At 43.4% G+C, this 144,179-nt stretch overlaps 1 protein-coding gene across 1 annotated transcript; it reads left to right on the top strand.

The window, feature by feature from the left end:
* The first annotated feature begins 43,968 nt into the window (after positions 1 to 43,968).
* hacd1 (3-hydroxyacyl-CoA dehydratase 1) lies at positions 43,969 to 102,535 on the top strand. Its single transcript, XM_068051612.1, has 7 exons — positions 43,969 to 44,154; positions 74,237 to 74,354; positions 74,449 to 74,467; positions 74,546 to 74,634; positions 79,688 to 79,809; positions 99,738 to 99,916; positions 101,946 to 102,535. Exons 1-7 carry the CDS (start codon positions 44,042 to 44,044, stop codon positions 102,026 to 102,028), a joined length of 723 nt encoding a protein of 240 aa, XP_067907713.1. The 5' UTR covers positions 43,969 to 44,041; the 3' UTR covers positions 102,029 to 102,535.
* The last annotated feature ends 41,644 nt before the right edge of the window (positions 102,536 to 144,179 follow it).

Here is a 144,179-nt window from a genome sequence, read left to right as displayed (position 1 = left end):
CAACTGAATTAAATAATACTATAACCAGGTTTGTAAATACTCATAAATCACATCACTATAGATCATGCTTATTTCTACAGTTGTTCAACTCAATTTGGGACAGGCCTAACTACCTCTGTTTCAATACACTTTATTTGTTGATGTCTTGATCCATTAATTTGTGCTGTATTGAATTTTAGCCAATTTTTCATTATGTGTTTTATTATTTTTTAAATGAAATACATATTTCAGTAACTTATTTTTTTACAACTATGCAGATAATAATGTGGAGCCTGCTGCAACTTCAGGTGAGTCACAAATTAGTGCATCATTAAACAGACCTCACAGCTTCTCCAATTGAGCGTACAATAAATTGTGAACAAAACACAGGAAGAAAAGAGAGCTTTTTATTGTTCAGAATTATTTATACTGTTATTCTACCTGCAGGCAAAGTGAATGATGAATTTAAACTCAGAAATAGCAATCACTGTGGCAGTGTCTGGAATATTTTTATAGTTTTATGAGCTGTACGTTTGCAAAAAAGCTTTCTCAACACTATCTTGGTGTGTATTTTTACTTAGTTTAGAACTGGTTAGCACAAACTAATTTTTCACAAATGTTTCCAAGCCTGTTCTGTGGCATTTTTTAAAGTGCTTCAACTTTTGGAATCAGATAGTACCATGGGTTTGAACATTATGCATTCACGTGCTAATTTAGCATTATGATTGGAAGCAGTATTCCAGTCTGTTTGCCATGATTTTAATGATTTTAGCACCTATTTTAATAAGTGAAGACAGCCTATCCTTGTATATTGTGAAGAGTACCTACTGTCACCATCCAGAGTTATTTTTTTTCTCTCCTCGGAAATATTGTGGTGCGCCTTTAAGAGTGTAAAGAGATCAGTGCATCTTTAAGAACTCTCTGGAGACAGTGAGCCAAAGTACATTCTGGTTGCCAAGCAACATCCACAGAGAGAGAGAGGACAGAGATTCAATGTAGCAGTTTTGACTTTGAAAACTAGCTGGCAAAAATACTGGTTTGGACAGAGACAGATTGTTCCACCAATTGAAGGAAGTCAATTGAGAGCTCTCTGAGACACAATTTAAACTGAAGGGGAAAGAGCTGTGTTATTTCTCTCTCAAGAAGATTCTACAAAGCAACAAGATGAATTAATTCCCTAAGAAAAATAAGAAAAGCTTTTCTTACTTAACCGAGTATCAATATTGCTGTGTTTATCACTGAAGGGACAATTTATGCTACAACTGCCAAACTGAACTGCTGAATTCCTATCTTTGGAAGGGCCTTCGGTTTCATCAGACATTGGAAGACTGCAAGTGAACTTTGTGTTGTATTGGAAAATTCTATTCATTAGGAACATAATTTGCAAAGACTTTTTTTTAATTTTTTCGGGCAACTAATTAAAAACCAAACTACTCCTAGTTTGAGTGTATGTACGTGAATGCGGGTGTTAGATCTTTAAATAAGAAGTTATAAGGTCTTTAGATATTGGTTTATCTTAGTAATGATTAAGATTTTAGTTTTTTTAATAAATAGTTAATTTGTTGATATCTAAAGATGCCTGGTTTAGTTCGCTTTACTCGAGGGTTACTAGATTGTTCAATTTGGCTGGGTTTTTTTCCGATTTAGAAAGCTTAAAGTAGTATGATGTGACCTGTGGAGCGACAGGACTGAATTGACAGTGCGTTGCTCCCACCGTGATCAGAATCATATATTTTTATTGGGGGCTTTGTCCTGAGAGGTTGTAACGCTACAAAGGAAAGTAGTAATTATGACTGTATGATGAATGCAAACATGGACAGATCAGTGTCTCATCCAACTGGAACAAATAGCAGAGAAAGGATCAACATTTGTGATGTCCATATTATCAACACCAATGAGGAAACAGGTCACAATGGAATGGTTACTCAAATTTGCATTGTAATGTTTCTCTGATCAACCAAATCTTTGTCCTTCAAATTTTATAATTTAAAGATCAATCAAGACAGTTCCTCAGCCAGATAGCAGTGAAACAATTAACTACTGTAAAAACATGGACCTTGAACAGCTCTGATGGAATTTCAATCTGAGCTCTTTCTGCGGCTTGAAACCCTAAACACTTCTGAGCATATACTCTAAATTATCTGCACAGTAGCAGTTAGCTAAGAAACTACAGGTGATGAGGAAAAGAAGACTTGCATTTATATAGTGCTTTTGCAACCTCAAGATGTTCCAATGAGCTTCACAACCAATGAAATATTTTTGAAGTGCAGTCACAGTTGTGAGGCAAGAAGCGCAACAGCCAATTTGCGAAAGACAAGCTGCCATAAACAGCAATGAGATAAATGACCAGATAATCTGTTTTTGTTATTGCGTGAATAATATATGTTGGCCAGGATACTGAGAGAAACTTCCCTGCTCTTCTTCGAATAGTGCCATGGGATCTTTTACGTCCACCTGAGAGAGCAGACCTCAGTTTAACATCACATCCAAAAGACTGCACCTCCAACTGTGCAGCACTCTCTCAGTAATGCATTGAAGTGTCATCCTGGATGATGCGCTGAAATCTCTGGACTGGCACTTGAACCTACCCCCTCTGACGCAGAGGGGACAGTGTGACCACTGATCCACAGTTGACAATGAAGCAGCCGATTCCACTGGAAGAGGGAAGAAAAATAGCTATCCTCCTTATTACCAGTTCTACTGCGTTATGCCTTGGTACAGAATAACATGTAGATGTCTTCCACAAATTAAGTGCCCCATAGGTTTTTGAACCATTCAACAGTTAATAATGCTCAATGTTTCTGACCTAAATACAAGTAAAGATTAAGGAAGATGCACTCTACTGTGGCAAAAGTACAAATGCATAGATGCCATACATGGGGCTGGATTTTGTCATCCTGACACGGGTCTTAGCGGTGGCCCTGCAAGCGGGTGCTGTCGCCACAGGTGACGAGTGCATCCAGCTGACTGCGATCATGTGGAGGCCGGCTACTTAACATATTGGAAGCACGGGGGCCCATCCTATTGCAGGACAGGGACGGGCTCCAAGGTGCTGATAGCGGTGTCAGATGACTGCAACGCAGGCATTGGCACCATTGTGCTGCCAGCCCTGCTTGTACTACTGCCTTTCAGGGAGGCAGTGAACCAGGGGTGCTTGCTTTCCCCCTCTGTTGTTGTTCCTAAATCCTGGACCCCGCTGTGCAACTGTTGCCGCTGCTGCTGTAGCTGGAACGATTGGACCCCCCTTCACCACCACTGCCATTGTTCTTGCTGTATAACTCCTGGATCCCTGGCACCAGGACTGCCGACCTTCGGGACAGAACGGGAGTAAACTGGGACCATGTCTGAGGCAAATCACCAAGTGGCCCCAGGGTTTAGCAATGCCTCTCTAGAGATTCTCCTCCAGGCTGCAAGGGAAAGGCAGGAGGTCCTCGACCCCAGTGATGACAAGAAGAGACCCTCCTGCCTGACCAAGCAAGCCTGGATGTATATCGCAGAAGAGGTCATCAGCCATAGGGTCACCCCTGGAATAGGGTACAGTGTCGCAAGAGGGTCAATAACTTCCTTCGCTCCGCCAAGGTGGGTCCTCCATACCTCTCTCCTCTTTGGGGCTTGCATGTGGCTATGCAGAAGGGAGTGCTACATGGGGAGGGAGTGACCACAAAGGCACTGGCAAGGGAGCGAGGCATCCTGGCAGATGCATGGCTGTATCTCGGCAACAGGCCACCTTCTTTCACAGCTCGCCTCCATTACATCCCCTGAGAATGGGAAACCCCAGGGGAGACGGGAGACGAGGGACTGCCACTAGCACAACTGTCTCTTGCTCTTCCTGTGAAGTCTAATTATGTGCCTCTTTCCACTTGCAGGAGAAATGGGCCAATAACACCAGGGAGCCTTTGCGGGCTCCAGTGGGATCGCTAGTATATGTCCTTTGATGTTGGCTGAGACGGAGTCTCTGGAGCTAGCGGGGTCCCAGGGAGAGTCCACGCAATCGGGGATGGGGAGAGTGAGGAGACATTGGGCTGGATTTTGTGTAGGAGGTGGGCTCCTAGTGCCAGGCCAAACAGTCGGGGAAACCCCACCCTGGTCTTATCGTGCACACCCGCCCCACCCCCGCCCCCCCACCAGCCCCCACACCCCCCGTGTGATCCTCTTTTTTTGTCTAAGCATTCTGCGCTGGAATCCCAGCGATTCTGCCTCCAAGAGCTGCCAGCCAATCACAAGGCTGACAGCTTAGCAGTATTCGCAGTGCCACTTGGAGCAGTGGCCACTGCTGATATTGCAGAGGCCTTGGATCCAGGCCCCGGAACTGGAACTCTGGACCCAAGTTGTGTGAGGCAGGATTGCCGGGGCCAGTCCGGAATGCCCTGGCAAGGGGGTTGAGGGAGTGGTCATAAAACCAGTTGTGGTCAGGGCAGAGTCCTGGGAGGTGCATTGTTTCCAGGGCGGGGCCCTCTGTGGGTCACAGACTGCCGATAATCGGCCTCAATGGGCTTCTGGGCCATCATTGGCTTATCCCACCCCTGGCATCATCGCTTGCTGATGATGTGGCATTGGGCCCTACATCCCCCCCCCTCCACCACCTGTCATGAGTCTATGGGCTTCTGACCTCGCCTCAGCGCAGCCCATAAAATCCAGCCCATTGTGTTTATGTGTCCTCCATTACACTTCTAGAGATCAACATCAGGCATGGTTGGCATGAGGAGAGCTGAATAACCTAACCCACAAAAGTTTATGTTCTCTTATGCAGGTCGATGTACGTTGGAGGCAGGCTCAGCTGCTGTAACAGGGGTCCTGCTGTCAACCTCTGAGAGGAGGAGGAAGAGGATCAGTCAGAGGATGCACCATCTTATGACTCTCCTGCACTTTCCACCAGCACAGATACTTTCAACCTGTTGAGTATGTGCTTGGACTCAGACTCAGGGCCACAAGCTGGTGAGAGCAGCACACACACCCGAGCAGCTGACAGAGGCTATGCCAGTCAAGGCCTCTGAGAGTCAGAGGACTGTGGGTGGACAGGCCCACGCTAAGCCCCAGGATGATGACGAGCCTCTGGTGTTGGTAGTACAGAACATGCTGGAGTTTCAAAGAGAGGTAAGGGAACATCTGGCAGAGATCCCAGAGGCAATGCGCGGCCATGAGCGGATGATGGAGGAGTCCATTCATGCCATGAATGCGAGCATGTTTCAGGCATGTGAGGGCATGGCTTCCTCCATCAGAAAGGTTGGTGACCCTCATGGAGAGCCAGATCCCACATGTGCGCACAGACCTGCACACCATCACCTTGGCCATGAACTCAACTCAGCAGTGGTAAGGCAAGAGAGGGACAAGGCACCTGGAGTATTCTCTGGGTCCTCGTCTTGCTGTGGTCAGTAGGGTGGTTTAAGTGAACCTTGAAAGGGAGGGAGGAGAGGCTGACCTCCATATGTGGGGGCTTCCCTCAGGACGCGCTGAGTGTGGACAGCGGCTCCTCAACCCCTAGACCAGTGACTGCAGCGCAAGTAGCCACGACAACTGTGGATTCTCCTGCACCTATGCAGGAACCCCTCAGCCGGATGGGGCTCTCCAGGCCTCAGGTACCCAGAGGATGTCTGCCAAAGTCATCCCAGACTAAGGGACACCCTGATCAGCAGCCTGCCAACACCTCAGCTGCCAGCGCTGCGGTCACACTGCGTAGAAGCACATAAAAACGTAAAAAGAGCACTTAGATGCATTTGGGACTTCATAGGTGTATTCATTGTGGCCTTTTTTTGTTTTCTGCAATTATTATAAATAGAGTTTACATTCACTGTTGTAAAATGCTTATTTTTTCATGCCTGCATTGTGAGATGCTGCCTTCACCCTTGATCCTCTCAGGGTTGCCAGTGTTGGCAAAGGTCGCATTTGGTCAGCGTCTCAGATGTGTCAGAGCACCTGGTGAAACTGGGCACTAGGCACAGAATTGAGATAGAATGAAGCGACAGGCGGAATACAGCAAGGTTAGTCTTTATTGAGTTCACTTTGAGAGGCCATCATGGTGGCAGGAAGCGGGTATGTATGACATTGTCTCTTGCCTTCCTTGTGCATCTCTCAATGGTCCTGGTCTCTGGTGCAAGGGAGTTAATATCCAGTGGTGCCGACTCATTAACCTCTTACATGAAGTATAAAGAACTGAAAGGGTTAATCTTGAGAGAATGTAAAGAATACCTTCCACCATGATGATGTAAGAGATCATGTGAGAGAGACTCGATAACAGATACAGCATGGCTTTTGGAGGAGTCACACAGGCTAGTGTGGAGTGTAAATAGTTATACTGTAATAATGTTTAACTATTAGAGGCTAAGAATCTCTCTGGCTAGACTAAATAAGGTGGCAATGTACTGAACCAACATATAATATGATGATCAGTGGTGGGATCCTACAGAAGAAAAGATCTACCCAGAAGAAAACATTTGAAGCAACTAGCTGAAAAGAGATTTAAAACAACAGAACTTCTTACCATCCTTCAGCCAGAAGAAAAACTTGAAGCAACTAGCTGAAAAGGCCTGAACTGGAGAAAAGCGTCAAAATACTCCAGGTATAGAGAAGAGGCTGAGAGAAGCACCACATAACGGAAGTGTGCTTGCCTTCAAATCGGTTCCATTGATCGGTCAAGGAATCGCGTTGAAAGCCTTTCAAGGGCTTATAGTAATTTTCTGAGGGCATTGTGCAAGAGAATAAAAACGGAAAAAAACAATCCTTCACTTGGGCTGAATGCGAGGGTGAAGAGCAGGAAACTCCCGATAAGCGTGCAATCTGCTGAAAAGCACAGAAACCCCCAAACACAGCAGGGACTCTCCATTAACGCAGCCAAGCCTGAAGAAAAACAAATAAACTGAAGTTCTCAAAGAAAGGGGAAAACCCTAGAACAGTATATTAAAACAGCAGGGAACTTTCAAACAGCTGTGTCAACTCCATTAAGGCAAGCTGAATAAACAAAGTGAAGTTCTCAAGCAAAGAAGAAAACACCAAAACAGCATTTTAAAGACAGCAGGGGACACTCGAGAACCCTGTGACAGTCCATCAAAGAAAGCTAGCCTGAAAAAACAGTTTCTTAAAGGGAAACACTCTCATAAAGTCCATAAAATAAAGCAACATGGATCAAAAATTGGAAATGCTGGCGAGTTTCCAAAGTCAAGAGGGACCCAATCAGATTCAAAAAATGGTATTATGGAGTAAAAGGTTTCTCAGATACAGAATTGCAGCTAAGTTAGACAGCCAGTCTGAAGCAGAGCAAGTGAATACACTGTTATATACCATTGAGGCGATAGCAGATGATATGATTGCCTGATAGGATCTTAATGTGGCATCTGCCAAAATTGACGAAGTTTTAAAAGCTTTGATTCTTATTTCAACTTGCAGAGTAATAAGATTTTAGAAAGAGCAAGATTCAACAAAAGGTCCAGAAACCAGGCAAAAATGTCGATGCTTTTATCAGTGACCTTTACAGGCTTGCAGAAGGATGTGAGTATGAAGACCTTAAAGATGACTTTAAGAGATTGTATTGTTGTGGGTATTGCTGATGAATTTATATCTAATCTTTTGCAATCTAAAGAAGACCTCACCCTGGATAAAGCTATTCAGCTGTAAGGCAAGTTGAGGTTTGGAAGAACAACAAAGCAATCCTGACAGGTGAAGAAAGACCTTAGTTCAGGAAACTAAGACGGGCAGAGTGAAAGACACAATTTAACCCTGCCAGTGATATGGTGCCAAAAGTACCTATTGGGGCGAATAATGTCCTGCCAATAAAACAGAGTGCTTTTATTGCAGAAAAATAGGGTATTTCAGTAAAATAAGGCAAAATAAAATCTAGACTACCTCAAATTCTAAAGAAAAGCATTTAAAATAGAGTGGTTAACTAAGTTAAACAACCATCTACAGCAGAACAAGGTGCCAGGCAATGACCATCTCCAACAAGAGAGAATCTAACCATCTCCCCTTGACATTCAATGGCATTACCATCGCTGAATCCCCCACTATCAACACCCTAGGGGCTACCATTGACCAGAAACTGAACTGGAGTAGCCATATAAATACCATGGCTACAAGAGCAGGTCAGAGGCTAGGAATCCTGCGGTGAGTAACTCACCTCCTGACTCCCCAAAGCCTGTCCACCATCTACAAGGCACAAGTCAGAAGTGTGATGGAATACTCTCCACTTGCCTGAATGGGTGCAGCTCCAACAACACTCAAGAAGCTCGACACCATCCAGGACAAAGCAGCCTGCTTGATTGTCACACCATCGACAAACATTGATTCCCTCCACCACCGACGCACAGTGGCAGCAGTGTGTACCATCTACAAGATGCACTGCAGCAATGCACCAAGGCTCCTTAGACAGCACCTTCCAAACCCGCGACCTCTACCTCCTCAAAGGACAAGAGCAGCAGCTGCGTGGGAACATCACCAGCTGCAAGTTCCCGTCCAAGTCACACACCATCCTGACTTGGAACTATATCGTCGTTCCTTCACTGTCGCTGGGTCAAAATTCTGGAACTCCCTTCCTAACAGCACTGTGGTGTACCTACCTCACATGGACTGCAGTGGTTCAAGAAGGCAGCTCACCACCACCTTCTCAAGGGCAATTAGGGATGGGCAATAAATGCTGGCATAGCCAGTGACGCCCACATCCCATGAATGAATAAAAAATAAATGATCCAAATCAAGCATTTTGGTCTGCAGACATATATGTCAACAGGGCAGATCACTAATTTCAAACTCAACACCAGAACAAGTGTAATATTCTTATCAGACAAAGAGCCATGGATTTCCACATACTTTCTGCAACCAATGGAAACTCAGTTATGTGGGCTTCCATTTTTGCCTGGCACTTGCGTGGCATGAATATTACTTGTCACTTAACAGCCCAAGCCTGGATATTGTCCAGGTCTTGCTGCAGTCCTACACAGACTGCTTCAGTATCTGAGGAGTCGTGAATGGTGCTGAGTATTGTGCAATCATCAGTGAACATCCCCACTTCTGACCTTATGATTGAAGGAAGGTCATTGATGAAACAGTTGAAGATGGTTGGACCTAGGACACTACCCTGAGGAACTCCTGCAGTGATGTCCTGGAGCTGAGATGATTGACCTCCAACAAACACAACCATCATCCTTTGCGCTAGGTATGACACCAAACAGCGGAGTTTTCCCACTGATTCCAGTTTTGCTAGGGCCCCTTGATTCCACACTCAGTCAAATGCTGCCTTGATGTCAAGGGCAGTCACTCTCACCTCACCTCTTGAGTTCAGCTCTTTTGTCCATGTTTGAACCAAGGCTGTAATGAAGTCAGGAGCTGAGTGGCCCTGGTGGAACCCAAACTAAGCATCAGTCAACAGGTTATTGCTAAGCAAGTACCTCTTGATAGCACTATCGGTGACACCTTCCTTCACTTTACTGATGATTGAGAGTAGACTTATGGGGCGGTAATTGGCCAGGTTGGACTTGTCCTGCTTTTTGTATACAGGACATACCTGGGCAATTTTCCACATTGCTGGGTAGATGCCAGTGTTGTAGCTGTACTGGAACAGCTTAGCTTGGGGCACAGCAAGTTCTGGAGCACAGTATTTAAAAGAGTCTGTAGATATAGCCAGGATATACAACCTTAGCCACATATGGTGTGGATCTAGGGGAATCCATTCCGATAAAACAGTATCCTTACCACTTAAGTCCAGACAAACAGGCCCAAGTAAAAGCAGAAATCCAATACCTGCTGGAAAACCACCTAACTGAACCCAGTCAAAGCAGCTGGAGTTCGCCGATAGTATTAGTGCATAAACCTGACAGTTCAACTAGACTTTCATTAACCGTGGAGCGGAGGCAACTCCCCCTTGACCACAGCTACAGTTACTGGCTTAGTACAAAGAGGGGGAACTCAGTCCTTTCTTTAACTATCAATTTACTTTATTCACCTTGTTGTATAATGTAAGAATAAGGCTCATACATTTAGTTAGACAAAAACATACAACTCCAATTGAGTTATACAGTTAATAACAAAACTAGCTAGAATTCATAAGCACACCCACTAGGTTCCTCTGACCTTTCCCTGTCCTAGTCACAGAATACAAAGGATATTACCCGAAAAAGGGAGAGTTAACGCTGGCCAGGCGTTCCGTTCTCTCTCTCTCTTCTACGTCGTCGCCGCGTCGCTCACGTAGGGTCTTCCGCTTCCACGATGGTTGATCTCCGGAGTTTTCACTGGCTCTATGCCCAAAAAGCTCTATTCTTATCCTGTTGCTTATCTCTCCAAATCTGAGCTGTGTCTTTCCGGTTGGCTTAAGCTTGATCACCTCGTTCACAGCTTTTCTTAATTGGCCCAGGCCCAAAGACCCCAGCATCACACCGTGTCCAAATAAGGCCCTTTTCCTGTGTCCTGTTCTTTGTCTTGTCCCATAAAGTAATTAGTTCAAACTGGTTTTTACCAGCACAGGCCAGTGTCCGAGCTCCAGATTACTACAGGTCAAACAATCCCAGCAGTTTGTAACTGATTCTGTGTTTCTTGCAGCCCCTGGCCAACATCTCCCCCCTCATGATCCAAAGATACTTATCTTAGGATCATCAAGTTTCCCTGCTCTGTGAACCATTCCTGAGAACGTCATTGTCCTCCAATGAGTGTGCAATACTGTTACATATAAAAAGATATGTTGTAAAACTTAGTATATACAGTTGTTTTTCTCAGTGTTTTTGTTTATATTGATAACCGTTCCTTCTGTTTCATTATAGTCCCATCATTCAATCTTCGTAAAAGTTCATTTTTCCACCTTCTAAGCTGATATACATTGAATACAACAATTACTAGCGCACATAGAATCACTATGACAGCAATATGTGATACAATTCTGACCCATGGATGTATTTGAACATTAGATCCCCAATTCCAAAACTTATTCCAAAACCCTGGGTCACGCAATAGTTCATTTGCCTTGTCAGCATGAGTTCTAATTGTTTTAGTGTGTTTATTCCATTGATGAATTATCTCTTTTGCCTCTTCTGCTATTTGTGCCCAATCCGCTGTCAGGTGTGGGATGGGTGGTAATTCAGTGGCAATATATTCCCGTACCTCTTGATCTGTATCAATACGCTGGACCGTAAGATTTTCCTTTATCACTATCCTCTTTATTGGCTTAGGCAGTACTTGTCCACCAACAACCAAGTCTGAGGTTACATTGTGAATGGCTACATTGTGTCCCTCCAGTATACCCAATGTTTTTCCCGCGCACGACAACCCATCTACTCCTGCAAAATACAAATTTAAATCTTCTCGCTGTCCTTTGTTGGTTCGAACTATCTTGATCTGCCGAGCAAAGTTGTTTCTGGCTACAGGATAGTCTTCCCACGTCGCCACTGCTTCCGGCGCGTTCATTCGTTGTGATAGCTCCAATGCGGATTCACCCATAGTCCCAAATATGGTCAATCCAATAGCAATGCAATGTATCACCCACTTCATTGTGGGCTGGACCTGTAATATACAAGTGTAATTTCTGCTCTTATCTACAGTTTCTTTCTTATCCTATTTTAAGTCCAGTCTCTCCATACGCTGAGCCAGACTGTCTATATCTTGTTCCCAATTTGTTACTGATTCTAACCGTCCATTTCTCCTAGCCCACTTACTTTCCCTGTTTTCTTTATTTTTCTTTCGTTTTTTCCCTCGATTTCCCTCTGTATGTGGATGTACAACTTCAGGTTGTCTTTCAAACACTTCCGCTTGGATCTGCAATTGATCCTGCTCTTGATCTCCCTGACCTTCGATCGGAACATCGGTAGCATCAAGCACCACATGCCAACTGTGATTATCTTGTTTTTCTCCTACTAGCTTTAACTGATTAATGTGATGCCAGCCACTCTTATCTGGTGCCGTCAATACTTTGTATACAGATGGACTAGCTTTATCTACTATCTCATAGGGACTGGCGAACTTTGGACTCAGAAATGAGATGGGCTGGTATATTCTGATCATTACCCTTTGTCCGGGGCTCAACTCTTATCGGGCTAGCTTTCACATCGAAATAAGCCTTACTTTGCTGTCTCTTCTTTCCCTGTTGGTGAGCTGCCACGTAATTTGCTTCCCTCACTGTTTCTACTAATTGTTGTACCCATTTTTCTGATATAATACTGTCCACCTCGGGTTTGGACAAGTCCAAACCTACCAACCCCTCCATTCCTCTCATGTCCCTTCCCGTCATGAGTTTATAGGGAGTATAACCTGTTGAGGAAGATACAGTATTCCTGATGACCATCAACACATAGGGCAAAACAACCTGCCAGGTCGTCTTGTGCTGCTGTACCATTTTAGCTATCATGTTTTTCAATGTCCGATTCATCCTTTCCACAATTCCACTAGCCTGTGGTCTATAGGGTATGTGGAATTTCTGTTTGACCCCAAAAAGGGTCATTACATTTTGCATTACTTGGGCTGTAAAATGTGTTCCCTGATCTGATTCTATGCTTTGGGGTAAACCCCACCGAGTGAACACCCTTTCTAACAGAATTTTCGCGGTGATTTTGGCTGTATTTGTTCTGGTTGGGAAAGCTTCCACCCATTTGGTAAATGTATCTACTATTACTAGAATGTATTTAAACCCTCCTGGAGTGGGGGGTAAGGGTCCTACATAGTCTATCTGTAAATTAGTCCAAGGCCCTTCTACTGGTCTAGTATGTCGGAGGGCCCCTTTCTTGACATTCCTATTGGGGTTGTGTTGTGCACAGATCAAACAATTCTTGACGTCGTGTTCCACGTCACCTTTCATTCCAGGCCACCAGCACACCTCCTTTATCCTTTCCAGGGTACTCTCTGTCCCTTTATGTCCCCATAAGTCATGGTACCAGTGGACTATTTGGTTTCGTCCCCCCCTCTGGCACTACAAATTTTCCTTCACATAACACTACTCCGTCCTGAATATTTATCCCCTTGTACTCTTTGTATGTGTCTGACTCTACTCCTTCTATCAGTTTTTTCAATTCTCCATCTTTCTTCTGCTCCTCTGTTAAATCCATTACCTTGACCTGTTTTCCTTTCTGTTCCCCAATGTCCTCAATCGGTGGCTGCCATTCCTGCCCACTAACAGCACCTTGTTTGGCTAGCTCATCCGCTTTCCTGTTCCCTTCCGGAGTAAGTTTTGAATGAGCTTTGACCTTCGTGATCCCATATCCTTTCCCCTGTGCTCCTTCAAAGATGTATCTTAATAATAGAGCCGACGGAAGGGGCTTCCCATCCGCTGAGACAAAACCCCTCGCCTCCCATAAGGGCAAATGTTCCGTGAGGCTATTACAGACATACATGCTATCAGAATATATAACCGATCCAGGCGGGAAGTATTCTGGGTGGCCAACCACATATGCGACGGCTGCTAATTCTGCTGCCTGCGCGCTCATGGTTTTAGGCAATTTTAAGGCTGCGCTAAATTTTTCCTGACCGTGTTCGTCTTCTACATATATCCCGCACCCAGTCCTCCTCTCGCCATCCTGAACTGATGAGGAACCATCCACAAAAATTTTTAAGTGGGGTTCTTCTTTTCTCTTTGCATCTTTACTTTCTGTCCCCATTGCTTTCTCCAATCCACTCCTACCCCCTCCTTTTTGTTTTGATACAAATGGTCCCTTGGGATCATTTGTTATCAGGACTTGACACTCATGTTTCTCTCCTTGATACACTTGGTTGTCTGCCAACATAGTGGTAGTTTTTACTCCTTTTACGCTTATGTTTCTTCCCTGCAACAATAGTGTCCACCGAGCAATTCGGTTCTGACTTACTGACCCGTCTTTGATCCTACCGTCAAATAGTAACTGTCCAGGAGTATGTTCTGTCAATATTGTAAGTGGATTCAGTCCCACTATGTAAGTAAAATACTGTACTGCCCAAAAAACTGCTGACAAATGTTTCTCGCACATCGTATACCCCTGCTCTACACCGCGGTGAAAGCATACACGAGGCATATGCTACTGGTCTCAATTTCCCATGTGTCTCCTGTAACAGAACTGCTGAGAGGGTGGTGTCTGTGGTAGCTACCTCCAATGAAAATGGCTCAGTTGGATTTGGGGTTTTCAGAGCAGGCACAGCAGCTAGTGCCTGCTTTAAATCTGAAATGACCTATGTGTGTTCAGTTTTCCACTCCCAGGCCACATTCTTTTTCAATAGTTCCATTAATGGGGCCGTCTTTGTACCGAATCCATCAATGTGGTCCCTGTAATATCCCACCAAACCCAGGAAAGATCTCAACCCTTTTCCATCCCTCGGGACAGGGAGTCTGCCAACCGCTACTACCCTTCGTTGGTCAATTTCTCTCTTTCCCGGTGTCAAGATCATTCCCAAGTAAGTAACCTTCTGTTTCATAACTTGCGCTTTTTTTAGGGTTTACTTTTAGTCCCCATTCGTGTAACAATTGTAGTAATTCACTTAGTAACTGATAATGTTCCTGTTCTGTTTCAGTTTGTAGCAGTAAATCGTCTACATACTGCACCAGACATTCAGGATTTGAGAACCTTTTTAACCCTTCCCTTAAACGTTGGTGAAATATAGATGGGGAATTATGAAATCCCTGTGGCAGGGCGGTCCATGTATATTGTTGTCCTTGAAAAGTAAACACAAATTTATATTGGCATTCCTTCTCCAATGGAATAGACCAAAAACCGTTACTTATGTCTAAAACAGTGAACTACTGTGCATCCTCATTTTGTTTAACTACCGTCTCTGGGCTAGTTGCTACGGTAGGGGCCGTTAACGGGGTTACCTTATTTAATTCTCGATAGTCTATTGTTAGTCACCAGCTACCGTCCGGTTTCCTCACCGGCCAAATAGGCGAGTTGTTAGTGGAGGCTACCGGTCTTAATTTCCCTTGTAGCAACAAACTCTGTATCCCCTTTCCTACCTCCTCTTCTGCCTGTTTCGGAAAACCATACTGCTTCTGTGGTTTGGGGTCTGGGCCCTGTATACACACACTTCCGGTCATTTTCCCACAATCATGTTTATGTCGAGCAAATACTACTGAATTCCGTGTGATAATTTGTTGTACTTCACTATCGCTACTCATTTCTTCTGGTCTTGTCCACAGTTCCCCGAACGTGCATATCCTATCCTGGTATTCCCCCACCGGGACGGATGTGTGATCTATACTACCCATGCCCAAGGGCATTTGCCAAATCGCGCAATTAACAGGGTCAAAACAGAGTCCTGCTTTAGCCATGTAATCACACCCTACTATATGTTCTCTGGGTAACTCAATGAGAACCACTGAGTGCTCTATCGCTACGTTCCCCACACTGACTTCCAACGGTACGCTCACATATCCCACTTGTGAATGTCCTGTAAATCCACATAAAACAAGTTTACTTTGAATTTCCCAATCTACTTTACTAACATTGGTGGTGTTTACGGTGGTTCGGGATCCTCCAGTGTCCCAAAGGAACGTGACAGGGCGGCCTCCAACCCTACCATTCACTAGGGGTCTCCCTGTGTTATCCCACTGTGTGTCACACACCCATAACGCAGAGGCCTGCGACCGTCATTGTGGTTTGGGGTACAACCCCGAAGACGGTGCTATCTCTAGTATATCACATTGAGGATTTGACCTATTTGGTCCTTCCATGGGTAGGCTCTGGCGTTTGTTCTGGCCTCCTCCCCGACCTACATTTTCTCGTCTCAGGTTTGGGCATTCTCTTTTGAAATGTCCCTCCTGGCCACAATTATAGCAGTGGGTCGGCCCGCCCGGAATTCTCCCTGTTCCTAGGACGGATCCTCTCCCAATGCCTCTACCCCTTCCTCCTGTCTGAAAGGCTGGGTGGGGTGCCCCTTGTGTAGTTCCCCTCCCTTCATTTCTCCAGGTTATTGTTGATCTTTGACAGGCATCGCCTTTCCCTGAGGGGCCTTGGAGAATTTTGTTGTTTCCTTCTCCCATGCTCGAACCATCCTCCTGAGTACCCAAGCCTCTGTGTGCATGTCATCAGAGGGATCAAATTGATCTAGTGCCCTTCTTGACTCCTCAGTGCCATGCGACACCAGCGTTCTCAGCCATCGGTTTCTAATCTCTGGCATTGGATTGGTTCTATCTAGATTCGCGACATATACCCCTTGAAACACCGCCCAGATGCGAGCTGCAAATGCGACAGGATGTTCACCTTTTCTTTGATAACATTTCGTTAGCGCCTCCACTGGGTCCCCTCTGTTAGCACCCATGACATTTAATACTTGTTCTTTTAAATCCTCATTTGTGCCTCTACCGAGCTTTTGCTCCTCCGGTAGGGTGGAGTGTATGTGTGGGTGTAGGCACATTATAATTAATTTTCTTTCTTCAGCATCATCTAAGCCGTGTATTCCTCTCTGTTGACTGACCGCTTGGAACAGCTCCCTAGGATCATCCCCGGGTGCGCACGTCCCAATATCTTTCGCAATATCCCTCAATTGCTGTACTCCCATTGGAGTGGAATATGTCATATGCGGGCCAGCTGCCACCTGGCCATCTGCCCCTATCGCTGCCCTAGTGGTCACAAGGGGGGCCATGGGGGCCGATGGCTCCTTTGGCTCATATGCTGGTGGAGGATCCTCGGGTAGAGGATCTCCATCATCATAACTGTATCTAGCCGTTTCGTCTGCTAACTCATTCCAATCTATGCCCCCGTCACCATTCTCATCACTTCCTTCGGGTGTAAAAGCACAGATTATACCTCTCTGCGTGGCTAGCTGCTCTTGCAGTCTCGCTTTGTATTTTTGACACTTTGTGTGATCACCTGAATTAGTTCTCTTTTCCTGAGCTGCTCTCTGAATCACATTCATGGCAGTTTTTAAATCACTACATTGCTGTTTCCATCCTTCCACCTCAGCTTTAGCTGTTTGGGCTTCTCCCTCTCGCCTACTTTTCTCCATGACTAGTTTTTCACACTGTAACTGATATTGGTTCATATGCATCAAATCTGCACTTCTCTGTCCCTGCAAATTAGTTACTTTTTCATTAAGGCAGGCTGCCTCCTCACGGAGTTTTTTATTCTCCTCCTCGAGTCTGTTCTGCTCATTTTTAGCCTGCTGTTGGCATTCTATCCATTCCTCAAGTAAGCAGCCAATAGCTACTGACTTCTATATCTTTCTAAATTTCCTAGCTGACATCTTTGCTTGTGCAGTCTTCCAAAGGGCTTCCCCTACGGGTTTTCCCTTATCACTAGTGTGACCAGCATACGCTCCGTATTGCGGCCACTTCGCTATTAAGTATTTTTGGAGGAATCCTTTCCAATCAAAACAATCAGAGTCTGCAAGGTTTGGAGATTCCCTTTGTTTTGTCATCTTATGTTAGTAGCTGCAAATTAACCCCGAAGTTCCTGTTCTCTCTGTACTTTGCCAATTCGGTTCGGCTCGAGTCTCCCGCTGATTCAACGGAGAGATGTATCCTCGAGCCCACCCAGGGACGCCAATTATGTTAACCGTGGAGCGGAGTCAACTCCCCCTTGACCACAGCTACAGTTACTGGCTTAGTACAAAGAGGGGGAACTCAGTCCTTTCTTTAACTATCAATTTACTTTATTCACCTTGTTGTACAATGTAAGAATAAGGCTTATACACTTAGTTAGACAAAAACATACAACTCCAACTGAGTTATACAGTTAATAACAAAACTAGCTAGAATTCATAAGCACACCCACTAGGTTCCTCTGACCTTTCCCTGTCCTAGTCACAGAATACAAAGGATATTACCCGAAAAAGGGAGAGTTAACGCTGGCCAGGCGTTCCGTTCTCTCTCTCTCTTCTACGTCATCGCCGCGTCGCTCACGCAGGGTCTTCCGCTTCCACGATGGTTGATCTCCGGAGTTTTCGCTGGCTCTATGCCCAAAAAGCTCTATTCTTATCCGATTGCTTATCTCTCCAAATCTGAGCTGTGTCTTTCCAGTTGGCTTAAGCTTGATCACCTCGTTCACAGCTTTTCTTAATTGGCCCAGGCCCAAAGACTCCAGCATCACACCATGTCCAAATAAGGCCCTTTTCCTGTGTCCTGTTCTTTGTCTTGTCCCATAAAGTAATTAGTTCAAACTGGTTTTTACCAGCACAGGCCAGTGTCCGAACTCCAGGTTACTACAGGTCAAACAATTCCAGCACTTTGTAACTGATTCTGTGTTTCTTGCAGCCCCTGGCCAACACTTTGCATAGACTACAGAAAAGATAATGCAGTAACAATGCAGACTCCTACCCAATTCCCCGCTTGGAAGATTAACAAATTGAATTAAAGAAATATCAGCTTTTGTCACACTGGACGGGTTTTTCCAGTGCCAAGTGATACCATACAGTCTAGGGGGTACTCCAAAAACTTCTCAGAGACTGATGAACCCAGTGGCAGCCAGCATTCCTAACTGTGTAGTTTACCTTGGTGATGTGCTGGTCTATAGTGACACTTGGAAGGAACACTTGGAACAACTGGGGAGCTCTGTTTGGAAGGTTGCAATTGGTTGATTTAGATAAACTTTGTGGAAAAGTTTAAAACCCAGAATGCCAGAATATTCCGATGGAGTTTACTGTTGCAGAATATCACATAAAAATTGTCCACATTTTGGGAAAAAATAATGTTATTGCAGATGCTTTATCGTGAATCTAACTTGTTTGAGTATATGAGTAAAGATGGTACAAAGCAAAATTGTTTAAACTACAAGTGAAGAGTGAATGGGGTATGAGTGTGAAAAATCTTTTTTAAAATGTTTTCAACCTTTTTTTTATACATTGTAATGAAACGCATTCAAAAATGGTATTTCATTTCTCCAAGGGCAGAGATATTACATGGGTTTCTATTTTTGTTGAAACTTGAGAATCTATATTTAAACAAAAACTGAAAAGGATCTCATGGATGCTTGAATCCTGAAGAAACTAAACTTTGGGTGTTTTTTTAAAAGGAACATCAACAGAAGGTTGACTAGTAAACACATTTTTACTGGAAGGCATATGATTTCAAATAAACACAGCAGGAGGTTGTGTTTTGACCTTAAGACCTATTTGCTTATTAACAAGTCAGGATTTATAGTGTCATAGGACTTGCCTCTGGAAAGGTTTTCATTTTGATTTTTGAGCTATTAAAAAAAAAACAGCTGGTTTGGCTAAAAACAGCCCGTTGGAGTTTGCCTATTGACCTTCCAGGAGAACAGAAGATCCAGCCAGCTGATATCTCTCTCTTTGAAGAATCCTTGCTCTTGAAAAGCAAATTCTGCATCAAGTTGTGCTGTTGCCTTGTGTATTTGAAGAAATCCTGAATGTTTGCAGAAACCTTGCATCTTTAAAAGAACTTTACATCGAATGTGTGAGAACTGAAACCTTTGTTGCTGCACACCTGATATAAGACCTATGTGAAGCCTTCTGTAGCTGCATTTCTTGAAAGCCTAGCCAGACTGTCCATCAAAATTGATTCCGATTGATTCCGAGTGGCAGCTGCCTATTTGCTGTTGGGACACCTTGCCAAAACAAAGGACTTCCTTCCATACCTTCTTTTAAGCATAAGTGTTTTTTTAAATTCCTTCTATTTCTTTGCAACAGCTGTAAACAAAAATCCCTTTTTTTCCAGTTAACTGGTTGTGTATATGAGTGGGTGAGAGGGCTAGGATAAAAATAAGGGGCTTTAATATTTCCATTTGCGTGTATGTTTACTTTATTATTGGTTAAGACTTGGAGTATAATAAATGGATAATTTTGTTGTTTATTAAAGAAACCTGGTTGGTGTGCTTTATTCTGGGGAAAATAGAATATCTGATTGATTGTTTTGGTAAGTGGGAAAATTTAAATATATGTGGTGACCTGTGGAGAAGTGGGACTGAATTAACAGGGCACTCCTCCCAACTTGATCGTAACATCAGTTACATGGTCCAGGAGGGGTTGAACTTGAAGTAAATGGGAAGTTACGGGTAACACTTCAGTGCAAGGGACAGCAAATGTACGTCATAAGAAATCAGGAGTTCTCACTCTTAAGTAGAAGAGCTTGTATTGACTTTCATCTTGTAGAGAAAGTAAAAGTTAACAAGAATCCAGGAGTCACTTTCAAGAGGAATTCCCAAAATTGTTCACTGGTCTAGGGAGACTGAAGTGGGACAGAGGAAGAGCCCCCAACCCAACCTGAGCACTGTGGAGAGTCTGGACTCTGCCAGACAGGCCATCCAATGGAGACAGAACCCGCAAAACACAGCACAACCTGCCATGCCACCCAAAGACTACCAGAGCGAGAAAGAGAAATGCAGCAAATTCCTGCAGGAGTTGTACGCAGACAGAGAACTTGGGAAGAAGCAAATCCAACAAATTTGTGAGGCGCAGATGCAAGATGAAGACTGCATCTATGTCCGGCAAAGCTGCGAGCAAGGCTGGCCACAACAGAGTCCCAAGGGTAAGAGGATGAAAATCTTCTTCGAACACAGAAGATACTTTACCATAGTGGATGATTTGCTGGTTTATGACAAGATTCCACACTCACTCAGAGTCGAGATCTTGGAGGAAATACACCAGGGTTATATGGGTATAACTAAATGTAGTTCAGGCATTCGTGTGGTGGCCAAGAATCTTGAAGGATATCGAAGAACTGATTTCGAATTGTGACGTATGTGCAGTTCACAGACAGGATCAGAGAGAATTCATCGACCCAATTCCCAACTAGACCGTGGGAATGGCTAGCGATGGATTTATTCTTCTTTGATGGAAGATCCTATCTAATTATAGCTGATTACTTCTCAAGATGGATTGAGGTTAAATGGATGTACACAACAGCAACTGAAGCAGTCATCAGAATTTTACAAGACGTTTTCGCAACACATGGTATACCTGATCAGATAGTATCCGATAATGGACCACAATTTGCAAATGATTACTTTACGCACTTTGCGAAAAAATGTGGATTTGTTCATCTAACAAGTTCTCCTAGGTATCCTCAATCTAATGCAGAAGCTGAGCGAGCAGTCAGAACCATTAAAGCAATATTAAAGAAAAATCAATATTTCCAATCAGCACTTCTGACCGACAGAACTACTATTATGCGGATTAGCTCCATCAGAACTCTTAATGGGAAGAAAACTTCGAACACAACTTCCAATTCTACCCAAGAAATTACTTCCAGGGTTACAAAGCAAGGATTAGCAGAGAGTACAAGACAAATAAAAGTCTTATTGAAAGATACAAGTTCATAATTATAACAGGAAATACTGTACCAGAAACCTACCAAAGTTGTCAGAAGAGCAAAAAGTATAGGTACGAGACCAAAACAGAGGAGTAATTCTCCAGAAAGAGGAGAATCAACAGCGATCTGCTTTACAAAGAATTCAAGAAGGTACTATTGGAAGAAATAGAAGGAATCTTATTCCTTTACAGTAAAGACGTCAATCGGTCATACATTTAGACGAATCAGATGTTGAACTGGAAATTAAGAAGGCATCGAATACTACAAACTTTATTGAAGGCCATCCAAGTCAAGACACAAGAGATCAGAGAAAGACTACCAATCTTCCACATCTGGCAACGACAAGATCAGGGAGAGTTGTGAAGCTTCCTGACAGATTGAATCTCTGAAGTCAGAGACTTGGGGGAAGATGGGGTAGTATGTAAATAAAAAAGTGAATGTATGTAAATATAAATTTGATAAAGACTTGGTGGGAGATTTAGTATAAGGGTCTGAAAGGGTTAACCTTGAGAGAATTTAAAGAATACCTGTCACCATGATGATGTAAGAGATCATGTGAGAGAGACTCTACAACACATACAGAGTTTCTTTTGGAGGAGTCATACAGGCTCATGTGGAGTGTAAATAAAGATTAATGTTTAACTACTACAGGCTAAGAATCTCCCTGGCTGGACTAACTAAGGTGGCAGCATACAGAACCAACATATAACATATATCATGTCCTCTTCATGCAAGGCCTCCCCCCTCTGCAGTGCAAGATTGTGTAGAGCACTGCAGACCACCACAATACGTGAGACCTTGCTGGGGCATATGGCAGGGTTTCACCGAATTGATCCAGGCAGCGGAACCTCATCTTCAGCAGCCCAATGGCCTGCTTGATGGTTGCTCGGGTGGAGTCGTGGCAATTGTTGTACCTCTCCTCTGCTGCATTGCGAGGGTTACTCACAGGTGTGAGTAGCCATATCTTCAATGGGTAGTCCTTGCCCCGAGAATCCATCCCAGAAGGTGAGTGCAGGGCCGGAAAAGCTGAGGCACCCGGAACTGTCAAAATATATAGGCGCTGTGGCTGCTTCCCGGGAAATGGGAACACACCTGCAGGAAGTGCTTTCGGTGGTCGCAGACCTGTCAAATGTTGATGGAATGGAAGCCCTTCCTGTTGATGAAGGCCACTGGCTGCTCCGTGAAATTCTTGATGGCCACATGCATGCAGTCAATGGGGAATTGTGATGGCTTCAAAGCCGATGGCTCTCTTGGCCTCACTGCCAGGGTCGTTCCGGTAGCGTACATAGTTGCTGGCCCTCTTGAATAGGGCATTGGTCACCTCCTTGATGCAGTGCTGGGCTGCTGCCTGGGTAACCCCACACATGTCCCCAGTGGAGCCCTGGAATGAGTCAGATGCATAGAAGTTGAGTGCCATGGTGATCTTCAGGGCCACGGGCATTGGGTGTCCACTGAAGCCCATGGTTGCAGCTCGTCCTGTGGCATCCAGCATAAGTTGGTAATGGCCTCCTTGGAGAGCTACAGTCTTCCCCGACACTGCTGCTCAGACATTTGGAGGTAGCTGAGTCGAATCCAGTACACTGTTTGGCGCAGATAGACCCTTCTTGGGTGCGTGACCAGCTGCTGCTGCTCTCCTCCTTAAGCTACATGGGTGGCCACAGGTACATCCCAGCCCTCCCTCAGGCAATGAGTTCCAGACACCCACCACCCTCTGTGAAAATGTATTTCCTCATCTCCCCTCCAATTTTTCGACCAATCATTTTAAATCTATGCCTCCTAGTCACTGACCTCTCTGCTAAGGTGAATAGACCCTTCACCTTCACTCTATCCAGGCCCCTTAAAATTTTGTACATTTCAATCAGATTTTCCCTCAGCCTTCTCTGTTCTAAGGAGAACAACCCCAGCCTACCAATCCTTCCACATAGCTCATTTTTCCAGTCCTGGCAACATTCTCGTAAATCTCCTCTGTACCCTCTTTAGTGCAATTACATCCTTTCTGTAATGAGGTGACCAGAACTGCACACAGTACTCAAGTTGTGGCTTAACCAATGAGTTATACAGTTCCAGCATAACCTCCCTGCTCTTATATTCTGTACCTCGGCTAATAAAGGAAAGGATTCCATATGCCTTCTTAACCATCTTATTGACCGGTCCTGCTACCTTCAGGGATCTGTGGACATTCACTCCAAGGTCCCTCACTTCCTCTACACCTCAGTATTTTCCCATGACTCGTGTATTCCTTTGCCTTGTTTGACCTCCCCAAATGCATCGCCTCACACTTCTCTGGGTTGAATTCCCGTTGTCACTTTTCTGCCCATCTGACCAGACCATCAATATCTTCCTGCAGCCTACAGTTATCCTCCTCGCTATCTACCACACGGCCAATCTTTGTGTCGTCTGCAAACTTCTTGATCATGCCCCCTACATTTACATCCAAATTGTTAATATATACCACAAAAAGCAGGGGACCCAGTTCTGAGCCCTGTGGAACACCACTGGAAACAGCCCTCCAGTTGCAAAAACACCTGTCAACAATTACCCTTTGTTTATTGCCACTGAGCCAATTTTGTATCCACATTGCTGCAGTTCCCTGGATCCCATGGGATTTTATTTTTTTAACCACACTGCCATGTGGGACCTTGTCAAAAGCCTTGCTAAAATCCATGTAGACCACATCAACTGCACTACCCTCATCTCTCTTCCTTGTTACTTCTTCAAAAAATTCGATCAAGTTGGTAAAACAAGATCTTCCCTTAACAAATCCATGCTGACTATCCTTGATTAACCTGTGCCTTTCTAAGTGACAGTTTAGCCTATCTCTCAGAATAGATTCCAATAATTTGCCCACTACTGAGGTTAGAGTGACTGGCCTGTAATTATTCGGTCTATCCCTCGCTCCCTTTTTAAACAGAGGTACAACGTTAGCAGTTCTCCAATCCTCCAGCACCAGACCTGTATCCAGTGAGGATTGGAAAATGATGGTCAGACCTTTTGCCATTTCCTCTCTTGCTTCTTTTGACAGCGTAGGGTATACTTCATCCGGCCCTGGTGATTTATCAACTTTCAAAGATGCTAATCCCATTAATACTTCTTCTTTCTCTACGTTTATCACATCCAATACTTCACACTCCTCCTCCTTAACTACAAATCTGCATCGTCCCCCTCTTTTGTGAAGACAGACGCAAAGTATTCATTAAGAACCATACCAACATCTTCTACCCATACACATAGGTTACCTTTTTGGTCTTTTATGGGCCCTACTCTCTCCTTAGTTATCATCTTACTCTTTATGTATTGATAAAACATCTTCGGGTTCACGTTGATTTTGCTTGCCAATATTCTTTCATGCCCTCTCTTTGCTTCCCTAATTTGCTTTTTGATTTCACCCCTCCACTTTCTATACTCATCTCAATCTTTTGTAGTATTGAGTTCTCGGTATCGGACATCAGCTTTCCTTTTCGGCCTTATCTTATCCTGTTATCTCCTTGACATCCATGGGGCTTTAGATTTGGCCCTCTCACCCTTTTTCTTTGTGGGAACATGTTTACTCTGAACCCCTTGAATCTCCCCTTTGAATGCCTCCCACTGTTCTGACACTGATTTACCTTCAAGTAGCTGTTTCCAGTCCACTTTCGCTAAATCACTTCTCAGCTTAGTAAAAGTAGCCTTGCCCTAATTGAGAACTCTAATTCCTGTACTATCTCTGTCCTTTTCCATAATTATATTAAAGCTGACTGAATTATGATCACTATCACCAAAATGCTCTCCCACTGCCACTCCTTCCACCTGCCCATCTTCATTTCCTAAAACTAAGTCTAAAACTGTGCCCTCTCTTGTTGGACTTGCTATATACTGGCCAAAAAAGTTCTCTTGAATACACCTCAAGAATTCTGCTCCCTCAATTCCTTTCACACTAAACTATCCCAGTTAATATTGGGGTAGTTAAAATTCCATACTATTATCGCCCTATTACTGTCCTATTGTTTTTGCACTTGGAGCAGTCTGATTTTTCTCCTTTGTTTTTGTACAAGGTAATGATAAAGGCATCACGAAGATCCAATGAAATCCCACCCTGTTCCCAGCAGGCCGTGAAACACTCATGGAGCTTGGTGTATAGGGCAGGGCCACCATGCTTCAAGGCTTTGGATGGAAATCCATCTGCTCCGAGGGCTTTGTTGTTCTTCCTCTGGTTGATGACGGTCACAGTTTCCTCCAGAGTTGGGCTCTGATCCAGTTCTTCTTTTGGATGTTGTTGGATGTGATTGATGGCAGTATCATGCACTATGCACTTGGCACTGAAGAGAGCTTCAAAGTGTTCTGACCAGCGATCCAGGACTGACTCCTTGTTGGTTTAGTTTAGTTTAGTTTAGTTTAGAGATACAGCACTGAAACAGGCCCTTCGGCCCACTGAGTCTGTGCCGACCATCAACCACCCATTTATACTAATCCTACACTAATCCCATATTCCTACCACATCCCCACCTGTCCCTGTATTTCCCTACCACCTACCTATACTAGGGGAAATTTATAATGGCCAATTTACCTACCAACCTGCAAGTTTTGTGGCTTGTGGGAGGAAACCGGAGCACCCGGAGAAAAACCCACGCAGACACAGGGAGAACTTGTAAACTCCACACAGGCAGTACCCAGAATTGAACCCGGGTCGCTGGAGCTGTGAGGCTGCGGTGCTAACCACTGCGCCACTGTGCCGCCCTGGTGTGTAGGGTCTTGCCATCGGCGTTCCTCAGGGGGTTTTGGGTTTGATGTGTTGGTCCATAGACAAATTTAAGTGCTTCATAGAAACTTCTTATCTCACCTGTATCAGCGTACAGTTCAGTTTTTTCCACAAGTGTGATCCACCAGTCATTTTGGATGTTCCTCAATTTACATTGAAGGGTTCTACATGCTTGACAGTAGGCTGTATTTTTCTCTTGGCTGGCCAGCTCAGCCAGGTGAGCCTGATGAGCTGACCTTTTTATTTTTAGCAGATCATGAATTTCCTTGTCATTTTCATCACCCAATCCCTATTTTTCTTGGTGCTGGGTCCAATGACCTGGTTGGAAATATCCAGTACTGCAGCTTTGATGTGTTCCCAGAGTTCTCCTGGAGTGGAATCAGCAGTGAGATCAGGATGTTCCAATCTAGTCTGTAAGGTTGCTTGATATCTATCTCTGCAGGATTAGATTTGCAGGTTGCTGACTCGAAATTTCTTTGATGGGTTGTCTCTAGGCCTGTTCTTGGGCTTAGGCTTGAAGTGGAAGTTCAGCCTTGAACGAAAGAGCCGGTGGTCTGTATGACAGTCCACACTGGGCATGAGTCTAGTAGGTAGGACGTCCTTTAGATCACACTGGCGCACCAAGATGTAATCTATCAGGTGCCAGTGTTTAGAGAGAGGATGAATCCATGTGGTCTTGAAGCGATCTTTTTGTTGAAAGGAGGCGTTGGTTATAGACAGTTGCTTTTCTGCACAGTGTTCCAAGAGTAAACATCCGTTTTCATTACAGTTTCCAACTCCATGGTTTCCGAGCACTCCCTTCCATGCCAGGCTGTTATAGCCCACTCTGGCATTGAAATTGCCAAGGACGACAATTTTGGCCTTGGGAGGGGCATTCTGGATCAGTTCATGGCGATCTGTGTAGAACTTATCTTTGTCAGCTGGGTTAGCCTTCAGGGTTGGTGCATAAATGTTGATGAGGGTTGCATGCTGCTGGTCTTGGAGGGGCAGGGGCAGGTGCAGGGATATGATGCGTTCGGAATGGCCGATTGGTAGGCTTGAAATTTCAGTGGCGATAGTCTTCTTCAGCATGAAGCCGACACCAAAGAGGCATTGTTCACCTTGAGGTCTACCTGACCAATAGAGGGTGTAGCCAGCATTGTGTTCTGTTAGGCTGCCTTGCTCTGAGAAGCAGACCTCACTCAGGGAAGCTATATCAATGTCTAGTCTGGCTAGCTCATGGGCCACCAGGGCTGAGCTTCATTGGAGGTGGCTATTGTCACCAGAGTCGAGCATTGTTCTCACATTGCAGCAGGCGAGTTTCAGAATTTTTCGTCTTTTTCCACCTTTTGAAGCAAGGTTAGGAAATGCGTTTCCTTCTCTGTCGTAGTTTGACCGCATCAAAAGATGCCGGTTGAATGCGGCAAGCCAACTGGGTGGTAGGGAGATGAGCATTTATTTAGGCCAACTTTTCTAGGCTCTTCTCCAATTTCAGAGCAAGCAGTGCACATTTTGAAGGATATGTCCACCATTGCTACAGAAAGACTCTGGTATATACTGGTCACAACCCCCTAGCCTTTGTGGAAAAATTCAAAAACCAGAATGCCAGACTATTTCGATCGAGTTTACTATTGCAGCCCTATCACATAAAGATTATCCACATTGCGGGGAAATAATGAAATTGCTGATGCTTTGTCTAGAATTTAACTTTGCTTTGAGTTATCGGAGTGCAAAGATGGCACAGGGCAGGAATGTATTAGTTACAGGTAAAGGTGAATGAGAATGACAAAAACACAAAATGTGTTTTTTTTTCATATTCTGTTTTTTGACCACACTTTATAATGAAATACATTTAAAATGGTGTTTCATTCCTCCAAGGGTGGAGGTGTTATGAAGGTGCTTCCATTATGAATAATTTTTGTGGACTTACGTTTAAAAGACTGTGAGGAGATGCTGGACTTTATTTTATAGCATCACTGGAAGGACAGTTGGGACTTTGTTTAAAAACACTTACTGGAAGAGGCAATGGAGTTAAATCAACATAAGGAGCCTTGCTGGCTATTGGAGTTGTTTACAGATAAGGCACATGTCTGGATTTATTGCTCAGGAGTTTTGCTTTCATTTTTGGATATTGTTTGAGTTCAGTTGGGGTATAAGCCTGCTAAGAAAGAGAAGCTACCAGCTCATCCTTTTCCAGAATCCAGTGTGAGAACTGGAGAAACTGATGCAGCATTTCTCCTGAAAAACCTGCCAGACTAATCCTCAATATTGCCTGAAAAGAACTGCTCCAGAAAGATCCCAGTGACAGCCATCTCCGTGTACCTGGACTTCAGATCAAACAGCCATTTGGGAAAATTTCATATCTTGTCCTTTTTCTCCAAGAATTAACAAGTATTTGGCCAAAGTATTTTTTCTGTCTTTTTGTAAAGTGAGCTCTGCAGAGAAAACTTTTTTTTTAACTGGTGTGTAAGGTTATTTAGAAGGGAACTTTCATATTTCAACCTGTGTGTTAATAAGCTTTGCATCTTTATTGAATAAGTCTTGTTTTATAATAAATTAATCATTTTGGGGTTTATTAAAGATTCCTGGTTGGCGGATTTTATTCTGAAACTAAAATAGATTAAGTATATATTTAGCCGTATTGGTAACTGTGTAAAACATTTAAATATTTGTTGTGACCCATGGAAAAATGGAACTAGAAAAAGACAGTGCACACTTCCAACTTCGGTCATAACAATCCACATAACTGAAGTTCCTCATCCCTGGAACCATTCTCGTAAATCTTTTCTGTAACCTGAGAGGTGATTTGACAAAGGTATTGAGTAGATAGGGAGAAACTGTTCCCACACGTGAAAGGATCGAGAACAAGAGGGCACAGATCTAAAGTATTTGGTAAGAGAAGCAAAAGTGACATGAGGAGAAACATTTTCATGCAGTGAGTGGTTAAGGTCTGGAATGCACTGCCTGAGAAAGTGGTGGAGGCACTTTAAATTGAAGCATTCAAAAGTGAATTAGACAGTTATATGAAAAGAAAGAATGAGCAAGGTTATGGGGAGAAGGCAGGGGAATGGGACTGAGGGAATTGCTCACTCAGAGATCCAGTGTGGACACAATAGGCTGAATGGCCTCCTTCTGCACTGTAACAATTCTGTGATTCTGTGAACCTCTCTGATGCCTTCACATCCTTCCTAAAGGGTGGTGGCCAGAATTGGACACAATATGCCAGCTGTGGCCGAACCAGTGTTTCACCACAGCTTCCTTGCTTTTGTACTTTATTCCTCCATTTATAAAGCCCAGGATCCTGTATGCTTTATTTACCACTTTCTCAACCTGCCCTGCCACCTTCAATGATTTGTGCACATATACCCCAGGTTACACCTGCACCCCTTTGGAATTATATCCTTTATTTTGTATTGTTCCTTCTCAATCTTCCTACAAAAATGTATCATTTCACAATTCTCTACATTAAATTTCATCTGCCACGTGTCCACCCATTCCATCAGCCTGTCAATGTCCTCCTGAAGTCTGTCACCATCCTCCTCACAGTTCATAATATTTCCAAGTTTTGTGTCATCCCCAAATATTGAAATTGTGCCCTGGACACCCAAGTTTAGGCCATTAATATAGATCAAGAAAAACAGTGGTCCTAATACCGACTCATGGGGAACCCCACCATATACCTTCCTCCAATCCGAGAAACAATCATTCACCACTACTCTGTTTCCTGTCATTCAGCCAACTTGGTATCCATGCTGCCACTTTCCCTTTTATTCCACAGGCTGTAACTTTGCTGACAAGCCTTTTATGTGGCACTTTATTAAACACCTTTTGGAAATCCATGTGCACTACATTAACCGCAATACCCTCATTAACTCTCTTTGTTACCTCATCAAAAACCCAATCAAGTTAGTTAAACACAATTTGCCCTTAACAAATCCATACTGGCTTTCCTCAACTAATCTACATTTCTTCAAGTGACAGTTAATTTTGTCCCGGATTATCGTTTCTAAAAGCTTTCCCACCACCCAGATCAAATTGACTAGCCTGTATTTGTTGACTTTATTCTTACAACTTTTTTTGAACAAGGGTGTAACATGCACAATTCTCCAGACCTCTGGAACCACCCCTTGTATCTAAGGAAGATTGAAAGATTATGGCCAATGCCTCCACAATTTCCACCCTTACTTCCATCAGCATCCACTGATGCATTTGATCCGGTCCTGGTAACTTATCAACTTTAAGTACAGCCAGCCTATCTAATACCTCCTCCTTATTAATTTTTAGCCCACCTAGAGTCTCAACTACCTCCTCTTTCACTATGACTTTGGCAGCATCATCTACCTTGGTAAAGACAGGTGCAAAGTACTCATTTAGCATCTCAGCCATGCCCTCTGCCTCCATGCGTAAATCTCCTTTTTAACTGTATGTACTAATTTTCTGTGTTTCATGTTCAAGGACACCCAGATCTCTCTGAACATAATTAATGGGTTCTCACTGTTCAAAAAATATTCTGTTTCACTGATCTTTCTACCAAAGTGAATAACCTCACTTCCCAACATTATCCATTTGCCACCTTCTTACCAACTCACTTAACCTACCAGCATCCCTTTGCAGACTTCTTGTGTCTTCCTCAGAGCTTACTTTCCCAAATAGCTTTGTACCATCAGCAAAATTGAATACATTACACATGGTCCCTTCATCTAAGCCTTTTTATAAATTGTAAATAGCTGAGGCCCCAGCACTGATCCCTGCGGCACCCGACTAGAAATGTCTGCCAATCGGAAAACGATTTGTTGATTCCTACTCTTTGTTTTCTGGCCTTTAACCAATCCTTAATCCATGCTAATATATTATCCCAACCCCATGAGCCCTGTTCCTGTGTAACAACCTTTTATGTGGTACTTTATTAAATGCCTTTTGAAAATCTAAATATACAACATCCATTGGTTCCCTTTCATCTACCCTGCTATTCTACTACATTTTTCAGACCTAATTTCCCTATAATAAAACCATTTTGACTCCACCTAATCATTTATGATTTTCTAAGTGCCCCATTACCATTTTCTTAGTGCTGGATTCCAGTATTTTTCAGATGACTGATGTCAGGAAAACTGGCCTGTAGTCTGTTTTCTCTCTGTCCTTTCTTGAATAGTGACGTAACATTTGCTAAATTCCAATCTATGGAGACCATTCCAGAATCTAGGGAATTTTGGAAAATTGTGACCAATGCATCCATTATCTCTGCAGCCACCTCTTTTAGAATCTTAGGATGCAGACCATTAATTTCTCTAGTACTTTTTATTTACTAATATTAATTACTTTAAGTACCTCACTCTCATTAGACCCTTGGTTTCTGACTATTTCTGGTATGTTTTTTCGCATCTTCTAGTGTGGAGACAGATAAAAAATATTTGTTTAACATTTCTGTTATTTCCTGATTACCCATTATAATTTCTCCTGTCTCAGCTTCTAAGGGACTGACATTTAACTTCCTAACCTCCTTTTTACATACTTGTAGAAGCTCTTACAATCTGTTTTTATATTTCATGTTTTTATATTTCATGTCAGTTTATTCTCATACTTTATTTTCTCCTGCTTAATCAATTTTTTGGTCATCCTTGCTGGTTTCTAAAACTCTTCCATTCCTCTGGCTTACTATAATTCTTGGCAACACTATAAGCCTCTTCTTTCAATCTAACACTATCCTTAACCTCTTTATTTAATCATGGATAGGTTTGCAGTGCTGTGCTGCATACTGCACAATTTAGCCAACATGAGGGGACACTAGTTATACTGTGCACAGCTCAGGAGCAGGAGCATGAGGAGGAGGAGGAGGAAGAAGAAGAGAAGGAAGGGAGGAGGGAACTCAGACAGCCTATTTCGGCATGGGTCATCCGTGAAGAACTCATCCGAGTGCACCACCGGTAACTGCAACCCCAATTACCATTCACCAACAGTATTACACCTTACCTTCCTCTGCCACTGACCATCACAGCATCTGCTTGGCCACAATGCAAAAATAAAAGCCAAAATAAATGTTTGAAAGTAAACTTGTAAATGAAATCATTCCATATTGTTTACAAAAGTCAACTAATCATCTTTGTGCATTCCCTGTCTTGCGGGTGTTTTTGCCTGGCCTAGTCCTCCTACACATTTTACCTCAATAGCTGCAGCATATAAAATGGAAGGCTGCTGACTTTCAGTGGAGTTCACTGCAGAAGACAACCTTGAGCAGCTCTGGGCCTAGAAGGCCTAGCTGCGGACTGCACCAGCTTGGCATGGTCGGCAGCAGGCGGGGTGGGCAGGTTGACAGGCAATAGCAGGAGAACCTGTAGGATGTCACGGGTGAGAGGACAAATGATGTCTTCCAGAGAGAGGACAGCAAGTTTGAGCTCCATGCAGACACTGCCACTGCCTGAGAGGACAGATTGTTGAGATACCCTGCAACCTACTTTGTACACAGCAATCCACAGCCATGATGGCAGCAGTCTGAGCTTCCACTGCAGCACTCAGATGTTGGGTGACTGCTGCTTTTGCTGCAATGGAAGTCACAACATCCGTTATCAGACGTTGCATCATGGTTGGCTCCATAAGTGTGCAAATGGAGTTGGCTACCCATTCCATGCTGTAAAGGATGAGCTCCAAGATCTGCACAAAATCTTGTGTCTATTTGTTGCTTGACTCCACCATGCTCCTTGACATTGATCAAAGGCTTTCACCAGGCTTTCCAATGCACCAAGTATTTTGTTTTGCATACGAATCAGCTTTCTTCTGTAGACTTGGAGGGCAATGTGCTCCAAGTCACACACCATCCTGACTCAGAACTATATTGCTGGTCCTTCATATTCGCTGGGCCAAAATCCTGGAACTCCCTCCTTAACAGCACTGTGGGTATACCTACAACACAGGGGCTGAAGCAGTTCAAGAAGGCAGCTCACCACCACCTTCTTAAGGGCAATTAATGGTGGGAAATAAATGCTGGCCTTGTAAGTGATGCTCACATCCCATGAAGTTGAGTTCCCATCCATCTGCTGCACATGTTCCTCTAGGTCAGGGTCAGCAACCTGAACAACAAAAAAGTGTAGTCAAAAATATCAATATCTTGAGCGCTGCAATGCTGTTACTCAAATGCCTATAATAATGAAAAACAAGACAAAGACATATTTCTATAACATTTTAAAGGTTTTTACAAAAAGTTGTAATTGAATGATCCTTCCTCACAAGTACAATGATAATAAAAGTTTAAAAGAACAAAGCAAGCCATTTAATGACTATCAAAATGGGTTTGATCGATCAAAATCGGGAGCTGCACATAAGTCCTTAATGAGCCGCATGTGGCTCCACTGCTACAGGTTGCAGACCCCTGTTCTAGGTGGTAAAGATCACGGGTTTGGAAGATACTGTCAAAGGAGCCTTGCTGAGTTGCTGCAGTGCATCTTGTAGATGGTACACACTGCAGTCACTGTGTGCTGGTTGTAAAGGAAGTGAATGTTTAAAGTGATGGATCGGGTGCCACCAGGTAGGCTGCTTTGTCCTGGATGGAGTCGAGCTTCTTGAGTGTTGTTGGAGCTGCACTCATCCAGATATGAGTGGAGCATTCCATCATATTCCTGACTTGTGCCTTGTAGATGGTGGACAGGCTTTGGCAAGTCAGAAAGTGAGCTACCTGCCACAGAATTTCCAGCCTCTGACTTGCTCTTATAAGTCTGGTCAATGATGGTGGGGATTCTGCAATGGTAATGCCATTGAACGTCAAGGGGAAATGGTTAGTTTCTTTCTTGTTGGAGATGGTCACTGCCTGGCATGAATATTACTTGCCACATATCAACCCAAGCCTGAATATTGTCTTGGTCTTGCTGCATGTGGGCAAGGACTGCTTAATTATTTGAGGAGTTGCAATTGGAACTGAAAACTATGCAAACATTAGCAAATATCTCACATCTGACCTTATGATGAAGGGAAGGTCATCAATGAAGTAGTTGAAGGTAGTAGTGATGAGGAAATTGCCCTGAGGCACAATTACAGCGATGTCCTGGATGGAAATTATTGGCCTCCATCGAAAAAACCCATCTTCGTTAGTGCTAAATATGACTCCAACCAGTGGAAAGCTCCCCCCCACAACTCCCCCCCAACTCCCATTAACTTCAAATAGCTAGGGCGCTTCGATGCCATATTCAGTCAAATGCTGCCTTCATGTCAAGGGCAATCACTCTCACCTCACCTCTGCAATTCAGCTCTTTTGTTCACATTTGAACCAAGGCTGTCCTGAGGTCTGGAGCCCAGTGGTCCTTTCGGAACCTAATTTGAGCATCGGTAAGCAAGTTATTGGTGAGTAAGTGCTGCCTGATTGCACTGTCAATGACATCTTCCATCACTTTGCTGATGATTGAGAGTAGAGTGATGGGGTGATAATTGGCCGGATTGGAATTATCCTTTTATTTGTAGACAGCGCACACCTGGGCAATTGTTCACATTGTTGGGTAGATGCCAATGTTGGAGCTGTACTGGAAAAGCTTGGCTAGGGGCGCAGCTAGTTTTGGAGCACAAGTCTTCAGTTCTACAGCTGGGATGTTGTCAGGGCCCATAGCCTTTGCTGTATTCAGTACATTCAGCTGTTTCTTCATATGACATGGAATGAATCAAAATAACTGAAGACTGGCATCTATGATGCTGGGTATCTCAGGAGGAGGCTGAAATGGATCATCCACTTGGCCTTTCTTGCTGAAGATGTGAGCAAATGCTTCAGCCTTGTTTTTTGCACTGATGTGCTGGGCTCTGCCATCATTGAGATTGGGGGTGTTTGTGGAACCTCTTCATCCGGTTAGTTGTTAAATTGTCCACCACCATTCATGACTGAATGTTGCAGGACTGCAGAGCTTCAACCTGATCTATTGGTTGTGGGGTTGCTTAGCTCTGTCTTTTTTTTATTCTTTCATGGGATGTGGGTGTCGTTGGCTAGGCAGCATTTATTGCCCATCCCTAATTGCCCTTGAGAAGGCTGTGTGAGTTGCCTTCTTGAACCGCTGCAGTCCATGTGTTGTAGGTACACTTCTAGTTTTGTTAGGAAGGGAGTTCCAGGATTTTGACCCAGGGACAGTGAAAGAATGGTGATGCAGTTCCAAGCCAAGATGGTGTGTGGCTTGGAGGGGAATTTGCAGGTAGGTGGTGTTCCTGTGCATTTGCTGCATTTGTCCTTCTAGGTGGTAGAGGTTGCTGGTTTGGAAGGTGCTGTCTAAGGAGCCTTGGTGAGTTGCTACAGTGCATCTGTAGATGGTACACACTGCTGCCATTGTGCATCGGTGGTGGAGGGAGTGAAGGTGGTGAATAAGGTGCCAATCAAACGAGCTGATTTGTCCTGGATGGTGTCGAGTTTCTTGAGTGTTGTTGGAGCTGCACTCATCCAGGCAAATGAAGAATATTCCATCACACTCATGACTGGTGTCTTGTAGATGGTGGACAACCTTTGGCGAGTCACAAGGTGAATTACTCACTGCAGAATTCCCAGCCTCTGACCTGCTCTTGTAGCCACAGTATGCATATGGTTGGTCCAATTCAGTTTCTGGTCAATGGTAACCCTGAGGATGTTGATAGCCTTTGCTGTTTAGCCTGCATGTAGTCCTGTCTTGTAGCTTTTACAAGTTGGCACCTCAGGCCAGGTTGGCATCGCCCTGAGGTCAAGGCAGATTAGAATTATTTTTTAAAATGGTAAAACTAAAAACAACTAAAGCTCAAAAAGAAGTAAAATAACCAAGAGAATTAGGAGATAGCTAAAGTTGAGATAGCTAAAAAAAATTATTGTGTTCCCAATGTCTCGCTCATGAGAAGTACAGTGATGAAAATACAGAGCCAAACTGAAGAGTTATAAAAAATTGACTTTCCCTTTAAAAAGTGCTGCAAAATGGCTGCTGAAGGTCGGCTGACTTGGCCTGTATTTTCATACTATCTCACTGTCTGTTAAGGACAAAAGGATACATCCCAGGCAGGGAGGTGTCAATTACACCCATCCTGAAATCATCAAGAGGCATTCCTGAATTGAATAGGTTCTTCTGAAACAAAGAGGGTGTGAAGCAGCCAGCTCCAGGTTCATTGTGTGGTCATAACAGGCAGGGGACATGAATCTCCTAATAGAGGCTAATGTGAGAGATTTATATCTAAAAGTTAGCTCTCTGGCGAGAGAGAGAGAGAGAGATCACACGAACATCACTGAAAGGAAGTTCAGCCAGTGGCTATGGAAAGGCCAGCCAAAACAAGAAAGGAATCCTGCTGCACCTTGGTGCAGCAGAGAACTGAAAATGACCACTGCCTCCAGTCTGAAGTCTTAGCCACCAGAGAACAACAAACAGCCAGGCCTGCAACTTTAAAAAGAAACAGTCTGCCAAGAAGATTCAACGGGTTTACCGTGAACTCCAAACACCTACCTCACTTCAAATCACTTACCCTTTTTCTCCCTATCTATCCATTCTTGTGTGTGTGAGTGAATGCATGCGTGGGTGCGGTTGCGACCATTTCGGGAATGAATGTTGTTCAATAAATCGTTAATCTTCAGTTTTAAACCTTCAAGAAAACCTGTCACTGTTTATTCGACAAATGAAGCACAAGAGGTTAAAATCCTAGTAACAAAAACATTTGTTGTGGTCATTTGGAAGGTGAACAGTGGGTATAAACCATACCATCACCCACCTGGCCATAACACCAGATTTTATAAATAGGGGTAAAGTGTTCAAAAACAAAGAGCCTATACAAATTATTTCTTGGGCAACAGTTGGAACATCTAGTCCAGTTTTGTGTGCCTTACTTTGGAAGAACGTCATGACAATGGATAAGGTACAGATACATTTTCTGGGGGGAATTTTATGGGCCTGCAAGAGTGGCTTTGGTGGCGTGCGGGGTGATTTAATTAGGTGTGAGCTATTTGTTCGGATTTCTGACACATTTCAGCCTCAGCCATCTTCTCTTACAGCAAGCCCCTGACATCAAGGCAGCATTTGACTGAGTATGGCATCAAGGAGCCCGAGCAAAACTGAGGTCAATGGAATCAGGGGGAAAACCCGCCACTGGTTGGAGTCATACCTAGCGCAAAGGAAGATGGTTGTGATTGTTGGAGGTCAATCATCTCAGGGTAGTGTCCGAGGCCCAACCATCTTCAGCTGCTTCATCAATGATCTTCCTTCAATCATAAGGTCAGAAGTGGGGACGTTCGTTGCTGATTGCACAATGTTCAGCACCATTCGTGACTCCTCAGATACTGAAGCAGTCCGTGTAGAAATGCAGCAAGACTTAGACAATATCCAGGCTTGGGCTGATAAGTGGCAAGTAAAATTCGCTCCACACAAGTGCCAGGCAATGACCATCTCCAACAAGAGAGAATCTAACCATCTCCCCTTGACATTCAATGGCATTACCATCGCTGAATCCCCTACTATCAACATCCTAGGGGCTACCATTGACCTGAAACTGAACTGGACTAGCCATATAATTACCGTGGCTACAAGAGTAGGTCAGAGGCTAGGAACCCTGCGGCGAGTAACTCACCTCCTGACTCCCCAAAGCCTATCCACCATCTACAAGGCACAAGTCAGGAGTGTGATGGAATATTCTCCACTTGCCTGGATGGGTGCAGCTTCAACAACACTCAAGAAGCTCGACACCATCCAGGACAAAGCAGCCCGCTTGATTGGCACCCCATCTACAAACATTCACTCCCTCCACCACCGACGCACTGTGGCAGCAGTGTGTACCATCTATAAGATGCACTGCAGCAACGCACCAAGGCTCCTTAGACAGCACCTTCCAAACCCGCGACCTCTACCAACTAGAAGGACAAGGGCAGCAAATGCATGGGAACACCAACACCTGCAAGTTCCCCTCCAAGTCACACACCACAGTGGCACAGTGGTTAGCACCGCAGCCTCACAGCTCCAGTGACCCGGCTTCAGTGCTGGGTAGTGTCTGTGCGGAGTTTGCAAGTTCTCCCTGCGATCGTGTGGGTTTCTGCTAGCTGCTCTGGTTTCCTCCCACAGCCAAAGACTTGCAGGTTGAATGGTAAATTGCCCCTAGTGTAGGTAGGTGGTAGGAGAATTGAGGGAAGGTGGGGATGTGGTAGGGAATATGGGATTAATATAAATGGGTGGTTGTTGGTCGGTACAGACCTGGTGGGCCAAAGGGCCTGTTTTAGTGCTGTATCTCTCTATGAGCAGCCTGACGTGGAACTATATCGCCGTTCCTTCACTGTTGCTGGGTCAAAATCCTGGAACTCCCTTCCTAACAGCACTGTGGGTGTACCTACCCCACATGGACTGCAGCAGTTCAAGAAGACAGCTCACCACCACCTTCTCAAGGGCAATTAGGGGTGGGCAATAAATGCTGGCCTGACCAGCAATGCCCACATCCCATGAATAAACTTTTAAAAAAGTAAGAGTGTGCCTGGAGGGATTCCTACTCCATGAGGGTGAAGAGGATGTCGCTCCTCCTCCACGGCCTGTATCAACTCATTGCAAAGAGGCATTGGAAAATTTAGAGGGCTCCTCTCATTCCGTTCATGAAATATTCCTATGGTCAGCAGCCACCATGCCCCTGCCCTTCAAGAGATGCAGGCTGCCTTTAAGGGGCCTCATGAATGCCCGTTTCCTCTCCTCACCTTCAGCATGGAATGTGCAGGAAGTTTAGAGGCACACAATGGGCTGAATTTTGCCAGCCCGTCGTTGGTCCTGATGGTGGTACCAGAAGCGGGTGCCATCGTTGCATGTCACGTGTGTGGCCAGTCGACCGAGATCATGTGGTCTATGGACAATTAACATAACCGAGATGCGAAACCTGACCTATTGTACGACGGCGGTGGGCTACGATAGCGGCATCAGCTAATGAAAATGCAGGTGCTGGTGGCATCTTTAAAGCATTGCTAGCCCTGCTTGTACTGCTGCCTTTCACTGACACAGTGAATCTGGAGTGCTGCTGGACCCCCTCTGCTGCTGCTGATGCTGCTGGACCCCCTCTGATGTTGCTGGACCCTCTCTGCTACTGCTGCTGGACGGGCCGCCCCCTCACTCCCCTCACAGCTGCTGGACCCCCCTCTGCTGCTGCTGCTTCTGCTGCTGCTGGATACGCACCCCCCCCCCCCACTCCCCTCACAGCTGCTGGACCCCCCTCTGCTGCTGCTGATGCTGCTGGACCCCCCTCTCCTGATGCTGCTGCTGGACCCCCCCTCTGCTGCTGTTGCTGCTGGAACCCCCTCTGCTGCTGCTGCTGGACCCCCTCTGCTGATGCTGCTGCTGGACCCCCCTCTGCTGATGCTGCTGCTGGACCCCCCTCTGCTGCTGATGCTGCTGCTGGACCTGGACCCCCCCTCTGCTGCTGCTGCTGGACCCCACCCCCCCCACCGCCTCTGCTGATGCTGCTGCTGCTGGACTCCCCTCTGCTGCTGATGCTGCTGCTGGACCCCCCTCTGCTGTTGCTGCTGCTGGACCCCCCTCTGCTGTTGCTGCTGCTGGACCCCCCTCTGCTGCTGCTGCTGGACCCCCGCCCCCCACCTCTGCTGATGCTGCTGCTGGACCCCCCTCTGCTGATGCTGCTGCTGGACCCCCCCCCCCCCCCCCAATCCACCCCTCTGCTGATGCTGCTGCTGGACCCCCCTCTGCTGATGCTGCTGCTGCTGGACCCCCCCCCCCCCCCCAATCCACCCCTCTGCTGATGCTGCTGCTGGACTCCCCTCTGCTGCTGATGCTGCTGCTGGACCCCCTTCTGCTGCTGCTGCTGCTGCTGGACCCCCCTCTGCTGCTGCTGCTGGACCCCCCCCCTCTGCTGATGCTGCTGCTGGACCCCCCTCTGCTGCTGCTGGACCCCCCTCTGCTGCTGCTTCTGGACCCCCCCCCCACTCTGCTGATGCTGCTGCTGGACCCCCCTCTGCTGATGCTGCTGCTGGACCCCCCTCTGCTGATGCTGCTGCTGCTGGAGCCCACCTCTGCTGATGCTGCTGCTGGACCCCCCTCTGCTGCTGATGCTGCTGCTGGACCCACCTCTGCTGATCCTGCTGCTGGACCCCCTTCTGCTGATGCTGCTGGAGCCCACCTCTGCTGATGCTGCTGCTGGACCCCCCCCCCTCTGCTGATGCTGCTGCTGGACCCCCCTCTGCTGCTGATGCTGCTGCTGGACCCACCTCTGCTGATGCTGCTGCTGGACCCTCCTCTGCTGATGCTGCTGGACCCCCCTCTGCTGATGCTGCTGCTGGACCCCCCTCTGCTGCTGCTGCTGCTGGACCCCCCGCTGCTGATGCTGCTGCTGGACCCCCCGCTGCTGATGCTGCTGCTGGACCCTCCTCTGCTGCTGATGCTGCTGCTGGACCCCCCTCTGCTGCTGCTGCTGGACCACCCCCCCTCACTCTGCTGATGCTGCTGCTGGACGCCCCTCTGGTGATGCTGCTGGACCCCCCTCTGCTGATGCTGCTGCTGGACCCTCCTCTGCTGATGCTGCTGCTGGACCCCCCTCTGCTGATGCTGCTGGACCCCCCTCTGCTGATGCTGCTGCTGGACCCCCCTCTGCTGATGCTGCTGCTCAGCCCCTCTGCCAGTGAGCCCAGCTCCAGTAGCCGCAACGACTGAGGAGGCTCCTGCACCTGTGCAGCAACCCCTCAGCCAGCTGGCGCCCTCCAGACTTCAGGCAGTCAAAGGACGCCTGCTAAAGTCATTTCAGGACAAGGGACAGCCCGATCAGCAGCCTGCCTCCTCCATAGCTGCCAGCGCAAGGATCACACTGTGTAGAAGCAAACAAAGAAGGGTACCTAGATGCACTTGGGGCTTCGCAGTGTATTAATTGTGGCCTTTGCTTTGGTTGCTACAATTGTGCTAATAAATAGAGGTCAGATTCATTGCTGTAAATGACTCATGCTTTTACTGCTGACTTTTAAAATGCAGCCTTTGCCTTTGCTCCCTCAATGGGCTGCCAGTTAGGCACAGGCCACATTTGGTCAGCCTCTCAGATGTGTCAGAGCATGTAGTGAAGCTGGGCGCGAGGCACAGGAGTGTGATGGAAGGAGGCGACAGGCAGAATACAGTGAGGTGAGTCTTTATTGAGTTCACTTTGAGAGGCCATCATGGTGGCAGGAAGCAGGTATGTATGAGATTGTCTCGTGCCTCCCTACCGAGTCTCTCAATGGCCCTGGTCTCTGGTGCAAGTGGTTCAAGATCCAGTCCTGCCTACTCAGTAACCTCTTCCACATCCTCCTTATTAGTTAAGGACTGCTGATCAATCATGTCCTCTTCAGGCAAGGTCTCCCACCTCTGTTGTGCTAGATTGCGCAGAGCACAGCAGACCACAAGAATATTCTAGATCCTCGCTGGGACATACTGCAGAGCTTCATTGAATCGACCGAGGCACCAGGATCAAATCTTCAGCAGCCTAATGGCCTGCTCAATGGTCACTCGGGTGGACCTGTGGCAAGTGTTGCACCTCTTCTCTGCTGCAGTGCGAGGGTGCCTCACAGGCATGAGTAGCCATGTCTTCAATAGGTAGCCCTTGTCCCTGAGAATCCATCCCTGAAATCAAGCAGGGGCCCTGAAAAGCTGTGGCATCTGGGAATGCTGAAGTATGTAGGTGTCATGGCTGCTTCCTGGGAAGTGGGTACACACTTGCAGGATGGGCTTCCGCTGGTTGCAGACCAATTGTACAGCCCTTCCTGTTGATGCTCTGTGGGAGCTTTGATGGCCGTTTGTGTGCAATCTATCACACTTTGCACCCAGGGGTATCCAGCGATGGCCCCAAAGCCGATGGCCCTCTCTGCCTGACTGCCTGGGTCGGTCCGGTACTGCACGTTATTGCCGCCCTCTTGAAGAAAGCATTGGTCACCTCTTTGATGTACCAATGGGCTGCTGCTTGGGAGACCCCACACATGACTGCACTGGAGTCCTGGAAAGAGACAAATGCATAGAAATGGAGTGCCATGTTGATCCTCAGGGCCACAGTCATTGGGTGTCCACCGAAGCCCATGGATCACAGCTCGTCCTGCAGCAGGGCGCATAAATCTCCCTGGAGAGCTGCATTCTTCACTGACACTGCCACTCGGACATTTGCAGGTAGCTGAGACGAGTCCAGTAAACTGTCTGGTGTGGCTAGGCCCTTCTTGGCGTGGCCAGCTGCTACTGCTCTCTTATGGAGCTTCATAGGTGTGTGCAACTGGATCCTGGCCCTCTGAGCCGCTTCTGCGAGGCCCACAAAACTGGGTGTATGAGACCCATGCCAGCTGATTTCTGCCCCTCCTTGCACTGTCCTTGGAGAGACTAATTTCCTTTGAGACCTTCCCGTTGCTAGTCCCCTCTGAAGATACCCTTCAGCGCCCACCCTTGCAGACAGCCCAGCACCCAATACTGCACCCACCCTGGTACCTGAGACTGCGCCCACCCTTGCAGAGAGCCCAGCACCATAGGCTGACGATAGCCTCCGCTCCCCCCTCATCCCCTATCTACTGTTCACCATGGCCACATTGCCACCGTGGCACAGAAGTCTCACCTCGGTGCTGCCACCTGTAAACGGTTTGGGATTTGCAGGCATGTTGACTAAATTTGAAATCCCACCAACCACCACCACCCGCCCCCCAGGGGGTATATGTGCACAAATCATTGAAGTTTGCAGGGCAGGTTGGGAAAGCAGTTAATAAAGCATATGGGATCTGAGTTTTCTAAGTAGGGGCATAGAGCACAAGAACACGGAAGTTATGATAAACCTTTATAAAACACTGGTTCGGCCTCAACTGGAATATTGTGTCCAGTTCTGGGCACCACACTTTTGGAAGGATGTTAAGGCATTGGAAAATGTGCAGAAAAGATTCACAAGAATATTTCCAGGGATGAAGAACTTTAGTTACATGGATAAGCTGGGTCTGTTCTCCTTGGACTAAAGATTAAGAGGAGATTTGATCGAGGTGTTTAAAATCATGAGGGGTTTGGACAGAGTAGATAGGGAAAAACTGTTCCCATTGGCCGAAGGATTCAGAACCAGAGCACACTGATTTAAGGTGATTGGCAAAAGAAGCCACAGTGGCATGCGGAAAAACTATTTTACACAACGAGTGGTTAGAATGTTGAATGCACTGCCGGAGAGTGTGGTGGAGGCAGACTCAATCAAGAGAACTGGGTAATCATCTGAAGAAAAACAAATTGCAGGGCTATGGGGAAAAGGTGGAGGAGTGGGACTAGGTGAGTGCTCTTGCAGAAAGCTGGCAAGGACATGACGGGCCAAATGGTCTCCGTCAGTGCTGTAACCATTCTATGATTCGAGGATTATATGAAAATTGGCTTCAGTTAATGCAAATGTATTTTAGCTCGCTGTTCACCAATTCAAATTGCAGACCTGCCGATTTGTGGCAGCAACGCTGCCTTGGGGCTTTCCCACTGTTGACAAAATACAGAACTGATGTCACAATGTTGGATTTCCGGGTGAGTGCATCCTCCCCGATTTTGCGGTCCCCCTCGCCTCCACCCCCGCTCCTGCTGGCTGGATAAAATCCAGGCCTGGGATTTTTGAAAACAATATTACATGCTGGCTGCATCCATTTCAAGTAGGCATCTCGCCCGCCAACCTGCAAGTTCCCCTCCAAGTCACACACCATCCTGACTTGGAACTATATCGCCGTTCCTTCACTGTCGCTGGGTCAAAATCCTGGAACTCCCTTCCTAACATCACTGCTGGTGTGCCCACATCCCAAGGACTGCAGCAGTTCAAGAAGGCAGCCAATCACCACCTTCTCAAGGGCAATTAGGGAAGGGCAATAAATGCCAGCCTAGCCAGTGACACCAACATCCCACGAACCGATATAAAAAAACATGGGCACAGTGCACCTTCTCAGCCCCGCACATCTAATGTCCTGGCAGGAACTTCTTTCAGTTGTTTACCTGTTGTTTCGTTGATTCAGATCATTAATAATGAAGTTACTCATCATCATCACCATGCACATGTTTATTTAATATACGACAGCATAATATTCCTATTTATATAATACATTTTACAAGTATATATAGATATATAAATCTCACCAATTGCATGAAGAGTGACATTAGCTGTTGTTTGCCGGGTCAAAATGGGAATTGTGCACTTATTAATTTTGGAGTGGTTTGGGTCTGGATGCGCGCGGCCGCGGATCCCGCGGGGGCGAGGCGCGTGGCCGCGGGCGGCTTCAGCTGTTCGCTCCACTCCAGCCTGCCTTAACTTTCTTAATTTAGTCAGCCGGTACCATGGCGCCGAGTGAGGAGGATGGCTCAGTGGAAGAGAAAGAAAACAAGAAGAAGCCTCTCAGCCCATTTGCTACCGCCTGGCTCACATTCTACAACATTACCATGACCGCTGGGTAGGAGACTCTGCTCACTTGCACACCGTGTAACAGCGTTAAGCGAGATTTCCTAATGTTCTGTATCAACCGTCTCTCAGAGCAAACTCATCTTTTGTTTAACGCGCTTATCTAAATGTATCGATTTGTGCAAACTTGCAAAGACGTGTTTTATTTCAGTGATTCCTTTTGATCATTGAGTTTTAACAAATATATATATGACACACTGTTGCTGGTGTTTTGAATGGAGGAGTGCCTGGTTAGTCTTGTATTTCCTTATTAGGTTGATTACAGAAGCTGCGTCATCTTTCTTCGCAACAGTTGTTAAGTATAGATTGACACTGTCGAGAGAGGAATGTCAGAAGGGAGGTCGTTCTGCTTTCCTAGGCACATTTCCCCGAGTTGTTCAGAGAACACTTCTCCGGGGAGCGGGACATTTAATGCGAATCCATTTACCGTTCGTCTAATCATTTTAGTAGATGTTATGATTATAGGGACGTATAACTGGGAAATAAGTAACTAAACTAAACTGTTGCCATTTTTTAACAAAATACCATTTTACCAGAATCACCATTTATGTTTTAACACAGAAAAATGTTGTTAAAGTGAATAAAGTACCCTTTTAATTATAAATTGGAGCTGTCAGGTATTTATAGAGTCATTTATGGCGTAGAAGGAGGCCATTCGCCCATGGTGTCCATGCTGGTTGTCTGCAGAGCAATCCATAGGAACATAGGACTTAGCAAGAGCAGGCCATTTGGCCCTTCGAGCCTGCTGCGCCATTTGATAAGATCGTGGCTGATCTGGTTGTGGCCTCAACTCCACCTTCCTGTCTGCCCCCCATTCAGTCAATCCTACTCCCCCACACTTGAACCCCATAGCCCTACAAGTCTTTTTCCTTCAAGTGTGCATCCAATTTAATTTTGAAATAAATTACTATCTCTGCTTCCGCCACCCTCATGGGCAGCGAATTCCAGGTCATTACCACTTACTGCGTTAAAAAAAAAAGTTCTTCCTCTCATTCTCCTGCATTTCTTTCCCAAAAGCTTCAATCTGTGTCCCCTTGTCCTTCTCCCATCAGCTTGTGGAAACACCTTTTCCTTGTGCTATGGCCAGGTGAGAAAGAGGTCTAGTGTTCGCTTTCAGCCTTCACCTGGTCTTACCGTAACAGGGTTTTATCTTAAACACACTGTTTTTAGCTCCCCGTTGGTGAATCCTTGTTCACTGCTTTCCAATTATAAGGCAAATAAACCAGCACAAACAGGCTTTCTTAGGTTTAATGAAGAAAAGTTGAAATTTATTAAACTTAAACTCTAATTTGGTTAACGCCTACGGATATACGACGTGCCCCATGCTAGCATGCATACGCCTTACACATGTGCAAATAAAGACAGAAAAGCGCAAAAGAAAAATAAAATGAAAAGATTTGAGGCAGTATCGGAAGAGTTGTTACGGTTCTTCGAGCTCACTGTCGAGTCCTTGATTGTAGGTAGATCTTGCGTTGGGGCTCAGTATTCTTAAACTTGTTTGCTGTTGGAGACTTTTCTCTCTTGGGGTTCATGTGGATTCAGAGGCTTGTGAGAAAGCAATGGGAGCAGACAGGAGAGAGATCTCAGCCCAGGAGCAAACAGCTTTTCTGCCCAAACTGTTTGTACAAATTCAAAAAACTCAGGTGGCCCAGCAGGTTAGTCATGTGACTAGCTGGTTTGACCATGTCCGTTTGTGTATTCGGCCATCTTAGCAGTCAACCTGAAATGTAAGATCCCCCACCTTCAATGCCTGGTGATTAAAAGTCCATTGTGGGTAGAATGTCGGGGAATGGCTGCTTTGTCCTTCCAAATACCACCTACTAATATGCAAACATCCCTTCCAGCCACGGCCGATCTGTTCGACCAGTCCTCCCCCCTCACTCCAGTAACAGTTTAAAATCAATGTTCATGACAAAATATATGTGAGGTGTTGATGCATTTATTTGTCACTAAGATTGAGAACAACCAATCAGCTGCCACTGCTGTGTCCCTCCCTTCCACGAGCCCACTAGGCCAAAATGCCTCGAATGCTCTTCTCTGCCCCTGCCCTGAATTCACATCTTTCTCTAGTTTTTCTCCTAACTCCCCTCCAGCCTTCTCTGACCTCACCTTGACCATGAGACTCCCCTCCTGCTCCCTTGAACCTATTCCCACTAAACTGCTGACCACCCAACTTTCTCTTCTGTTCCCCAAGTTAGCAGATATTAATTATTTTTTCTCTTCAGGTGTTGTTTCTCTCTCCTTTTAAATCTGTTGCCATCACTCCTCAAAAAACAAATCCTTGCAAACTACCATCCCTCTGCCAACCTCCCTTTCCTCTCGAGTCCTTCAATGTGTTGTCACCTCCCAAATCTGTGCCCATCCATGGAACTGCATATTTGAATCCCTCCAATTGGGTTTCTACCCTCCCACAGTACCAAAACAGCTGTTATCAGAGTCACAAATTAGGTCCTATATGACTGTGACAAAGGTAAACATTCCCTCCTGACCACACCATCCTCCTCCAACAGCTCTCCACTGTCATCCAGCTGGGTGGAACTGGTGTTGTTTCTTACAACTCGCTCGGTTCTGTTCTTAGCTATCTGGCTGCAAACAGAGTATCATTTGCAAAGGCTTCTCTTCTTGCTCCCTCACCATTATCTCTAGAGTCCCCCAAGGATCTATCCTTGGCCCCAAGCTATTTCTCATCCACAGGCTGCCCCTTGGCGACATCTAAAAGTACAGCGTTGATTTTCACATGTATGCTGATGACACCCAGAGCTACCTCATTGCCATCTCTCTCCACTCCTCCACTGTTGCTAAATTATCAGACTGCTTATCTGACATCCAGTACTGGATGAGCAGAAATTTCTTCCAATTAAATATTTGGAAGACTGAAGCCATTGTATGCAGTCCCCAATCTGAACTCTTTTCCCTAGCTTTTGACTCTAAACCTCTCCCTAGTAACAGTCTGAAATTAAACCAATCTGTTCGCAGCCTTAGAGTCACATTTGACACTGAGATGAGCTTTCGACCCTTATCTATGCCATTACTAAGACCCCACCTGCTTCCACCTCTATGACATCGCCTGACTTCACCCCTGTCTCTGCTAATCTGCTGAAATCCTTTGTTACCTCTACACTTGACGATTCATATGCACTTCTAGCTGGTTTCCCACATTCTATCCTCCATAAATTGAGGTCATCCAAAACTCTGCAGGCTGTGTCTTATCTTGCACCCAGACATATTGCCCTTCTGCTCCCTGACCTACATCGACTCCCAGTCAAGCAACATCTTGATTTAAAATTTCTCATCCTTGTTTTCAAATCCCTCCATGGCCTCACCCCTCTCTATATCTACAATCTCCTCCAGCCCCACAACCCTCCAATAATACTGTGGTCCTCTAACTCTGGTCTCTTGAGCATCCCCAATTTTAATCGTTCCATTTTTGGTTGTCTAGACCTGAAGCTCTGGAATTAGAGATTCAGTTAGGGACCAAGGGCAATTAGGGATGGGCAATAAATGCTGGCCTAGCCAGCAACGCCCAGATCCCCCGAGCGAATTAAAAAAAATTCCCTCCCTACGCTTCTCTGCCTCGCTACCTTGCTTTCTTCCTTTAAGACACTCCTTTAAAAACCTACCTTGTTGACCAACCTTTTGGTCATCTGACCTAATATCCTTTTGTGGCTCATTGTAATATTTTGTTTTGTAATGCTCCAAAAAGCACCTTGGAACATTTTATTACATTTTTATAGCACGATATAAGTTGTTGTCTGAAAGGGGGTGGAGAGATGGACAGAGGTTTAAGAAAAAATTCCAGAGTGAGTCCTTGGAAGCGGAAGTTACAGCCAATTATGGTTGCGGGGGAGGGGGGTGTCATTCGGGGTGGCGGAGCATGGGTGGGGATGCTCAAGAGACTAGAGTCCAAAGAATGGATAATTCAAGGGGGTAGTCATTGGGCTGGAAGCACTTACTGGGAAAGGAGGGTTGAGACCATGAAGGCTAAGAATTCTAAATTTGAAGCTTTGGGGTATTGGCAGCCAATGTAGGTGAGTGCAAACAGGGGGATGAGGTGAGTGAGACTTAGTGTGGTATAGGATATGAGCAGCAGAGATGACATAGGTCTGGATGAGGATGCACTTTGACTAGGCCTTAATCCACACCAGCACAGGAAACACTCTGCAGTGGAAGTTATTCTATATGAAGCAGAAAGATTCAACAAATATACATTTCTACATCGCCTGATGACTTGCTGAGTCTATCCAATGACTCGTTAAAGCATATGGACCAGAACTGTGAGTGGTTTAGTGTTGAGCTAGATGACCTGAAGCAGGTTGACTGTAGTACTTTTGGGTTCAGGAGCATAGAATTTGTCAGGTGTTCTTGTGTGAGCTCATGTGAATGTTGGGTAATGACAGGATAGGGCCCAGAGTGATAGAACTGTATCCCCTCACGAGATCAACATCTTTGTGGAGGGCAAATTCACCACATATTGGTGCACACAGATTTATGTGCAATTAACTCCATTATGTTATTTTGAGTATGAATATTAATATTATCTGGAAATAGCTGAGATCATTATTTTTGTAACTGCTCATGAGTATTATGTCATCAGGATCAGAAAATTAGTGTCCAATTGGGCCAAAAATGGGCTGAACTTGATTTTGGCACTTTATCTACAAGGGTAGGCGGTGGCGTAGTGGTATTATCACTGGACTAGTAACCCAGAGACCAGGGTATTTCTCTGGGGACATGGGTTTGAATCCCACCACAGCAGAAGGTGGAATTTTAATTTAATTAATAAATCTGGAATTAAAAGCTAGTCTAATGATGGCCATGAAACCATTGTCGATTGTTGTAAAAACCCATTTGGTTCACTAATGCCCTTTAGGGAAGGAAATCTGCTGTCCTTACCTGGTCTGGCCCACATGTGACTCCAGACCCACAGCAATGTGGTTAACTCTTAAATGCCCTAGCAAGCCACTCAGTTGTACCTAACCGCTGCAAAGCCAATAAAAAGGAATGAAACCGGACGGACCACCCGGCATCGACCTAGGCACCGGAAACGACAACGGCAAAATCAGCCCTGTCAACCCTGCAAAGTCCTCCTTACTAACATCTGGGGGCTTGTGCCAAAGTTGGGAGAGCTGTCCCACAGACTAGTCAAGCAACAGCCTGACATAGTCATCCTCACGGAATCGTACCTTACAGGCAATGTCCCAAACACTGCCATCACCATCCCCGGGCATGTCCTGTCCCACCGGCAGGACAGACCCAGCAGAGGTGGTGGCACAGTGGTATACAGTAGGGAGGGAGTTGCCCTGAGAGTCCTCAACATCGACTCCGGATCCCATGAAGTCTCATGGCATCAGGTCAAACATGGGCAAGGTAACCTCCTACTGATTACCACCTACCGCCCTCCCTCAGCTGATGACTCAGTACTCCTCCATGTTGAACACCACTTGGAGGAAGCACTGAGGGTGGCAAGGGCACAAAATGTACTCTGGGTGGGGGACTTCAATGTCCATCACCATGAGTGGCTCGGTAGCACCACTGCTGGCCGAATCTTAAAGGACATGGCTGCTAGACTGGGTCTGCGGCAGGTGGTGGGGGAACCAACACGAGGGAAGAACATACTCGACCTCGTCCTCACCAATCTGCCTGCCGCGGATGCATCTGTCCATGACAGTATTGGTAAGAGTGACCACCGCACAGTCCTTGTGGAGATGAAGTCCCGCCTTCACATTGAGGATACCGTCCATCGTGTTGTGTGGCACTATCACCGTGCTAAATGAGATAGATTTCGAACAGATCTAACAATGCAAAACTGGGCATCCATGAGGCGCTGTGGGCCATCAGCAGCAGCAGAATTGTACTCAACCACAATCTGTAACCTCATGGCTCTGCATATCCCCCATTCTACCATTACCATCAAGCCAGGAGACCAACCCTGGTTCAATGAAGAGTGCAGAAGGGCTGCCAGGAGCAGCACCAGGCATACCTCAAAATGAGGTGTCAACCTGGTGAAGCTACAACCCAGGACTACTTGCATGCCAAACTGCGTAAGCAGTATGCGATAGATAGAGCTAAGCGATCCCATAACCAACAGATCAGATCTAAGCTCTGCAGTCCTGCCACATCCAGCCGTGAATGGTGGTGGACAATTAAACAACTGGAGGAGGTGGCTCCACAAATATTCCCATCCTCAATGATGGGGGAGCCCAGCACATCGATGCGAAAGATAAGGCTGAAGCATTTGCAACAATCTTCATCCAGAAGTGCCGAGTTGATAATCCATCTCGGCCTCCTCCTGAAGTCCCCAGCGTCACAGATGCCAGACTTCAGCCAATTCGATTCACTCCGCGTGATATCAAGAAACGACTGAAGGCACTGGATACTGCAAAAGCTATGGGCCCTGACAATATTCCGGCAATAGTACTGAAGACCTATGCTCCAGAACTTGATGCGCCCCTAGCCAGGCTGTTCCAGTACAGCTACAACACTGGCATCTACCCTGCAATGTGGAAAATTGCCCAGGTATGCCCTGTATACATAAAGCAGGACAAGTCCAACCTGGCCAATTACCACCTCAACAGCCTACTCAATAATCAGTAAAGTGATGGAAGGTGTCATTGACAGTGCAATCAAGCGGCACTTGCTTAGCATTAACCTGCTGCGTGACACCAGTTTGGGTTCTGCCAGGGCCACTCAGTTCCTGACCTCATTACAGCCTTGGTTCAAACATGGACAAAAGAGCTGAACAAGAGGGCATTTGACTGAGTAAGGCATGAAGGAGACCGAGCAAAACTGAATTCAATGGGAATCAGTGGGAAAGCTCTCCGCTGGTTGGAGTCATACCTAGCGCAAAGGAAGATGGTTGTGGTTGTTGGAGGTCAGTCATCTCAGCTCCAGGAAATCACTGCAGGAGTTCCTCAGGGTAGTGTCCGAGGCCCAACCACCTTCAGCTGCTTCATCAATGACCTTCCTTCAATCATAAGGTCAGAAGTGGGGATGTTCGCTGATGATTGCACAACGTGCAGCACCATTCGTGACTCCTCAGATACTGAAGCAGTCTGTGTAGAAATGCAGCAAGACTTGGACAATATCCAGGCTTGGGCTGATAAGTGGCAAGTAACATTCGCTCCACAGAAGTGCCAGGCAATGACCATCTCCAACAAGAGAGAATCTAATCATCTCCCCTTGACATTCAACAGCATTACCATCACTGAATCCCCCACTATCAACATCCTAGGGGTTACCATTGACCAGAAACTGAACTGGAGTAGCCATATAAATACCGTGGCTACAAGAGCAGGTTAGAGGCTAGGAATCCTGAGGCGAGTAACTCACCTCCTGACTCCCTAAAGCCTGTCCACCATCTACAAGGCACAAGTCAGGAGTGTGATGGAATATGCTTCACTTGCCTGAATGGGTGCAGCGCCAACAACACTCAAACACTTGACACCATCCAGGACAAAGCAGCCCGCTTGAGTGGTGCCCCATCTACAAACATTCACTTCCTCCACCACTGACACACAGTGCCAGTAGTGTGTACCATCTACAAGATGCACTGCAACAATGCACCATGGCTCCTTAGACAGTACCTTCCAAACCCATGACCTCTACCAACTAGAAGGATAAGGGCAGCAAATGCATGGGAACACCACCACCTGCAAGATCCCCTCCAAGTCACGCACCACCTGACGTGGAACTATACCGCCGTTCCTTCACTGTCGCTTGGCCAAAATGCTGGAACTCCCTTCCTAACAGCACTGTGGGTGTACCTACCTCACATGGACTGCAGCGGTTCAAGAAGGTGACTCACCACCACCTTCTCAAGGGCAATTAGGGATCGGCAATAAATGCTGGCCTGGCCAGTGACGCTCGTGTCCCATGAATGAATAAAAAAAATTAAAATTAAATGTCAATTGGCGAGACTACAATGATTTCCAAATCGTTCCAGCTATTTAACTTTCAGAAAAATATGCTGTTTTATAATTAGAGCATCCAGCGTACTTAACATCAAACATGTGTCTACATTAACCTTTTGCAGTTGGTGTAAGTCGATAATATTTGTTTGCTTAATCATGCTGAATGTTTCAGTATTCAAGTTAAGAAAACCTACCATTAACAATAATGAACAACCAGGTGAGGAATCTGTAGTTCATTTCTCAATCTCTCGTGCACATGCTGTCAAAAATAATCATGAATAAACTTGGCTGCAACAATCGACTACATCCCCGAATGTTAGTTTTTGCATTTTCTTCCTTAATTTCTTATTCATGAGTCCTGCCCGTTGATCCACTTTCCCACTCAACTTCCTTTTCTTTTTCATGCTTGTTGACTTTTTCCTCATTTTCTTTTTTACTCTTTCAAAACTGTCCTCACCATTTACTACCTCATCTAAAACCTTCCCTTCCTCCCCAGGGTGCATTAACTCGTCAGCTTCTGGTTCCGTTCCCATCTATTCTGGAACTCCCTGTTCTAAAACATCCAATCTTGGATTCCACTTCTCTTTCAGCTCTGAAATGGTCCTTGCCTGTGTCCTGAATTACATCCTTCATGACTACGGATATGGTGCTTTATTCCATCTTATCCTACTGAACCTATTTATAGCATTCAATATGGTTGATTGCGCCATCCTCCTCCATTGTTTCTCCCGTGACAGCCAGCTTTGAGACTTTCCTTCCATTGCTAGCTATCCAATCACACTCTGCACATCTTCAGTAATGACATCTCTCCTTTTACCTGTGGTAATCTCTGGAGTTTCCCAAGGGTGTGTTTTTGGCGGCTTCTTCATCTGTTCACATTGTAAACAGCCAGAACAATTAACGTGATAACTTGGGTCCGGCAGATGTGAAAACAGCACAGAAGGGACCACCTTATTTTCTTTCCTTTTTTAAGCTTCTGCACTCAAGATGTTGGTGCTAGGCACTGGAACTGTTTTTATTTTAGGCACTCAGTGTCAGCATCATGCTCTCCTACGTCAAGTATTGCATTAACATATTGTTTACCTTTGCTCCATGACCTTCTGGTCAGCTATTCTGTGACCTTGTCCTATCTACACCTTCTCCTTTGTTATCTCTTGCCTCACCCCCGCTTTACTTGCTTATAAGCTTTCACATTTCTAATAATTGCCAGTTCTGAAGAAGGGTCACTGACCTGAAACGTTAATTCTGCTTCTCTCTCCACAGACGCTGCCAGACCTGCTGAGTATTTCCAGCATTTCTTGTTTTTATTTCAAGTATTGCACAGTTCTTTGCAGAATAAAGCTGACTGTACTCTGTACAACATGTCTTCAGCCCAAACTTTGGAAAACACCCCATATTAAATCTGTCAACACTTTTCCATTACAGATACCAATCATCTGAGTGAGATTAATAATTATTGTCAAATTAGGAAGAGCTTTTTGCTATAGGCGCAAAGCCACTGGAAATGGAGTTCGACTTCCCAAACTCCATTCACATACAACCCTTACAACCAGCTGACAGAGGAGAAAGTCAACAGTCTGAGCTGGTTTTGAACCCAAGGGTCTAACCCACTGCACCATCCAGTTCCCGTTCCACCTTCTCTTCAAACTCACATAAAATATATTCCAAAATTGACTCTCTTGCCAAATAGCCATCTATGATTGACTATCGGTCTCCAACTTACCCTCACAACCTATTATTACACTCCAATACAGATGCCTAAACCCCATGCTCCTCAATGCCTCAGATTTAATATATTCCTAGTCGGCACATGTTTCCCATTGCATATCTGAAAAGGGAAAATCGAGCACCTCCTCAACAACAACAGATAGTGGAATTAGAAGCCTGCCATAAAAAGGTGCTGATGGGAAAGGAATGGGTGATCACTGACATCAATCAGCTAAAGGTAAAATCAGCAGCACCTATTGGCAGCAAGAGCTGAAACTTTCTTAAATACACGAGAGCTATATATTTCAAGCAGGACATGGGGAATCTATTGTTTACCCTGCAAGAATAAGTGCACACATGAAAATTGGAGATATTAAATGGCAAAAAAGTTTATGGAGCAGAGCTAAAGTGGGTAGTAATGGGACAAGTAAAGAAACAAAACACATATCCAGAAGAGGTATGAACGGCAGAATAGTGCTTGCGTTGAGCTTCATTGGAACGCTGTGGTAGGCCGAGGATAGAGAGTTCAGCTCTCTGCAAGCATAAATGTTTCAATTTCTGGTGATAGGTTATTAACAAATATTCATTATAAGCCCACTGACTCCCACAGCTACCTTGACTACACTTCTTCATACCCTGCTTCCTGTAAGGACTCCATTACGTTCTCCCAGTTCTTCATTCTCCATTGCATCTGTTCTGATGATAGCTTCCACACCAGTGCTTCTAATATGCCTTCCTTTTTCCTCAACCGAGGATTCCCTGCCCACTCCCCCCCCCCCCCCCCCCCCCCCCTCCCCCGGCCCTCCTGTGGTTGGCAGGGCCCTTGACCATGTCCAACCCATTTCCCGTACTTCCGCTCTCATCCCTTCCCTTCCCTCCCAGAACCACTATAGGCTTCCCCTTGTCCTCACCTTCCACCTCCTCAGCCTCCTTATTCAACAGATCATATTCCGCCACCTCTAGTGTGATACCACCATCAAACACATCATTTCCTCCCCTTTCAGCTTTTCAAAGGGACTGTTCTCTCCACAACACCCTGGTCCACTCCTCTATATCGCTGCCAAAGCCCCGTCCCCTTCCCACGGCACCTTTCCATGTGAATGCAGGCTAGGCAACACCTGACTTCCTCTCTCTTCACTATCCAAGGCCCCAAACACTCCTTCCAGATGTAACAGCGATTTATGTACTTACAATTAAGTCCACTATATTTACTGCTCACAATGCGGTCTGCTCTGGGGAGACCAAACATAGATTGGGTGACCTCTTTGTGGGACATTTCTGTTCAGTCTGCAAGCATGACCCTGAGCTTCCGCTGGCCTGCCATTTTAATTCACCATTTTGATCTCACACTGACATTTTTGTACTCGGCCTACTGCAGTATTCCAATGAAGCTCATTGCAAGCTTGAAGAGTAGCACCTCATCTTTCAGTTAGGCACTTTACAGCCTTTTGCACTCAACATTGAGTTCAACAATTTCAGATAGTAATCTCTGCCCCCATTTTGTTTCCTTTTCCTTGCATGTTTCGGTCTTAATCTTGTTTTTCTCTTGCTTTTGCTTTTGGATGGCAGCTGTTTATTATTCTGCCTTTCACGCCTCCTCTGGTCACATCTTTTGTTTTTTTATTTGTTTAGTTGCTACTCGCTGGCTTTGCCTCACTAAGTCCTTTTGTCATTTAATGTCTCCCATCTTCAACGTCTCCCATCTTCCATCCTATAACAGAGCTTCCCTTTTGTCCTTTTCCCAACATTTTCCTTTTTACTGACTTAAAGCCTATTAATTCCTAAGTTTGCCCGGTTCTGATGAAAAGGCGCTGTGCTGAAACACTAACACTGTTTCTTTCTCCACAAATGCTGCTTGACATGCTGAGTATTTCCTGTATTTTCTGTTTTTATTTCAGATTTCCAGCATCCACAGCATTTTGCTTTTGTTATAGCGTGTGATCAGCTTGAGCTCGACCTCTTCGAGCAGTCGTCGTAAAATTTTGTCTCAGCAACAGGACACTCTGAGCATGCACTCAGTTGCAGGACCAGCAAAAGCTGCGCATGTGCTACGGTCAGAGCTAGGAATTGTGAGATGATGGAGATTGATCACTTGTGTGGAATTGTTAGGCTTAGACTTGACTTTATCAATTAAATTGGGACTTTGTTTCTTAACTATATCCATTTATAATTAATGTGCTATATAATCATTGTCATAATCAGTTTATATTTCTTTAAAGGAAAAGAAGGACAAGTGCCTTGTTTCCTCGTGGCTACTTACAGGAAACGATGTATGAGTGCTTTGTATCAAAAGTGGAAAATTATGTAGTCAATGGACAAAAGCTAAAAATGCATTGTTTTGCAAGATATAGCACAGCAGCGGCGTCTTTGCACAGCTGCTTATTTGCTTCAGTGTGTACTAGGTACAAACGTCTCTTGAATGTTCTGGGCTGTTTATCATTTTTCTGGTTGCTGTACCCAGCTTCACCTTTGTCACACGTTTACACACACATTTGGGGGTGGGGGGGTGGCGGGCTTTGATAGATCATTCTTAAACGTCATTAAGATGTTTTCAGTGGACTTGCTAGTAGGCATTCTTGCCATGCAAAGGTGTTTAAGTATGCTGTGTGCTTTATACTGTTTTAGGTAAACCTTCAAACTGAGATACGTAGCAAAGTAATAGGATTTTTAAAGTTCGTTTTGCAAAATATTTTTAGGTGCAATAATATAGTATTTGCAAAGAGCTCTGACTTGTTAGAAATTAAATAAGCCACTAATGAGGTTTATGAACCTTATCGATCAATATTGATTTATGTTTTGGGTGGGGGGAGAGGAGAGGAGAAAGCAACTTGTCACTTTTATATACCAACTCTCTCTCTTTAAGAATTTGTTGCCTGATTTATGAAATGATTGGGTTGGCATCTCTGCACATCCACGAGTCCAAACTCTTCGCATGATTATAGTCGGGCTTCCAATACTACTACTAACTGTAATCCCCAAACTTGCTAACCTATACAAAATATTCTCAGCCAACAGACGAGCAGACATACACAAAAGGAATAGATAGATGGAACAGCCTGCCCATATCACTGCTGGGGACAGCAAACAATAAAAATAAATGTCCTTTCCTGCTGCCTCTACCACTTTCAGATCCCACAAGTCAGGCTCCAGGCTAACAATTTGGAGACCTCACAGTTGCATTGACAAGTTCTTGCAGGCAGACAACTTTTAGCTACCCAGACATGAAGGAGGGCTCCACTTTTCTAATCTTGGCGATTACTACTGGTTAGCACAGCTTTATGGAACCATGTCTTGGAATCTGATATGGCCCTACAACCCATGACTCGGGATAGGGACTTGGATCTCGTCCAGCTCGTCTTCATAGCCTGTCCTTGATAAAACCCCCCAGAAAAAAAATGGTGTCCAAACATATCCTATAATAATAGCTTTGTCAGCCTGGGGGAACAAATGTCTCCTTGAAAGTTCATATTGACTTCCCCATTATGAGGACAGAGGAGGTGGCCAGAGGACATATTGCTACACACAATATGATCCTATTTTCCCCCACCACACCTGGACCCCCAAATTCCCCTAATTAAATTATTCTGGGAAGTCGGGGAGAGCTTGTAATTCCTTTCTTAAAGAAAAATTTAAAAAATCTGTTAATAAAAAAAATGATTGCATGTGGAAATCAATTAGATGTTGTAATAAAGTTGGGTTATGCCGAAAAAATGATGGGCATATTGTGGATGGATAGGGTAAGTTCTGCTCAATGTGTTTCCTCATCTGTATTTATCTTGAGATTATCAAGTACTGATTTTCCAAAATCAATTTTACAGCTGTTATGCTGATACTGTATTTACATATTACAGCTTTCCAAATCGTCATTCGTGTGAAGTTACCAAATTCAGTCTCAAATTAGAATACCTCGACTGTGTTCAATTTGTACAATGGAGCAAATAAGTTATCCCACTGGAGAGGGTGCAGAGGAGATCCACCAGGATGTTGCCTGGGCTGGAGCATTTCAGCTATGAAGAGAGACTGAAAAGGCTAGGGTTGTTTTCTTTAGAGCAGAGAAGGCTGATGGGGGACTTGATTGAGGTATACAAAACTATGAGGGGTATTGATAGGTTAAATAGGAAGTAACTTTTTTCTCAGCGGAGGGGTCAATAACCAGGGGTCATAGATTTAAAGTAAGGGGGCAGGAGGCTGAGAGAGGATTTGAGGAAAAATTTTTTAACCCAGAGGGTGGTTGGAATCTGGAAAGCACTGCCTGAAGAGGTGGTGGAGGCAAGAACCCTCAAAACATTTAAGAACTATTTAGATGAGCACTTGAAATGCCATAGCATACAAGGGTATGGGCCAAGTGCTGGAAAATGGGATTAGAATAGTTAGGTGCTTGGTGGCTGGCACAGACACGATGGGCTGAAGGGCCTGTTTCTGTGCTGTAAAACTCTATGACTCTAAAAAGATTTTATGTTATTGAACGAAAAATATGCTGTAACGGGAGAGAAATATGGGTAGTACAATGAACTAGTGATCAGTCTGTTTTTTATCAAGTGGGACAGAATCCATCAGTCAAAAGTCACTGTCTAAGCTCAGTTCTAAATTTGGCAGAGAAATTAGGAAAAGGGATCAGGTTTTACAAACTGAAAATAAGTGTTGAACATGAGGCTAGATTTCAACAAGAAATGCTGCAAATACTCAGCAGGTCTGGTAGCATCTGTGGAGAGCGAAGCAGAGTTAACGTTTCAGGTCAGTGATCTTTCATTAGAACTTGGCAGAACTTACCCATTGTCTCTTGAGACAAGGAGGCCGAAGAAGAAGAATTCTTCCTGCTCGCCAGTATTGGTGAAAAAAATCAGTTATTTGATCTTCAGCTCCCTTTCCCACCACTGCTTGGATGCAGTAAAAACCTGGAACTCCCTAACAGCACTGTGGTGGACCTACACCACATGGACTGCAGCAGTTCAAGGCGGCAGCTCGCCACCACCTTCTCAAGGGCAATTAGGGATGGGCAACAGATGCTGGCCATACCAGCGACACTCACATTCCATGAATGAAAAAAAAAATACAAAGATTCTATTTGATTATTTTTATTCTTTTACTATATTTAATCAGTGCAGACTTAAAACCACTGATGTGAATTGAACAGTGAGCACTGTGCTTGTTCTGTATAACAGTCAGTAATAAGTGCAAGTCGTTGATGTAATAAAGCATGTCAAAGCACATCACAGGAGCGCTAGAAACAAAATTTGAGACTGAGCCAAATAAGGAGTCATTAGGACAGATGACCAAAACATTGGTGAAACAGGCAGGTATTAAGCTGCATCTTAAAAGGAGGAGAGAAAATGGAGGTTTATGGGGGGAAATCCAGAGCTTTTCAGCTAAGGCACAGCTGCCAATGGTGGAACAATGAAAATCAGGGATGCACAAGAAGCCAGAATTGGTGGGGCAGAGTTCTCAGAGAGTTGTAGGGATGGAGGAAGTTAGAGATAGGGAGGGACAAGACCAAGGAAGGATTTGAAAATAATGATGAAAATTTTAAAAAGCAAGGCCTTACCAGCCTGTGAGCCAATATAGGCCACAAGTATAGGGGTGATGGGTGAACGCGACTTGGTGCGAGTTACGATATGGGCAGTAATGTTTTGGAAAATCTAGAGTTAACAAAGGCATGGATGAGGGTTTCAGCAGTAACTGAACTGGTATAGTAACAGAGATGGGTGATGGTGGAAGCAGGTGGCCTTGGTGATGGAGAGGATGTGGTCAGAAGCTCAGTTTAAGGTTAAAAACAGTTTGGTTCAGCCTCAGACAGTGGCTAAGAGAGGGATGGAGATGGTGGCTAAAAAACAGAGTTTGTGGTGGGTACTGAAGATAATGGCTATGGTCTTCCCAATATTTAATTGGAAGAAATTTCCGCTCATCCAATACTGGATGTTAGACAAGCTGTGTGACAAATGAGACACAGTGGAGGGGTTGGAAGGGGCGGTGGTCAGGTAATTGGTCAAATAGCTGATATTTTTCACCAATACCGACGAGCAGAAGGAATTATGGAGAGCGAAACAAAATGGAAAGTTGTTAGAGTTAGTAATACAAGAGCAAAAGCAGAAACAAGTTTAAAATCTAGTTGAAGAACGAAATAGCAATCAAAAAGTATTGTGGTTCAATTGTTTCATCAACCAAATGAAATGTTGATTTAGGGTTTACTCATTATGAAATGTTAAGATTTCTTTCTATTGCAGCATGATGACATACAAGTTTTCCATTATTTAAAAAAAGTGTGACATAGGAAGGAAGGTTATTAGGTACACTAAGTGTGTGCCATAAGCAAGTTGATTTCCTGCAACCTTGACTGTTTTATCTTCTGTCATTCACTTTCTCTTCTGCTTTTATCTCTCTGACTCCTCTTGCTTCTTTCCCTTTTCTTTTCGTCGCTTGTTTTTCTTTTCTCGATGGTTGAGGTGATCGGTGGCATGCTGTAGCGTGGTACAGAAAGGAGCCACCAATAGTTGCAGGCTGCATTTAGGGTGACATGATGAGGAAAATGTGTTGGAAAGTTGGAAAGTATTGCAAATTACACAGTCACTGCAACGTTTTTCTTAACACAGACTTGCATCCTCAGGCTTTACTGGCATTCACATATAATTTTATGGAGCAAGTTCCAACAGTTGTTGGGTGACCCATAATGTGGTAGAATATTCTGACAGAATGGCTCTGATATTTTTGGAAAGGTGGGGAGGGAGCAGAAGAGTTTATTTGTGTGGGGGGGGGGGGGGTGGGGTGGAGTGTGGTTTGGTGGTGGTGGCTCGGAGTGTGGCAGCGAGGATGGAGGGAGGGAAAGATTGTGGCATAGATTGGGAGGAAAGCTGATCACAGAGAAGATTTGCATGAGGGGCTGGGGTGGGGAGGAGCTGGGGGGAGGCACTCCTGCTCCTCCTGAGCCAAAAGCAGTGCTATTTAAAAAAAAACACTTACCTATTGGATTTGGTGCTTCTATCTCCCTTTAGATGCCTGGCTTCCTGAATCCTAGGAAACCTGGCTGGCCAGCATTAAATTAAAATGGCTGCCAAAATCTGAGGAAAGCGGCGTCAGTGACATATTTTGGACCAGTCTCTCCAGAGCGGGATATTCAGACGCAACCAAATGTGGTGTGCCTAAAATGGAAATAGGGGCATTCGCAGCAGGTTGAGGTTGGGTTTTATATATTTGCCAATTTAGACCCTCTCCCATCCGCAATATGGTTGGGGGGTGGTTAAAATTATCTCCAGTTTTTTTTTTCTTGAATGTTAAGGACAGGTGGGAAATGGCGTGGCTGGTTTCCACTGGTCATCTCCCACTGCCACAGATAGTGTTTTTGTTTAAATTAGTGTTTTGCCCCTGTGTCTTGGCCAAATAAACAGACAATGTCAGGTTTTCTTGTGAGTTTAAAACAGATTAAATATTTATTGAACAATAATCACCTGAAATGTTCACAACACCACCAAGCACACATTCACTTTATCATGCACACTTAGGAAACGATAGATACAAGGTAAAGGGTAAGAGGTGTTAAGAGTTCAAGGTGTAAAAATCTGCTGTTTTCAGGAAAAACCTGTGCGATCCTCTTGGAAAGTAAGTTTTAAAGTTGCAGGCCTGTTTGCTGCTTGCCTTGCCTATGCTGGGTTGCTAAGTCTCCTGGCAGTTAACATTTCAGGTCAAAGGTGGTGCCGGTATTTCTTAGTTCAGTTTTCACAGGCGGAGGAGTTGTTCAAAAGGCACTCTTATTTCTCTGTTGCAGTCGTTTGCCAACTCATCTCAGCAGGATTCAACTGTCTTAACTGCAATTGATCTCTCTCCCTCTCAGCCTTGTGCTGGAATTCAAGATGACTTTCGATGTTCTCTGGCTGGAGATCTCAGACTGATGTTCTGATGACTTGATGATTGTTGACTGCTGACTTCCTTTGTTCTCCAAAAAGGTTACCTTTTAAAGGTAAATTCATAAAATGTTAGTTTCGCCCATGTCACTTTCGGCTTTTGGTTCCTGAGAGGCTACATAATGGCTTCTGATCTCAGTCTATTTTGATAAGATGTACGATGTTCACACTTTATTGTAGTGATTGTAGCTGAAGACAAAGTATCTGTTAATACCTTTGTTTTAGCTCACTTTGTGGATAGCTCACATCCATGTGTGATTAGGTGTTTCATTTCAATGCAGATGGGGTTAATGAGTGTCAGTTCTAACATACATGGATGTGTATTTCAGTGTAAGTGAAGGTATGTGCCTTGTTCTTCATCTTGTTGAAGGCAAATGTACCAGTCTTTTTAAATTGTTCTTTTTTAATAACTCGTTGGTTTTTTTTGTATTTCCATCGCTGCACTTTCCATGAGCGTGACAAAGCAGCAAGTTGCTTTATTTTACTGCAAATGGATGAATGCTTGTGGAATTGTGAAAGAGTTCCAAGGCCCGATCATTTTAGTCTCCTGTTGCTGCAAATCGATAAAGCGTGAAATTAAAATTTTTTTAAAATGGCTGTCTGCTAAAGGTTCAGCATTGGATTTCTAACGTTCGGATTGTGAAGTAGCAGGATGCAAGTATAATCCCCACTGTGCTCTGTGCCCAGTCTGAGCTTTGGCACATCTATGTAGCAGGATAATATGAACCTTTTATAAAGCTCTGGTTCAGCCTCAATTGGATTATTCCATCCAATTCTGTGCACCTCACTTTAGAAAGGATGTGAAAGCTTTAGACTGGGTGCAGAAAAGATTTAAGGAAATGTTTCCAGGAATGAGGGACTTCTGTTACATGGATGGATTAGAGAAGCTGGGGTTGCTCTCCTTAGAGTAGAGAAGGTTGAGAGGCGATTTGTTAGAGGTGTTCAAAATCATGAGGGGTCTAGACAGAGTAAATAGGGAGAAACTGTTCCCATTGGTGGAAGGATCGAGAACTAGAGGGAACAGATTTAAGACGACTGGCAAAAGACCGAAAGGCGACATGAGGAAAAAAACTTCCTTAGTGCAGCGAATGGTTAGGATCATTGAATCCTCTAATATGCATGGCCTGCACGGGGATTTTCAGGGAGATGTGCAGCCATGTAGCTTAGCGGGAACATTGGCTGCAATCTGGAATGCACTGCCTGAAAGGGTGATGGAGGCAAATCTATCAAAAGGGAATTGGATAAGCACCTGAAGGGAAAAAAATTATGGGGCTACGGGAAAGGGTAGGACTAGATGAATTACACTTGCAGAGAGTCAGGATGGATTGAATGGCCTCCTCCTGCTCTCTATACTGAAGGTAAGGAAAATTAAATTGGGGTAGTCTGCGGGTCACCTTTTTGAGATTGGCAGAAGTTTGGGAAGAAAGCATCTGTCCTCTTTCTCGATGAGAAGTCCAGTGGATTTAATTATAGTATAAATGGAGCATCAAGAGACTGGGTTTTGTTGATGGAAGAAAGAAAAATATCTGAATACAATTTTGTGTAGGAGATTTGACTGGTACTGAATTTATTACATTTGGGTTTGTTTTGAAGGATTTATTTACAGTTCTCTCTCTTCAAAATGGTCAATTTGAATATTGGTCAAATTGGATTTTCCTGTATGTTTTATGGCCCTCCAATCAACTGCCTGTAGAATTAGGGAGGGGTTTGAGGATTCAAGCAATTGCTGGATATGGCAAAATATTTCTTTGCCTCTGTAATCAGGACCATAATGTGTGAAGTTTTTGGCACTATGCTTGTTCTGAATTAAGAGAACAGTCTTGGAACCTAGGTTAAAAATTGGCTTCAGGAATGTATGCAGCTCATGGTTTTTAATATGATCTTCATATGTTGCACTTTTCATATTCCATTAAGAGCTGGTGGAGTTCCATCCTAGTTCAAACTATAACAGTGTTTTTTTTTATATTTCTTCATTTATCTTTGATTAAACATTAGAGCTGATTTGGTGATCCCACACATCCAGCAAGAAGCTGCCATTGTGTGGGTTTAGATCCCACCGAGAGGGAGAGGAGGGAGGGAGAGGAGGAGGGAGGGAGAGGAGGAGGGAGGGACGTGCACAGACCTGGCTGGAAGTTTTGGGGATGGAGGTGGCAACCTGGAGGAGGGAAACAGTGACTTACAGCTGCTCCCTTCGCACACCTGGAGGACAAGATCACTTCTACGTTTGTGGCGATCTAGGCTGTGCTGGTCTTCAACATTAACAACAACATCAAGAGCTAATGGCTAAGGGAGTAAAACCGACAAAATCTGGAGTGGAGTCCCATTAGGTGGTTGGTGTTTCCCTTAAGGTAGCAGCTTCTGGCAACTCCTGCAAGCGAGTAGGCCCCAGACATATATACTTTCGGCTTTCCTCTGGACACCAGCATACGAGGTTGAGAGAAAGGTGCAGATGCTTGGCAAGTCTGCACTTCCTAAAACCGTGCCTAAGCTATGCAGCAAACAAAGCAAAGTAACCTTTCAGCATGGAAGCTGGAATGTGAGGACTGTGTGTCCTGGAATGAACAGCAACCACACTCCACAGCAAGTGTACGCAAGACAGCCCTGATCAACGGTGAGCTACACAAGCTTGGTGTCGACATTGCTGCTCTACAAGAGACAGGTTATCCAACACAGGCTCTATTCAAGAGGCTAATTACACTACCTACTGGCATGGAAAGAGTGCTGAAGATCGCTGTGAATGTGGTGTAGGCTTCCCAGTGAACAACCAGTTGACACAGTCAATTGAGCCACCGGTAGCAACCTCGGAGCGCCTCACCTCCCTGCGGTTATCATCTAATGGAAGCCCAGTCAACATCATATGTGTCTACTCACCAACTCTGAACGCCAGCATCTCAGATAAAGAGCATTTCTGTGACTCCCTAGATGACGTTCTGAGGAACATCCCAAATGGCGAGAAGCGACTCATCCTGGGTGACTTCAACGCACGTGTTGGGGCAAACAGTGATTCATGGCCAACATGCCTTGGTCGTCAAGGGGTGGGCAAAATCAACGATAACGGACAATGCCTTCTTGAGCTTTGTACCCTGAATAAACACTCTATCACCAACACCACCTTCCAGGGCAGACATCACCACAAGGTATCATGGTGTCACCCAAGGTCTGGACATTGGCACCAACTGGACCGAGTCATCTTGAGGAGGCATGATCTGCCCAGTGTTCTTCACACCTGCACCTACCACAGCGCAGATTGTGACACTGACCACTCTCTTGGCAGCAGCAGAGTGAAGGTGTACCCCCGAAAGATCCACAGCTCCGAATGCAACGGTCTGCTACATATCAACGTCCCTTGCACAAGCAATGATGGCCAATACCAGCACTTCGCACTGTTGTTGGAACACTTGCTACCCACCATAGCCTTAATGGGAAGCGCCAATGCCAGCATTGATGAGCTTAGTGACTTCCAAGCTTGAATCATCTATGAAGCAGCAGTAGTATCATTTGACAAGGTCCCTCATTGCAGACTGGTACAAAAGGTGAAGTCACACGGGGTCAGAGGTGAGCTGGCAAGATGGATACAGAACTGGCTCGGTCATAGAAGACAGAGGGGATCAGTGAATGGGTGTTTTTCTGAATGGAGGGATGTGACTAGTTGTGGTCCGCAGGGATCAGTGCTGGGACGTTTGCTGTTTGTAGTATATATAAGTGATTTGGAGGAAAATGTAGCTGGTCTGATTAGTAAGTTTGCGGATGACACAAAGGTTGGTGGAGTTGCGGATAGTGATGAGGATTGTCAGAGGATACAGCAGGATATAGATCGGTTGGAGACTTGGGCGGAGAAATGGCAAATGGAGTTTAATCCGGACAAATGTGAGGTAATGCATTTTGGAAGGTCTAATGCAGGTGGGAGGTATACAGTAAATGGCAGAACCCTAAGGAGTATTGACAGAGAGATCTGGGCGTACAGGTCCACAGGTCACTGAAAGTGGCAACACAGGTGGATAAGGTAGTCAAGAAGGCATTCGGCATGCTTGCCTTCATCGGTCGGGACATAGAGTATAAAAATTGGCAAGTCATGTTGCAGCTGTACAGAACCTTAGTTAGGCCACACTTAGAATATTGCGTGCAATTCTGGTCGCCACACTACCAGAAGGACGTGGAGGCTTTGGAGAGGGTACAGAGGAGGTTTACCAGGATGTTACCTGGTCTGGAGGGCATTAGCTATGGGGAGAGGTTGGAAAAACTCGGATTGTTTTCACTGAAACGACAGAGGTGGAGGGGCGACATGATAGAGGTTTACAAAGTTATGAGCGGCATGGACAGAGTGGATAGTCAGAAGCTTTTTCCCAGGGTGGAAGAGTCAGTTACTAGGGGACATGGGTTTAAGGTGCGATGGGCAAAGTTTAGAGGGGATGTGCGAGGCAAGTTTTTTTACACAGGGTGGTGAGTGCCTGAAACTTGCTGCCAGGGGAGGTGGTGGAAGCAGATACGATAGTGACGTTTAAGAGACATCTTGACAAATACATGAATAAGAAGGGAATAGAGGGATATGGGCCCCGGAAGTGCAGAAGGTGTTAGTTTCGGCAGGCATCAAGATCGGCGCAGGCTTGGAGGGCCGAATGGCCTGTTCCTGTGCTGTACTGTTCTTTGTTCTCTTTGTTCTTTGGTAAAGGCAGAACCCGCAACAACTGGTTTGAGGCCTACTCAGCTGAGATGATATGTAATTGATGCAAAAAACAAAGCCTACATGATGCACAACATAAAACCAACAGCTAAGACACTGCATGACTTGAAATTAGCCAAGACAGCCGTGCAAAAGACAGGGAGATACTGTGCAAACAAAAACTGGATCAGCTTGTGTCGAGATCCAAACTGCATGTGACAAAGGAAATCTATGAGCTATATATGAAGGGATCAAGAGAGCGCTTGGCCCTGCCAGCAGCAAAGTTGCTTGTCTGAATTTGGCAGATGAAGTACTCGCCGACAAAAGTAAACAGATGTCCTGCTGGGCTGAACACTACTGCGAGCTTTACTCATGAGTCAGACATCTCCCAGTCCGTGCTTAATGCTCTCCCGCATCTTCCTGTTAGATGAAGAACCCTCATCGCTGGAGCCCGAGACCACCATAGACCATCTAGCGAACAGAAGGGCACAGACAAGGATGGAACCCCAGGCGAACTGTTCAAGCACGGAAAGTCCCATCTATTGCCACACCTTTTATGACCACCTCCCTCTCTGCTGGAAAGTAGGTTCTGTTCCACAGGAGATGTGTGATGCCAAAATTTTCACATTATACAAAAACAAAGGCAACAGAGGAGGTTGCAACAACTGAAAGGGCATCTCCCTCTTTAGCATTAAAGGAAAGCCTTTTGCTAGGGTCATACTTAAAAGACTCCATTTACTTGCAGACTGAGTGTACCAAGAAGCACAGCGTGGTTTCCATGAGGCCAGATCTACTGTGGACATGATCATCTCCATGTGCCAACTACAAGAGAAGTGTAGGAAACAGTGTATACCCCTTTACCTTTCATAGATCTCACTATGGCAACAACAACAGAGCAGGGCTCGACAAGATTATGAGAAAAATTGGCTGTCTACTGAAGCTTCTCAGTCTCATCCACTCCTTCCATGACAACATGCACCGCATTGTACAGTTTGATGGCTCCACTTCCGACAGTTTCAGAGTGAAGAATGGAGTGAAACAGGGTTGTGTTTGGCATCATCTTCTCCATGCTCCTTACCTTTGCCTTCCCTGCAGATATGGAAGGAGTCTACTTGCACACTAGGTCAGCTGACAAGCTGTACAATCTATCAAGCTGAAAATGAAGATATAAACACATCACGTCATGATCGAAGAACAACTCCTCGCTGATGCTGCGCTAGTCGCTCACACAGAAACTCAGCTACAAAGACTCAAGGACTGTCTCTCCCATGCCTATAACTTGACTATAAGCATCAAGAAAACTGTGGTCACGGGACAATATGTTGCATCTCTGCCTCGATCACACTAAATAACACCTACTGGATGTGGTTAGCAAATTCTGCTACCTTGGATCCATGGTGACAGACAATCTATTCCTTGATACACAGCTTAGTACATAGGGAAAGCAGATACCATCTTTGGCTGACTCACGAAATGCACCTGGGATAACACCAAGCTGACCCACAGAACCAGCTGATGGTTTACAAGGCCTGTGTTCTCAGCACCTTGCTGGATGTCTGTGAAACATAGGTGACCTACGGTTACCAGGAAAAGAAGCTCATTAATTGTCATCTTCACTGTCTGTGGCACATTATGGATATATTCTGGCAGGACAAAATCACAAATGTGGCAATTCTTGCAAAGGCAGAACTCCCAAGTGTGTTGACACTAATCAAATAGAGGTGACATCGGTGGATCAGACACGTCTGTAGGATGGAAGATAGTTGCATACCCAAGGACCTGCTGTATGGTGAAGTAACTGGGGCTAGATGACCAATGAGGCGCCCAAAGTTCCACTTCGAGGATGCTTGTTCGGATGACATAAAGGCCCTAAACATCGACTATCATACCTGGCAGTCACTAGCTGGCGAAAGAGGGAAATGGCGACACAACTTGGCGTGGACTACCACGATGACGAGGGCTACAGCAACTTGGCAACAGGCATCTACGTTAAAAACAACTCGCAGCATCACTTGGCAGCTTCACGTGCGGCACTTGTGGCAGAACCTGCCTCGCAAGGATTGGCCTTCACAATCATCAGCAAAGGTGCACCAAGAGAAGACACCCCATCTAAATGGACTTATTGCTGCATGTCCATCTTTCATAGATGGAAGCTTGCCAACTCATTCTGATAACTGTCCAAAAGTTCAGAAATTGACTTTCAATGTAGAAGCCACGTTGGAGGAAAAGCCACATCCTTGTGTCCTCCAGAACAATTTCCATGTCTTCCTTAATAAATATCAATACATTAACATTTTTGTATAAATGGGATTGTATGTTTCAGCTTATTGTTACTTACTAAACATTTTAATGAATAATTTCTTTGCATTGTTTACTTAATTTATGATGTAACTTTTTTTGTTGGCTTTAAAGAATGTACGTCTAAAATATAAATGATCAAAACTTAATGTCATATTTGACTTTTATAAATGTTTCCCGGAATTGTTCAATGGCCATGTTCAGTTTTACTGATCTTGACCAACAAAAACTTACTGTCTGGAAAATATCTTCAATTGTTTGAGGGTGAAATATTTACATTTTCTGATAATTCATCCGATGAGGCGAGATTGAGTAAACTGGGCTGATATTCCCTAGCATTTAGAGGAATGAGAGGTGATCTCATTGAAACATATAAAATTCTTAAAGGGCTTAATTGGGTTGATGCTGGGAGGATGGTTCCCTGGCTGCGAAGCCTATAACTAGGGTACAGTCTCCGAATAAGGAGTCAGACATTTAGAACTGGATGAAGAAAAATTTCTTCACATGAAGGGCTGTGAATCTTTGAAGTTCTCACCCCAGAGAGTTGTGGATGATCAGTCATTGAGTGTATTCAAAACAGTTCACAACATTTTTGGATCCTAAGGGAATCGAGGGTTATGGGGATAGTGCGGGAAGGTGGAGTTGGATTGAGCATGACCTTATTGAATGGCGGAACAGGCTCGAAGGGCCGAAGAGCTTACTCATTCTCTTATTTCTTATGTTCTTATAGTCTGCAGTTGATTGACCAGCTTGCTGTCAGCCACTAGAAATAGTAGCTATATTTTTTCAACAACTCATGGAATTAAGTAGAAAATCATCTGGGAATTATAGCTTTGGATTCCATAATAGCTAATGAGAATTACTTCATAGACAATAAATAGATGGAGTTTAGCAAAACTTCTGTTTATTATACTTGGGAGTTATAATAGTGTTATACAGGATTCATAAATATTTACTATCTGAATGCATATTTTATGAAGAAATCTAATCAAAAGTACAATTCTCTAATGACATGGTAGGATAATTCATTTGCATCAAAATAATGTTTAATTTATTATGAAAGGGACTTTGTTGTACAAACTTATAGGTTTGTAAGAATTCACTATCTTCCCTTGGTCTTTGGTTCATACTTTAATGAAAATGCTCCAGGAATGTGCCTCATTCCTCATCTCAGAATAGCACCCCAGACTACACTGCTGTGAACCTTTTATCTTCCCATATCAGGGATCATTTTATTCTCTTAGAATACGATTGTTAGTTTCTGTTTTGTTTTTAAACAGGCATACGAATTAGGAGTAGGCTAATCGGCCCCTCCGCCATTCAATTAAGATCATGGCTGATCTGATCGTAACCTCGACTCCACATTCCTGCCTACCCTGATAACCTTTCACCCCCTTGCTTATCAAGAAGCTATCTACCTCTGCCTTACAAATATTCAAAGACTCTGGAACTCTCCCTCAAAAGGCAGTGGAAGCAAAGACCCACAACCCTCTGAGAAAATACTTCTCCTCATCTCTGTCTTAGATGGTCGACCCCTTATTTTTAGTGACCCCTTATTTCTAGATTTTTCCACAAGGGGAAATATCCTTTCCACATGCACCCTGTCAAGACTTCTCAGGATCTTGTATGTTTCTATCAAGTTGCCTCTTAGTATTCTAAACTCCAGCGGATACAAGCCTAGCTGGTCCAACCTTTCCTCATAAGACTACCAGCCCATTCCAGGTATTAGTCTAGTAAACCTTCTTTAAACTGTTTCCAACGCATTTACATCCATCCTTAAATAGGAGACTAATACTGTATACAGTACTCCAGATGTGGACTCACCAATGCCCTGTATAACTGAAGCATAACCTCCCTACTTATGTATTCAATTCCCCTCACAATAAACAATAACATTTTATTAGCTTTCCTCATTACTTGCTGAACCTGCGTACTAACCTTTTGCGATTCATGTAATAGGACACCCAGTTCTCACTGCATCTCAGAACTCTGAAATCTCTCACCATTTAGATAACAGGCTTCTTTTTTTATTCTTCCAATGTGGACAATTTCACATTTTCCCACAATATACTCCATTTGCCAGATCTTTGCCCACACATTTGACCTATCTATATCCCTTTGTAGCCTCCTTATGTCCTCTTCACCACTTACTTTCCTATCTATTTTTGTGTCATCATCAAGTTTAGTGACCATATCTTTGGTCCCTTCATCCAAATCATTTATATCAAAAGTTGAGGCCCCAGCATTGATCCCTGTGGCAGACCACTCGTTACATCTTGCCAACCAGAAAATGACTCATTTATGCCTACTCTCTGTTTCCCGTTAGCTAGCCAATCTTCTATTCATGTCAATATATTACCCCCTACACCATGAGCTTTTATTTTCTGCAATAACCTTTGATGTGGCACCTTGTCAAATGCCTTCAGGAAATGTAAGTACAATACATCCACTGGTTCCCCTTTATCCACAGCACATGTAACTCCTTCAAAGAATGTCAATAAATTGGTTAAATATGATTTCCCTTTCACAAAACCATGTTGACTTTGCCTGATTACCTTGAATTTTTCGAAGTGCCCTGCTGTAACGTCTTTAATAACTTCTAACCTTTTCCCTATGACAAATGTTAAGCTAATTGGCCAGTAGTTTCCTGCTTTCTGCCTCCCTCCCTTTTTAAATAAAGGAACTACATTCGCTATTTTCCAATCTAACGGAACCTTCCCTGAATGTAGGGAATTTTGGAAAATTAAACCCAGTGTATCAACTATCTCACTAGCCACTTCTGGGAGTTTAGGATGAAGTCCATCAGGATCTGAGGACTTGTCAGCCCGCAGTTCCAACAATTTTTTCAGTACCATTTCCCTGGTGAATGTAATTTTCTTGAGTTCCTCCCTCCCTTCCATTTCCTGATTTGCAGCTATTTCTAGGATGTTACTTGTATCCTCTATAGTGAAGACCAATGCAAAATACCTGTTCAATTCATCTGCCATCTCCTTATTTTCCCTTTTATTAATCCCTCAGACTCGCTTTCTTAGGATCAACACTCACTTTGTTAACTCTTTTCTTTAAGTATCTATAGAAACTCTTACTATCTGTTTTTATATTTCTAGCTAGCTTTCTCTTGTACTCTAATTTTACCTTCCTTATCAATCTTTTAGTCATTCTTTGCTGTTTTTTACACTCTGTCCAATCTTCTTACATGAGCTTGTTTGTGCTAATTTGCAACTGGGTTGAGATTTCTCAAACTTCTTTCATGCGGAAACCATCATCATCAATCCATCATGTCAAGGATGATTCTTCCTTGCAGATGGCTGGGTGGAAGTGAGATGTCATGTTGGCTGTGTGTTCATAGATGGCTTATAAACCATATCTTAACCTTGCAGGCTCTCCCAGAGTGAGGACATTGCTTGTCAGCCTGTAGAGGTGGTGACAATTTGTTGGCTTCAACAGCTGCCCTCTCTTTCCGTGTGTCTGTCTGTCTCTCGCCTTTCTCTCTCAGTGGCTGCTCTTGTTGATTGGAAGGTCTTGACAACATTTTTGATGATAGATCACCATTTTGATCATCTTTGGGCATCTGCTTCCCATGTGTTGATGTTAATAGAGCAGACCTTCATGGAGGCTTTGGGATTGAGATTATCTTTGAAACATTTCCTTTGGTCCTCATGTGAATAGGTTCCCTGGCATCAATCTGAGTCGAGCACCTGTTTGTACAGCCTTGAGTCGGGCATTCTGACAATGTTTCATGCAGAAACCATGCAGTCAACAGAAAGAAAGAAAGGAAGAGAAACTAGAAGCTTTATATTATAAATTTGGCATGTATTCAAACCTCGGGTCCCAGAGGTGAAAGGACGGTGTTTACCATCGCATGGTTCTTGGGAGTAAATTCTTCTGGAAATTAAATTGTACTGTGTAAATTATATCAGCACCTTTGTGCAGAAAATATATATCCTGTTTCATAAAATGAAAAATATTCTTAAAAATGTTTCACAGAACATGTGGGCGGCACAGTGGCGCAGTGGTTAGCACCGCAGCCTCACAGCTCCAGCGACCCGGGTTCAATTCTGGGTACTACCTGTGTGGAGTTTGCAAGTTCTCCCTGTGTCTGCGTGGGTTTCCTCCGGGTGCTCCGGTTTCCTCCCACAGCCAAAGGACTTGCAGGTTGATAGGTAAATTGGCCATTATAAGTTGCCCCTAGTATAGGTAGGTGGTAGGGGAATATAGGGATAGGTGAGGATGTGGTAGGAATATGGGATTAGTGGAGGATTAGTATAAATGGGTGGTTAATGGTCGGCACAGACTCGGTGGGCCGAATGGCCTGTTTCAGTGCTGTATCTCTAAATCTAAATCAGAACATTAAACGTGACATCTTTTTCTATGTCCCCACTACACAAGATGAATAAGGAGGCTTCAATTAGGTTTCTCAGTCTCATTCAAAGTTCAACTGTAGGCAGGGGGAGAGTTATGTCAAACCACTGAATGCACATTGGAAATGGCTAAAATACTTTTAAACGTAAATACAGAATTTGTGTGAAGGAATGAGGATAAAGTTCAAGATTTTGAACCAGATACGGCTTAGCCTGCAGTCTTTTAGCCTACTTTCAATTTAAGACAATATAATGATGCACTTACATTGCTACCTTTGTATTTTTATCAATTAAAAATTTCCATAAAAGTATTATATTTCAATTATTTGTGACTGCACAAATGTATAATATGTATTTTAATGATTATCTTGCTCTTTATTAATTTGTTGTGAGGAGGTGACTTTGAAGCGGCAGCATGAACACACCCCACAATAAACGTCACACTCGTGGTAGCAGATTGGAAATCAGTACTTGTGAATAATTGCTAGATTAATAATCTGCAAGCGATGTTTAACAGTTATTTGTTATTTGAGAAGAGGAATCTAATTTTGATTGTGTTGTGTAAGGTAACATTGAACAGCTTACTGCTTTAATAAAAGTATTTTGACCAAATATCTATTTACAATAGAATTTTCTGCTACGCAGTCAGTTATTAGGATAATAGTTATTAGGTTCCTTTTATAAATAGGAATAGAAAGCTGTGTTTTGTTCAGGGTCACGTAGTGATTTCTTATTCACTTTAAAGAATGGTGTACTCCTGTTCTTATGGCATTCAACACCTTGAGCCTGTTTCACCATTCAATTCAATCATGTTTGGTCTGTATCTTAACTATATTTACCTGCCTTTGTTGCAAATCCCTTAATACCCTTATCTAACAAAAACGATCAGTTTTGAAATCTTCAACTGACCTAGCCTGAACAGTTTTTTGGGCAGGTTCCAGGGGTGGTGGGGTGGTGTACAGAGAGTTCTAAATTTCCACTACCCTTTGTGAGAAGCAGTGCTTCCTGACGTCACACCTGAACAGGGGTTACACTTGGAATATTAATATGCTCATCAACCTGCTGTGTGCTTTCAAAATTTTCTTTTTTTTTATTTTGTGTCTTATTACTCACACATTTTGTAAAGTGGTATAACTTTTTCAGAGTTGCACTGACTTGTTTATTATAAAATTACTGCATTTTGTTTTTTTCCACTTTGCCTCTACGGTTTATATTTACATTAGCTTCTTTCAATATTCTTCTCAAGGTGGCTGGTACTAGCTGTGGCTATGATCCGATTTTCTTATCAGCAAAGAACGCACAAGGGACTGTACAGGAGTATACAAAAGACACTCAAATTTTTCCAGACATTTGCATTGCTAGAGGTAAAAAGACTGCCTGACTGACTTTTTATAACAATATTTATGCAAATTGTTTACAATGATCTAATTGTTTTCCCTTTCTTTTAATACTCCACAGATTATCCACTGTGCTGTTGGTGAGTAATTGATGGATTTGATGAAAGTGTTAAATATGGAATTATTTTTATTAATCAAAGTAACTTGTTTTTTTAAAGGGATAGTACGAACTTCGGTGCTTGTTACTGGGGTCCAAGTCATGTCCAGAATTTTCATGGTGTGGTTTGTTATCCACAGTATAAGACCGGTAAGTTTAACTCAACTGTTTGTTGAACACTGAAGACCCAACTAGTCTTCCTCTGTTAATGGTAGTATTGCTATTGTACAGAGAAAAAGCTCTGTGTCAGATTAACAATATTAGTAGTAATATTTTGTTTTCAGACCTGCCTGCATTCCTCTTCCCCATCCAAATCCCTGGTAATATAACCCTACCTCTGCTGCAAATTATAATATTGGCCCCAATATGCTCTTCTGCAGATACCAGGTGAATCATCATATCTCTGGTGGTAGTACTGGCTGCTGTTTGCCACTGACTATACAATTTGTCCAATTAGCTGCTGTTTAAGCTTGCAAATAGTGATGAGTTAACAGACCTGAATGTTTTATAAAAAAAAACATGATTGGAAGTGTACGGCACTGCTAAAATGCTGCCTTGCTGTTTACTAAATGCAGAGTATACTCAATATTAAAATAATGTTTTGAGTATGTTTTAAGTCCTCAGTATACTGTGAAATGGATGGACATATGGAACCTGTGCAATCATATTTATTTATGTATATTTGGCAAATAATGCAAGCTTCAGACATTTATGCATGATTTCAAAAATTGCTTCAAATTAGAATTTTATTGAGATCTTGAAAGGAATCATTTTTAGATGAGCTTGTACATAACATTAGAAACACCATATGTTATTAAGGCAACTTGGTGAGTTGTAGAAGAAAGAACTTTCCTTTTTATTGCATCCTTGGGGTGTCCCAAATGCTTTACAGCTAATTGATTATTTTGAAGTGAATTTACTGTTGTTTTGGGCAAATGCAGCAACCAATGTTCATAAAATAAATCCACAAAGAGCAAATTAATTTTTTTTAGTGGTGTTGGTTGAGGAAGGACATTTGGCTAGGACTCTTGGAGATTTCCCTTGCTCCTTTTACCTAAACAAGCAGATGGAGCCATGGTTCAATCTGCCATCTGAAAGCTGGCACCTTCAACAATGCAGCACGTCTTTAGTACTGCACTGAAATGTCTGCTTTGTTTCAAAAGTGACAGCTTGCTCAATTGGTAAAACTATCACTTCTATACCCTAGGAGTTTTGTGCCTGCTAGTAATATAGAAAATGACCTGATTTATTAAATATGTACTGATTATGCTTTAGTGCTATTTATTTCACTACTTTTGTTGTTTCGCTATCACTAATAAGCTGTGTACTATCATTTTGACAGTTCCTTGAAGTTTTCAGAAAAAGCTTCTCTTTCCTTTTGGAGAAAAATGAAAGCAAAGGGTTGAACTAAATTGTGATTTAACATGATTGTTTCTTTCAGTTAAATAATTGTGAATGTGTTGGAACAACATCTATGCAGTGAAATGGTAGGACACAAACCCCCCTGTAGTTCAATGCCTTGAGTTCTTGATCTCAGCTGCATGGGAATTTCAACAGTGGGTGCTTGGAGGGAGAATTGGCCTGCTGTACTCTTACATAGGCAGAAGCCTGTACATAAATTGCCTACCAGAATAGCACAAAGTATGAGATGTGGCACTGAGTTACTACTGCTGGGAAACAATTAGCAGTGCTAGAAAACAATTATTACAACATTTCTGTAGCTTGTAAATTTGCAGTCAGGAATTAAGAATTTAGTTGGGGTATATTCAAGTTGGGAACGGAACATTACATCACTTTATAGAAAAAACATAGTTGATGTTGCTATATTTCAAGAGCAGTATGGTACATTCGACATATGGCTGGACTGATGAAACGCAGCAGGATCTTTTAACCTTGCAGAATCTGCAAATGAAACTCGAACTATAGGCGTTACTTGAATGGCACACACATCCAGTTGAAAAGCACAGATACAACATGTACAGTGCAGTTGAAACCCATGCAACTCTCACATATACACAATGGATGTATCCTCCACTTAGGCTTACTATATGTGTCTTGTTGCAGTGGTTGAGATTGGCACAGATATGTGTAACGACTTGAAAAATTGTCCACCAGTTTTACGAGTTGGCTTTTGTGTTTATAATTTATAACAAATCTGAATTCTGCAATACATATTTGTTTTTATTTATAACTGATTCAGCAGCACTGATGTTACTTACATGTAGCAATATTTGACCACATTTATGTGGAAAAGTCATATACGTAATACTGATACATTAAATTTTACTGTAGCTTTTCATTGCAAAATATATAGGTAGCTTAATTTGTGCTCCGGTATTTCTTTAAACTTAGTACGTAGAGTAGGAAGGGGGAATCAAATGCACTTCTGAATCTGGGACTTAAAACTTTATCATCATTTACATGTATCCCAGGCTGTTATATGAGGCAAGGGATGAGATAGCAAGGGCTCGGACACAAATTTTCAAATCCTCTCTGGCCACAGGAGAGGTGACCGAGGACTGGAGGACAGCAAATGTGGTACCGTTATTCAAGAATGGCAGCAGGGATAAACCAGATAATTAAAGGCCACCTGAGTCTAACATCAGTGAAACAAAGAGTAGAAATAAACGGATCTTTTTCCGAATGGCAGGCAGTAACTAGTGGGGTACCGCAGGGATCGGTGCTAGGACCCCAGCTATTCACAATATATATTAATGATTTAGATGAGGGAACTAAATGTAATATCTCCAAATTTGCAGATGACACAAAACTGGATGGGAGGGTGAGTTGTGAGGAGGATGCAGAGAGGCTTCAGGGTGATTTGGACAAGTTGAGTGAGTGGGCAAATGCAGGCCAGATGCGGTATAATGTGGATAAATGTGAGGTTATCCACTTTGGTAGCAAAAACAGGAAGGCAGATTATTATCTGACCGGCTACAAACTGAGAGAGGGGAATATGCAACGAGACCTGTGTGTTCTTGTACACCAGTCACTGAAGTTAAGCATGCAGGTGCAACAAGTGGTAAAAAAGGCAAATGGTATCTTGGCCTTCATAGGGAGAGGATTCAAGTACAGGAGCAGGGATGTCTTGCTGCAATTATGCAGGGCCTTGGTGAGGCCACACCTGGAATATTGTGTGCAGTTTTGGTCTCCTTATCTGAGGAAGGATGTTCTTGCTAGAGAGGGAGTGCAGAGAAGGTTTACCAGACTGATTCCTGGGATGGCGAGACGAACGTATGAGGAGAGATTGAGTCGGTTAGGATTATATTCGCTGGAGTTCAGAAGAGTGAGGGGGGGATCTCATAGAAACCTATAAAATTCTAACGGGACCTGACAGGGTAGATGCAGGAAGGATGTTCCTGATGGTGAGGTAGTCCAGAACCAGGGGTCATAGTCTAAGGATATGGGATAAACCTTTCAGGACTGAGATGGGGAGAAATTTCTTTACCCAGAGAATGGTGACCCTTCGGAATTCGCTACCACAGAAAGCAGTTGAGGCCAATACATTGTATGTTTTCAAGAAGTAGTTAGATATAGCTCTTGGGTTTAAAGGGATCAAAGGATATGGGGGGGAAGCGGGAACCGGTTACTGAGTTGGATGATCAGCCATGATCATAATGAATGGCGGAGCAGGCTTGAAGGGCCAAATGGCCTACTGCTCCCATTTTCTATGCTTGTATGTTTCTATGGTAGAGAAACTATTGGAAAAAATTGAGGGATAGGATTAATCTCCACTTGGAGAGGCAGGGATTAATAAAGGATTGTCAGCATGGCTTTGTCGGGGGAGATCATGTCTAACAAATGTAGAAACATAGAAAATAGGAGCAGGAGTAGGCCATTCGGTCCTTCGAACCTGCTCCGCCATTCATTATGATCATGGCTGACCATCAGTAGCCCGTTCCCGCTTTCGCCCCATGCCCTTTGATCCCTTTAGACCCAAGAGCTTTTCCGAGGAGGTGACTAGATGTGTAGACTAGGGTAAAGCTGTTGATGTAGTTTACATGGACTTCAGTAAGCTTTTGATAAGGTCCTGCATGGGAGATTGGTTAGGAAGGTAAAAGCCCATGGGATCCAGGGCAATTTGGCAAATTGGATCCAAACTGGGCTTAGTGGGAGGAGGCAGAGGGTGATGGTTGAGGGTTGATTTTGCCATTGGAAGCTTGTGACCAGTGGTGTGCCACAGGGAACGGTGCTGGGACCCTTGTTGTTTGTAGTATACATTAGTGATGTAGACGTGAATATAGGAGGTATGATCAGTAAGTTCGCAAATGACGCAAAAATCGGTGGCGTAAATAGTGAGCAATAAAGCCTTAGATTACCGGACGATATAGATGGGTTGGTAAGATGGGCAGAGCAGTTGCAAATGGAATTTAATCCAGAGAAGTGTGAGGTGATTCATTTTGGGAGAACTAACAAGGCAAGGGATATACAATGGGTGGTAGGTCCCTAGGAAGTACAGAGGGTCAGAGGGACCTTTGGTGTAGTTGTCCATAGATCACTGAAGGCAGCAGCACAGGTAGATAAGGTGGTTAGGAAGGCATATGGGATACTTTCCTTTATTAGCCGCGGCATAGAATACAAGAACAAGGAGATTATGATGGAGCTGTATAAAACACTAGTTAGGCCACAGCTGGAGTACTGTGTACAGTTCTGGGCACCACGCTATAGGAAGGATGTGATTGCACTGGGGAGGGTGCAGAGGAGATTCACCAGGATGTTGCATGGGCTGGAGCATTTCAGCTCTGAAGAGAGACTGGATAGGCTAGGGTTGTTTTCCTTAGAGCAGAGAAGGCTGAGGGAGGACCTGATTGAGGTATACAAAATTATGAGGGGCATTGATAGGAAGAAACTTTTTCCCTTAGTGGAGGGGGTCACTAACCAGGGGGCATAGATTTAAGGAAATGGGCAGGGGGTTTAGAGGGGATTTGAGGAAAAACTTTTTCACCCAGAGGGTGGTTGGAACCTGGAACACACTGACTGAAGGGGTAGTAGAGGCAGAAACCCTCACAACATTTAAGAAGTATTTAACTGAACACTTCAAACGCCATAGCGTACAAGGCTCCGGGCCAAGTGCTGGAAAATGGGATTAGAATAGATAGCTGCACGGACACGATGGGCTGAAGGGCCTGTTTCTGTGCTGTTGACTCTATAACATGATTTATTACTGAACTTGTCTTTTTTCCCCTCATGAAACAATCTGCAGATACAGAATGAGGAGAGTGTCGTTCTTTTCTTGGTTACATGGACAGTAACGGAGATTACCCGATATTCCTTTTACACATTCAATCTGCTGAACCATTTGCCTTACTTCATTAAATGGGCCAGGTGGGAGAATGTGATGGTATGCAGCTGCTTTGTGATCTGTGTGTGGTGAAGTTTTGCATGCTGTGCTAACACTGGATGCTGCAGTTACTAATGGAGCTTTAGCTATTGCAAAATGGAAGGGTGCAGCTAATTACTGTACCAATTAAGAAGTGAGATAAAATTGAACAATCTGCACCTATTTGCTTCTGTATTAAGTATTAGATTATCTTGTTTGTCTAAAGAATACTTTTCTGAAATTGTTATTTGGTGAGACTTCTGAATGATTGCGTTGACTGAGATCCCCAGATGTCTACACAGTCCTGATATAGTGTTTTGAGACTCTTAAACCATTTCAACAACGAGATTCATAAATTTATTTGGAGTTACTAAAGGTTGGATCTGTGATTCTGTGATCTGTCAAAGATGCAGCTAAAATTTATGAATTGATCTCACTTGTGGCTGTGAAGTCTGCATTTCATAATTGTGGAAATTGTCTGTGGTTATTACATTTGCTTAAATAATACTTCAGTCTGCTGAAGATGGATTATGCAGTTTTTGCTCAACAGTTATCTTGCTTTACTTACCCAGTGATAATGATGAATAGAGTTTTTGTCTGTAATCTGTACAACTTGTCAGGATCTTGAATCATAATGTGTGGGCATTAATTGCAACCAGAAACATAAACCAGTTTGAGTTTATTCGGACTAATGAGAATAGGGGTTTTGTTTGGTTTGGATTTAAATTTGGTGTTGGCTATATCACCGGATTACTCAAGTTTTTGCAAGAATACTACAGTGTAAGGCAATGAACAAATTATTTTAAAGCAGACTGTTAATTAGAATATCAGTTTAAAATGATTCTTTCTCCTGCTATTGTGGGATGAATGAAGACAGTTAGCTGGTACTGGATTTCAAATAGTAAATCTGCCAAAATAGAGCTTAAACTTTTAAAATGAGCCTTCTTGTGCCTTTGCGCCTTTCAAAAAAAAAAATCCGAGCTAGGTTAGAAAAGCCTTCTTGAACAGTCACAAACAGATGTAATTGATGGAAACTCACACAGCTTATCGTTTTGATCTGGGGGTATGGCCAGTTTTATGGGCGAAGGCATCTTCCAATATGATTTTAAACCATTGTTAAAGGTCATGGAAATTCGATATTTACACTCAGTGTAATTCGTGCTTATAATTCCTCGATCTTTTATGTTGGTTTGGCTGATTTCCAGTGAATTGCTCTGGACAAATTAGTGAAAACTTTCAGCCAAGAAGTTTCTGTTGTTGAGAAATAAAATAGCAGACAGGAGGTTTTGGAAAATTATTTTTGAATTCACTTGACTGCCACTTTCCTGTTGAAATGACAAACTTATTAATTTGTAATCGACCAATCAGTTGGAAGAAATGTTTATTTTGCCCAGTAGAGTTTATTTGGATACATTTGGGAAATTTGCCCTCAAATTTTGGATCTTTTTTTTGATGGTGGGGAAAGACAGAAAAGGATCCCACCAGATTTGAGACTGGTTTCTGGTTGTGGGGTGAGGAGAAAGGAGAGAGCACAATCTGGCACAGATTGTATTATCTCTACTTTCTACCACACGACCTTTTGGCATTGACTCTTCTACTTTTAATTACCCATTTACCCAATGTATCCTACCATGTCCCTTGCTTCCCTGCTGTGTCTCATCCCTGCTATCCTTCAATATTGCTTTTTACTGTCTTGTACCCTATCCCCACACCCAGCAACCTACCAATCATGTCTTTCTTTTCTGTTTCTGGGCAATTTTCATCTGCCAGTTGCCGGTTTCTTGCCTGAAAAATGGAGGGCCAACAGTTGAAAGTTGGGAAGGTGTGGGACGCATCATGTTTGCCTTATTAGTACCCAAAGACCACCTGATATAATTTTACAGGAAGGCCTGCAAACGACTGAGCAGTTTGCCCACCTCAAACAGGCAGAGAAACTGCATAAATATGTTAGTCAGGGTCACATGTCAGTTATAGATCCCAGATTGCAACAACCTGGTACAAATGGGCAGAGTGTGTACTGTGCTTCTCTGGAATCATCCTTCCCACGTTTGGGCACTGTTTTAAAATTGTTCCTGTTGTTTCACTTCTTTCCTGTTTTACCAGTGCCCCCACATTCCACAGCGTTCTGCAGTCATGTGCTTAGTACAACTGCCTCACTACACTTCACCTCTTCCCACTTCACAGCTATGAGCCTACCTGAATACCTGCCTACTATGTCACACTACTGGCCGGGACTTTAGGAGCATAACTCTGGAATGGATGCCGGGGTCGGAAGGTGGTAGCCCTGATGCTCCCAACTCAATCTCCAATTGCACCACTGTCTTGCGCCGGCTGGCCAATTAACTGCTGCTAGGTTGTGGGGGCGGGGGGGGAGGCAAGGAGTTAAAGGCGAGCAACCCCAACCTTTCAAGTGCATGCCCTGTCCTCTGGTTCTGCTGTTCTGGTGAAATAGCTTGCCATTGATTTTCTGTTTTTATGAAGGAAGAAATGTAAGAGAACAGGCACAGGATGAATTCTATAAAGAACATTTTTAACCACAGATGAGGAAAAAGCTTTGGAGAAAAAAATTACATCTCCGATGGTCAGGTGTAGTTGTTGAGTTATCAGAATCTATACTATAGATAAAGAGAAAATGAGTGAAAGGAATGGAGTTTTGTAGGAAGAGAGTATCAATGATTTCCAGATCAGAGCAATAAGCAATATAGACACAATCATCAATATAACAGAATTAAAGCTCAAAGTCCAAAGCAGGATTGGAACAAGCAATGGCTCACACATACTATGGGGGAAAAAAAACAAGCATATCTGGGGCTTGTGTGGATCTCATAACAAATGCTTTTAATCAGAAGAAAGTGTTCAAAGTTAAACGAGTAGTAAGGATGAGACTAAGTTAAGCCAAGCAGAGGAGGTTGGTGGAAGAAGAGGACTGGACAATTGGAGCAAGATGGCTCTCACAGAAGAAAATAAAGGATCTTAAGAGCATTCTTGGTGAGAGATGAATGTGTAAAGTGATTGTAATCTATTTAAAGAGGATGTGATTAGAATCAGAGAGCCTAAAATCATCAAAGCAATGGACAGCATCATGAGTCATTGATGTAGGTAGGTACAGGATAAAGAGAATGATAATGGAGTTGGGATAAGAAAAAACAGGTTTTGTGGGACAATAACAAATTGATCTGGCCTAATAATCCTGTTTGTGAATCTTTGAGAGAAGGTAGAGAAAAAGCACTGTAATATTGGGGGATGGAAATATTTGAGGCTATCCAGAACTGATCAGGTCAGTGATAATATGGGAGATGATGGCTTGGTGTTTAGTAGTGGCATCCCGTTCAAGTAGGAGATACAAATAGGAGGCAGACGATTAACATTTGGCCTTGACCAAGTAGAGGTCCTTGAAGCATGTAACATTTCCAACCTGGTCTGCAAGATTTATAATCACTGTCGGGGTTGGAATTTTGAACAGATAGCTAAAAGTTTAGATGGAGATGGATTGGAGTGAATATATACGTTGGAGATAAATTGTGTTAAAATACTCATCACTAATGGGTATTATCGTGATGAAGTCTTTTTCCAAATAAAAGACAGGATTGGCATACACATTTTTAATGAAGGCAAGTGCCCATTTAAAGCAGGCTGTTGTATACCCTAATACTGAAACAGCTATTTAAAAATTAAATGACTCATATAGTAGGCCATCCTCAAATAAACATTTCACTGTATATAAATCATTTCTGGCCATGACTATTATGTTCCTCACCAAAGGCATTTCCATGGGCTGAATTTAGTGAGCCCGTCGGTGGACCCGGAAATGCGCGCTGGTCCCATGAGTCACGTGGGCGGCCAGCTCACTGCAATCACACGGTGGACGACAATTTTACATTACCTGGGCCCTGCGCCTACCTTATCTCACGGCAGGGGCAGGATGTGAGTTGTCAAAGAAGGCGTTGGATGACTCCAGAGCAGGTGCTGGTGCCATTTTTAAAGCCCTGCTTGCATTGCTGCCGTGGATTGATTTGCTGCTTGCTGTTCACTACTGAGACCGATGTTGGAGTGACTCCTGGACCCTTCAGCCCCCCCAGAGGCGGACCCCACAAGATGGCCTCACAGTTTAGCGATGCCTCTCTCGAGATTCTCCTCCAGGATGCGAGGAAAAGGCGTTAAGTCCTCTTCCCCAGTGATGGCAAGAAGCGGTTCTCCTGCCTGACCAAGCAAGCCTGGATGGAGATAGCTAAAGAGGTCAGCAGCCATGGGGTCAACACCCCCAGACATGGGGTACAGTGCCCCAAGAGGGTCAAAGACCTCCTTCATTCTGCCAAGGTAACTGCTCTATACCTCTCCTCCTTTAGGGTTTGCAAGTGGCTACGCAGGAGGAAGTGGGACATGGGAAGGGAGGCGCTACAAATTCGTTGGCAGCGTGGGTTAGGCATCACCTCATACTGACAGATGCATGATAACATCTCTGCCACAGGCCACCTTCTTTTACAGCTCAACCCCATTAACTCCCCTGAAAGTGAATGGGAGCATGAGCTATATAGGATATGAGGGGCTGCCACATGCAGAACTGTCCTGTTGCTCTCTCTATGAAGTACGATTATTTCCCTCTTTCCACTTGCAGAACAAGAGGGCCCATAACAGGAGGGAGACCTCTCAGACTGGTGGAGGCATACCAGATCTTCAGCCTCTCTCCACAGCTGAGAATAAGGCACTAGAATTAGCAGGGACCTGGGGAGCCTGTTCCATATCTGCTGGAGAGACTGGAGACTCTGTGCAAGAGAGTGAGGGTTGTCTTTCATCGACATTCACTTATGGAGACCCACGTGATACATGGTTGACATGACTAGATTTGCACAGCCTAAACCACACGTGTTTGTGTTCTTTCATGCAGATTGGCATCTGCAGGAGGCTCGAGCAGAAGGGGGTTATCCGTCAACCTCTGAGGAGGAACTTAAGTTGAGGAAGCACCGTCCCATGACTCTTCTGCACCCTCCGCCAGCGCAGATACTTCCACCTCCAGTGGGTTTCCGCTTGACTGTAGAATCAGGGTAACGCGCTGGTGAGAGCACCCTGCATGTGCCCAAGCTTTCTGGCTGAGGCTGTGACAACTGAGGCTTCTAGCAGTCAGAGGACTGAGTGGCCAGGCCCATGCTGAGCCTCTGGTGTCGACAACACAGGGCTGCTGGAGCTGCAGAGAGAGCTAAGTGAAAATCTGGCAGAGATTCCAGAGGCCATGCGCAGCCATGAACAGACAATGGAGGGGTCCATCCATGCTGTGCGTGCTACTATCTCAGGCTTGTGAGTGCATGATTTCCTCCAACGAGAGGTTGGCAACCTTCATGGAGAGCCAGATCCCACAAATGCGAGCAGACCTGCACGCAATTGCCTTGGCTATGAGCTCAACACAGCAATGGCAAGGTGAGAGAAGGATGAGGCTCCTCGAGTCTTCTCCAGCTCCTCGTCCTCCTCTGGTGAGCAGGGAGGTTCAAGCGAGCCTTGAAAGGGAGGAGGAGAGACTGATGTCCACAGCTGGGGGCTCCCCTCAGGGTGCTCTGAGTGCGGACACCGGCTACTCAGCCCCTCTGCCAGTAAGCCCTGCTCCAGCAGCTGCAACAACTGAGACAATCCTGCATCTGTGCAGGAAACCCTCAGGCAGCCAGAGGATGACAGCTAAAGTCATCCCAGGGTAAGGGGCAGCCTGATCAGCAGCCTGCCTCCAGCCCAGCTGCTAGCTCTGGGGTCACACCTCATAGATGCACTTGTAAGTATATAAAGAAGACGATCTAGAGACACTTGGGGTTTCACGGGTGTTTGAAATTTGACATCTGCTTCATCATATAAAGTTCTTTTGTTAGGAACATAGTAGCAGCAGTAGGCCATTCAGCCCATCGAGCCTGCTCCACCGTTCAATTAGATCATGACTGATCATCTACCTCAAAGCCGCTTACATGCACCACCCCATATCCCTTGATGTCATTAGTATCCAGATATCTATCGATTTCTTTCTTGAACAAGCTCAGTGACTGAGCTTCCACAGCCCTCTGGGGTAGAGTATTCCAAAGATTCACCACCTTCTGAGTAAACAAATTCCTCCTCATCGTCTTAAATGGCCTACCCCTTATTCTGAGACTATGTCCCCTGGTTCTAGACTCACCAGCCAAGGAAATATCCTATCTACATCTACTCTGAATTGCCCTGTAAGAACTTTGTAAGTTTCAATGAGATCACCTCTCATTCTTTGAAACTCGAGAGAATACAGGCCCAGTTTCCTCAATCTCTTCTCATAAGACAATCCTGCATCCCATGGATTAGTCTGGTGAACCTCCGTTGCACTCCCTCTATGGCAAGTATATCCTCCCTTGGATAAGTACACAGTACTCCAGGTGTGGTCGCACTAGGGCTCTGTACAATGCAGCCATCACTTTTACTCCTACTCAAATCCCCTTGCCTTCCTAATTGTTTGCTGTACCTGCATGCTAGTTTTTAATAACTCCTGAACAAGGACACCCATGTCCCTTTGGATATCAACATTTCCCAACCCCTCTCCATTTAATAAATACTCTGCCTTTCTGTTTTTTTTCTACCTAAGTGGATAATTTCACATTTATTCACATTATATTCCATCTGCCATGTTCTTGGCCTTCACTTAGCCTCCAAATCCCCTTGAAGCCTCCTTGCAACCTCCTCATAACTTGTGTTCCCACCTAGTTTTGTGTCATCAGCAAATTTGGAAATATTACATTTGGTCCCCATATCCAAGTCCTTTATATAGATTGTGAACAGCTGTGGCCCCAGCACTGATCCTTGCGGTACCCCACCAGTAACAGCCTGCCATCCTGAGAATGACCCATTTAGTCCTACTCTCTGCTTTCTGTCTGTTAACCAATTCTCAATCCACACCAGTATATTACTCTCAATCCCATATGCTCTAATTTTGTTTACCAACCTCCTGTGTGGGACCTTATCAAAAGCCTTCTGAAAATCCAAATACACCACATCCACTGGTTCTCCTTTATCTATGCTACAAGTAACATTCTCAAAAAACTCCAACAGGTTTGTCAAACATGAATTTTTTTTTTTACAGATACAGCACTGAAACAGGCCCTTTGGCCCACCGAGTCTCTGCTGAACATCAACCATCCATTTATACTAATCCTACACTAATACATTAAGCCAACTGTGTAACAGCCCCGACAAACAAATTTCTCTGCAGCACCTGTGGAAGAGCCTGTCACTCTAGAATTGGCCTTTATAGCCACTCCAGGTGCTGCTTCACAAACCACTGCACCTCCAGGCGCTTATCCATTGTCTCTCGAGATAAGGAGGCCAAAGAAGACATTAATCCCATGTTCCTACCACATCCCCACCTTCCCTTAATTCCCCTACCACCTACCTATACTAGGGGCAATTTACAATGACCAATTTACCTATCAACCTGCAAGTCTTTGGCTGTGGGAGGAAACCAGAGCACCCGGTGAAAACCCATGCAGTCACAGGGAGAACTTGCAAACTCTGCACAGGCAGTACCCAGAATTGAACCCGGGTCGCTGGAGCTGTGAGGCTGCGGTGCTAACCACTGTGCCGCCCCATTTCCTTTTCATAAATCCAAGTTGACTGTGCCCAATCATATCATATTATTTTCTACGTGTCCAGTTATCACATCCTTTACAATAGATTCTAACATTTTCCCTACTACTGACGTCAAACTAACAGATCTATAGTTACCTGTTTTCTCTCTTCCACCTTTCTTAAATAGTGGGGTGGCATTTTCTACTTTCCAGTCTGCAAGAACCTTTCCAGAGTACCTTTCTTGCAATTAACTTTCACTGTGTAAAAGTGGTTATTTTATCATGCATTAATTGTGAGCTGCTTACTTCCCCCTTCCTCCTTAGTGGATGGCAATGTAGGCGCAGCCCTCATTTGAATAGGCTCTCCTATGGGCCATAGTGCATGGTTCAGCTGGGCGCTAGGCACGGAACACGAATAGAAGGGAAATGACAGACTGCATGCATTAAGGTGGGTCTTTATTGTGTTTACCTTGGCCATCATGGTGGCTGGAAGCAAGTAAGTATGAGGTTCTGCAGTGCTAGTTTGGGCAGAGCACAGCAGACCACAGTAATACGCAAAACCCTCGTGGGGGCAGACTGCAGGGATCCACTGGATCGATCTAGGCACTAAAATATCATCTTCAGCAGCCCAGTGGCCTGCTCGATGGTCGCTCGGGTGGAGCTGTTGTACCTCTTCTCTGCGTTGCAAGGGTTCCTCACAGGCATGAGTAGTCATATCTTAATAGGTAGCCCTTGTCCCAGAGAATCCATCCCTGAAGGCGAGTGGGGGGGCCTGAAAAGTTGTGGCATCTGGGACTGTCGAAGTATGTAGTCTTCTTCCTGGGAAGCAGACTAACGCCTGCAGGAAACTTGCACCTGGGGGAATCCAGCAATGACTCCGAATCCGATGGTCCTCTTGGCTTGACTTTTAGGGTAGGTCCGCTATCGCGCACAGTCATCAGCTCTCTTGAAGAGGGCATTGGTCACCTCCTTGATTCTGTGGTGGACTCCTGCCTGTGACACCCCACACATGTCCCTGGTGGATCCCTGGAATGATCCAGACATGTAAAAGTTAAGTGCCACTGTGATTGCCAGGCCAATGGCATAGGGTGATCCCCAAATCCCAGAGGATGCCACTTGCCTCGCAACAGGACGCTTAATTTGGTGACTGCCCCCCTGAAGAGCCTCTCAGACATTTGGAGGTAGCTGATTCGAGTACGGTACATTCTTTGGTGCTGGTGGGCCCGTCTTGGCATGCCTGGCTGCTGCTGCTGCTCTTGTCGTGGAGCTTCACAGGCAGGCACAGCTGCTTTCTGGCCCTCCCTCCATTGGAGGCACTTCACCAACCCATGGGAATCCAAAAAGACAGGGTGTATGAGACCCATGTCAAGTGATCCGTTGGCCTCCGGAACGTTTTTGATGCAGAGACAACCCTGCTTTGGCAGCTGCGTCTTTGCTACTTCTCCCGGCAGACTTCTGATGGCCCTCAGTGCCCACCCTTGCTGATAGCCACTCTCTCATCCATCAGGATGGATACCCATCTGCTTGGTCACCCAAAATCAAGGCCCCCCCCTCCCACCAATGCCACTATTGCCGCTCCAAACGGCCGGGTTAAATTCAGTCCCATGGTTGGAACATAGGTAGCTAAGCTAAGCAGAACCAACAGAATTATGAAGTAACACAGTCATTTCCCATATCTAAAGATTTAATGCGTAATTCTGGTATAGTAATTATGTCTTTTAATTACATTGAATTTGCATGTGTAAAGAATGAATGAAATGTGAAGCTTGCAGCATGGTGGGTTCTGGTAATTGGCTCTTGAAACAGTTTCATGTTTAGCTGCTGCCATTTTAAACACCATCTGTTTTGGTCATGGAATGCACTTCATACATTTCTTCAGCTCCTCTGAGGTAGTCTGAAGTATTACTGTTACATCAGCCTTTCACAGCCATTCTGTGCAAATAATTACATCTGCATGTTGTATCTGTTAAGAAACCTTTGTGAAATGTTGTTTAATGTGTGATAGGGGAGGTGTTGGCGTAGTGGTTTTTTTTTTAGATTAGAGATACAGCACTGAAACAGGCCCTTCGGCCCACCGAGTCTGTGCCGACCATCAACCCCCCATTTATACTAATCCTACACTAATCCCATATTCCTACCAAACATCCCCACCTGTCCCTATACTTCCCTACCACCTACCTATACTAGTGACAATTTATAATGGTCAATTTACCTATCAACCTGCAAGTCTTTTGGCTTGTGGGAGGAAACCGGAGCACCCGGAGAAAACCCACGCAGACACAGGGAGAACTTGCAAACTCCACACAGGCAGTACCCAGAATCAAACCCGGGTCCCTGGAGCTGTGAGGCTGCAGTGCTAACCACTGCGCCACTGTGCCGCCCAGTGGTATTGTCACTGGACTAATAAAACAGAGACCATGGCAGAAGGTGGAACTTGAATTCAGTTAACAAATCTGGAATTAAATGCTAGTCTAATGATGGCTATGAAACCATTGCCGATTGCTGTTAAAAACCCATCTGGTTCACTAATGACCTTTAGGGAAGAAAATGTGCGTCCTTACTTGGTCTGGCCTACATGTGACTCCAGAGCAACAGCAACGTGGTTGACTCTTAAATGGCCTAGCAAGCCACTCAGTTGTATCACAGTGCTACAAAGTCAATAAGGAATGAAACCGGACGGACCACCCAGCATCAGCCTAGGCACTGGAAACGACAATGGCAAACCCAGCCCTGTCAACCCTGCAAAGTCCTCCTCACTAACATCTGGGGGCTTGCGCCAAAGTTGGGAGAGCTGTCTCACAGAGAAGTCAAGCAGCAGCCTGACATAGTCGTACTCACGAAATCATACCTTAGAGACAATGTCCCAGACGCCGCCATCACCATCCCTGGGTATGTCCTGTCCCACCGGCAGTACAGACCCAGCAGAGGTGGCGGCACAGTGGTATGCAGCCATGAGGTAATTGCCCTGGGAGGTCTCAACATCGATTCTGGACCCCACTAAGTTTCATGACATCAGGTCAAACATGGGCAAGTAAACCTCCTGCTGATTACCACCTACTGCACACTCTTTCCCCCTCCCCCCCCCCCCCCGCCCCCAATCAGCTGATGAATCAGTACTCCTCCATATTGAACACGACTTGCAGGAAGCACTGAGGGTGACAAGGGCACAGAATGTACTCTGGGTGGGGGACTTCAATGTCCATCACCAAGAGTACCTCGGTAGCACCATTACTGACCGAGCTGGCCGACTCCTAAAGGACATAGCTGCTAGACTGGACCTACGGCAGGTGGTGAGGGAACCAACAAGAGGGAAAAACATACTTAACCTCGTCCTCACCAATCATTCTGTCACAGATGCATCTGTCTCTGACAGTATTGGTAGGAGTGACCACTGCAGAGTCCTTTTGGAGACGAAGTCCCGTTTTCACATTGAGGATACCCTCCATCGTGTTGTGTGGCACTACCACCATGCAAAATGGGATAGACTTCAAACAGTTCTAGCAACTCAAAACTGGACATCCATGAGGCGCTGTGGGCCATCAGCAGCAGCAGAATTGTACTCAACCACAATCTGTAACCTCATGGCCTGGCATATTCCCCCATGCGACCATTTCCATCAAGCTGGGGGATCAAACCTGGTTCAATGAAGAGTGCAGGAGGGTATGCCAGGAGCAGCCCAGGCATACCTCAAAATGAGGTGTCAACCTGGTGAAGCTACAACAGAGGATTACTTGTGTGCCAGCCAGCATAGGCAGCATGCAATAGATAGGGCCAAGTGATCCCACAACCAACGGATCAGATCTAAGCACTGTAGACCTGCCACATTCAGTCATGAATGGTGGTGGACAATTAAACAACTAACAGGAGGAGGTGACTCCACAAATATCCCCATCCTCAATGATGGGAGAGCACAGCCCATCAGTGCAAAAGATAAGGTTGAAGCATTTGCAACAATCTTCAGCCAGATGTGCTGAGTGGATGATCCATCTCAGCCTCCCCCTGAAGTTCCCAGCAACATAGATGCCGGTCTTCAGCCAATATGATTCACTCCACATGATATCAGGAAACGACTGAAGACACTGGATACTGCAAAGGCTATGGGCCCTGACAACATTCTGCAATATTACTGAAGACTTGTGCTCCAGAACTTGCCAAGCCCCTAGCCAAACTGTTCCAGTACTGGCATCCATCTGGCAATGTGGAAAATTGCCCAGGTATGTCCTGTACACAAAAAGCAGGACAAATCCGACCCGGCCAATTACTGCCCCATCAGTCTGCTCTTGATCATCAGCAAAGTGATGGAAGGTGTCGTCGACAGTGCTGTCAAGCGGCACTTGCTTAGTAATAACCTGCTCAGTGACGCTCATTTTGGGTTCCGCCAGGGCCATTCAGCTCCTGACCTCATTACAGCCTTAATTCAAACATGGACAAAAGAGCTGAACTCGAGGTGAAGTGAGAGTGACTGCCCTTGACATCAAGGCAGCATTTGGCTGAGTATGACATCAAGGAGCCCTGGTAAAACTGGAGTCAATGGGAATCGAGGAAAACTATCCACTGGTTGGAGTCATACCGAGCGCAAAGGAAGATGGTTGTGGTTGTTGGAGGTCAATCATCTCAGCTCCAGGACATCACTGCAGGAGTTCCTTAGGGTAGTGTCCTAGGCCCAATCGTTTTCAGCTGCTTCATCAATGACATTCCTTCAATCACAAGGTCAGAAGTGGGGATGTTCGCTGATGATTGCATAATGTTCAGCACCATTCGCGACTCCTCAAATACTGAAGCAGTCCGTGCAAAAATGCAGCAAGACCTGGACAGTATCCAGGCTTGGGCTGATAAGTGGCAAGTAACATTCATGCCACACAAGTGCCAGGCAATGACTTTCTCAAACAAGAGAGAATCTCCCCTTGACATTCAATGGCATTACAATTGCTGAATCCCCCACTATCAACATATTGGGGGGGTTACCATTGACCAGAAACTGAACTGGAGTAGCCTATAAATACCATGGCTACAAGAACAGGACAGAGGGTCGGAATCTTGTGCCGAGTAATTCACCTCCTGACTCCCCAAAGCATGTCCACCATCTACAAGGCACAAGTCAGGGGTGTGATGGAATACTCTCCACTTGCCTGGATGGGTCCAGCTCCAACAACAGTCAAGAAGCCCGATACCATCCAGGACAAAGCAGCCCGCTTGATTGGCACCCCATCTACAAACGTTCACCCCCCCCACCACCGATGCACAGTGGCAGCAGTGTGTACCATCTACAAGATGCAATGCAGCAACACACCAAGGCCCCTTAGCACCTTCCAAACCCACAACCTCTACCACCTAGAAGGCCAAGGGCAGCAGATGCATGGGAATACCACCACCTGCAAGTTCCCCTCCAAGCCACACACTATCCTGCCTTGGAACTATATCGCCATTCCCTTCACTGTCGATGGGTCAAAATGCTGGAACCCCCTTCCTAACAGCACTATGGGTGTACCTACCCCCACGAACTGCAGCAGTAAAAGAAGGCAGCTCACCACCACCTTCTCGTGGGCAATTATGGATGGGCAATAAATGCTGGCCTAGCCAGCGATGCCCACATCCCATGAATGAATTTTTAAAAAAGATACTTCGTACGTTTCCATATTTAATTGATTTATAATTTTATTCAAGAGAAAATTTATTCTCACTGCATATTAATATTGAATATAGTTTATTATGGAACTTCAGTTTTAAAGCACTTCCATGAACAAGTATCAATGGTAAAACTCTGTTGGTCTGGTTTGACATTTCATTAACTGAGTAGCATCACCAAGTTGTTGGGATTTCCTTCCCAGTTTCCCCTCATTCTTGATTTGTGTCTCTAATATTCTGTCTAGATCTGGCCTCATTTCCTCTGTGCCTGTTTATGCTGCCACTCCCTCTTGGTTTTGCTGTAGCAACCAATGAAGGCAATAGACTGTCCTAATGCTTAGTACATGAATAGCTTGGTCATCAACATGCTGTTGTTTCACTTTGAATGTGAGGATATGAGTGGCTGTGGAGAGGAATGGAAAAGTAGAAGTATTTATGGATAGGCAGATGAACGTGTTTGTAAATGACCACAGAATAAAAGGGGAAACAGAAAAGTCAAGGATTCCAAGGCACGGATTGAAAAGAAGAATTTCAGGCAGACAGCGATAATGTATTTCACTAGTGCGTATGTGTAAAAAAGAAAAAGATGGCAAAAGTATGTAAGAAATACAGAGGGAATAGTGACCTGAATTGAGGTCTGTACCAATGATCAATTGTTTTTTTTCTGGTAAATGCACATCCTGTGCAGAATTAGTGTCTTCATTTTAACAGAACTGGTAATGGAACAAACTACATGAAGCTTTCATATTTCAAGATTGCCTTAGCGTATTTTGTGTGAGGAATAAGAGAGTTACGGATTTTATTGGATCACTGATGATGTCAGATTATAGATATGAATAACATGATTTTTTGTAAACAAATATACATTCAAGTTGGAATTCATTTAATTAAGTTTATTATACAAAGTGAAAAATAACATTTAAAATATAAAAGCAGTTTGTAAGAAATCCATTATGGGAAAGGGTGTGCTTCGATATGAGACAGAGAATTAGAGCATTTTCACAGAATCTTGTTGGGGCAAAATTTGCCGTCAAAATAATGATGAGGCTAGTGGCACTCACCATGATTTCTGCATAAGTGGAACAACAACTTTAATAGATTTGTGTTTAAATGCCAAAATCTAAAAGTTGCTTCCCTGGTTGTATTGGCTTTGGAAAAACATAATTTCACTGTCTTCTTGACCGTTTACGTGCATTAAATGTCGTGACATTGCTGTCTTTGCATGATTGATACGAATTAAACTTAACACAAAAGTCAGTCTTGTCATTTCGATGTGATAGGTGTCAGTTATTGCCAATCAGTTTGTCTGGCACTGTAAATTAAACATTACAAGTGCAGAGTCTCTTATTTCTCTTTCTGTACATGATTTGACATTGAATTCATCCACTTCAATTTACACTTATTTCTCAGTCCTTGCACTCTTTGGGCTGAAAACATGTTCGCATTGCACTGCTTCAAAGTGGTGCTACACAGACTACATTGAGGAAACTTGCACTGGTAGCAGCCAGTGGTACTGTCTGCCACTGGAAATAAACATAGTCTATGTCGCACCACTTTGAAGTCACATTACGTGAACAGATTTTAAGCCCTTTTATTTCTCAATCCTTCAGTTTGATTGGTTATGGAAATGCAGTTACTTGCTCTGTACACTCAGGTCGCAGGTGCCCTGTTTCCCTCATGCACCATTATCAACTTACAATTTTAGTAACTATCCACACTAAAGGTTTTAAAAATCCAAACATGCGAGGGCAAGTCTAACAAACGGCAGATGCTGTTACATGCCTACTGCAGCAAAATCTGGTCATTATGTTTCCATAATAGCACAAACAGCTTTGTTAACCTTTAAGTACCTTTATCAGACAAATGGAGTAGCAATATCTGCTTATTATGCTGCTGTGTATTTAACTGTAATTAAATTATGTACAAGTTTAATTATTTGTAAAGATGGAAAGCAGTATGTAATAAACTGCCTGCTATTCAAGACACTTTTAATGATTATTCTGAGATGTACTTGTGGTTGTAAAATGGCTAACGTGTTGGTAAATGAAATAGACAGTGACATGATTTTTCTTTTAAAGTTTTTTTTTAAGCTTCTATAGTGTTTGTCCCACTGAGGGATTTTGTTTTGTTAAATAGAATCTGTCAATGAAATTTCTTTCATTTTTGTTGGACATGTCAACAAATAATGCTATTCTAAATTTGCACAATTGGAAGGTTAAAAATTATTCCTTAAAATGCCATACTCTACAAAATTAAAATCTGTGGTATAAGATATTGTACTAGTGATTGTGTATTGAGAATCTCTTGTCACTCTGAGATGACATGTCCAAAATTTCCATAATTGAAAGCACTCTATCCATTTGTTACGACCGAGGCGGGAGGAGTGCATTGTCTTTCTCTAGTTCCACTTCTCCACAGGTCACCACATATATTTAAATGTTTACCCAGTTACCGATTACAGTCAATCATATACTCTACTCTTATCCCATAATAAAATACAACAACCAGGTTTCTTTTATAACAAATGGGTAATTTTGTTCTTTATTAAACAAGACTTATCCAGTGAAGAAGCAAAGCATTAACACACAGATTGAAATGTGAAAGTTCCCTTTTTAAATATCCAACACACACACACACTGAAAAAGATCTCTCTGCAGATGTCTTTTACAAAAAAAAGGACAAAAAAGAATACTTTGGCCAAATACTTGCTAATTCTTGAAGAAAAAGGATGAGATATGTTGTGTCCCAAAAATGGCATACAGTCTGGCATCCAAGTACACGTAGATGGGTCACTGAGATCTTTTCTGAAGCAGTTCTTTTCGGGCAGCGATGAGAATTAATCTGGCAGACTTTCCAATAGCTTCTCAGGAGAAATGCAGCATCAGGGGTTTCAGTTTTCGCACATTGGATTCGCAGGGTTTTTCAAAGAGATAAAGAGGAGCTGAGTGTTTTTTTTTCCAGCAGGTTACACACCCAACAGCCTTCAACACTGTCCACACCCCAACTGAACCAAAACAATATCCCAAAAGCGAAATGTCCTGAATGCCATAAATCTTGACATGTCTTTTCAATGTAAGCATCTTCCCAAAGTCACCAAGTAATGTTTATTAAGCTTAAGGCATGTGACATCCAGTAAAAGTTTGTTTTCAAACAAGACCTCTCAGTGACAGTTGTTTAAAAAAAAACACATCCATGGAATCTTTTCAGTTTTCCCAAGTGAACCAATGTCCATAATTCTAAAATATGAGTCCTCAAAAAAAAAAGCACTTTCATAACACATTTCATAAATAGTTTAGAAATACATTGTGGAATTGTTTATATGACAAGCTTTTTGGTGATACCTAACTGGAGTTGATCATTTTTATTTATATTCAAATTAGTTATCACCTTGCTGGACATTGTGCAAAGCCAGTGTATTGTTCTTAAGTTGGACACTCAAAACTGAATGTAATATTACAAGTAAGGTTTGACTAGAATGATACAATGGTCCATGCCAGCGCTCTGCAAGGGATACTCCACTAGTCCCATGCCCCTGCCTTTTCCCTGTAGCCCTACAGATTTTTTTCTCTTCAGATAATTAGCCAATTCCCTTTTGAAAGCCACGATTGAATCTGCCTCCACCACGCATTCAGGCAGTGCACTCCAAATCCTAACCACTCGCTGTGAAAAAGGTTTTACCTCATGTCGCCTCTGGTTCTTTAACCAAGCACCTGAAATTGGAGTCCTCTGGTTCTCGACCCTTCCGCCAACGGAAGCAGTTTTTCCCATCTAATCTGTGCAGCCCCCTCATGTTTTGAACAGCTCTAACAAATCTCCTCTCAACCTTCTCCAAAGAGAACAGCCCCAGCTTCTCCAATTTATCCTCGTAACTGACTAGTTTTCTATACTGTTGTAGTGTTACTTCCTGGCTTATATATTCTAAGCTTTTAAAGTATTGCTGAAAATAGAGACATACTGTCGAAGGTTTTAGTCTTGCACTCATCAGGACAATAGCAAGAATAACCAATGTAAGGGAAAACAACAACAAAAAATTTGAGCAACAGGTGAAGCTAGCTGTTTAATGCTGCTACTGTGCAGTATCAACACGTGTGGTGTTCACCACCAACATCCTGCCTATCACACAAATGAGTAATGTGATATATGAATTTCAATGCCAGTGTGTTGCTAGGTATATAGGCCGTACGTCCCAAAGACTGGCAGATCGTATCAAACAACGTGTCCCTTCTGCTTCTGCTTTCCAACATCTGCAGTATTTTGCTTTTATTATGTCCGTTCTGCTGTTCGCAACGGGCAGGGTATGGGCCGTACCCAACTAGCCCGTGTTTGCAAAACTCAAAACACAGTGTCCAACATAAGATGTTATTCTGCGATTGGACAACATTTGCTAAATAATCCACAGTGTGCTAAGAATTACTCTGACAACCAATTTAAGATAGTCAGTAGGGCTCGCAGTGTGGCACATTTGCGCGTACTGCAAGCAACATATATTAATACACAGGCCCTGTTCTTTGCAGGCAGACAGAATATGCACAAATATTGTGCCTATTTCAGCTGAACAAAATAAGTGACAGCCATTCGCTGGTTCATTCCTTAAGGCAATGCCTTTACCAATCAAAGTCAAGGTACCCTGGCTTAAATTTCAAACAAAACTTGGCAGTTAACTGTCAGTCACTGTAAACCGGTGCATTCTCCATGGTAACACCTCAACCAATCAGTGTTCACTTGCCAACCAATCAGCACTTTCTTCTCATGCAGTATAAGTTGTTGTTTCCCTTACATTGGTTATTCTTGTGATTGTCCTGATGAGTGCAATACGAAAAGCTTCAGCAGCATGTCTCTATTTTCAGCAATACTCATGTTCTGTACTACTAAACGACTATTCTTTTAAATAAAATCAAAATACTGCAGATGCTGGAAATATGAAATAAAAAGAAGAAATGCTGGAAATACTCAGCAGGTCTGGCAGCATCTGTGGAGAGAGAAGCAGAGTTAACGTTTCAGGTCAGTGACCCTTTTTCAGAACTGGCAGAGGCTGGAAATGTAATAGGTTTTAAGCAAATAAAGCGGGGGTGCGGCATTTAAATATTTTTAAAATCCTGTCAGCATTCCGAAGGGATCGTTCCCTCCGTGACACCCTGGTCCACTCCTCCGTTACCCCCAACACCTCGTCCCCTTTCCGAGGCACCTTCCCATGCAATCGCAGGAGGTGTAATACCTGCCCTTTCACCTCATCTCTCCTCACTATCCAAGGCCCCAAACACTCCTTTCAGGTGAAGCAATGATTTACATGTATTTTTCAATTTAGTATACTGTATTCACTGCTCACAATGCGGTCTCCTCTACATTGGGGAGATTAAACGCAGATTGGGTGACCACTTTGCGGAACACTTCCACTCAGTCCGAAAGCATAAACCTGAGCTTCTGGTTGCTTACCATTTCAACACACACCCCTGCTCTCATGCCCACATATCTGTCCTGGGATTGCTGCAGTGTTTCAGTGAACATCAACGCAAGCTCGAGGAACAGCATCTCATCTACCGATTAGGCACTCTACAGCCTGCCGGACTGAACATTGAGTTCAATAATTTCAGAGCATGACGGGCTGCCTTTTTTATTTTCAGCTATTTTTTCTTTTTATTTATTTTATTTCATTTTGTTACTTTCGTTATTTTAGCATGTGCCTACCCACTGCTTTTTTTGTCATGTTTGTGCTTTGGGCCAGGTTTTTCTATTTTTTTGTCAATTAATACCCTCTCTGCACTGACGCTTTGTCTTTCAGCACACCATTAACGTACCGTCTGCATGACCTTCTGGTCAGTTATTCTCTGTGACCCTCTGTCCTATCAACATCTTCTCTTTGGTTATCTCTTGCCCCACCCCCACTTTATTTGCTTAAAACCTATTACATTTCCAGCTTCTGCCAGTTCTGATGAAGGGTCACTGACCTGAAACGTTAACTCTGCTTCTCTCTCCACAGATGCTGCCAGACCTGCTGACTATTCTTTTAAAGTCTGGCATCCCATTAGATTTTTTGATCACCTGTTTTTTCTCCAGTAAGGCAGCTCTTTTTAATGTTTCCCAAGGTGAGAGACACGCACTGTAGCATCAAGGACACTTGAGTCAATCATAGCACAGCTACATACAGAGTAAAGCTCCTTCTACTTTGCTCCAACAATGTGACTCAGCCCCTGCCATACGATGATCTGGCATTTTTTTTGTTTCTTGCTCTGACCATCCTTAAGCCAGCCTGAATGACATTGCTAATTAGTGCTGAATTTTAGGCTATAATTGCATACCTGCTGGGAAGTAGATGGTGAGTACCAAATCTCATTCACATTGGACCCTTACAGCCCACGGACTTTTAACTCATTCGTTTCAGATGGATTTGAATCAGGTCTCAGACTTGAAAGGCTGCTATCAAACCCAGTGCAACACCCAGTTCTTGAAAGCTACCTTTGAATGTCTTGTACCTGGATCTCCAATTGTAACTTTAATTATTATGTAATTTGAAAATCTATAATTAAATTGAACACGACTATGACTATTTCAAGTATGTTACAAGCATCTCTCAATCTGACAAGATAAATTTGATGGAAAATTTAACCAGAGATGTTTTCAATAGGTCCTATTTGTAGATTGTGGAGACCTGAAATGCTGATTCTTTTCATTCGTGATAGACAGTAATTTTTGTCCAGCGTATTCAACAACAATGGTAATGTTTAATAAATTATTATTCTTGTTCGCAGGTACAACTTCTTTATCATCTTGTACCCAATTGGTGTAGTTGGTGAACTCCTTACAATTTATGGTGCCCTGCCTTTTGTAAAGAGGTCTGGCATATATTCTCTGAGACTTCCAAACAAGTACAATGTCTCATTTGATTACTACACTTGTCTTATCATTGTAATGATAGCATATATACCACGTAAGTATCTTTTATGGGTTTAAGTGATAATTTTAAATGAGAAAAAAACCTCAGCACCAAACTTGCAGAAATTGTATGAGTAAATTTTCATCTCTTATCTGTTTGTGCTGAATTAGTTTATCTTCGATCTTTAATTATGTTGGCACAATTTAGATCTTACTGCAATACCTTGTGTTTTTTGAAGAGAATGCAGATAGATGCTTTCATTTAAAAAAAAGTATATAGATATGCAGCATGTCACCTCATTTGTGTCAAGATGTCCCAACTTGAGTGTTCAGGAATGGTTAGAAGCCAGGACAATCCACAGGCATGATCAAAGGAAAAAAAACTTTAAAATCCTTGTTTTTTTAATGTGATTGAAATTCACACAATACCAAAGTTGTTTATTTAATGCAACAAAGTTTGCAACTAAATGCAAACTTTTTAAACTTGATTTTATTCTGCTGGGAATATGATCTATTTTGTATATAAATATTAGGTATACAGATAGTATAAGTGAATAGTGCCTATCCTGTTTGCTTTAGCCTTCAAGTTTAGGTTCCAGCATTTGCTTTATAATGGAAAAAAGGTAAATATTAACTGATGAAAAGCATAGATATTGTGTGTGGAAATGAATGATATGGCACAAAATCAAATCCAAATCTGAAATGTGGTTATAAGATCCATTTTGGGTCAAATCATTTCAGTTAGTTTTAGAATTCCTGTAAGATGCATCAGTTAACTATTCAAAAACATAACTCAAACTGTCTTGTGATCTGCAAGCACCCAATCTGGGATTTGGTCCTACCTGCTAGGTAATGGCACATGGTAGAAACAGATTTTAAAAAGCGACAGTTATAACCCTGCCCACCTGCAGACCAGGCTGGTGGGCTGTAACATTAGCTGCAGCGACTTACTCCTACTAAACCTACTGCCTTCCAACCCATTATGGGTTCTTATTCAAATATGCAGATCAGGCTCCAATGACATCCTTGGCCTGACTGCCATTTTAACCTGAGACTTGCTCGGCGAAGTCATTTAGCTTCATCGCCAGGCCAACTAGGTGGCAATAGGAGCCAGGATCAGAAGAGGCAAAGAAAGACGAGGTTTTTTTTGTTTCCTTCTAGCTATGAGGAGCAGGAATGCTTTCCTGGGTTGCAATGTCCTCCTGATCACCGTCCCAACCACTTACCTGAATGCTAGGGACTCTTTCTTCAGCAGTGTTCTGTCTGAAATTTCACTGGCCAGATAGGGCTTCCCACTGGTTTGGACAAGGTACTGAAAGGAGGCTTGAGAATTTCATGCTGCAAAGGGCCAGATGGTTTGCAGTGGCCCCCACCCAGGCAACTCCTATTGGGAGTTAAAATCGGCCCGAAATTATGTATTCAACTCAACTGTCACACCTTTGCATTTATAATCCTCCAAAGTTATTCTGTAATCAGCCTGTTCATTCCCTAACTGATCTGTGACTTCAAATATAAACAAAAAAAATTATTCATTGCCCTAACAATTCTCTTCAATCATTCTCTCGACTCATTTGAACTTTTCTAATACTTTCCTTTGTTAATGCTAACTGCTGTCTCTACCTTTATTTGGAAGTTTGTTACACTATATTTAATTAAGATTCAATCAAACTCCCTCACCTCCAATAGGTTGTAAAATACACTTGTGACAGTATGTCTTAGTATGGGTCTGTGCTTGCACAGATGCAACATTTTTTAATTACAAAATAAAGATGACCCTTATCTTGTAAATTTGGTGATGCAGGCCATGTCATTATGGAAACTTAGCAAGTGGAGTGGGTTACTTCAGTGTACTTTTTGCATGCATTTGAATTAACGCTGATCTGAAATCAGCCATTACAATGGGTATGGTTTACATTGACACTGATTTTGTGCCCTGTGTGACCTCAATACAAGTATAATCAGGGCATTCGTAAACTGAATAAAGGTATCAAGTTTTACATATAAACCTATAGCTATTTATGCAGTTTGTATCTCATGCATCTAATATTTATTTCTCTCTTTCCTCAAATTTATTTGCAATCAAGTTTTTCCACAACTGTTTTTCCACATGCTTCGTCAAAGGAGGAGGGTGCTTCATGGAGAGGTGATCAAAGAAAAAGAGGATTAGACCAGTCATGAAACAATGGTGCTTCTCTCAGGATCATTCGACGGTTTAAACCCCATTTACACTAATGCTGTAAATTAAGATTCAATCTGAATTGAGAGTTGATCTGAATCAAAGGCATTCTGCAAATTTTATGAATTTACTGAACTTTGGTCAATTTGGAACTAAAAATAATCTGCATCACCATTCTAGAATGATTCAAACCTTGCTTCAATGTGTGTCCAAATTAAATAGCCTGGAATAGATTTCATTTAAAGTCTAATGTGATGAATTGATCATTGTTATGTCATGGCACATCTGTGACTTGTTCCTGCTTTACACACTTCGGAGTGAATTGTTACCCTTGACACATTTACCCAAACTATCTACATACTATAAATGCTAAATGTTTGAAATTCATTTCAGATCAATGTAATCCAAATGGCATCTGAATTAGATGTGTAAAAGGGGATGAAAACTGAACAACCAAAACCTCAGTGTGACCTATTCAAGGATTCTGAGTTACAAGAATCATGGAACCAAAATAAACAGTTATGCACAAAACATAATGAAGTTATGTATGGATTATTTAGCAAAACTCAAGCTATCCCATAATTTTGTGTTTACAGTTTATTTGAATTCACTACTTAACTTGAAGCTGACTGCAGACTAACTCACCAATTCTGTGGTTCTTGCAGTAAAAGAGTAACAGTTTTACCCCATTCGCAATAATATCCATTTTGAATGACTCTGATATTACAACCTTGGCTATCATTCGAGTGCGAGGATGAGGGCTGTCTCCTTTACATTACAGTCACCAGTGGAGCAAGGCTGATGGTGCTTTATGCATGTATGGGACTGATGATACACAGCTGACTGTAGTTAATTACTAAACACCGATAAACAGTTTTGTCATTTAGCAAACATCCAATTCCAGATTTATATTGCAGACTCGCTTTCTGAGACAATTCTGCAACACCAGCTGCAGTTCTGGTGCCACAGAAATGCCTCTTAATATGTTGAGGCATTTTCTACAGGAGCTGCATCCATGTTAAAATATCTATGCATTCAACCACCTTACCCAATTAGATGGTGGCAAGCTTCCTTCAAGCCAGCAACAGGAAACGGTTTTGTTGATTTGTATGGTGTGCATACGAGCACTTCAGCCCACTAATGGCCAGAAATATGGTTATCTCTTTGGACTTGCATTGATGCTGGAGGTGCTACTGCTATTGTAAGTATGAGTCACATTTACATTGCCTGGTTGCCACTAACTTTGGAGCCAATGATAAAGTAAATTCAATGTAAGTTAGTATCCATGATGGACTTTATCCTGGTTTTGCAGCAGAGTTTGAACATCACTACTGTATAAATTGATTTTTTTTCCCTAAATACAAAATTTAATTTGTACTGAAATGTAAATATAAATTGGTGTATTTGGTACAAACAAATCAAACTGGATGCATTACATCGGTACTTCATGGTTTATTCCTTGAATTGTCTACTTCTCTTAAGCTTCTTTTCTAAAGAAGACAAAGTGCTTGAGTAAAAAACGTTATCAATAATTTAAGATCCTGAACGGAATACTGTAGTATCAGTGATTAAACATTTATGTGTCCTCAGCTTTAAAGCACAGAATCATTTTAGAAATGTTCTTTTTCCCATCTTGTAGAGTAACCTTTTGGGAATATTTCTAACTTTGAATCTCACATCAGAAAGTAGGTTTAAATAAGTCATTCAGCCCACCAAGCTCATCCCTTCAACAACATGTTAAGGAATCACATGAACTATTTTCATCTTCCCTCTGCCTTTTTATCTGACAGTATTTTATGTAGGCAATTTCATAGCAATCCCTGTTTTATGCTGTTTCATTATGTTCAGTGGTCAAGTTCCATCTTTTGAAGTGGCAAGCTAAAAATAGTATATGGCGAGCAGGATACAAACTAAAAACTTAACTTTAATCATATAAAATGACTGATGTTCATAACGTCGTGACTGCTCTATAGGGAGTGAATTAATTTAAAACGGGCTCATTTTATACAGTAAACTTGTAGTACAGTTTTCTGCCCTGACCTCTACTAAGCTAAATATTACATATTGAAAGAAAATAAAAGAACTTGCATTTATATAGCACCTTTCATGCCACCGAATGTCCCAAAGAGTAATGTCCAAAGTACAATGTAATGCTACAGATTAATTATAAGATGCAGCTAATCAAGGCCATGAATTTATGATGGTCACAGAAAAATGGAATCATGGAATTCACAAATCACCAGCAGTAATATCAGAATCCCGAGAAATAGAATTTAACATTATTGAAGGAGATTTTTGACTTCCGCCTGAAACAAATGCACTGTCGGTGGAGTAGCTATGCCACTGCCCAAAGCTGGTGTTGGGAAGTTTGAACCATTTTCAGGTTCAGGCCTCATTTGAATGCTATCAGTGAGTTGTCCGTGCCAAATGGGTGCCCTGCTGCAGCATGTCAGTTATGGGAGAGCCTGGGGAATGAGCCAATCCCCAAGCACAGGTTAGCAGTGGCCTGGGGTATTTATTTGAAGCTATCATTGGCCCATCTCAATTTTCAGGTATGCCTGTAAGGGATCAAATAGAAGCCTTGATTGCAACACCCATATCCTGAGAATGATTTTTTTTCAAAAACATGCCTGCCTATTTCCAGTGGGAAGCTGTTTAAATATACGAATGAAGGTTGCCGGACCCCTTTTGCAATTTTCAGGTACAAATGGACAGAACCTGAGTTAGTTTTCAGTAGGAAACCCCTTTGGTGAGCTGATTTCCTGCCTGAGAGGAAGGAGGTGGCAATGATTATTTTAATTGCTGGGTCTTATTAAACGTTGCCAATCCATTTCTCACTGGTGAAGAGCAGCTGCTGGCGAGTGAAGATTGGGCAGCCCTCAGCTTCCAGGTAAGTGATGGGAAGTGATGCTATGATAAGGGAGGCTTCAACTTTCCATGTGGGACCTGAGATGCACTTCTGTTTCAGGCTCCACAAAAGAAGGTTTTAGACTTAGCAGAAGGGCTTCTTCAATTTTCAGACCCGCTGCAGTCCTGCTTCTGCCCAGTGGGAAACCTTCAGATAGATTCTCTTGCTCAGGCCCCAGTTAAAATTTCAGCTTGGTTCCATTGATGTAATAGGACTTCAATTTGTATAAATTTATGAGGCTCCCACCGCATTAGGTGGATGCCTCATCTGCCTGTAGAGCTCTGCAAGTTAACATTGCAAAAGGTCAAATGTAGTTGGGATCTGAGCAGGCAAGTAACCTGCACTTTTTAACTGCCTACCTGCTTGGATGGATAGGGTTAAAATCAACCCCTATACAGTCTCAATTCTAGATGAATCACTATTGTTCAATATATGCTTCACAATTGAACAAATCCCAACAAACTTGATTTATTGTGTTCTACTTTTTTCTTTATTTTCTATGAGGCTCTTGTTTGCAATTTCTGTGAATGGTTGGATAAATTATTTTCTCATCACTGTTGATGTTCATCCTGAAAGGTCTCTTTGAAAAGATTTTTTAAATCATTATTATTGCAACCAAAATAGGGCCTGGAAGGTTTTTACAAATTTTTAGTGGTGTTTACATTTTAATTGTGTTTCCAGGAGGTTATTTTCTCATTTGCATATGGGTGCTAATTAAGTAATTGACTTTAATAAAATTCACTTTCTAACTCATGCAGCTAAACTGAGGTTATTACCTCTCATAATGTGCAATATAAACTGAATAACGTTAATGCTCATCTACCCTGAGCACTTAAGATAGCTACAGCAGAGATTTCAAGATCTAAATTACAATGGACATGTGAACAGTTTTGACTTTTGTTAAGGAGCAACATTTTCAAGTTGGATGCTTTAATTCAACTGATTGCTTGACATTTTTTAAATTACGTTTTCTAAACAGAATTATCAAAGGATACCCATTTTGAATAAGAAAGCCAAACCTAAAATGTTTACTGATCTTCATGAAATAAATATTGTTTTCAAATTAGGTCTGATGTATAGCTATATACAATATAATCTTGTATGCAGCAATGTAGTCCAGACATCATCATGTAACTGAAGCTACTTTTCATGTTTTTTTTTTCCTTTTAAGTGCATGTATATTTATTAACTGAATAGAAACAAAAAAGTGTTTTTGAAGAAAAATATAATTAGAGGTTGTATGTTATGTATTTAACTTGGTTTCAACAAACCCAATTACAGTATTTTGAAAGTAAATGAAAATAAATTGAACAGTGCTGCATTCTCAACCTTGTAAGTACCGTTGTGTGAAAGTACACAAAATGTAGCTTTAAAATCATGTGAAAGCGCTATGTACTAACGTGACCCATGTGGGATTCTGTTCACTTTTGTTAGTTTATAAACAGACTTAAATCTGAATTTAATACAGAAGCTATTAAAAAGCCTACTGGTGTGTAGTTGCTACAAGTAAAAAATACAAGTGTTAAATTAATTTGGAAATGCTGTAAAAGATTTCATTAATGAAACAATTGCAATACGATTGGTTAAAATGTCGCAGTACTTTTGGGTCTATCTAATCCATATTAATGGATGATATAAACTTGCATCTATTTTGGAACAAATTTTCTCTTTTTTCTTCCTTGTTTCTTTATTTCAGCATTGATGACACCTTATTTGCACAGAAGTGATTTAGTTGTAGAGGCCAGGTTTGGAAATAGAGGAACAAGAAAAAGGCAAAACATGAACACTCCTGCATAAACATTACTTTCTTGAAAGTGTAACAATGTTTTAAGTGGAGGGAATTTTCCTCTACCTTCAAGAGACCATTCATTTGAATCAATAGCATTGAGACAGAATTTTCCAAGGAATTTGTTAAGCTATATTCTGTTCCTTTATAATTTAAATTTAGATTCTGTTTTAATACTATTAATATTGGACAACATAAATGGCTGATCGTCTGTTTCAGTACAGTACTCTTAGTAAACCACATTCAAAATACTTAGCATATTAAGATTGTGGTCTGAACTACAGAATTTTGAAACCTTGATGTCATTGATTGTGTCCATTTCCACCACCCTTGTGAGCAGTGAGATCCAGGTCATTACCACCCGCTGCGTTAAGAAAAAAAAAAGTACTTTCTCATTTTCCACTTGCATCTCTTGCCCAAAACCTTCAATCTGTGTCCCCTGGTCCTTGTACCGTTAGTTAATGGGAACAATTTTTCTTTGTCTAACGTTTCTAAGCCTATCATAATCGTACTCTTCTGTTAAGTCTCCCCTCAATCTCCTTTGTTCTAAGGAGAACAGCCCCAGTTTTTCCAAACTAACCTTGTAACCTTGTAAAATTGCCCATCCCAGAATCATTCTGGCAAATCTCCTCTGCACCTTCAAGCACTCTTGCATCCTACCTAAAGTGTGGTGACCAGACCTCTTGGAAAAACTGTTGGATTCAGTAATGCTTAACACTATACACATCTGTGAGTATTTGGAATTTAATTGGCTTTGAGGGTTCAGAATGTAGGTAGAAAAAAAAACCCATTTGCATTACAGACACACAACTGAACATGCACAATACTCACATATAAGAATTGAGTTAATATATAGAAAACACAATTGTTAAATATACATACAGACTTAACAAAATAAGCTGGGCCAGGCTTCTGCAACATTCTAACTTGTCAATCAGGAACATAGACTCTGGATTTGAAATATATTAGATAGGCACATTTTTAGTTCTGATGAAGGGTCACTGACCTGAAACGCTAACTCTGCTTCTCTCTCCACAGATGCTGCTGGACCTGCTGAGTATTCCCAGCATTTCTTGTTTTTATTTCAGATTTCCAGCATCTGCAGTATTTTGCTTTTTTTTAGTTCTATCTGGTTCATTCATTCATTTTTATTTGGCTAGTTAATTGCATACCTTTTGTCAGGTCAAGGTGTTACAAGGTTAAATCCATTGCTTTACTATGTTGGGTGGTTTGTTCCTTTGTGTGCATTTTCTAATTTTGGAGGAATTATATAGCTTCTGAGCTAAGTATCACTTGATTATTTGTTTATACTTACAATATTAATAATATGAAGGGTATTCTACATGAAGTAACAACTATCATGTTGGAATGTTACTGCAGTATTGTTGACTTGAGATAAATATAAATTTTGTATATTGGAATTCCAGTGCAACATATATAGAATTACTGATATTACTATCTTTGAATACAGTATCCAGATTCTAGTGTAATCTCCGTTATGTCCAGTATATTTAATATAGTTTGATATATTTTTAAAGTCTTAATTATATTAGCATAAAATGTTTTCATTGTTTTTGTTTCGATTGAACTGCTGGTGAAAGGGGAAGGAAAACCTAAAACACTGTACTTAACAAACACTCTTTCCAGTTCTTACTGAAATTATTTAGTTACATAGTGTATAGAAAATAGGTAATGCTTGTGTTGGAATATTGTCAAATTGTTTGCTTATGACTGGAATGCCCAATTTCAGTCCTCCTTCTCTTCTCAGCATTTTCAATACTGTCAATTACCTGGAGAAGGTTGTATGCTTATCAGAGCATCTCCATTCATTTCACCAGTGGTTGGCACTTTAGATTGGCCTAGGAACTGATCCAGAGTTGCCCAAACCTGAAGAGTGGCGCAGTGATTAGCACTGCAGCCTCACAGTTTCAGCAACCTGGTTTCAGTTCTGGGTACTGCCTGTGCAGAGTTTACAAGTTCTCCCTGTGACCGCGTTGGTTTCCTACGGGTGCTCCGGTTTCCTCCTACAGCCAAAGACTTGCAGGTTGATAGGTAAATTGGTCATTGTAAATTGCCCCCAGTGTAGGTAGGTGGTAGGAGAATGGTGGGGATGTGGTAGGGAATATGGGATTAATGTAGGATTAGTATAAATGGGTGGTTGTTGGTCAGCACAGACTCGGTGGGCCGAAGGGCCTGTTTCAGTGCTGTATTTCCAAATAAATGAATAGAATATATACTTAGCAAGGTATTATTGCATACTCAACCATGACAGAGTATCCTGAGATTGGGTGGCATAGGAAAAAAAAACTAATCCTTCATTGAAATCTAATATAAATCAAAAACTCAATGCAAATTTGTTGATTGATTTTAGCAAGAAGGACAAAATATGTAAGAGGGCAGAACTTTAGTATAAAAAATTTAACACCAGTATAAAGTACTGCACATAAAGATGGGTGACACAAATACTGAATGAATACATTGACATAGCTGTGCACGAAGTTGAAAGAAAATTGCTATTCAATGTATCTGATTGCTACCAAGAAGCAATTAACAAATCAAATTGAATGTTGAACAGCAAAGCCAGTTCAGTAGAAAACTTGTCAGAGGGGGTTGTGCTTAAATTTAGTGCTCTAGTCAGACCACAGTTTGAATACAATGCCCAAAGAGGTCACTGCAACAGTCAAGCCCTAAAAACAGTTCAAAGATCTCTGGTAACAAAGGTTTAAGGTATTTAGAAAGACTAGAGAATCCTTTTAAAGGAGGTCTCTGGGAGGAGACCATACAAAGGTGCATAAGGGAATAAACAGTATGGAAAAAGTATAAACAGCCGCTCTCCAAAATTGATGTTTGTGGAGCAGCCAATAATGAGGGAAAAAGCGAGCTCTACTGGATCTCTATAGGGCTATGAATTTGACAGCACAGGTACAACTTATAATATTTTCAGATACAGATGGAGGAGCTCTTGGAATAGAAAATATTCTTTGCAGTAATTTTTAAAATTGGCTTTTATGTTGAATTGATATAAATCTTGACACTTTTCCAAAATGTTTATTAAAAATGCTGCTGTATGTGCCTAAGCAATCAAACTGCAGGCTGAAAATTTGGATATGGAGAAAGAACAATAGAATTGTGGAGGTCTTAAAGCTGTTATAGATTGAGGATGAGGAGGGAAGTGGCATTTCAAAAGGATGTATCAGAAATGCATATGGAGTTATTTTCAGTGTTATGGTTGAGATAATTCAATCTGCAATACAGTGTAAGCAATACATGTATATTTTTAGTATGTTGAATCTCTCATATGTGTGGTTATACTTTAGAGGGATCAATTTTTGATATTTAATGAACTCCATTACTCCAGTACTCTTGATAGCAAAGAAAATTCTCTTGTGTTGCGGACATTTCCTCATCATATATCAAATACTTATCAGTAATTTTAAAAAATGTTTTTTTTTTTGCTTATCTGCCCTGGTCAATTTTGATGTGTGCTTACAAAAAGATTTTGTCACAGAGAACTGTGAAATGTTTGTAACTTGATCACTCATTCAGTCATCATTCATGGGAATATAATTAGTATATCAATCACTAATAGTGTGCCCATCAATGCTGTCCATTTATATCAATAATTGAAATGAGGAAAAGCAGAAATCTCATACATTCCAAAAAAAAAAATTTTTTTTCCTCAGGATTTCTGTGATGAATAATAATGTGTTTAAATATATTGTTTCTGATGAAAGAGAAAGGCAAACTAATATCCCCAAACTGTATGGTCAAATTGCATCTTGATTGCAATTTACCTTTTTGTGCTGTATTTGTTTAACTGTTTCACTGGCTTTAACACCTCTGGTAGATTACATAGTGTCAGGAATTTAGAGAAAGAACTTGCATTTGTATAGCACCTTTCATAACCTCAGAATGTCCCAAAGTATTTCACTGCCAATCAAATAGTTTTGAAGTGTCATCACTGTTGTAATATAATGAAACGCAGCAGCCAGTTTGCACAAAGTTAGGTCCTACCTCACAGCAATGAGAGGAATGACCAGAGAATCAGTTTGTAATTTTGGTTGAAGGATAAATATTAGCCAGGACAACAATGAAAGCTTGCATTTTTATAGCACTTTTAATGTTATAAAACATCCCAAGGAACTTCATAGGAGCAATTATCTAACAAAATGTGATACCGAGCCACACAAGGAGATATTAAGACAAGTGACCAAAAGTTTGTTCAAAGAGGTAGCTTTTAAGGAGTGTCTTAAAGGAGGAAAGAGGGGCAGAGAAGCAGACTTTTAAGGAGGGAATTCCAGAGCTGGGGGCTTAGGAGGCTGAAGGCATAGCTGCCAATGGTGGAGGGAAGAAAACTGGGAATGTGCAAGGAGTCCAGGATAGATATAGGAGAACTGCCTCACTCATAATCAAATAGTGCCAAGGGATCTTACTGTGCTCACCTGAGAGGGCAGATGGGGCCTCAGTTTAAAGTCTCAACCAAAAGTTGGCACCTGCAACTGTGCAGCACTGAAACGTTTCGATGAATAACTTACAGTGCATAAATAATGCATTGCTGAAATGAGAAGAAAGGTTAGAAATGATCAATTATAAAGTTTCAGATTTTGAAGGTAAAGAAAGAAAGCAAATTCTTTTCAGCCAATCTGTCCATTGTGCCCACTAGTCGTCATGGGCTCTTCCACTGGACATTTTAATCAAGCTCTTCAAACTATTCCTAAGTGCTATTTTCAGGATTGGGAAGGAGAAATTTCCATTCTACATAGACAGCTTCTGTGCAGCCAAGGAAAGTAGAAGATGGCAGTATTGTTGTAAAAGATCACACTGAATTGCTTAGGTAACCTGTAAATGAGGAGTTTTACCATTTTCTCATAATCAGGTGTGGTGTACCTGAGTTTTTTTTTTATTTCTGTGATTACCTAAGAGCCTATTTAGTTCTCATCAGAATTGGATTGTTGCTTTTTCAGCAACAATCATAGAAATTCCAGCCCAGAAGGAGGCCATTTGGCCAATTGTGTCTGTGCCAGCCAAGAAAGAGCTATGCAGCCTAATCCCACTTTCCAGCTCTTGCTCCATACTCTTGTAGGTTATGACACTTCAAATGCATATTCAAGTACTTTTTAAATGCAATGAGGGTTTCCGCCTGTACTATCCATTCTTGCAGTGAGTTCCAGAACACCAACAACCCCTGGGTGAAAAGATTTCTCTTCAACTCCCCTCTTATCCTTTTATCAATTACTTGAAATCTGTACTTCCTGGTTATTGACCTTTTATGCTAATGGAAATAAGTCCTTCCTATCCACTCCATCTAGGCTCCTCATAATTTTATACACCTCAGTTAGATCTCCCTTGGCCTCCTCTTTTCCAAAGAAACCAAAACCAACTTATCCAATCTTTCCTCGTAGTTAAAATTCTCCATTCCTGGCAATGTCCTTGTAAGTCTCCTCTGTTCCCTCTCTAGTGATTACATTCTTCTTGTAATGTGGTGAACAGAGCTGAATGCAGTACTCTAGCTGTGGCCAAACTAGTTTTTAATACAGTTCTAGCATAACCTCCCTGCTCTTGTATGCTATGTCTTAGCTAATAAAGGAAAGTATCCTGTATGCCTTCTTTACCTCCCTATCTACCTGTCCTTCAGGGATGTCCCTCTGTTCCTCCACACTTCTCAGAATCCTCCCATTTATTGTGTATTCCCTTGCCTTGTTTGTCCTCCACACATTACCTCATACTTCTCCAGGACTGAATTTCATTTACTACTTTACTACCTGATCAGTCCATTGATATCTTCCTGCAGTCGACAGCTTTCTTCCTCACTATCAACCACACAGCAAATTTTTGTATCATCTGCAAACTTCGTAATCATGCTCCCCTACGTTCAAGTCCAATTGATTGATATGCACCACGAAAAGCAAGGGACCTAGTACTGAGCCCTGTGGTACCCCATTAGAAACATCCTTGCAGTCACAAAAACACCCATCAACCATTACCATTTTGCTTCTTGCCAACTTTGGATCCAACTTGCCCTTGGATCCCATGGGCTCTTACTTTTCTGACCAGTCTGCCATGTGATACCTTGCTAAAATTCATATAGACTACATCAAATATACTACCCTCATTGACCCTCCTTGATACCTCCTCAAAAAATCTGACATAAGCTTCCCAATTTTTGCCTTATCCTACCTATACATTCCATGACATCTAAAGAGCTCTAGATTTGGGAATCCCACCGTTTTTCTCTGTCCTAACATATTTATTCTCAACCCTCACTGTCTCTGCCTTGAATGCCTCCCACTGCTCGACCTACAAATAGCTGTTTCCAGTCCTTTTGCTAAATCAGATATCAGCTTAGTAAAATTGGCCTTTTCCCAATTGAGAACAGCAGGAGCGCTTTTTTTCTGTTCAAGGTTCTCTACATGTGAACTCCCTTTAATTTTTGGCTGAGGTATAGCTAAAAATATGTCCCCAAGGAAATCCTTGGTGCATTCACAAAAGTTGTTTTGGGGATATTGTTACAGCTGTCCTTTACCAAAGGAACTCAGACAATCCCTGACCATGGGACGCTAGGAATTAAAACAAAACAGAAAAAGGAGGCTTTTTAATAAATCCATGCTGGCTTTCATTTATTAACCCATATTTTTCCAAGTACCAATTAATTTTGTCTCCAATGATTGCCTTGGAAGATAATTAGTGATGGGCAATAAGTGCTGGCCATGCCAGCAATATTCACCCACGAAAGAATTAAAAAATACTACTACTATTTTTTTGCTTTTTGTCCGTTGCTAATTTTTGTGTCCACGCAACAGTTGTGCTTCAGGTTGAAGGAAAGTACAGTGATATCGCTCAGGGGTTGGGCCCACTGTTTTTTGATGTATATTTATGACCTGGATTTGGGTATACAGGGCAAAATTCAAACTTTGCAGATAACACAAAATGCAGAACACAGAATTCTTACAGCACAGACGGAGACCATTTGGGCCATTGTGTCTGCACCGGATCTCCAAATGAGCAACTCACCAAATACCATTCTCCTGCTTTCTCCCTGTAACCCTGCACATTCTTCCTTTTCAGGTAAGTCTAATTCCCTTTTGAATACCTTGATTGAACCTGCCTCCATCACACTCTCAGGCAGTGCATTCCAGATCCTAATCCACTTGCTGCATGAAAAGATTTTCCTCATGTTGCTTTTGCAAATCAAAACTGTAGTAAACAACGAGTGGTTAGTAACAGACTTCAGGAGGGCATAGACAGACTGGAAATGGGAGGACACATTTAACACTGAGAATTATCAAGTGATTCATTTTGTAGGAAGAGTGAGGAGAGGCAACATAAATAGTACAATCGTAAAGCGGGTGCAGGAACAGAGACCTTGGTGTATGTGCACAAATTTTTGAAAGTGGCAGTACAAGTTGAGAAGGCTATTAAAATGGCAAACAGTGTCCTTGGTTTTACAAACAGAGGCACAGATTAAAAAAGCAAGAAAGTCATACTGAACTTTTATATAACACTAGTTAGGCCCCAGCTAGAGTATTAGGACCAATTCTAGGAATGATACCAAGGCCTTAAGGGAGGGTGCAGAGGAGATTTACTAGAATGGTACCAAGAATTAAAGACTTCAGTTGCATGGAGTGACTGGAGAAAGTCAGGTGGCTCTCATTAGAGCAGAGAAAATTAAGGGGAGATTTGATGAAGGTGTTCAATGGTTTTGATCAAGTAGAGAAATTGTTTTCATTGGTAAAAGAGTTGGTAACCAGAAAACATAGATTTCAGGTTAAGTGGCAAAAGAACCAGTGGCGACAAGAGGAAAAAAAATTATGTTATGATGATCTGAAATGCTCTGGCTGAAAGGGTGTTAGAAGCAGATTGAATAACAACTTTGAAAAGGGAATTGGATAAATACTTGAACAAGAAAAATTTGCAAGGCTATGGGGAAAAAGCAGGGAAATCCTGGGACTAACAGCATGTTGGGAGTTCTCACACCAATGGACTGCGGGGTTTCAAGGCAGTGGCTCACCACAACCTTCTCAAGGGCAATTAGAGATGGGCAACAAATGCTGGCTTTGCCAGAGACACACTCATCCCATGAAAGAGTAAAAACCAAGAGTGGGATTAATTAGATGGTTCTTTCAGAGTTGACACAGACATGGGCCGAATGGCCTTCTGTGCTGTGTCTTTCCGATTCTATGAAAGTTTAGCATTGTAGGGCTGAATCCAGTGAATTCATAGATGGTTAATTGAAGTGCTATAGTTGGGACAGACAAGTGTCTTTGTTTCAATGATCATGACCAGTGTAGTTATTTATCCTTTTAATTTGTTGCATTGAGAACTGGAGGATTGGGGAAGTATGTTCCACAGTACCTAAGTTAAACTGAATATGTTTCAGAGTAAGTTAAGCAGGTGTAAATTTAAGCCTCTTATTTCTAAACAAATGGGCTCATAACTACGGGGTCTTCGTTTATAGTAATTGGCAGAATGATTGGAGAGAGTTGAGAAACTTTTTCACCCAGAAAGTGGTGAGAATGTGGAACTTGTTACCACATGGAGTAGTTGAAGCAAAGAGCATAGATACATTTCAGAGGAAGCTGCATAAACACATGAGGGAGACGCCAACAGAAGGTTATGCTGATAGAGTGAGATGAAGAGGGGAGGGAGGAGGCAGCAGAGTTTTGGATGATCTCAAGTTTATGGAGGGTGGAAGGCAAGTCAGGAGTGCTTTGGAACAGTCAGGTTTAGAGATAACAAAGGCATGGATGAGGGTTTCAACAGCAGATGAGCTGAGGCCGGGGTGGAATCAGGCATCATTACAGAGGTAGGAACAGGCGGTCTTAGTGATGGTGCTGAAATGTGGTTGGAAGCTCATTTCAGGTCAACTATGATGCCGCAGTTGTGAATGATCTGACTCTGCCTCAGACAGTTGCCAGGGAGAGGGATGGAATCCGTAACTAGTGAGCAGAGTTTGTAGCGGGGACCAAAAACAATTTCTTCGGTCTTCCCAATGATTAGTTAGAGGGAATCTGTGTTATCAAGTTCAAGATTCTCTGGCTACGACTGGATAGTTAAGAATGGAACCAGATGAGTGCAGTTCCAGCCAGCTGGATGTGGGCCTGAAGTATTCAGAGGTGGGGTGCACTCCACTGCATCATGTTTGCTCACCATCATTACAGTTGCATTTGATGTGTTTGAAGCAGCGTTCAGTGACATGGCCCAGGATTTTACACCACCCACACCCCCCCCACCAACCCCTTGGGAGTGGGCTGAAAGGTGGAAAGGGCATAATAAAATCAGCAATGGTGGAGGGTGCCGTGCCTGTTGCCTACCTGCAGCCGCCAGTATTTTACCAGTGATGGATGGACACTTCACCACCAGGGGAGGCCACCCAGTAAAACCTGGCAGCCTCCCTGGTGGGTGGGGGTGGGGTCCATCTTGATCGGCCCATGCAAGACCCCCAGCAGCAGCAAAGGCTGCCACCACTGGAAGGCCCTCCCCTGCCTTCACAATCGACCCCCCCCCCCCCCTCCACCCTGGCACCACTTCGGTGAGCCCCAGCCCCAATTACCTTCTTCTCTGGCCTCCATTGCTGCCTGGTTCCAGGGACTGCTGCAGTCCCAGCAGTGGTCACTGCTGCTGGTGTCACTCCTGGGACTGAAGAGCTGCTGGCCCTCTGATTAGGAACATTGGAGCAGGAGTAGGCCATTCAATATGATCATAGCTGATCATCCACTACAATGCCTTTTCCCACATTATCCTCATATCCCCTTATGTCATTTGTATTTAGAAATCTGTCAATCTCTGCTTTAACATACTCAATGACTGTGCTTCTACAGCCCTCTGGGATAGAGAGTTCCAAAGATTCTCAACCCTCTGAGTAAAGAAATTTCTCCTCATCTCGGTCCTAAGTGGCTTCCCCCTTATTTTGAAATTGTGGCCCCAAGTTTTAGACTCCCCTACCAAGGGAAACATCTTACCTGCATCTACCCTGTCTACCCCTTTAAATATTTTGTCGATTTCAATGAGATCACCTCTCATTCATCGAAACTCTCGAGAATACAGTCCCAGTTTCCCCAATCTCTCTTCATAGGACAGTCTCGCCATCCCAGGAACAAGACTGGTGAACCTTCCTTGCACTCCCTCTATGGCAATAACATAATTCCTAAGGTAAAGGGACCAAAACTGCACACACTACTCCAGGTGTGGTTTAACCATGGTTCTATAGAATTGAACAAGACTTACTACTCCTGCACTCAAATCCTCTTGCAATAAATGCTAACATACCATTAGCTTTAATTGCTTGCTGCAGCTCCATGTTAGCTTTCAGTGACTTATTGACAAGGACACCCAGGTCTCTGTACATCTACACTTTCTAATCTCTTACCATTTAAGAAATACTCTGCACATCTATTCCTCCTACCAAAGTGGATAACCTCACATTTTTCCACATTATATTCCATCTGCCATGTCCTTGTCCACTCACTAAGTGTCTCCAAATCACCTTGAAGCGGCTTTGCATCTTCCTCACAACACACATTCCCACCTAGTTTTGTGTCATCCATGCACTTTCATCATCACTATTTCAATACAATCTTGGCTGGCCTCAAGTTCTACCCTCCATAAACTTGACCTCATCCAAAACTCTGATGCCCCTATCTTAACTCTCTCGAAATCCCATTCACCTATCATCCCTGTGCTCGCTGACCAACATGGGCTCCTGGTTAAGCAATGCCTCACTTTTGAAATTCTGAAGCCTGTTTTCAAATCCCTCCATGGCCTTGCCCTTGCCCTTCACTATCTCTGTAATCTCTCCCAGCCTTACAACAGGGTTTAGTGAGAGAGAGGAACTGAAGGAAATCAGTTTTGGTAGAGAAATGGTGTTGGGGAAATTGATGGGATTGAAGGGCGATTAATCCCCAGGGCCTGATAGTCTACATCCCAGAGTACTTAAGGAAGTGGCCCTAGAAATAGTGGATGCATTGGTGGTAGTCTTCTAAGATGCTATAGACTCTGGAACAGTTCCTACGGATTGGAGGGTAGCTAATGTAACCCCACTATTTAAAAAGGGAGGTAGAGAGAAAACAGGGAATTATAAACCAGTCAGCCTGACGTCAGTAGTGGGGTAAATTCTAGAGTCCATGATAAAAGATTTTATAGCAGAGCACTTGGAGAACAGTGGTAGAATTGGGCAGAGTCAGCGTGGATTTACGATTTGGAAATCATGCTTGACAAATCTACTAGAATTCTTCAAGGATGTAACTAGTAGAGTCGATGAGGGGGAGCCAGTGGATGTGGTTTACTTGGACTTTCAGAAGGCTTCCGACAAAGTCCCACAAGAGTTAGCGTGTAAAACTAAAGCGCATGGGATTGGAGATAATGTATTGCGATGGATAGAAAATTGGCTGGCAGACAGGATAAAAGAGTAGGAATAAACTAATCTTTTTCCGAATGGCAGGCAGTGACTAGTGGGGTACCGCAGGAATCTGTGCTAGGACCCCAGCTATTTACAATAAATAAATATATATATATAAAGGGAGCTAAATGTAATATCTCCAAATTTGCAGATGACACAAAACTGGGTGGGAGGGTGAGTTGTGAGGAGGATGTAGAGAGGCTTCAGGGTGATTTGGACAAGTTGTGTGAGTGGGCTAATGTGAGGTTATCCACTTTGGTAGCAAAAACAGCAAGGCAGATTATTATCTGAATGGCTATAAACTGAGAGAGGGGAATATGCAATGAGACCTGGGTGTTCTCGTACACCAGTCGCTGAAGGTAAGTATGCGGGTGCAACAGATGGCAAATGGTATGTTGGCCTTCATAGCGAGAGGATTCGAGTACAGGAGTAGGGATGTCTTGCTGCAATTAAGCAGGGCCTTGATGAGGCCACACCTGAAATATTGTGTGCAGTTTTGGTCTCCTTATCTGAGGAAGGATGTTCTTGCTATAGAGGGAGTGAAGCGAAATTTCACCAGACTGATTCCTGGGATGGCGGGTCTGACATATGAGGAGAGATTGAGTTGGTTAGGATTATATTCACTGCAGTTCAGAAGAGTGAGGGGGGGATCTCGTAGAAACCTGTAAAATTCTAACAGGACCTGACGGGGTAGATGCAGAAAGGATGTTCCCGATGATGGGGGAGTCCAGAACATGGGGTCATAGTCAAAGGATATGGGGTAAACCTTTTAGAACTGAGATGAGGAGAAATTACTTCATCAGAGAGTGGTGAGCCTGTTGAATTCGTTTCCACAGAAAGCAATTGATGACAAAACATTGTATGTTTTCAAGAAGTAGTTAGATAAAGCTCTTGGGGTGAAAGGGATCAAAGCATGTGGGGGAAAGCGGAAACAGGTTACTGAGTTGGGTGGTCAGCCATGATCATAATGAATGGTGGAGCAGGCCCGAAGGGCCGAATGGCCTACTCCTGCTCCTATTTCTATGTTTCTATGTTAACCCTCTGAGATACCTGCATTCATCTAATTCTGGCCTGTTGAGCATCCCTGATTTTAGTGGCTCCACTGTAGATGACCGTGCCTTCAGCTGTCTGGGCCCTAAACCCTGGAATTTCCTTGCTAAACCTCTCTTTCTTCCTTTAAGAAGCTCCTTAAAACCTACCTCTTTGACCAAGCTCTTGGTTCTGCCCTAACATCATCTTATGTTGCCCGGTATAATATTTTGTTTTATAATGCCCATGTGAAGCGCTTGGGACGTTCTTTTAATTTAAAGGTGCTATATAAATAAAAGTTGTTGTTGCTGTAAATTACTTTCTTTGCTACTGGCTTTGCTGAAGGAGGAAATAAAGGTACTGAAGCTTTCAGCATCATCTATATTTGGTTCTACACAAGTAAAAAGAAAACATCCATTCTTTTACTGACAGAGGGCTCCATCAGAGTGATCCAGGCAGCAGAACCATTGCTTCAGCACCCCAATGGCCTGCATTATGATGTTTCATGTGTCAGCATGTTTCTCATTGGATGCATGCTGGCCACCTGTGGTTGGGTAGTGGAGTGGGGTTGTGAGCCAAGTATTAAGCAGATAACCCTTGTTGCCCAGCAGCCACCCTCTGAGTGGTGTCTAAATACTGAGGGAACTGTGGACTGGTGCAGATTGAAAGCAGTATGACTGTTGCCAGGATAGCAGGCATTCATCAGTTGAGCATGGTTGCACACCAACTGCACATTCAACGAGTAGTAACCTTTGTGGTTGTGGTACATATCAGCATTTAGATACAATACCCGCACAGCCACAAGTATGTAGTCATTGGCACCCTGCACCATTGGGAAGCCCGCTATCCTGGCAAAGTCACGTGTATACTTTGCCTGTTTCTCTTTGGTTGGAGAGAACACAATGAACTCTCCTCTCTTGGCATAAAGAGCATCTGTTTTGCAGCAGTAGGCAATGAACTTATAGATGTTACAGATGTTGTCTGCTCCAGCCCCGAAGGATCACAACATGAAGAAATTCAAGGCCCCGGTCTTCTTCACAGCCGCTAGCAGCATCGTCCTTGCCTTGCTCTGAGGTTGCAAGAGATGGCAGAGTTCTGTGAGCACCTCATTTGTAAAGCTTAGAGGAGGCACACACTGCTCCTGGCTTAGTCGGAGGAAAGAGAAATGCTCCTAGAAGACCTAAGGTGGATCAGGCTCCCTGCTGAGAGTCATTCTCCACCTCCTCCTTTCTCAGCAGCAGCTTATCCTCTTCGGAGCTTCCTCTGCTTCATCTCCCTTTCATGCTGCTGCCAAGGGGGATGGCAACTGTAGCAACCATGACAGGCAGCGCGTGGTCTGTCAGAACCCTTGAAGTAGAACCAAGGCCTTCTCCATATGCAGCACCACTCTCTGTCAACCTCACCAACTTTAACCAACTCTTCAAATCACAAACTGCTTTTACAAACTCAAACAGAGCCAGTAGAGATTTATCAGCAACATGCCTTAGAGAGTTTGATTTTTTTTTGGGGGGGGTGTGGTGGTGGGGGTCCTCCGTGTTGCTGAGCACATATTCAGCTGTGCGTGCTTAAGAGAGGGTGTTAGCTGGAGTGATAAATTGAAAGATGGCAGCGCTGGCATCAAATCAGTGTTACATGCTGACTGATGTCATGATCTGCCTACTCTACATGTTTCCGGCAAACACTCCTAATATCCATGCTTCTGACCTCATGAAAATGGCGTCCAATGCAAGCCATGTTGGAAGTGTGCATGTGGGGCAGATGCCATTTTGGTTCTAAAACAGCATCTGTAGCGCCAAAACTGTGGGCACAATGACCCACCTTTGTGACATCAGTTCTATCATGCAAATGAAAAATTATGATTTCAAATAATTGAAGGATGCCGAATACATGTGTCCTAACTTGCACCAAATGCCATTTGTGATGTCCCTCTGGACTTTAGTGAGGTCTGACCAAGTTTAGTATAAGATGTGAGGCTTAGACTGAGACAGCATGATGAGACAGAACAGCTGGCTGTAGAACATAATGGAGTTGTCTTTTATTCTGTTTCTACTCTCACTTTCTCTTTGCTAGCATGTATTCTACAGCAGCCTCTAGTGTACACAATGCATAATGCAACTGCAATTTCAAAATATTACAACAATACACCATTCACCCCTCACCCCTGTGCTTGCTGACCTACATTGGCTCCTAGTTAAATGCACCTCTACTTTAAAGTTCTCATTTTTTTCAAATCCTTCCATGGTCTGGCCCTTCCTTATCTCTGTAATCTCTTCCAGCCCTACAACCCTCTGAGATATCTGCACTTCTCTAATTCTGGCCTATTGAGCATCCCCGATTTTAATTGCTCTACCGTTAGTGGCCGCACCTTCAGCAGCCAGGGCCCTAAGTTTTAGAATTCCCTCTCTAGACCCTTTTAAACTTCTCTGCTTCTTTATCTCAGTTTCCTCCTTTAACACACTCCTTAAAACTTACCTCTTTGACCAATCTTCTGGTTATCTGTCCTAATACCTCCTTAGATGTCTACTGTGATGCACCTTGGGAGGTTTTATTACATTAAAGCTGCCATATAAATACAATTTGTTGTTGAATACTCTGCATCATTACCATGTAAAATACCTTAATTGACTCTGTTCACTTGGATTTAATATAGGTAAATGAGTGCGATTACTTTCCTAGTATTTTCACTTCTGAAAACAGACATTTTGTAAAAGCTTTTCATCTTGCATTCATCAGGACAATTCACAAGAATACTAATGTAAGAGGAAGCAACAAATTTATACTGTATGGGAAGAGAGTGCTGATTGGTTGGCAAGTGGACTCTGATTGGTAGAGGTGTTGACATGGGGAATGCACCAGCTTATGGTGACTGACTGTTAACTGCCAAGCTTTGTTTGAAATTTAAACCAGGCAACTTGACTCTGATTGGCCAAGGCATTGCCCTGAGAAATGAACCAGCGAAGGGAGGTCATTTATTTTGTTTAGCTGGAACAGGCGCAATGTGTGTACATGTCTGTTCTATCTGCAAAGAACAGGGCCCTATATATTAATATATGTAGCTTCCAATACACACAAATACACCACACTGCGAGCTTGACTGGCAATCTTAAATTGGTTGTCAGCATAATTCTTAGCACATTGAGGAATATTGAGCAAACATTGTCCAATTGTGGAATCACATCTAATGTTGGACACTGTTTTGAGTTTTGCAAGCTTGGGCTGGTTGTGAGCAGCAGAAGGGACATGTTGTTTGAGACGCACGGCCTATATACCTAGCATCACACTGGCATTGAAATTCATATATCACATTACTCATTTGTATGATGGGCAGAATGTCTTTTTGGCTTGACGGCAGCATCCTGTTCGTGGAGAACACCACACGTATTACTTCTGCATTGTAGCAGCATGAAACAGCTAGCTTTACCTGTTGCTCAAATTATTGCGATACATTACCCTTCCAGGGTAATTTGAGGTAGACTGGGCACTTTTCAGGTCGAAAATGACGGCCTTCGGCCCAATTGATAAGTTTGCGCGATATACAGTGAGAAATGAACTGATCAGGGTAGCCATTGTCATGCAGGATGTCTTTGATTTGCCCTATTTCAGTATCAAGCTTGCATGGTGAGCAATGGCTCGGAGCCTATTAACGAGGTTGCCGATAAGGCCAAACGTATAGTGTGTTTCAAGGCTTTGGGTGGAATTCCATCGACTCCAGGGACTTCGTAGCTTCCTTGAAAAACTTGGTTGCCCACCGAGGTTCCTGGCCATGGTGAAGTAGTTTCATGTAAATCAGTACGGACAAGTCAAGCAAAACAGCGACCTCTCAAGTCCCTTCTGTATCTCCAGTGAAGCAGTTGATGTGTGCTGGCCCCAACCTTATTCACCATCTTTTTCAGCATGGTGCTGCAGCAGGCAACAAAAGACCTTAAGGAGGGAGTTTACGTATGCTTCTGGACTGATGGAGGCTTTTTCAACCTCAGGCATCTTCAGGCTCCCACAAAGACATAAGAAAAACTCATCCATGAACTTCATTTCACCGATGACTGTGCTCTCCTGGCCCACAGTCAGTCAGACCTGTAATGTATAACAACACATTTTTCCGAGGCAGCACAACTCTTTGGACTAACAATCAAGCTAAAGAAAACTGAAGTCCTGAATCAGTCTGCACCTCAAGAAGAATATAAATCACCAAACATTGTCAACGAGGGAACCGAGCTTAATGCTGTCAAGCAATTTACTTATTTGGGGAGTGTCATTTTGTTTGATGCCACCCTAGACAAGGAAGTGGACAATAGGCTCTCAAAAGCAAACAGTACATTCGGCAGACTCTACAAACGTGTGTGGAGTAACCACAGCCTCAGAGCACAGACCAAACTCCAAGTGTACAAAGCCATAGTCCTCGCCACCCTTCTATATGGCACCAAGTCATGGGTCCTATATCGTTGTCATGTACGCCTTCTAGAGAGCTTCCATCAGCGCTGACTTTGCAGCATCCTCAAGATCCACTGGCAGGACTGCATTACAAACATTGAAGTCCTGGAAACAGCCAACATCACCAGCATCAAGGCCATCTTCCTGCAAAACCAACTGTGTTGAGCAGGTCACGTTGCCCAATGGACGTCAGTCGCCTGCCCAAAATTGTGTTGTATGGAGAGTTGACCATGGGTAAAAGGAACAGATGGGCCTGTCCCATGCAAACATTTCAAGGGCTCTCTGTGTGTCACATCGACCATCACCAATGGGAAGCGGAGGCCATAGATCGTGATGCTTGGAGATGCTACATCAGGAGGGCTACAGATACCTTTGAGACTGAGTAAAGAACCAGCATGAAAGAGAAAAAGGGAAGAATAGATCCACTTGCCCCCAGCAGCGACTACACCTTCACTTGCACTCGCTGTGGGAGAATGTGCTGGTCACGGATAGGCCTGATTAGCCACCAGCGGGCCTGCAAGCAATGAGTGCAACCTTCCCAAAATCTTTCTCCATGAAGAAATGCCAAGAGATGATAAAGGATGTGGAGGCCTTTAATTCTGGGTAATCAGGCTGATACATCTAAAACTTGGCAGATTTGAATTTCAGATGGTTAATGGTGTGAATTGGAATTTGGGATAGTTGAGGTAATTCTGTTTGTTTATTCATCTTGGTTGTACCAGAAAAAATCTTCCAAGAACAAAGAAGATGTTAAAAAGTTTGGAAACAATTGGAGTTTTATCTAAAATGCTGTCTTCTCTGATGGAAATGTTTTCCTTTGAAGTTGATAATGTTACGAATAATCATTGTTGTTTTCAATCCCTAAGGATAGATTTGGGCAAAGTTGAAGAAAAAAATACCAAAAAGAATTGGAAAAAAACTGTGTAAAATGGTGTTTGGTTTGGAGTTTGGTTCTTTTTGATCAGGATTTTTTTTTTTAAAGTTACGTAAAGTGATGTAGTTGCGTGCATCTGAAAATGTTTTGCTCTGCCCCCTTGAAATCAGGCAGAGAAGTTAACCCTTTCTTTGGCAGCTTTTTTTTTCATTTAATTCACCACACAACTTTTGTATTGCTGAGTGCAAATTTACATATAGATCATTATTAAATTTTAAGTTTCTAAATTGATAGGTATGTTTGGACAAATTAACCTATTGTGCTCTAGGGCAGAGACACAATGATTCTTTTTTTATAAAAACAGGTGGCAATGGTTTCCAGGGCCACATGCGTACTGATGCCTGAGCAGTTTTTTAAAAAAGAAGTTAAGAACCTATTTGCAGACATCAAATTTCACAGCAGGGTGACGATTTGGACTATAGTCTTTGCCTTCTCAAAGACTTTTTTTATTATTTTCTGAGCCAGTATTTGAGAAGGAGAAATATAGAAGTTACTTTTAATGCCTTTAATGTTAAAAAAAAGCCCATGTTAAACCACCAAGACTGGGCATATTTGTTTCTGAAGTTGCAATTCATAAAATGAATAGATATGAGTAGCTATTTCAAGCACACAGAGAAAATTTACCTGAAGTTTAAGGGGATAATCAAATTTTCAGAACAAAAACTATTGAAAAACAGTCTACATGGTTTCTATGCATATTGAGAAATAAAGTTCTTTTGGGGAGAAATAAATTGAACATTAACAAAACCTGTCACCCAATAGCACTGTTATTTGAAATTAGGATAATTTTGAGATGCAAGAGTCAAGTGTAGTTTGTCAGGTTACTTTTGAGAAACTAAAATGTCATCTAAGATAATGAACAACAAACAAAATATGACAATGTTTAGAATCAAATGGGAATGTTTGATTTCTGATTTAAAGATTTTACCAGCCCACGATGTCGGAGGTCATGATGGAGTGGCCTGAAAAATACTTCCGGGAGAGACCCGTCATGCTCCTGGATGCTGGGAAAGCCTTGCCCCATCTTACCGGCAGTGGTGGGACCTCAGAGCGGCCCCCCTGCCACTCGGCGACGGCAACTTAATTTTAATCTTTAAATATATTTTAATTAATGTATAATTACTTACCTCGTTGCGACGGCTATTCCATGCCGATATTCCAGCCGGTTGCTGGAACTTCCACACGTTTGGATATCCGAGCTGGCACACTAGTGGGGAGTGGGAAGGAGTGAAGTTTTCAGGGTGAGAATGTGGGAGAGCAGGGAAAACTCTTGTTATTGGTTGAGGGGATGGTGGGAAGGGGTTGATGTTCAAAGTTACTAAAGATCGGCAGGGGAGGGTAGTTCAGATTGGAAGAAAAGTTTTTTGGGGGGAGAGAGCAATTAATCAACTGTTAGTCATGAGGGGTTGGTGGGAGAGGGGATTGGAACTTTGAATAAAATTTTTATTTTAATTTTTGAAAAACTATGCCTTTAAAAATTTAAATGCCTCGGAAGGGCCCGAAGCCATATAAAAAATATCGGTGGTGCTGGCCGCTGTTGCTGGGGACAGAGTGCCTCCTCCATGTAAATGAGCCACTTTGCTAAATATTGCAGCGGCTCAGTGACACGCATCTCGCCCGTGCGCCGTGCCATTTTTGAAGCTCCCCACTTCGAGATCAGCGGCAAGCTGTAAAAATTCATCCCATTGTGAGTATTGGATGGTAAAGTTTATCCAGGGTTCAAAAATGAAATAGAATTGTAATTAATGGGATTATGGAATTAAATCTGGCTGTTGCAAGAGTTAATAAAGATGTTTTGGGAACAGAGATTTGCAGAATTAGAATTCAAATCATTAAATTAATGTTAAGCAGAATTACCAAGAAGTCTAGAACTTTTCAGTGAAAGTTAGGAAAGTGTAATAAGACTAATAATTTGATAGCTTTCTCGTGGAGATGGCTGTGCCTTTGCATATCAAGCTTTTCTTTAAGAGAACTGCACCAATACCCGAGACATCAGGACCATGCAGAGGGAGGTAAGCAAACATCTCAGACAGACACCACCCCCCTTAATCTTTTACTAAAATCATCTGAAGGTCCAAAAATGCCTTGTATTGAATGGCATATGCATGGCATGATATTGGGATACTGGTGTGAGTGTGCAGATGTGATTTTCACGTGAAGTAATTGACATGCACGGTGAACCGACACTGAAGAACGGATCTCAGTCATGCTCAGCTTGCCAACAAGACAACATGAAATAGTTAATGTTGAGTGAGACATTTTAAATTATCAAGGCATTGACACATACTCTATTGAAAAACTGACTTTAAAATAATCAGGATAGAATTAAACACATTATTCACTGTTGGAGGGAGTAAAATGAAAGTAAAAGGGATACAGAATTTGGATCAAGATAAATGAAAATTAGCAAGGAATAGTGTTTAGTAAGAATTATCCACAAGTTGGATACTTGTGAACAGAGAACTGGAGAATCTTAAGTCCATGCAGAATTTGTTGTTTGAATTATATGTACTAATGTGCTAATAGCTTTGAATATTATTGAATGAGGTGATCTGCAGGTGTGGAGTGCCAAACCAATTGATAGGATTCAGGGATCAGGACCACATTTAAAAATATTCACCCGGGTAGAGGGAATCATGGCAATAAGGCATAATTGCATATTTCTCATCATCCACAATCCTCAGGGATGGTAGAGAGGGGTAACAGGACACTCAAGGGGCTATGATACTGTCTATGTTTCTCATGGCCACACGATCCACCTAGGAATCTCACTCTATCAGGCTTTGATTGCTAGGTTAATGAGAATCCCAGGATAGAGGCTATGGTGATATGGCTGTGGTACCTGTAATCCTATGGTTACCCTGCCTGCAAGAGGGTACTGTAAGACTTTGGGGATTTATTCCCCCTTCTAAGACAGGAACAGACTTGGCAGCAAAGCTAACAAAGTTAGGACAAGTTTATTAAGTTTTCCAATTTTCCAATTAAGTGATTAACAGTTTAATGCGAATTATATACCCTTGCCAGGAACTGGACAGTAAAGCACACGACGAGTTTCTCTTGCAGCCTTTGGTCTTCAAGCTTTCTCTCTCTCACTCTTGTATTGTTTGTTCGAAGATTCTCTCAGCTATTTAGGGACAAAGTTAAAGCATCTTTTATCCTGGCTAAAATCCTTTATCCTTTCCAAATAACCCCTCCCTTTCCCCAATCATATTTAGGATCATGTTAAAGCATGCTTTCCTTAACCAACCAAAAATAATTTTGTGACTGTTGCTAACCTTACAGTTTTACATAAGTAATGCCCTAACCTTACAGTTTTACATAAGTAATGTGCTTTGCATTCACTACTGTATCTCCATGCTTTTACATTCTGTCGTTCCTTATCTCCTTGGGAGACACATCTATATACTTTTCTCACACAAGCTGTTTCTCTCAGACTGTCTGCAAGGTCTCACCCTTTTTTTCCTGCAAGTAAGCTTTTTAAAACTTGACATAATTTCCCAGAATCCCTTTACCGTGACATTTTGTCTATACTGTTCCCTATTTCCTAAGTTTTTGCACTTTACCACACTACAAAGTTTTCTAATAAAGTTAAATATTAGTTGATAATTTAGTTGTTTGTTAAAATCCAGCTATTATAAATTATTAGTATTCTGGTTGCTAACCTAATAATTGTGCAGCACAGAGTGGGAAGTTTTCAGGGTATAATCCATAGGTACTCTGGAACAAGATATTCATGTGTCCTGTACATCCCATCTAACCATCTCAATCCATTGAGGTTATAACTGGGATAGTCCAAATTTGAGTGTTGTACAGAGAAAGAAGGTGTTTATATGTGTTGTTATGATGTTAGGGAACCTGTGAAGCCAGCTTGTGGGTTTACTTTAGATTGAAAATCATCAAACTGAAATGAACGTCCAGCGGTGGGAGGAAGACCATGACAAACACTTGTACTTGTATATGGGAATCTACTGTGTTGCCACCAATGCTTTTAAAATGAAGTTACATTTGTGCCACTTGAATGCCAGTCAATGACCATTTCAAACAAGAGAGAACCTAACCTCGTCGCGATGGCCATCTCACGCCGATATTCCGGTCAGTTGCCAGAACTCCCGCACCTTCAGATCTCCATTCGGAGATCCAAAGCGGCACACTGGTAGGGAGGGGGAAACTCTTCCTATTGGTTGAGGGGATGGTGGGAAGGGGTTGAAGGTCCAAGTTACTAAAGTTCAGGATCGGAAGCAAAGATTCTTTGTGGGGGAGAGGGCAATCTATAAACAGGTTAATCATTGGGGGGGGGGGCAGTGGTGGGAGAGGGGATTGGAAAGTTGAATAAAATTTTAATTTTAGTCTTATACAAATGGTCCCTTTAAAAATTTAAATGCCTTGGAAGGGCCTGAAGCCATTTAAAAATGGCAGTGGCGCCGGACGCCGCTGCCGGAGAGGGACTGACCGCCCCTGATAACGTAGAGGGGGCGGGCGTTCCACTCCCTCCATGTAAATGAGTCGCTGTGCTAAATATCGCAGTGGCTCAGTGGCTCACATCTTGTGTCTGAGCCGTACCGCTTTTGTAGCTTTCCGCCGAGATTGACGGCAAGCAGTAAAAATTCAGCCCATAACATCACTGATATCAGAATCAACTTTGGAATGCACGAGAAAGCATTGAAGGCAATAATCCAGCTGGGTTACCCCCATACCTCCCCATCCTTAAATTAAAAATCCATAATAAAAAGAACAACAACATCCCAAAAACATCTAGTTAAGATGAAGCAGGACAATGAACAAAGAGGAGAAATACTCAAAAAGTTGTGAGAGAGTCATTGGTGGGAAACCACGTATAATGTAGGGCAACACCCTTGGGTGAGAATGTTGTCTCTGATTCTTTTACTTATCCAAGTATTTTTGATTCTAGTGGTGCTTGTAGTTATATGCCAGCTGAGAATTCAAATGCTAAAGAAGATTATCCTAATTTAATGATTTATTGTGGGGACTCAAAGCTATATCACATTTCATCCTCAAGGTGGAGAATTAGGAAATGGAGATTCTAACATTTTTACTGGCTTTTTAATATCGTTCTGCATTATGAATTTTATGCTCCTTTAAATATGTTCGGCTTGATTTAAGAGACCGCCACCGATCTCAGCGGTGAGCTCAAAAACGCCAGAGCCGCCGTGATCTCTCGCGCATCAGCTCATTTAAATAGCCCGGGCGGCCCACCCCCCCCCTCAATCACGTGGAGGGGGCAGGATGTCTGTCCCCGGCAATGGTGTCATAGAGTCAGACAGCAACGAAACAGGCCCTTCGGCCCATCATGTCCATGCACCTATCTATTCTAATCCCATTTTCCAGCATTTGGCCTGGAGCCTTGTATGCTATGGCGTTTCAAGTGCTCATCGAAATACTTCTTAAATGTTGTGAGGGATTCCCCCTCTACCACCCCTTCAGATAGTGTGTTCCAGATTCCAACCACCTTCTGGGTGAAACTTTTTTCCCCTCAAATCCCCTCCTGCCCTTACCTTAAATCTATGCCTCCTGGTTATTGACACCTCCGCTAAGGGAAAAAGTTTCTTCCTATCTACCCTATCTATGTTCCTCATAATTTTGTACACCTCAATCAGGTCACTCCTCAGCCTTCTCTGTTCTAACAAAAACAACACTAGCCTATCCAGTCTGTCTTCGTAGCTGCCGTGCCGACAAATTAAAATTTTTATAGTTACACCCCCCAAAATTAATCGAAAAGATTTCCAGCGTCCCTTTTCCACCCCCCCAATAACAATTACATTAACTATTTGCCCTTCCCCCCCCAAAACACTTACTATTTAAATCTGACCTGTTCTTCCACCCCGCCAACCCAAGACTGCACGAAGTTTAAAGTTCACCCCTTCCCACCATTCCCTACATCCATTACATTTATTTGACCCCATCTCCCCCCGCACTTAAAATCATAACTCTTCTCCCCACCCCCCCCCCCGCCCATCAGTGTTGTGCCTGTTTTCCCCGGATGGGGAATTGAAGGCATGGGAGTGCTGGCTGCCATGTGGAAGATCGTGGTGGGCCTGGAAGATTCAAGGTAAGTTTATTTAAATGTATGCATGCCGCTAATTTAAATATTTAAATCCAGGTCCCAGCGCCCAGCGGTGGGGGAGCCACCACGGAGCCTCGCCGCCTCCAGGAGGATCAAGCCATGTCCTCTCGCATTGATCAACGTGGTAGACCCCTGCAGGAACCATCTTCTGTCACCAGCCCCCACCCCCCACCATCGCCCCCCCCCCCCACCCACTACGGAGCCCGATGTTGAGGCCTTGGTAAAATCCAGCCAGTTATGTATGAGCTTATGGTAGATGAAGAGTTAACCATGTATAGTGAGCTGGGAAAATACAAGAATACTGTTTGTATGATCTAAGCCAGTCAAAACCACATTGTCATGTGGACTGACAAAATGAACCGATAAAGGGGAAGAGGAAGAACAGGTTTGCAGCAGATGGTGTGACAAAACCACACCTATCAAAGATGGGGCGTATTAATTTCATCATATGGAACATTTTGAACCGTTACTGGATTTGAAATAACTTGTTTAAAGAGACCACAGCAGTGGCTGAAAACATGGCTGCACATTTCTTCCTACCTACTCTATCAAAGCCCCTCGAAATTTTGGAACATTTCCATTAAGCCACTTCTTCAACTTCATGGCTGGGAAATTGGACTTCATAACACCCATTGTTTTGATGCTACAATTACTGATTTGCCTCCAAAACAGCGCCTGCAGCAGGCATGCTCATTTCTGCTCCTAGCCAGGCTGGACATGAGGGGGGACATGATTGAGGTGTGCAAGATTATGAGGGGCATTGATAGGTTAGATTGGAAGAAACTTTTTCCCTTAGTGGAGCGGTCAAGAACCAGGGGGCATAGATATAGGGTAAGGGGCAGGAGGTTTAGGGGGGATTTGAAGAAAATATTTTTCACCCAGTGGGTGGTTGGAATCTGGAACGCACTGCCTGAAGAGGTGGTGGAGGCAGGAACCCTCAACATTTAAGAAGTATTTAGATGAGCACTTGAAACGCCACAGCATACAAGGCTATGGGTCAAGTGCAGTAATACGGGATTAGAATTGTTGGGTGCTGGATGGTCGGCACAGACACGATGGGCCGAAGGGCCTGTTTCTGTGCTGTATAACTCTATGACTCTATGACACCATTTTAGTGAGGGTGTTACTGTGAGCTCAGTGAGCGTCTGCTGGAAGTACGCAGAGTAGGCAGATCCTGACATCAATCAGCATGTAACACGGATTTAACACTGCCATCCCCATGTCATGCCTGCAGCACCGACTCCAGGTACTATCAGTATTCGGCCAAGGGCTTGGGACTATCCCACAGCCAAACCCTTGCAGAGGGACAGGCTTGTGGAGGGACCACATGTGTCATAATGACAAATGACAGAGCCTGGCGTATGGCTCTCAGGGGTAATCACAAGGAGATCGCGGTAACATGTAATACAACTGTTATGTCGTGAAATGACTGCTCAGACAATAGCAGATGTCTTGCTTATACTCAATACAATGACAATACACTACACCGTCACTAATATAGATTAATGATGAATTATTATAGAGCTGAAGAGTGAAAGGATTAATTAGTTCTGACCCTGAAACTCTTCCATCCCACACCAGCATTGTTTAGAGGGTTCATCAATTACTTGCAGGTTAGTTGCTGATTGATTTCCACTACTCTTCTGTTCTGGACAATCATATGTGAAGGAATTGTCATCATGCGTAGCATTTTATAGAGGTAGTCAGCCTGCAGCTTAAGGGTGTGCAGGCATAGAGATTTTAAAAAATTCTTTCATAAGCAAGGGCATCTCTGGCAGGCCAGCATTTATTGGCCATCTCTAATTGCCCTTGAACTGAGTGGCTTGCTAGGCCATTTCAGAGGGCAGGTAAAAGTCAATCACATTGCTGTGGGTCTGGAGTCATATTTAGGCCAGATGGAAGATTTCCTTCCCGAAAGGACATGAGTGAACAAGATGTTTTTTTTAGAAATGACAATCAATGATAGTTTCGTGACACCATTACTGAGACCAGCTTTCAGTTCCAGCTTTTTCTTATTAATTAATTAATTGAATTTAAATTCCACCAGCTCCGGTGTCCCTAGGGCATTAGCCTGGGCTTCTGGCTTACTAGTTTAGTGACATTACCACTATGCCATCATCTCCCCTAATTGGATGACTGTCAAGCAGGACCAGGTGGGAGTGCAGGAAGCCCCTGAGTGCATCTCACTCTCCAACCGCTATTCAGTTCTGAACACTGGTGAGGAAATGGTTCCTGTGGGGAGTACAACCATAGCCAAGTCCATGGCACCGCAATGGCTCAGCTGTACAGAGGGCAGCAGGAAGATTGGGAAAGCAATAGGGATAGACGATTCTATAGTTAAGGGAACGCATATGTTTCTGTGGCCACAGATGTGAATATAGGATGGTATGTTGCCTCCCTGGTGCCAGGGCCAAGGATATCACTGAGAAGCTACAGAGCAGTCTAGAGTGGGATGACAAACAGCCAGTGGTCGTGGTACATATCAGTCCAAATGAAATAGGTAGAAAGAAGGAGCTAGGAAGGAGACTAGCAAGCAGAACCTCAAAGGTAGTGATATGAAAGTGATTCTGTTTTTTTGTTAAAATATTTTTAAAGGAATATATAGTCACTGACCCGAAACGTTAACTCTGCTTCTCTTTCCACAGATGCTGCCAGACCTGTTGAGTGGTTCCAGCGTTTCTTGTTTTTATTAAACTAAAGGATTTGGCAGAACTGCTGGAGTTAAAACCAGGAGCTAAGAAAGCAGACATAATAGAAGTTTTAGGATTCCATTTGAAATTGGAAGAAGAAGAAAGTAAACCAGAGGGTAGTGCAGTTGAATTAGTTAAAATTCAGTTACAGATGAAGCAGCTTGAGCTTAAGTAGGAAAAAGAATAGAAAAGACTTGAATTTGAGGAAAAATTGACAATAAAAAACTTGAACTAGAATTGCAAAGAGAAAGAGAGAGAGAAGAAAGGGAAGCTGAGAATAGAAAGCTGGAACTAAGTCAATAGAATGGTCTTGACTCCAATGAAAGTTCTGGTGGGGAAAGATTTTTCTCCAGTTCAGGACCCAGTGGAGAACTGTTTAAATTTGCGCAAGCCCTCTTTAAGTTTCAGGAAAGGCATGTAGAGGCGTTTTTCATTTCTTTTGAAAAGTTAGCCAAACAGATGAAGTAGCCAAAGGAAAGCTGGACACTGCTTATGGAAAGCAGGTTGATGGGAAGAGCTCATGAAGTTTATGCCATGCTTTCTGAGGAGGCAAAAAAGGCTATTCTCACTGCATATGAGTTTGTCCCTGAAGCTTACTGAGAAATTTCAGAACCTCTGGAGATTATCTGGGCAGGCTTCTATAGAATTTGAGAGGGTAAAGCAAATTAATTTTGATTTTTGAATACTGGCACTAAAGATGGAAGCCATGTATGGGAAACTTAGGGAGTTAATTCTCCTGGAAGAATTTAAAAATTCACTTCCTCTGTTAGTAAGAACCCATGTAGAGAACCAGAAAGTTTCAAAGGCCAGACAGGCAGTGGAAATTGCTGATGATAATGTGCTTGCATTTAAGCCCAAACCCTTTGTCTGTCATCCCCACAAACCTGAGAAGGTGGGAGAGTGAAAGGAAGGCAAGTAGCTGGGGACAAAAAGGGACAGCTGGGAATTCCCCGTCATCTCCTTCTCAGGAAACAAAGGAAGGTGCTGAGGGTGGAAGTCAGGGCCCCAAGCCTAAATGTTACCATTGTCATTGCTGGAAGTTGTGGGGAAAATCCATGGGACTTATTGGGGTGCACAAAGCCAATATAGAGAAAGTGGACCTGACCGAGCATACAGCAGATCACGCTGTAGCACTGACTGCAGCTGTAAGCCCAAATACAAAAACTAATGTGAGTTCAGGGGTTGTGAATAAGATACCTGAGAGTCATAGGGAATTCTTGTCAAAAGGAAAAGTAACTCCTTAGCCGTCAAATGAGGTGGGCAAACCTATAGTTATATTTAGGGATACTGGAGCCATCCAAACCTGTGTGCTGGGGAAAGGCATAACATTTCCACCAGAAAGCGCACTGAGTGCTAATGTTTTATTGAATGGTATTGGCAGGGAGTATATAACCGTACGTTTGTATCGGGTGCACCTGGAGTGTGACCGAATGTTCGGAATGGTAACTGTAGGAGTTGTCCATAGTTTGCCAGTATACAGTGTTGACCTACTCCTGGGGAATGATTTGGCTGGAGCAAAAGTAGCAGCTTCTTCAATAGCCATGGAAAAGCCAAATGAATTAAAGAGACAGTACAGTTACAAGAAAAGTTTCCATTGTTGGAGATAAAATTAGCACCACAGACAAATAGCCGAATATTTCAAACTTTCTTTGGGGATTTAGATAATCCAAAGGAAATGTTTAATAAGTCTTCTCTGGTCATGGCTCAGCAAGCTGATCCAGGGTTAAATAAAGTGGCACAATCAGCTGTAATAGAAACTGAGGCAAAAGGAGTTCCAGAGGCTATTATATTAAAAGTGAGATTCTGATGAGGAAGTGGAAACTTCCTCACAGACCTGCAGACGAAGAATGGATGGTTGTTCATCAGATAGTGGTATCGCCAAAGTATCGCTGGGAACTATTAAGGATGGTGTATGAAATTCCTATAGCGGGACATGTGAGGATCTGGAAGACCGAATCATGTATAAGTCAATATTTTGTTACGACCAGGTGAGAAAGAGGTTTAGGGTTCCCTTTCAGCCTTCACCAAGTCTTACTGAAACAGGGTTTTATTTTTAAACACACTGTGTTTTTAGCTCCCCCTTAGTGAATCCTTGTTCACCACTTTCCAATTATAAGGTAAAGAAATGAGCACAAACAGACGTTCTTTGATTTAAAGAAGAAAGGTGAAATTTTATTAAAACTTAAACTCCAGTTTGGTTGACTCCTATGGATACACGACACGCCCACATTAGTATGCAGACATGATACACAATGCAAATAGAGACAGAAAAGAGCAGAAGAAATAAAATGGAATGGTTTGAGGCAATATTTGAAGAGTTTTTGTCATGGGTCTTCGAGCTCACTGTATAGTTCTTGATTGTAGGTAGCTCTTGCTTTTCGTTGGGGCCCAGTATTCTTCTTAAACCTTGTTCACTGTGCGAGACTTTTCTCTCTCGGGGTTCATGTGTCTTCAGTGGGTTTCAGTTCCTTGAGAAAGCGATGGGAGCAGCCAGGAGCATTCAGCTTTCTGCCAGTTCAAACACTGTCTCTACAATTTAAAACTCCCCAAGTTGGCCAACAGGGTAGTCATGTGACTGGTATAACCATTTCTGGCTTTGTGTATTGGGTGGGTCAGGGAATGGTCCTTTGTTCCAAGCAGTGTCTGTTAATATGCAAAAATATCCTTCCAGCCAGGGGCTTGGCAACCCCTTGTATCAGGCCCTCTCTTCTTCCCAGCAACAATTTGAAATTTAATGTGCATGTGGCGATTTTAATATGCTTCATTCTTGGCACGTGGGGGCCTGCATGACAATTTTTACTGGCCAGGTCTTTCCAAGGACATGGTGTCGTTTTGTAAAACGCGTCATATGTGCCAGTTGTGGAAATACTGCAACCTGCCGTCAAGCCGGCACCTTTAATTCCCATACCAGTTACTGGGGAACCATTTAGTAGGGTGTCGGTAGACTGTGTAGGACCTTTACTGAAAACAAATGCGGGACACCAATATATACTCACTATTATGGATATGGCTACTTGGTTCCCAGAGGCCATTTCCTTGAAAACAATTTCTGCTAGGGTAGTGGTAAAGAAGTTAACTCAGTTATTCGCTAGATATGGATTAACGATTGAGGTTCAGTCGGATCAAGGTTCCAATTTTATGTCTCAACTTTTTCAGGAAGTTATGGATAACTTGGGAATAACAGTTAAAGTTTTCAGCATACCGCCCACAGACTCAAGGAGCTTTAGAAAGGTACCATCAGGCCCTCAAAACAATGATCAGAGCATACTGTCAGATATATCCCCATGATTGGGATAAAGGGCTAGAATGTCTTTTGTTTGCCACTTGGGATTTACTTAATGAGTCGACAGGTTTTAGTCCTTTTGAATTAGTTTATGGACATGAGATAAGAGGTCCTCTAAAACTAATTAAAGAAAGATTTTTGGAACAGAGGGATGAATCTTCTGTGCTAGATTATGTATCTGTGTTCCGGGAATGGCTCAAGAAAGCTTGCATAGTGGCTCAGGAACATGTTAAAGCTTTCCAAACAACTATGAAAATATGGATAGCCAAGCATGCCAAGACCCCAACATTTCAATCAGGGGATGAAGTGTTAGTATTACTGCCTTTACAGGGCGAACCGTTGAAAGGACAGTTCAGTGGACCATATAAAGTGGTCAAGAGAATTGGTGAAGTAAATTGTTTGATTGACACCCCAGATCGCCAGAAAAAGAATCGGCTGTGTCATATCAATATGTTAAAACAATATTATGGCTGGGAGGAAGGTAAGCAAGCACAGGTATGCCAGGTGGTAGGGACAGTGAAGGATGAAAGGGATAGTGAGGATGAGGCAGAATGAGGCCTAGACAATTCTCAAATTGAACCTCCTACTATCTGGTTAGCTAATGGTGAGGGAGATTGGACTCTATGCTTTCATATTTAGATGCAGACCAATGAGAGGTCCTAACAAGGCTACTCACAGCATTTAAAAGAATCTGTAGGGATAAGCCAGGATGTACAACCTTAGCCACACATGATGTGGATATAGGGGAATCCGTTCCTATAAAACAGCATCCTTATGCTTAAGTCCAGAGAAGCAGGCCCAGGTAAAAGCAGAAATCCAATACATGTTGGAAAACTGCCTAATTGAACCCCGTTAAAGCAGGTGGATTTCACCAGTCGTATTAGTGCCTAAACCTGACAGTTCAACTAGACTCTGTACAGACTACAGAAATGTTAATACAGTAACGAAGACAGAACTCCTACCCAATTCCTCGCTTGGAGCAACTGGGGGGTTCTGTTTGGAAGGTTGCTTGGCTGATTTGTTGATAAACTTTTGTGAAAACAATTTAAAAACTAGAATGCCAGACTATTCCACTGGAGCTTACTGTTACAACCTTATCACTTGATTGTCCACATTGTGGGCAAAAATAGCGTTATTGCAGATGCTTTATCAAGAATCTACAGAATGAACAGAGAGTACAGAGCAAAATTGTGTTAATTATAAGAAAAGAGTGAATGGGCATGAATGTGAAAATGTGTTTTAAAATTTTTTCTCTTCTATTTTTTTCCACACTTTGTAATGAAACATGTTTTAAAAATAATGTTTCGTTCCTCCGGGGGTGGAGGTATCATGAAAGTGATTCTGTTTTTTTGAACTAGGCCCAGCACTGGAGACCTGGACTTCAGGAAAGTGAGGCAGAGTCACCGAGACTAGTCTAGCAGGCGATGGGGGGAGGGAGGGGGAGCATTCATTGCAGGATGAGGAGCTGATTGGGGAGGTGCATTGTTTTCTGCCGGGGACCCTCCGTGGGCCACAGATTGCCCATGGAGGAGGGTCTGCCCCCCCAAACCAGCGGGGAGGCTGCTTTATTTTAGTGGGCAATCTCCCCATGTGGCGGAAGTCCCCCAATGTCAGCAGCGGTGAGAAGAGGCCCTTAAGTGGCTGATAATTGGCCTCTTAAGGACCTCAGTTCGCCTCTGGGTGGGAAGACTGTCGTCGGCCTATCCTGTCCCTGACTTAACTGTGGTGCGACGAGAGAGCAATGGGTCACCGCTCCCCACCTCCCATCACAATTCTATGGGCCCTGGCCTGCTATCCCATCTCCAAAGAGCCCAATAAATCCAGCCCCAGATCTACTGCATTCCCTCTTAGTCTGACTCTACTTAATACCTTACTATTTCTTACTCTAGTGCTATCTGTCTCTCCCAATCCTTTGTGGAGTTTGTTTCTCCTTTCTAATGCTATATCCTGGTTCTCAAATCCCTAGGTTAGGTTAAGCCTTGCCCAACACCACTAGCAAACTGCCCCACGAGGACATTGGTTCCAACCCCCCCGCCCCCACCCCCGGTTGCAGTGCAACCCCATCTGACCTGCATAGCTCCCACCTCCCCCAGAACTGGTCTCAATGTCCCAGCAATCTAAAGCTCTTCCTCCTGCACTATCTTTTCAGCCATGCATTAATTTGCTCTAACCTCCTATTTCTACCCTCACTAGCGTGTGGCACCGGGAGTAATCTGGACATCACTACTATTACAACTGAGGCGGGAGGAATGCACTGATTATTCTAGTCCCACTTCTCCACTGGTCACAACATATTATTTTAAATTTTCCCACTTATCGCTCTAGTCAATCATATACTCTATTTTTCCGAGAATAGATCACACCAACGAGGTTTCTTTAATGTACAACAAAATTATCAGTTTATTATAAAACAAGTCTTAACCAGTAATTAAGTAAAAACACACAGATTGAAATTTTAAAGTTCTCTTTTTACCTTAGTCCCTTCACACTCACACACACATATGGGCTGGATCTTACCAGCCCCCTGACGTCGGAGGTCACGGCGGAGGTGGGGCGAGGTGGAGGCGCCTGGAAAATATCTCCGTGAGAGGCCCGTCATGGGCCTCGATGCTGGGAAGGCCCCGCCCTATATTACTGACGGGGATCCCAGTGCCGGGATCAGGAGAATATTACAGTGCTGGAAAGAGTGAAGTCTTGGAGAGGTCAAGGACAGAGTCTACTTGGTTAGAGTTAAGAAACAATAGAGATACCATTACGCTACTGGGCATATTCTATAGGCTAAGAAGCAGTGGGAAAGACATAGAGGAACAAATCTGCAGGGAAATTACAGAGCGGTGCAAATACTATAGAATGGTGATAATGGGGACTTTCTTCTTTGGCCTCCTTATCTTGAAAGACAATGGGTAAGTGCCTGGGGGTGATCATTGGTGTGTGGAGCAGCGCCTGGAGTGGCTATAAAGGCCAATTCTAGAGTGACAGGCTCTTCCACAGGTGTTGCAGAAAAATTTGTTTGTCGGGGCTGTTACACAGTTGGCTCTCCCCTTGCGCCTCTGTCTTTTTTCCTGCCAACTGCTAAGTCTCTTTGACTCGCCACACTTTAGCTCCGCCTTTATGGCTGCCCGCCAGCTCTGGTGAATGCTTGCAACTGACTCCCACGACTTGTGATCAATGTCACAGGACTTCATGTCGCGTTTGCAGACGTCTTTAAAGCGGAGACATGGACGACCGGTGGGTCTGATACCAGTGGCGAGCTTGCTGTACAATGTGTCTTTAGGGATCCTGCCATCTTCCATGCAGCTCACATGGCCAAGCCATCTCAAGCGCCGCTGACTCAGTAGTGTGTATAAGCTGGGGATGTTGGCCGCCTCGAGGACTTCTGTGTTGGAGATACGGTCCTGCCACCTGATGCCAAGTATTCTCCGGAGGCAGCGAAGATGGAATGAATTGAGACGTCGCTCTTGGCTGACATACGTTGTCCAGGCCTCGCTGCCATAGAGCAAGGTACTGAGGACACAGGCTTGATACACTCGGACTTTTGTGTTCCGTGTCAGTGCGCCATTTTCCCACAATCTCCTGGCCAGTCTGGACATAGCAGTGGAAGCCTTTCCCATGCGCTTGTTTAATTCTGCATCGAGAGACAGGTTACTGGTGATAGTTGAGCCTAGGTAGGTGAACTCTTGAACCACTTCCAGAGTGTGGTCGCCGATATTGATAGATGGGGCATTTCTGACGTCCTGTCCCATGATGTTCATTTTCTTGAGGCTGATGGTTAGGCCAAATTTGTTGCAGGCAGCCGCAAACCTGTCGATGAGACTCTGCAGGCACTCTTCAGTGTGAGATGTTAAAGCAGCATCGTCAGCAAAGAGGAGTTCCCTGATGAGAACTTTCCGTACTTTGGACTTGGCTCTTAGACGGGCAAGGTTGAACAACCTGCCCCCTGATCTTGTGTGGAGGAAAATTCCTTCTTCTGAAGACTTGAACGCATGTGAAAGCAGCAGGGAGAAGAAAATCCCAAAAAGTGTGGGTGCGAGAACACAGTCCTGTTTCAGCCACTCAGGATAGGAAAGGGGTCTGATGAGGAGCCACCATGTTGAATTGTGCCTTTCATATTGTCATGGAACGAGGTGATGATACTTAGTAGCTTTGGTGGGCATCCAATCTTTTCTAGTAGCATGAAGAGACCACGTCTGCTGACGAGGTCAAAGGCTTTGGTGAGATCAATGAAAGCAATGTAGAGGGGCATCTGTTGTTCGCGGCATTTCTCCTGTATCTGACGAAGGGAGAACAGCATGTCAACGGTCTATCTCAATGCATGAAAGCCATGCTGTGCCTCAGGGTAGACGCGCTCGGCCAGCTTCTGGAGCCTGTTTAGAGTGACTCGAGCAAAGACTTTCCACACTATGCTGAGCGGGGAGATTCCACGGTAGTTGTTGCAGTCACCGCGGTCACCTTTGTTTTTACAGAGGGTGATGATATTGGCATCACGCATGTCTTTTAATTATCGTAAAATAGTGTGGAATAGTAAAGTTGTAAAGGGCTGGAAAGGAGATGAGTTTCTGAGGTGTGTTTAGGAGAATTTTCTTGATTAATGTGTTTCTGGCCCAATGAGGAAGGAGGCATTGCTGGATCTGGTTCTGAGAAATGAGGCAGTCAAGTGGATCCAATGTCAGTTGGGGAACATTAGTCATGGGAAAGGACAAGGAGCAGTAAAAATACTTAAATAAAAACAAGAAATGCTGGAATCACTCAGCAGGTCTGGCAGCATCTGTGGAAAGAGAAGCAGAGTTAACGTTTCGGGTCAGTGACCCTTCTTCGGAACTGACAAATATTAGAAAAGTCACAGATTATAAACAAGTGAGGTGGGGGTGGGGCAAGAGATAGAAAGCAATGAAGGTGAACAAGGTAAAAGAGACAAACGAAAATCCCGTCGGAGAGAAGAGCAGAACTTCTTCAAGGTAGGCATTCCTGGAAGAGAAGTGGCAGTGAATTAAACACTAAAATAAAAGCAAAATACTGCGGATGCTGGAAATCTGAAATAAAAACAAGAAATGCTGGAATTACTCAGCAGGTCTGGCAGCATCTGTGGAAAGAGAAGCAGAGTTAACGTTTCGGGTCAGTGACCCTTCTTCGGAACTGATAAATATTAGAAAAGTCACAGATTATAAAAATACTTAATTGGTGCAGGGCTAATTTTAATGGAGTGAGAACAGATCTGTTCCGGGTAAATTGAAATCAAAAATTGGCAGGCAAAACTATAATAAAACAGGAAGTGGCTTGGGTACAATCAAGGCACATTCCCATGAGGGGAATGGTAGGGCAACCAAAACCAGAACTCCGTGGACGACAAAAGAAATAGAGAATAGCAGAAAAGTGGTATGCGGGGAGGTGGGGGGAGGGGAGAAGTGTCAGGGTGGGGGGGTGGGGGGGCAGGTTGGTTGCATGACAGATGTCAAGTTGATAATACAAGTGAGAGCCAGGCTGTAGATAGAAAGTTCAGAAGGTAAGTGAAAAAGGAAATAAAAGAGGAAAAGAGAATGAGAAGAGATTGGCAGCCAACATACAATGGAGTCCAAAAGTCTTTTATAAGCGTATAAATAGTAAAAGGGTAGTAAGAGGACGAGTGGAGCAATTTAGAGACTGAAAAAGGGATCTACGCATGGAGGCAGAGGGTATGGCTGAGGTAGTAAATTAGTACAATGTATCTGTCCTTACCAAGGTAGAAGATGCTGCCAAAGTCAGAGTGAAGGAGGAGGTATTTGAAATACTGGATGAGCTAAAAATTGATAGAGGTATTAGAAAGACTGGCTGTACTTAAGCTTGATAATTCACCAGGACCGGATGGGATGCATCTGAGGATACTGTGTGAAGTAAAGGTGGAAATTACGGAGGTGCTGGCTATAATCTTCCAATCCTCCTTAACTACGAGGGCAGCGCCAGAGAACTGGAGAATTGCAAATGTTACATCCTTGTTCAAGAATGGGTGTAAGGATGAATCCATCAACTACAAGCCAGTCAATTTAACCTTGGTGGTGGGAAAGCTTCAAGAAATGATTAATTATGGATATAAGCCAGCATGAATTTGTCAGAGACAAAGTGTATTTAACTAACTCGATGAGTTTTTTTGATGAGGTAACAGAGAGGTTTAATGAGGTTAATATGGTTGATATGGTGTATGTGGACTTCCAATAGGTCTTTGATAAAGTGCCATGTAATAGACTTGTCAGCAAAGTTGAAGATCATGGAATAAAGGGGATAGTGGTATCTTGGATATGTAGTTGGCTGAGTGATAGGAAACAGACAGTAGTGGTGAATGGTTGTTTTATGGACTAGAGGAAGATAGACATTGGGGTTCCCTAAGGGTTGGTACTAGTACCACTGCTTTTCTTGATATATATGAATGACCTAAACTTGGGTGTACAGGGCAAAATTTCAAAATTTGCAGCTGACACAAAACTTAGAAGTATTATGAAATGTGAGGGGAAAACCAGGTGTCTCTTACCCCCGCCGCATGCAATATTGTATCCCCATTGACACTCCAGTTGGGCCGATGCCAACTCCAGGCATTGGCCAGCCCCATACCTCAAAGCCCTGCATATCCTGGTGCAATGTAACAGGTGCAGATCAACAAATCAGGTGCCTCCCTACCCACCCATAATTCAATCTTTTGTGAGTGTAGTACCTGCAAGGGCTTTTGCAGGTCAACTGGAAGTAGGAGCAAGTTGATCTATATATTCTTGCTTCGGGTACTGAGAGGTGGATACCAGGCACCGTCTGTGTTAACTGGCAAATCTCATTACCTTCCAGTACTTCTCCTCTTCTTCCTCAAAGAAACCCAGATGTCAGAATATTTCAATGAGAAATCTACTTAGTTCTCTTTAGAAGACGGGAGAAGCAGTCTGCAGACCTGAGAGGAATTGGAACTGGAGCGGGAGCTATAAATCTAGACTGGGCTCGAGGCCTACACTCACCTGGAAGACCTGAGAGGCAGTTTGTATACCTGGGAGAAATCGGAACCAGAGTGGGAGCTATAAATCTAGACTGGGGCTTGAGGCCTACGCTCACTTGGGAGACCAGAAAGGCAGTCGGCATTTGCGACTGGAGGTTGGTGCACACTGGGTTTGAAAAGTGAAAAAATAAACCTAACAGTGACATCACGGGAAAGCCATAAGCTGATTGATTGGTAGGTAACAGCTGTTAGATAGTGCCAGAAAATAGCTGAAAAATCAGACCAAAGTAGTTCTCTTTTTTAATCCTCAAATAGCTAGCTTATAAGGTTAGTACTACTAAGGTTTTAGTTAGTGTAATTTATTAGTAATTACTAATTAGAAAGTGCTCTTTGGACAAAGTGTGAGGCTGAGAGGTGCTGTATGAGGGACTTCAGTGACAAGGGGAAGGAGGTGCTCCTTTGCCTTTTTTCTTTTCTTTTCTGCCTTTTCAGCCTCTACTCTTTGGTTCTTACTTCGGTACGGGGAAGAAGCTGATTGGCGAGTAACTGGTAATTATTCTACTTATTACACTTATTACACTAACAATAATTAGTTTGTAAAGCTAAGGTATGGCAGGGCAGCTTGGCTGAGTGAAATGTGCCCCTTGTGGTATGTGGGAAG

Source organism: Heterodontus francisci, chromosome 2 (genome assembly GCF_036365525.1).
Source record: "Heterodontus francisci isolate sHetFra1 chromosome 2, sHetFra1.hap1, whole genome shotgun sequence".
Taxonomy (NCBI): domain Eukaryota; kingdom Metazoa; phylum Chordata; class Chondrichthyes; order Heterodontiformes; family Heterodontidae; genus Heterodontus; species Heterodontus francisci.
This window is presented reverse-complemented; position numbering and strand designations above follow the sequence as displayed.

Bases quoted from the DNA above. Each gene is read 5' to 3' on its own strand.
- hacd1 (XM_068051612.1), top strand. From the start codon at position 44,042: ATGGCGCCGAGTGAGGAGGATGGCTCAGTGGAAGAGAAAGAAAACAAG. The intron at 79,810-99,737 runs GTGGGAGAATGT...TCTTGTTCGCAG, and splicing joins TACTTCATTAAATGGGCCAG to GTACAACTTCTTTATCATCT. The intron at 99,917-101,945 runs GTAAGTATCTTT...TTTGCAATCAAG, and splicing joins AATGATAGCATATATACCAC to TTTTTCCACAACTGTTTTTC.